This window comes from Phalacrocorax aristotelis, chromosome 1 (genome assembly GCF_949628215.1).
Source record: "Phalacrocorax aristotelis chromosome 1, bGulAri2.1, whole genome shotgun sequence".
Classification (NCBI taxonomy): domain Eukaryota; kingdom Metazoa; phylum Chordata; class Aves; order Suliformes; family Phalacrocoracidae; genus Phalacrocorax; species Phalacrocorax aristotelis.
Genome location: NC_134276.1, coordinates 1,245,803 through 1,382,609, shown reverse-complemented (window position 1 = coordinate 1,382,609; position 136,807 = coordinate 1,245,803). Strand labels below are relative to the sequence as shown.

At 62.7% G+C, this 136,807-nt stretch overlaps 4 protein-coding genes and 1 long non-coding RNA gene across 8 annotated transcripts in view; 3 read left to right on the top strand and 2 right to left on the bottom strand.

Moving 5' to 3' along the window:
- LOC142052013 (disintegrin and metalloproteinase domain-containing protein 9-like) overlaps nucleotides 1–19,461 on the top strand; it is a 31,781-nt gene extending 12,320 nt beyond the window's left edge. Inside the window, exons 8-19 of the mRNA XM_075081867.1 lie at nucleotides 213–288; nucleotides 691–845; nucleotides 3,137–3,305; nucleotides 5,239–5,331; nucleotides 6,032–6,224; nucleotides 8,514–8,619; nucleotides 10,992–11,175; nucleotides 12,387–12,464; nucleotides 14,480–14,588; nucleotides 14,786–14,909; nucleotides 17,199–17,268; nucleotides 19,423–19,461. Of these exons, the coding sequence (XP_074937968.1) occupies nucleotides 213–288; nucleotides 691–845; nucleotides 3,137–3,305; nucleotides 5,239–5,331; nucleotides 6,032–6,224; nucleotides 8,514–8,619; nucleotides 10,992–11,175; nucleotides 12,387–12,464; nucleotides 14,480–14,588; nucleotides 14,786–14,909; nucleotides 17,199–17,268; nucleotides 19,423–19,461 (1,396 nt within the window). The remainder of the gene's footprint in view (nucleotides 1–212; nucleotides 289–690; nucleotides 846–3,136; nucleotides 3,306–5,238; nucleotides 5,332–6,031; nucleotides 6,225–8,513; nucleotides 8,620–10,991; nucleotides 11,176–12,386; nucleotides 12,465–14,479; nucleotides 14,589–14,785; nucleotides 14,910–17,198; nucleotides 17,269–19,422) is intronic.
- Nucleotides 19,462–25,699: 6,238 nt separating this feature from the next.
- On the top strand, nucleotides 25,700–32,755 carry WDR73 (WD repeat domain 73). Of its 2 annotated transcripts, XM_075104838.1 has the most exons (8): nucleotides 25,700–25,833; nucleotides 25,913–25,980; nucleotides 26,494–26,582; nucleotides 27,955–28,043; nucleotides 28,919–28,986; nucleotides 29,743–29,907; nucleotides 31,415–31,789; nucleotides 32,364–32,755. In XM_075104838.1, the coding sequence occupies exons 1-8, from the start codon at nucleotides 25,769–25,771 to the stop codon at nucleotides 32,600–32,602; spliced, it is 1,158 nt and encodes a 385-aa protein (XP_074960939.1). In that variant the 5' UTR covers nucleotides 25,700–25,768; the 3' UTR covers nucleotides 32,603–32,755. The 2 variants fall into 2 exon arrangements, with proteins under 2 accessions (XP_074960939.1, XP_074961032.1); XM_075104931.1 differs by lacking the exon at nucleotides 25,913–25,980 and having other exon boundaries at nucleotides 25,752–25,912.
- Nucleotides 32,756–39,739: 6,984 nt separating this feature from the next.
- On the bottom strand, nucleotides 39,740–61,690 carry ARRB1 (arrestin beta 1). Of its 2 annotated transcripts, none has more exons than XM_075104622.1 (16): nucleotides 61,134–61,690; nucleotides 50,549–50,579; nucleotides 49,776–49,836; nucleotides 49,210–49,411; nucleotides 48,656–48,852; nucleotides 47,866–47,925; nucleotides 47,678–47,745; nucleotides 43,839–43,974; nucleotides 43,665–43,749; nucleotides 43,504–43,576; nucleotides 43,011–43,148; nucleotides 42,572–42,655; nucleotides 42,114–42,137; nucleotides 41,197–41,267; nucleotides 40,850–40,901; nucleotides 39,740–40,016 (listed from the first exon to the last, which is right to left on the bottom strand). In XM_075104622.1, exons 4-16 carry the CDS (start codon nucleotides 49,409–49,411, stop codon nucleotides 39,905–39,907), a joined length of 1,302 nt encoding a protein of 433 aa, XP_074960723.1. In that variant the 5' UTR covers nucleotides 49,776–49,836; nucleotides 50,549–50,579; nucleotides 61,134–61,690; the 3' UTR covers nucleotides 39,740–39,904. The 2 variants fall into 2 exon arrangements, with proteins under 2 accessions (XP_074960723.1, XP_074960807.1); XM_075104706.1 differs by having other exon boundaries at nucleotides 49,210–49,254; nucleotides 61,134–61,606.
- Nucleotides 61,691–64,447: 2,757 nt separating this feature from the next.
- Nucleotides 64,448–128,439, bottom strand: PDE2A (phosphodiesterase 2A). 2 transcript variants are annotated; one of them, XM_075104421.1, is made up of 31 exons: nucleotides 128,239–128,439; nucleotides 96,582–96,642; nucleotides 79,149–79,238; nucleotides 77,768–77,856; nucleotides 77,291–77,400; nucleotides 77,056–77,111; nucleotides 76,894–76,953; nucleotides 75,863–76,022; nucleotides 75,712–75,764; nucleotides 75,304–75,378; nucleotides 75,143–75,184; nucleotides 74,980–75,048; nucleotides 74,718–74,848; nucleotides 74,418–74,529; nucleotides 74,284–74,323; nucleotides 72,187–72,250; nucleotides 71,985–72,063; nucleotides 71,702–71,879; nucleotides 71,079–71,191; nucleotides 70,742–70,819; nucleotides 70,347–70,469; nucleotides 70,071–70,141; nucleotides 69,848–69,970; nucleotides 69,656–69,743; nucleotides 69,497–69,544; nucleotides 69,324–69,398; nucleotides 69,062–69,161; nucleotides 68,781–68,893; nucleotides 68,459–68,497; nucleotides 68,199–68,305; nucleotides 64,448–67,984 (listed from the first exon to the last, which is right to left on the bottom strand). In XM_075104421.1, the coding sequence occupies exons 1-31, from the start codon at nucleotides 128,304–128,306 to the stop codon at nucleotides 67,762–67,764; spliced, it is 2,838 nt and encodes a 945-aa protein (XP_074960522.1). In that variant the 5' UTR covers nucleotides 128,307–128,439; the 3' UTR covers nucleotides 64,448–67,761. The 2 variants fall into 2 exon arrangements, with proteins under 2 accessions (XP_074960522.1, XP_074960586.1); XM_075104485.1 differs by lacking the exons at nucleotides 96,582–96,642; nucleotides 128,239–128,439 and adding an exon at nucleotides 95,747–95,933.
- LOC142052041 (uncharacterized) lies at nucleotides 85,743–87,997 on the top strand. Its single transcript, XR_012658685.1, has 3 exons — nucleotides 85,743–86,206; nucleotides 86,551–86,775; nucleotides 87,240–87,997. It is a non-coding gene; the product is annotated as an uncharacterized LOC142052041 (long non-coding RNA).
- Nucleotides 128,440–136,807: the final 8,368 nt, after the last annotated feature.

The window sequence follows — 136,807 nt, the reverse complement described above, 5'->3', positions numbered from 1 at the left end:
AGGTGGTCGATGCCCCATCCCTGGGCACATCCCAGGTGAGGCTGGACGGGGCTCTGAGCGACCTGATCGAGTTGGGGATGTCCCTGCCCACGGCAGGGGGTTGGGCTGGATGAGCTTTAAGGTCCCTTCCAACCCAGACTATTCCTTGATTCTATGATCATTGAGGCAAAGTTGTTCTGCATTTCTTTAATGTTCAAACTTTCCCGCTGCAGTGGCCAGCACTGCAAGGAACAGGGATTTGCCTGGAAGGGGACAATATGCCAGATGAACTCCGTGGGTGTCGTCTTGGTAAGGGGAGACCTCGCAGGTTTGCACTGTCCGAAAGGAAAAACAAACCTTTCGTGTTCACAGTGAACCTTGGGAGTTAATGCTACGTAACTCCTGGGCTCAGGCTTCTACCAATTAGCAGGTAACACCTAAACTGGGCGTCTGAAGGAGGTGATGCTGGTCTTGGTTTTGCCATTTCTTAAAGGAGATGAGACAGTGAAAGCCAATTCTCCAGCACTTCCCCAGACCAACCCTTTACGGGTCCTTCGGTTTCCCTCATTGGTTGTTTGCCAGGGCAAATCCCCACCTAGCACAATTTTCACAATTTCTGAGCTCGACATTGAAAATCTAGATCTGAAGATCTCCACAACATACACTGACTTGAGAAAAACACGGACCTGTGGTTTTTCTTCCTGCCTGCAGTTCCCCGGCCACGACACCATCAGCGATGTGATGACGCTGGCCCACGAGATAGGCCACAGCTTAGGCTTCAGCCACGACGACGCAAAAAAATTTCAGGACAAATTCTGCAATTGCAACTGCGCCCACAGAGGATGCATCGTGCGAACATCCCCGGGGTAAGCAAAGCTCGGTTCTCCCTACATCACAGCGAGGGTGAGATTTGGGTCATTGCCTTCAGCTCTCCACCTCTGAGCAACCGCTGCGTTTCTGTAGGGGGTTGCGTACGTCCATTCCTCCGCAGCATCTTTTAATCTTCAGCCTCAACTTGGCAGAGGATTGGGAGTCTAAGCAGCCCCTGCTGTGTGCAGGTGGTTGGACCAGGGAATTCCAGAGGTCCCTTCCAGCCTAAATTACTCTACAATGAGTCATCAAGTGAAAATAGTTATTTAGATATTACAAGAGACACCAATTCTCCCAGAAAAGTTGGGTTCTTTGGCTCCACTGCTCACAGTACAACTGATCACTTCTTTTCCTCTGCTTAGTGATAGGATGACAGGAAACGGCCTCAAGCTGCGTCAAGGGAGGTTTAGGTTGGATGTGAGGGAAAATGCCTTCCCTGCCAGAGCGGTCAGGCCCTGGCACAGGCTGCCCAGAGAGGTGGGGGAGTCACCGTCCCTGGGGGGGTTCAACCACCGTGTAGCCGTGGGACTTGGGGCCATGGTTTAGGAGGCCTGGGGGTGTTGGGTTGGGGGTTGGACTTGGTGATCCTGGAGGTCTTTTCCAACCTTCATGATTCTGTGATTCTGTGATTTCTCCAACTAATGGTTGCTTTTGGCTTCTTCATAGCTGTGTTTTGATGCCTCCTGCAGATGTGTGGGTTACGGCATCCCCTCCTCTTGCAGTGGTTCTTTACAATTGCTACCCATGAAAATGCATCTTTCAGAAAAGGTGCGTCGTGTATAAGGAGCTGCTCCTCACACCTGCCCTCTCGATACATGACCAGCATGAAGAAAAATAATTCCACTAATTAATTAATCCCCTGTGAAGAATATTTGCTAGACGTCAGCTTCTGTTGTTTCAGCATCAGAGAAACCACACAATACTGCAGGAACATCCCTGTGGTCAGCTCCAAGTACTGCTGGTAATACAATGTCTTTAAAAATTACTCATTCCCCCTAGCACTAGAGGTCTGCCCAGCACGCAGTGAACTTCAGCAGGCAGCGGAAGTTGCCTCATGGCAGATTTGTTTGCTTCCAAATCCTAAGATACTTTTCTTGGTGTGAGGAAGTCTTCACCTCCATGTCACCCTCAGCAATGCACATACTGAAGCAACGAGGACACATGCAAAGTATTTGACCCTTATCTTCATCAGAGACCAACTAAGCCTCCCCGAAGACGTTAATGATTTGAGAAACTGAAGTCTCCTAGCAGATCTGTCCGAGCTTTCAATAACGTCAGCATTGCAACAGCCTTTCAGGGCGGTCACCCGCAGTCCTGCTTCTCCCCGTGGTGGTCCCTCCCATCCCATCACCTCCTTGGCGACCTCAAGGTGCCGGAGGACCCAGCACACAAGTGAAAACCTCAGCGAGTCACAGCACTGTGTTTCACCGCTCCCTGATCCTGCAGCTTTTGCTGCCATCCATTCAAACAGTAACCCTGTTATCCCAATGTACCCATTAAATTCGTTTCCACACCTCTCACTTTAGGCAAGAGTCCTTCCAGAATTCCTAAACGGCGATTAACCGACGTGTTCAGACAAGTGGCTTCCACCTCGGCTGCAGTGACTTCCATGCCTACCTTTATGCATAACACCAGCAATTCTATTTCTGACTCATCCATCCTCCCACCTGCTTCTCGCCTATCCCCTGATGTCAGTTCTTATTCCCCATCACTCCTGTCCGCCTGTCACCCTGGGGGTATGTCAGCCCTGAGCCCTTTAAGGGATGCCTCCACAGCCTTGTTCCGTATTCGAGTCGCTCTGCTGCGCCATGAGCGCTGCCTGACATCATGCTTACCAAAGCTGAAGGCAAGCTCTCATTTACTTTTGGGCCACGTCTACATTTGCTTTGACATAGAATAATAGAATCTTTAAGGTTGGAAAAGACCTCTAGGATCATCAAGTCCAACCATCAACCAATATCTGCATCATGCTCGCTACATTACCTTCTTACTTCAGCTTCCTTCTTAATTTGTACGCTTACTAACTGCATTCGGTTTCTCTTTTTAAATCCTCTATAAGGGATAACTCAGCTTCACATCTGGAACTTCTCACGCCCGCACTCCGCATGGTTTGTGAGTAGCCGTCATTGATTTGAGAAGCTAGGCATGGATCACAGAGGAGAGAAAATAGGCTTATTCCCCCTAAAACTGCCCATATTCCTCTTTGCTAGTTATTCTATCTGTTCTTTGAGTCCTTCAATTACTTTATGTATATGGTATGGTTATATATAATATTTTTTTCTTACAGATCTTGCTTGGCGTTCAGTAACTGCACTATGGGAGAATATTACGATGAAGTAAGAAGAAAAAATCTACCCTGTCTACTCAACATACCTTCTTTAAAGCCATTTCTTCTCGAACTCTGCGGCAACGGTGTCTTGGAAAAGGAGGAAGAATGCGATTGTGGCAGTGACGAGGTAAGCAATTAAATATTTCACCACGATTTACGGGTTAGAGTAGTGTTAGCAAAACTGTGGTGGTTTTGCAGCCATAAAAGCTCCCTGAGTCATGGGAATAAATCATCTTTGAAGTGTTACATGTTCAAACGGGCACACTGGCTTCCTCTTCTGTGAATTCCCTTGAAGCACGGATTTGACCAAATATGGCTTTATTCGTGGGCAAAATACGCATGGTATGTGTAAACAGATGCAGAGCATTTCTAGAGGTAAATCTGGGGTTTATTCCATGGCTACGGGGGAACCTTTCATGGCAGAGTCTGTGCGGAGCTAACAGTGGACCCCGTCTGCGAGTGCCTGATCAGGAGTCACGCTGCTGGGACACAGATGAGACCTCCCCACAGCCCGCCCACAGGGAAGGGTGTTTTCCCTCTGGCTGTACTCATGGTCGTAAGAATTGGGGGTCTGAAGAAACGAAAAGTGTCCGATCAGTGCTGCAGCCAAAGTGGAAGACTCTGCAGAAGGAACATGCCTTTGCCTCCAAGCCGCTCTACGTACAAGCAAGATATGAGCACTTGCATCTTCTTGTCTGTAAAATGAGAGTTCTTCTATTTCTGTTCTTTCTCATAGTATATTTACCCAGAAGACCATGAAGGAAGTGTTTTTCTGAAGTACTTGCACGCTGGTATCTTCACAGCTCTAATTCCAGGAGCCATACGCTTGTGACACTGCGGAAAATTTTAGTTTTCCAGTGGAAACTCTTGTTTGCGTTTCGTGTGATCGTTATTTGTACGAAGCTCCTGCAGCTTCGTCAAAGCTCAGCCTTTGCGCTGACGTTTCCCACGTAGAGCGATTGGCACGTGTTTGATTTCCAGGCTTGGGCTGAACATCCTGCACCGTGCTGATAAAGAGGATTCACCTGCTTTAAAAAATTACGCTAGAAGAAACCGAACCCTACCACCTACAGCCCCCAGGACCCCGGTCTCTCCAACAGCTCGTCCCAGACCTCTTGTCCTCAGTCAGGCATTGGGCTCAGCCATACAAATGCCGTGAGGAGACGCTCTTTATCAGCCCCTTTTATCCCCTCCCTTTTCCGTTTTCCCACAATTCTCCCTCCCCAATCCACCTTAATGCCCCCCCGGCCTGTGGTCCTTCCCGTAACCACCCCACACAAAGCCGTGCGCATCCCCACGTTTGCCCTAACGCACCCCACAAGGAGTTTCACACAGTCCTACATTCCCTCTCAAATACCGCATTGTAACTTTGGCCTCTTCAGGAGACCCAACAAAATCTTGTTTTCCATCAGCGTCCTGAGGGCTCTCGGCTTTGATAATGTCCCCATTATCTCCTCTTTGTCACCGCTGCGTGATCAGTTCATCGCTGTTCCTGTCCCCTTTCCTTGTTTTTATGACAAAAAACCATTAAGCAGCTCTCCCTACAAAGCCGATGCCCTTACGTCCCAGGTATCCTTAAAATTCGAGCTACTAATTCTGTTTGTGACAAAGTTCAGGGTCCACCAGCTCTAGCACCTTGAATGATTCGGGATTGGGAATTGGAATGCTTAAGGAAATGATGGATCGTTGCTGAGAGAGTTTTAAAATGGAAGTTAGGGAAGTATGAAAGAAGGGAAAAAATATAGAAAAGGAGACTGATCTCTCCCATTGTGCTCAGAGGGGTTCCCAGGTACTCTGGAAACATTAATGAACCTATTCTTAGAGCTCCCCTGTGAAGCAGGTAGGTTGGCTGATTAACAGAGGAGGTGAGATGGAAGCACTAGTGTTGACAGAAGAACCCAAATTGTTTTAAAAGTGTCTACACGCGGCGTATCTCCCCTCGACGCAGGGCTCCAGAGTTCGGAGAGTAGCGGTTTTCCCTTAACCTCCTTTAATTCTGTGTCTCTTAAGCTAGAGAAGGTGATCCAAAGTCATATCAAGGTGGCATTATTTACTTCCAGGCATGCCTCCAAGAAGGATGCTGCTTCTCCTCCAGCTGCCTGCTCGCCCCGGGGGCTTCGTGTTACAGAGGCGAATGCTGTCACAAATGTCAGGTAAGTTCTAAGAGCAACAACCGCTATTGGCTTGGTGATGTAGGGTAAATTAATGATTTTATTGTTTTTCAGAGCTGTTAAGTGCTGTAATGTTTATTTCCTGCCTTTCTCAGTATATCTGGTCAGAAAATACGCATAAACTTGACTGGAAACCGCTCACGCTTAGGCAGAAAACAAATAGTTTAGAAACACTGAAATTACGTCAGACAAAAACCATCAGCAGGAGGAGCAAAGCGAGGGATTTAACGACAGAACCGACTAACCCGACACGGGCACCGGCGCCACGGACCAAACGTCCAACCACCACAGGTCTGGCTGAAAGGAAACAGATTGTAAAACCTCACTTACGTTTCTGCTGGTTTTGAGCTTTTAGGGAAAATCCAGCAACACCGTGTTTGTAGAGACACTTCAGGCTCAACCTGAAATGCACAAACACCACCACGAGTCTCTGTGCCGGAATATCAGCAATCGCCGTGTGCAGTGTCTCAATTTCCATCAAACTGCAAGGACTTTAGACCCTTATGCCCCCCTCCAGTCCTTATTCTCCCTGACTTTTTTGCAAATTCAAGTTGCTGTTCTTTATCTTACACTTTTGGGGCATTCCCTAAGATTTCGCCACGCAGGTTTCAGTGGTTTGGGCCAGCGGCCCCAGAAAAATAGAATTCCATTCAAAACTAATTTTGTGGGTTTTTCTTTACAGTTTCAGCCAGCAGGAAAAATCTGCAGAGAGCATAGGAGCGTGTGTGATCTCCCCGAGTACTGCAACGGCTCTTCAGGGACCTGCCCCGTGGACGTTTTTAAGCAAGACGGGACCCCGTGTAGTGACAACGACCGCTGCTACGATGGGCGCTGCCACAGCCACGAGGCGCAATGCAAAGCTTTATTTGGCAGAGGCAAGACTTCTCGTCCAAGGAACTGCCAGATCATCTCACCCGGCATTAGCCCCCACCTTCAGATAACACTTAACCTCGTGCCTCCTCCCCTTTCCCTGCCCTCCGCTTTAAAAACGTCTGGTTTTTCCACAGTCGTGAAGATTCACTGTTTACTCTTTATCAGGCAGGCAGGCTTAGATAGCCGGGCCGGTTACTTGAGAATATAAGTAGGTGCATAAAATACTGCAGAACACTTCTAAAATGCGCCATGATTTTATAACAATAGCTATATATCCATATATATATATACAAAAACATGTATTTAAAATATAGTATTGGACTCGACGAACTTAAGTGTCTTCTCCAACCTAAATGATTCTAGGATTCTACATATTTACAATCGCTAGGGTAAGAGAAAAGGAGGGTTTCTCGGGCAGTGGTTGTTGTGGTGCTGGTCAGGGACATCCCATGCCCAGTGCGCAACGGGAAGGGCAGCCGTGGCCACCCTCATCCGTTTGCCAGCAGAGGGTCCCAGAAACAACGATGTGCTGGAGACAGCCGCTGAGATCACTGCTATGCCTCTGAAAGCAACCACGCCCTATAATCCGCCCGTCTAGATTTCCCCCAGTTCAGACTTGAAGCTTGATTGTGATTTTTTTTTGAATACCTGCCCACATCCTCTTTCAGATTATTTCAGTTCTGTAGGAAGCAACCAAACTTCCCCAGAGCAGGTGTGCTGCAGCTGCGGCAGAGCGGATCTGTTCTGCGCTCCCTTGTTAGCAATTGCAGTGGTGCCCACCACGATCTGAGCCCCAGGTGTCCTTATAAACCTACGAAAGTCTTCTGGAAGTAAAACCACGGTTCCCCTGTGATCTACCACATTTAGGAGAAGTTTGGAGTCTCTGGGAACCCCTGCACATGAAGACACTAGCGTTTCTCATAAAAGGCATTGCTGGGAAAGGCAAGGATATTGATAAGGCAGAAAATTTTCATGTTTTGTGATCATTTTGACATGGGACACAGAATCCCAGAATGGCAGGGGTTGGAAGGTCCTCTGGAGCCCATCCCATCCCACACCCTGCTGGAGCAGGCACACCCAGAGCAGGGGCACAGGGCCGCGTCCAGGCGGGGGGTGAATGTCTCCAGGGAAGGGACCCCACAGCCTCTCTGGGCAGCCTGTGCCCCTGCTCTGGCACCCGCACAGCAAAGGGGTTTGTCCTCATGTTCAGGTGGAACTTCCCGTGTTCCAGCTTGTGCCCGTGGCCCCTTGGCCTGGCGTTGGGCACCGCTGGAAAGAGCCCGGCCCCATCCTCCTGACACCCACCCTTCAGGTATTGATAAGCACTGATGAGACCCCCCTCAGGCTTCTCTTCTCCAGGCTGAACAAGCCCAGGTCTCTCAGCCTTTCCTCACCAGGGAGATGCTCCAGCCCCTGATCACCTTGGCAGCTCTGCGCTGGCCTTGCTCCAGCAGTTCCCTGCCCTTCTTGACCTGGGGGGCCCAGAACTGCACACAAACCCACACCTCCAAGGGACACCGAAGTAACTGTCACGCCAACATTTACGTGGTGCTAATGTGGCCAGCAGCGATCTCAGCCACCTCTGCAGGACAGCTGGGAAGCCTGGCAGCTGGTTTTGATTTGAGAACATGCTGGATGCTCATAAACTTGTAAAAAAGCCTGACAGGAGCCCTGCTGTGACCACGGGCTCTCCATGTTTTCCCTCAGTGCTCTGTTCCTCTTGTACAAGACTCGATGAATATAAAGATGCTCTGAAAAAACTGGGAGTCCCCTGGGTTAGAAATGGTTCTGCTTTACTGAAATCCAGATCTGTGAGCGGCGTCTGGGATCTAACAGGAATCATCGTTGCAAATACTGAATGTAACGGTGGTGATTCTGGTTTCAGGGTAAATGTAAGATATATCGACCTGTGTCACAGAGCAAGATAGAATTTAAAAAAAAAAAAAAAAAAGAACACGTTTGGGAAAGGTTTTAGGCTTTTAATCCAATTTTAAGCTCTATGTTTTTCTGTATAAATGACCATGGTGTACTCTGGACATTGGTTGATCTCTCAGTGGCATCTCTCATTTAGCCACTTCATTCTCATTCTGGCCCAAAGAAGGACCTGAACTAAAAGAATAGGTGAAAAAAAATGCCCATAAAACACGGCAGGTCAAATGCAAACTGTGGTTGACTAGAACTTCGTTTCAGGAAAAAAAATCACAACAATCATCTTTAGGGATTATGGGGGGGCGCGTTTAGTCCCTGCCCCTCCATGAACATCTGTCTCCCTTTGCTCTCTCGCTCTGCAGCCGCCCACCGTGCCCCGCTGAGCTGCTTCAGGGAAGTGAACGCTCGAGGCGACCGGTGTGGGAACTGTGGCTGGAACGGGACATACTACACTAACTGTCTGGAAGAGTAAGTGCTGGTGACTGGTGGTTACTGGTGTCCCCGTCCTGCCAGTAGCCAGGCAGAATCACAGAATCACAGAAGGGTCTGGGTGGGAAGGGACCTTCCAAGCTCATCCAGTCCAACCCCCTGCCATGGGCAGGGACATCTTCAGCTCCATCAGGTCGCTCAGAGCCCCGTCCAGCCTCACCTGGAATGTGTCCAGGGATGGGGCATCGGCCACCTCTCGGGGCAGCCTGGGCCAGTGTCTCACCACCCTCAGCGTAAAACATTTCTTCCTTAGATCCAGTCTGAATCTCCCCTACTTTAGTTTAAACCCATCCCCCTTGGCCTGTCACAATAGGCCTTGCTAAAGAGGTCGCCCCCACCCTTCCCACAGCCCCCCTTTAAGCCCTGGGGGGCCGCAATAAGGTCTCCCCGCAGCCTTCTCTTCCCCGGGCTGCACAACCCCAGCTCTCCCAGCCCGGCCTCGCAGCAGAGGGGCTCCAGCCCTCGGAGCATTTCTGTGCCCCCTCTGGCCCCGCTCCAACAGCCCCGTGTCTGTCCCGTGCTGAGGAGCCCCGAGATGGAGGCGGCGCTGCAGGGGGGTCTCCCAGAGCGGGGCAGGGGGGCAGCACCCCCTCCCTCGCCCTGCTGCCCGTGCTGCTGGGGATGCAGCCCAGGGCACGGGTGGGGGTCTGGGCTGCGAGCGCACGTTGCCGGCTCGTGTCCAGCTTTTCACCCCCAGCACCCCCAAGCCCTTCTCGGCAGGGCTGCCCTCCATCCCCCATCCCCCAGCCTGTGTGGGTACCGGGGTGGCCCCGGCCCAGGGGCAGGACCTTGATCTTGGCCTTGTTGGGCTTCGTGGGGTTCACATACTCCTCGAGCTCGTCCAGGTCTCTCTGGATGACATCCCGTCCCTCTGGCATCCCAGCTTGGTGTGACACCACTGCGCATTGCTGTACAAGGCATACGAACAGAACACTGTTTCTAGGAGTTTTTCAGGTTTGGGGTTTTTTTTGGTTCAGATTAAACACAGTAAGGGAGGCAAAAGCAAAAATGGTATTGGGAAACAGAGCACAGATTTTTATACAACTTGGAGGCTCTGCTAGGCTTTTCTGGTTGGTTTTCATAGACGAACGAGTGACGTACAAGCGTTGCTGAGAGCCTACTTGTACTAACAGTCAAAGTAGGGGAAAAAAAGCACATGGCAAGAGGAGGAATTTCTTTAGGTTGGGTTCTTCTTGCACTTTATTTTCAACTCAGAAAGCTTAGTGAGGATGGTTTTCTTTTTTACAGGAACTTATGGGTTCTTCTTCTTTTCTTGTCCAGAACAGCCTTAAATCTTATCTCCTGGCATTAAGGGAAGTTCAGTGCATGGTACTTTCCAGCTTTCCTGCAATAAGGGGTCATCCCATCACCAGGCAAGGGCTTTGATAATGGGTTCAGCTTGATAATGGGTTCTCTAACCCTTTTTCTCCCAGAGCATTAATTCTTTTCACGTCGCTGCCATGTGCAGCGGTCAGCACATCTTGAAAAACCTCTCTAGATGGGGCATTGTTGTGGCGTGCAGTCCCTCAACCTTTGAACTCGGCACTCCCCAAGCCTTCCTCTGCGGTCCTGGCCTGAGAGGATGACCCACCTCCGAGTGTAGATGTCAACCATCATTCCAAAGGGAGGAGGTTTTTTACCAGGACCTTGGAGACTTGCCGTCCCTATGCATATTAACATTCACTCAAAAATACGCAGATGCTCGTACCTAACCTTCCTTCATGCTTGCATTTTGGCATTTCACCAAGGTTTTGGCAGTTCACCAAGGTTTTGGCCGTTCACCAAGGAGAGGGACATTGCTGTCGTTAGGGGAGACACCAGGATGCAAATTCAGAATTTGATCTTATTTCCTATTTTCCTACTGAGCACTATGCAGGCAGCACCTGAGCTTCAGTGTTGCCACCTCTGGGCAAAGAGATGAGTTGCTGCATAACTACACCCAATTCTTCCTGGCATAAATGGCAGTATTTCTCATACGGTATATAAAATGGGAAAAACACATGAAAAGTGAGGGTCAAAAAGTCAAACAGGGGTGTCTCTGGGGAGATACGCTGTGTCTATGTGCTCAAGGCACCGCCAACAACTGCCATAAAAGAGTCTCTGTCAATAGTAGCTAGAAGTCTTAACCTCGGAAAAGGGGTGGTTGGATGAAAACTGCCCAAAAGGATTGGTCCCGGGCAGCTGGAACCCCTGACCGTGCCCAGCGTTGTTCCCACCGTGTGAGCTGGAACGAGCCAAATTTGCACCAGGCTGCTCGAATAGCTGATGGCACGGTTGTACACCAGCACCATGGATCACCACGTCTTCAGAGGTCTCTCCAGACCTTGCAGCGGTCTGTTTGTCCTTCCCAGGAACGTCCTGTGTGGAAGAGTGCAGTGCGCTAACATTAAAAGAGTACCAGTCAGGCAGGACGGCCAGACCGTGGTTCAGACAACCGTGAACGATCAGCTCTGCTGGGGTCTCGAGTTTCACCTGGCTTCCGACACTCCTGACGAGGGATCGGTGAAAGACGGCACATCGTGCGGTAGAAACAAGGTACCCTTAGAAAACTAAGAGGATATATGAATAGTACGGGAAGAAGATTAAATGGAAGGATTTTGTTCCTAAAGGAGATGTTCTTGCTCTCTGATATAAACCACATAGTGCCTGCTCTTAAAGCCCCCGTTAGCAGCTGAAAAATAGCAACATCTTGTATTGGTTTTGTGGGTTTTTTCCCTCAGACTGAGTGGCCAACACAGTAGCTGCTACTTTTTTCTACTGGAAGGGAAAAGCAGTAGGTTGTACTCTTCTTCTGAAGCTACTAACAAGAGCCAAAGTTTATTTGTTGTACATACAAAAGAATTTGAAGTGTTCTTCCAAGAATAGGACTCACTCCTTCCCTTTGACCCACGCAGAAGACAAAGTTCCTGTCAAGCTGGTGACGTACTAAAAGATGAGCTTCCTGCTACTACGTGGCAGCAAAAATATTTCTAAGGAAAACAGAGGTGCTGAGTTCCTCAAAGAGGGAAGGAGCTGTTCAGTGTTGGGTTCAGCAGAGTTCTCCTTTCAGGGGACATGGGTTTCACAGCACCAAATTCCAGAAATAACTAATTTGCACAGCAAACAGTTGAAAATGTACCTCCTTCATTTCTCCTTCTGCACAGAGGAGATGTGTTTGAGTCTCCTAGAGCTAGGAAGATGCTCCAAGTTAATCACTGAGCAAACAAAACATCTTCTGTGGTTCTAAGGTCTTGTTCATGTTGTGGACTGGACAGGAGCAGAGTTCCTGAGCCACAAAGTGCCAGGAGGTGAGAGCGTTGCGTGCATGTACAAAGATCAAGCAGGGTCAGTCCAAGAGTCCATCCAGCCCAGAATCCTCCACCAGCCTCGGGCAGGTACCCGGGGAAGGGTCTGAACAGAGCAGGCACATACGGCACTTCCTACTCACACTGGCACTAGCTTCAATTATTTTCAGCTCTTAATTACTCAGCTCCTGAGGTAGAAGTAGGTTCTGTGCATTTTGTAACCCTCAGTGGGTTTGTTCCACCTCTCCTTTGGTTTGTCTCAAACCTGGAACGCAAAAGCTTCATTTTATGCTCCCCTACTGCTTGTTTGGAGAAAGAAGAGTCTTGAATGAAATTAAATGAATGGCTGAAAAGACTCGGCCCGCTGTTTCTCACTACTTTATCCCTATCCACCCGTCAGCGCCCTTTCCTAGTAGCTGTCATTTTATCATTTCACTAATATAAATCTGCCTCGTTCTCCAGATATGTATGAACAGGACATGTGTCAGCGCAGCTTTTCTCAACAGTGATTGTACGGAGAAAAAATGCAACGGCAGAGGGGTAAGTAGACAACACCTAAATATCCTTTCAATAGTAGAGTAAATGAAGCATAAATTTGCCTCTCAAAAAGCAGTATTAGAAGCCCAGAATCATTCCTGGTTCAGCCGCGCAGAGATTATTTTGGTTTTCACCCATGACTGTCCTCCCAGATTCTGCTCCGGCCACCCACAGCTCTTCATAGCTATGTTTGTTGGTTACTTTTACCATTTCTCTTCTTTGTTCCCTCAAAAATTGTGAAAACCAACTTCCACATCATAACGTTTCATCCTTCATTGCGTCTGTCAGGGCTACCGAATGTAAATTAGGTGGAGTTGGAGAGATCTTCTAACAAGTGTGTGCTCAGCTCTATTTCGCTTTCCTTACAAATACCACAGAAATGGCACATTTTGTAACGCATTGGCTGCACTTAGTCTTACGCAAAACCTACATTTCAGACATTAATACTCTCAGAATTATTGCACGTGTGGATTTTTTTTATGACATCACTTCCAAGGTACCTGCTCCTTTCCAAACAGATATTACTGTAGGTGAGCAGAAGACCTGTCTGGGTGTGAGTGTGCTAAGGGAGAATATTGGGAACGTTTGCTAGCATCTGTCCTTTATCTGTAATATTGCCGAGGACCGGTAAAAAAAAGTTACTGGCAGTCTGTCAACCTCTAGTTGGAAGGGTCCGAGGTCTGCTTTTCTTCTGCTCTGTCACCAGCCGTAGGTGGCCGAATCCATCAGAAGTTATATTCTTGGCAAGAGTGTTCTTAAAGTAATTGGAACAACCACGTCTTTTTGCTGTCTCCAGAGAGAAAGGTTATAACCCAAAAAATGCACGCTTTTTGAGGGGGAGGAGCAGTTCTCCAGACTAAACGCACATCCTTGCAAATTAGTAACTATTGCTCGGTATGGTTTGGGCTCCCAGATGCGTGAGGAAAGCCAGCCTCAGCCCTGCCTCCCCAGAAGAGGAGAGAAAAATGTTACTCGAAGCGGAGACGCTGTTTGGGTGGGAGATTGTCACCGCCTACCTGGGCGTGCAAATTGGAGATGGGGGCGAGCAGCGCTACGGGTCCGCACTACCAAATTACACAAACCTGGAGTAATAACATGTAACAGGAAACAGCCAACGAGCGTCTAAAGAGGGTTAGAGAGGCTCCTTTCTGCATCGCCTCAGTGAGGGCAACTGTCGCAGGCCGACCCCGGACCCACACTGCAGCACGGCCCAAAATCAGGGCTGTAGCCCCAGGGGAGCTCTTCCCTCTGCTCCTGGTCCACAGCGAGGCTACTCCAGCTGTTCGGCAGCCCTCGCTGCACCCCGTCGGGCGTTCAGCTGTTACAGACTGTGAATGAGAACCAAGGAATGCCGTCATCCAGCCCGGGCAGGACAAATAAATGAGCAACCAAGGGAGCCACAGCTCTATCTTGTAGGAAAAGCTATAATTTTTGAATCACATGAACATGACAAATTCCTTTTGGACATATTTGTGAAATGTGTTGTCACGACAGAAGTAGTCAAAGCGTTCGCAAGCGCAGGGTGGCTCTGCAATTAATAAAGACTGCAAAAACGCTTTCCAACTTCAAGATTAAAAATGGCTTGAGAAATGCAAAAAGCACTCCTACTAAGTTGGAAAAAGGCAAATATAACCATCTTTCACCTTGAACATGCTGTCACCTCTTCCCTGCTGTGTTTGTAGCACCTCTTCCAACAGGACCGTCACCTCAGCGATGGATCGGGAGCCCCCGCTGCCCTCGCTTCGCCAGCGTAGCAGACGCTTAATGATCGGTACAAGCCACACAGCCCGCGACAGCCTGTGACCAGGGGCTCCAGTCCACCACCTTTGCACAAAACAGGTTGAACAATTCCACGGCGGCAGCTAAAGCAGAGTAACAGATTTATCTTAAGAGATGGATTTCATCCAGCCTGTCTGCTGTGCCTGCCAATAAGCGGTGCTAGAAGCCTATTCCCCGGAGAAATGCAAGGCCACCTCATGATTTATTTTTCACACCGTAAAATATTTGGTTTCTTTTAGGTGTGCAACAATAAGAACAACTGTCACTGCGATTTTGGATGGGCCCCTCCGGACTGCACGCTGCAAGGGTTTGGAGGCAGCGTGGACAGCGGACCACCTCCTTCTAACAGTAAGTGCGGTAGGGCAGGACCGCTCTGCACATCGCCCTGCCTGTCGTAGCTTTATTTTCCCTTCGACAGGCTCAGCAGTTCTCCAGCTCTACTTTCAGACCACTTTAGACTTTGTGCAGGCTTCTTTGTCCCTTGCTATTTAGCCATGTCAGATTATTTTTTTTCTTTTATCCCACCGCCTCCTTTATCATTCCAGCCGCGCTGGCCTTGCCGGACTCTATCCGACTATTCCCAGCGCACCCACGTGAACTGCAGATCGATTCCATTAAGCACAGGGGCCAAGCAGCCAGCACGCAGTTCACTAAGATGGTTTACGAGGGGTGTCGTTCTGAGTTTATCAAAACCCTCTTGGGAGAATCTTCCTCTCCTCTTAACAGAGATCTCCAGCAGAGTTCCAATCCTGAGAGGACACGACATAAATAAATACAGTCCTGGCACGTACCTCTGAGAGGTATAGTTTTGCCTTCCTATACATTAGGTATTCTAACTTGCTGATTAAGAAATACCACACGGTCACTCAGCAGTACTCCACAAACCCATCGGCACCCGGCAGCTCACAGCCTTCGAGCTCGCCCCAGCCCCCTTTGCTCGTTAGTTCTGCCAATGGCGAAGAGCTATTAGATCCTTCTGCTGTTTATTTGACCAGGGAAATGGCAAGTTGCTCAGGCAGCAACGGGCCCGCTGGCACAGCAGAAACAGAACTCTTTTGAGCAGATAACAGTCGATATGTCAAATCAGCTGCTCTTCAGTTATCGAGCCGTTGCAGTACTTCACCTGCCCGCGTGGAGGGGAAGGTACCCAATGGCAAAGTTCTGCTCCTCTCAATTCACGGAGAAAGGCCGACACCAAGTTTTAGGCTTCTGCTAGGGTCTCCTTAGTGGTTGCTTAGGTGTGCTGCGAGGAGTCAACCCTTCCACACTCCCAGTATGAAAAACTTCTCATACTTATTAATCCATACACTAATGACACACTGGAACCTCAGGGATTACCTGAAGTAGATGTTCAGCTCCTGTCACCCTTCAGTGCTATATCTGGATATTTCTTCACCAGGGAACTACATGGGAAGGCTTCCTGCCCACCTGTTATGTCCTCAAACACCTCACCACGCAGTCGCAAAGAAACCCCGCTTCCAGGCCCATACAGCAATATTTTAGCCTCTACACTGTATCCCCCAAGGATTTCATTGTTTCTGGGAAAGGTAAAAACGCTGGTAGGTCCTAAGTAGGGAGTGGTGGGGGTGCCTTGGAGACGCAGCCCGAGAGGGAGCATGCCAGTGAGCATCTGCTCGTTTGGGGCTGAGAGCGTGCGCTCGTGAATATCTGAACGTATACGACAAACCGATGCCTCTGCTAGCGCTTTGCTGTGCCAGAAGCGCCCGACGTGCACAGAGCATGATGTTCTCTCTTTCTCTCTTCCACTCCAAGCATGGAGAGCTGCAAGGAATATGGGGAAAGCAGCCGGAATACTTGTTTTACTCTTCTTGATTTTGGCCTTTTTGCTGTACAAGAGGGTTGCCATTGCTCAGTGGATCCGAAGGTAGGTAAATCTCCGCTAATCTTCACATCACCTGGCAAAACTGAGGGACATGTAACGGTTTCTAACCGAGGTCCTCAGCATCCCTTTCCATGAAGAGCCTTAGTGCGAGTTCACGGCGCGATGCCGGCCACCTCTGTTGCGAATGGGGTTCCTCTTGCTTCAGAGACAACCTGAGGGCTCATGCAACCAAACGCGCTCCGATCTGTGGGCAGAGCCTTGTCACAGTTGCCTCTCAACCAGAAATGGCAGCTAGAGCTTAACAGTTTTAATCCTTTCCGGCACTTTTCAAAAGTTTTCCACAGAAATTTTTGAAACAAAAATTGTTGCCTAGCTTCAGGATAATTTTTCATAAAGTTCGGCTTTTTCTAAGGGGCTCTTCCTTTTTTCTCTTTTGCAATTCCACTTTTTTTTAACCTTTTCCTTCGACTTTCACTTTTTTTATTCACTGAAAAATGCAAACAGAAGTTGAAAAAAGAAAGATTTTAAAATAGCGTGCAGAGGATAAACACTCCCTTATCCTCTTACTGTTTTGCACATTTTTCCCAGGTCAGGCGGGTTTATAAGCTTAACTGAAAGAATATGGGAATGCGCCTGCAGACAGGGGGGAATGTTCAAAATCCCAAACCAGAAAAGGAACAATGACATTCCCCTCGATGATCTCTGCATATCCACATGCTTTAGAGCTGCCGGGCTAATTTATTCTGCCAAGAAATAGGAAAAAACACCCAGAGGTTTGTTCTGCTCTTTGCAGCAAGACTGCCTAGCACCCACCTACCTCAGGAGCCACCAATTTAGGTACCTCTGCCCTGCGTTACAGCCTCCAGAGCTGACAGAGGAACATTCTCCCCTTACCACGGTGATCTGGGGTAGCTCTGGATTTTTAGGAAAGAGACGGGATTTAACTTACTTCATAGTTCTATTTTCCCGTCGTTTGACATATCCATGTCAGAGAACACAATCCCAAAAGAACACCCAGCATTTCTCACAAGGTACTTGTCCATAAACCAGAGCATCTTATTCTGCGTGAAACCGCTGTCCGAAGTTCACGTTCACTTGCGCACTTTATGTTGCAGGTGGCGACTTAGAAGACAGGAAAAAAAACACAATACCACTCCTCCTCCTCCTCCTCCTCCTCCTCAAGAAGTAAGTGTGTTCTCCCACCCCCAATTTAAAAACAACGTTCTCAAAGGGTTCTGGAAAACTGTAACTTCTCAGTGCTTTCCAAACATCTTTTTCTTTTCTCGGTAATTCTCGCTCCCCCAGTTCTTTCAGTGCAAGTCGAAAGCTGCCCGTGAGAACACACCCAAAGAGGGTGTGCAGCGTACCTGCAGAAAATTGTTTTCGTTTATGGCAAAAGACACTTTAGGGTAAAAATACCAAGTTCCTAAAAATAGAAGCGCATTCAGACTGACCACTTCAAGAGCTGGCGTTAGCGTGACAGCACGGCTGAAGAAAGCACAAACAAAATACCAGCCCTCGTCAGAAAACAAGAGTTTTGGCTACATTGGGACAAATACGACATTTCTCCCAAAGTGGGGAAGGTGAGGTGGCAGCCCTCATAGTGTCCAGGCAGGGAGCTGCCGCGCAGGAAGGTCAAGTTCGAGCCTCTGGTGCTGGCCATGGGGGTTTCCTGCGCTGCCTGTCGCTACTCAGCAGGGCTGCTCTATCCTCCGGGAATGTCGTTAATCTAAACTACGCCAAAGCTGGCGTGGTTTTATCAGATCAACTTTTCCAAGGAAAAGCTCCCTGGCAAAAAACCAAATCCTGCCTCTTCTACTTAGAAAGGCAGAATAAAACAGATAAGGAACGAGAAAACAGAAAATACAGTGAGAAAGAAGAGCAGCTAGGGTCTCACCACGCACTGCGTGCACAGGGATCACCCATCCAGGAGGCCCAGAGAAAAGCCCAGGGGCAGAAACTCAGGGTCTTCAGGGAAAAACTGCGAGACGTGGGTTCTGCAATCTGAAGATGTGACTGAGGGGATATTGGATAATAACCCCCCAAATACATTCAAGGCAACCACAGTTCAGACCTTGCTTTTGAGGTTTATTGCGGGCAGAACAAAAAATGATGAGACTGAACTGTAACACAAGCGATTTTGGCTAGGAGAAAGTGAAAAAATTGCTGTGTTTCTTCTTATATGGCACTGAGGAGCTCCACCACGCCTCACAGAACAAGTGAACCTAAAGCGACAGAAGGGGAAAGTTAGTTCTTCCTGTCACTAGTCAGAGTATGGCAGCCATTGTCACAGGACGGTGATGAAATCAAGCCCTGAGCATAACGCAAAAGATTGGTCACACGGAGAGATAACAAGATTCATAAAAATTTTAACAGAGCATTAGCATAACCCACCAAATAAGGAAGAGGAGAACGGAAGAGGTGGTCTAGGAAAGGTACGCTAAGTCTGCCATCTTTGCTGCTAGTACGTCACGTGTGGTCTCTAAGCACCACGGGAGTCTAGAAATGACAGATTTGATTAAATGCGTGTAAATTAATTCCATCCAGGCAATGCAATTTCAGAATTTCACTGCAATTCTGCAAACATTATAAGTGCAAAAAGCCACTGAAGACAGAAAACATACATTAATTAAGAACACCAGGGAAGCGCTGAGACGCCAGGGCAGAGGTTAGAAACTCCAGCCCGGCGAACAGGAGCCAAGAGAGGAGGTGCCTTGGTTACCTTTGCAGGCGATATGCCTAGAAATGTAATATCCTAAAGGAGTTATAAACTAAAGGAGATATAAGGAGAATGTGAACTGGCCCAGATCAAGCCCCGTCCAAAGCAGCATCCCGTCTCCAGCATGCAGCAACAGATGAGGGAAAGCACCACAGCCAGGACACGATGAGCTGATCCTTGTCTCCTCGAGTCCTGCTGAGGGCCACAGCTTGCAGCCAGACCACCAAATTTAAAGGTCCTGTGGGACTCGCCCTCCACAAACGCGTCTAATCCCTCTGAACCTACTTATCCTACTGCCTCCCCGGGATCCTGAGAGTTTCAGCAAAAAAAAAAGAAGTCTTCACCCTCTGGAGGTGCATCCTTCCAAAAACAGTTCCACTGTTCCAGTATAGATTCCTTAAAATGGTGAACACTGGACTCTACCACCAGCACCCTAACAACATAACCTCCATTCAAGTAGAATCCCAGACTCCCAGGCTGGTGGGGGTTGGAAGGGCCCCTCGGGAGCTCATCCCGTCCCACCCCTGCTGGAGCAGGCACACCCAGAGCAGGGGCACAGGGCTGCGTCCACGATATAAGTCCAGAATATGCTGTACTTACCGTAACATTTTATTTTTCAGGAGGACTTAGCAGAGGAAGAGGAAAGTCCTAAGGATTAAGCCCGAGCAGTGCCTCTTTGCAGGACACAAGACCCCAGGGGGCTGAAAACAGCCTCTGCACGGCTCTGAGAGCAGCCTCACGCACCGCTGGCTCTGCGGGAACCACAGGAAGCCATGCTTCCCAAATCTGTCACTTCAGCTTTGGTTTTGTTCAGCTTTAAATAGGAATGTTACCTTCCCTGAAATAAACAGGTTTCCTTCCTATTTCTGTCTACAGCAAATATCTTGTTATCTAGGAGGAAGCTGCACTCCTCACTCCTCCAAGGGTTTCCATTTCTGCTTCCTAGGCATTTTATGTCTGCTGTGGCAGCAGTCCGGGTCATCACCTTTTGGGCCCTCTAAACTCTGTAGGCAAGCACGTGGCAGGCTCTATCTTGACATTTTGAAACTTTTAGGCTGAGTGTTTTGATTCATGAGCCCAGAGGAACTGACTGTGAACACACAAGCCTAAGAACGCGGACCTTGCCTGTGGCCAGGGCAAGCTCAGCACGACGAGCACGTGTGTACCTGAAAGGACGCAAGGATTGTGGTTTGAGTGGTTCAGAGCCCTGAGGACTCCTTAGTCTCCTCTTTTAGACTTGCAGATCTAGTCTAGACTAGCTCTTTTAGACTTAGTCCACCTCCCAGCTCCCTGCTGCCTGCTTGGTAGACAAAAGATCAGCCACGTCATTTCTTTGACTTCTCAACCATAAAAGAAAAAAAAATGCATTTCTGTTTGAAATACTCATCCCTGAACATACTGAGCCATGCACTTGCCTTGTATGGGTCTGGGTTTCAGAGTCACAGCAGAGGATGGGCCTGGGTGGCCTCTGTGGCCCCAGAAATGTCCACAAGGTCTGCTGTGTTCAAAAACTGAACAAGAACAAATATTCTATCATGTTTGCCACAAATGATCCGACGCCAATTCTTGGCAGCCATTCCTGTTCTAACTTCAGCTGATCTTCCCCCAAAGAGCATAAGAGATCCTTGTGGCTCAAAACAGCTAACTCCAAGGCACAGGCTTGAAGAAATGGCCTTCCCACCTCTACCTGAAGATAAGCAGTGACCACAAGGGAAATGCAATAGTCCCAAAATCACATTTTGCTTGCAGGGAGCTCCTGAAAATGCCATCTTCTCCCTGATTTTCATCAGCATGTCACATTGACTGGCACTGTCTTGGCCAGAGTGAAATACTCTCTAACTTGGTCTGAAACATAGGCTTTTCAGGGCAACTGGCCCGCAAGAAAGGCAGGTCTACCAAACTTCTTTTTTTTTTTTTGTGCCAGATTGCACAAAAACAAGGACTTGGCACTTCGGGAGAGGTTCAGGAACAGGCTGCCTCACAGAGCTCATCGGCCAGGTTCACGGTCCCGGCGGTGGAGCTGGCCCACCCTGGCCTTCGAGGTCAGCTGCCATCCTGCACGTCTGTTATCGATTGCCAAACTCCACCTTATTTAACGAGCGTATCAGTTCCCAAAGCGACGATTTCCATTGCTAGCTCCTTCACAGCGCCCTTTCCCAACGCACGGGTCTCCAGGGCTGCCCAGAAACAGATACAGCCCAAAGCCAGCAGGCAGAGAGAAGCAACTAAGGCTGCAGTACTCTGAACCTCCTTCACTTTGCCAGGCTCTCTGCATGCACAGAACCTGCTGAAAAAACAGCAGCGCTTTGTATTTTCTTAAAATATATATGGCAAAGTCACATGCTGAGGCATAATGAAACAGCTTAGCCTGTTCCTATTATTCTCTGTAACAAACATTGCCTTTTTTTTACTCTTTCCTCTTCAAAATTTTGAGATTAAAATGGTTCTTTTCTGGAGAGATTTTGAAAAAGCCTTAAAATGTTTATTTTGTTTCAACTTAAACGGTCATTTCAGTCATTATCTTCATTCAGGCCTTGGTAGTACAAAAACACCCTGCATTATCTGTAGTACTGGAGGGCTTTTTCTCTCTTCCCCCACTTAACCACTTTCCTCCCTTAGTCCACTGGAAAGATAAAGAGGAGATAAAAGGCAAGAACGTGCAGAGAAAACTGTTTTCGGGCTGTCTTCTCTCCCCACGTGGGATCCACAGCACCCAGCCTCTCCCCATGCTGCTCTGCCTCATGCTCCCTCTCCTCAGACAGTGGCCACCAGGAGATCATCCCCAAACAGTTATTACCACCCCCTAAACCGCTCTCTGGAGTTCAGGGGAGACACAACCTCTTCCTTTGGGGATTATAAGTGATGCAGGGCGGTATGAGAGCAAGGTCGCATCACAGCTCCCAGCTGAACGCCTGGCTCCCAGCGCTTCCTTTGGTATTTCTCCTTCTCTCCGTTCTCACGTCTTGCTGGAGGAGCGCCTTGCGCTGACTTGGCCACTTGTCTGCCTCAGGCTAAGCTCATCGCTTAATTAAGCTCACGTCCTGCAATTAATGCAGGCAGGTGAGAAAGGAGTTAACGGGAGACGGTGACAAAAGGCTGACGCAGCGCCGAGCTCACGCAGCGCCACGCCGCTGTATCCTCACGCACAGCTGGCACTGCCACGGCTTCACTTCCTGGCTCGCTCCAACACCCCTCACGGGTTTCTGTCGAAGTTATTGCAACAATTATATTCTTTACATAAAAAATCAGCCGCAGAGCAGTCAGTTCTTTTCAGATTCCTCACAAGATGTTTACTCAACACTTTCTTTTTGAATCGCAGTTTGTAGAAAGAATTGTTAACACAAGGCTTTTAGTGAATTTCAGACCGTTGAGCTATTTTACCAAAATAACATGAATGAAATGCCTCTTCATGACAATTCTTGCCATCCTTTCTCTGAACAGTTCTAACACCAACATATCTTGAAGCAACAAGTAGAGGATGCCAGGAAAGGAACTACCGGGTGAGGAGAAATGCTTCTCACATCGACCAGCTCCAGTTCCTGCTTCCAGAGCAGCGCACAGCCGCTTGGCGGAAGGAAGGCGTCTGGCTTTCCATCCTTCTCTTCACAGCACTTCTGCCTCTGTACCTGCTTTTGGACCACTCAGTTCCCTACTGACAGCCCTGAGTTAGCCCTGAGCACCGAGTTCAGACAGCACAGCCCAAGCCCAAACCCATCACGTCACCCAGAATGTCCTACCACCTCTCCAAGCGCTGCAGGTGCACGGGAACACCCTAAAAAACCACCCAAAGCATCTCCATCCCTCTCTGACAACTTCTGTAGGACTGACGCTAACAGCACACTGAAAAGCAAGGGGGAAATAAACAGCAGACAACACCAGGTAACATAGGAGACACTGTGCAGGCTAAAAGAGTCACATCCAGCTGTATTTCTGTAAAAACAAGTCATTTTTCTAATTACTCCAAAGCCACCTCGGAAGCTGTAGGCTGCCACCTTGCAGTATTACAGAAAACAGACACAGCTTGCCACGCGACACTGTGCGTGCCAGCTAAAACCCAGCCAGAAGACAGAAAAAGCACAATAATCTGTAATAAACTCCCAGTTACCACCACTGAACCTGAAGCGTCACTGTAAACAGGCAGCGAGCCCGCAGCTGGAAGCAAGTTAGCTGCACTGATCCTTCTGCACCGGGTCTGAGCCTAGGCTGGGGAGAAACGGAGAGGAACATGTCACTCAGAGAGCCACCATCTTCTGCAAACGTGGGCTGGTGGCAAGGCCCATCCCTGCAGTCTCCCTCTGAGCAGCATCTTGGCAGAGGGGACCAGAGTCGACGTGATGATAAGCAGTGCTGCTCAGGAAAACGGTACCTAAGAACGACACAGGTTTAATTGTCACAAGCGAGAAAGCAAAGCCTCTGTAAGGGTTAGTTGGGAACCAGCACGTAACCAGAGGTTAGGCTGGCTTTTGCAAAGATTTGGGAGGTTTCTGAATTTATCAGCACACCTGCACACAGGTATTTCTGTATATTTAGGCTGGATATTAGGAAAAAGGTTCTTTAGGTTGGATATTAGGAAAAATGTCTTTACTGAAAGAGTGGTCAGAATCATAGAGTCACAGAATGCCCTGAGCTGGAAGGGACCCACAAGGCTCACCGAGCCCAGCTCCTGTCCCTGCACAGGACACCCCAAATTCACACCGTGTCTCTGAGGGCCTTGGCCAAGTGCTTCTGGAATATCGCCAGGCTGGTGCCGTGATGCCTCCCTGGGGAGCCTGTGCCAGGGCTCCACCACCCTCTGGGGGAAGAGCCTTCTCCTAATGCCCAGCCTAACCCTCCCCTGGCACATCTCCCTGCCGTTCCCTCGGGCCCTGGCGTTGGGCACCAGAGAGCAGAGACCAGCCCTGCCCCTCCTCCTGCCCTCGGGAGGGAGCTGCAGAGCGCCATGGGGCTGCCCTCGGCCTCCTCTGCTCCAGCTGAACAAACCCAGGGACTCCAGCCGCTCCTCGTATGGTTTCCCCTCTAAACCCTTCCCCAGCTCCGTGGCCTCCTCTGGACACTCTCCAGTAGCTTTATACCCTCCATGTCCTGCGGCGCCCAACGCTGCCCACAGCACTCGGGGTGAGGCCGCCCCAGCGCGGGGCAGAGCGGGACAATCCCCCCCCTCGCCCGGCTGCGATGCAGGGCTCGGTGCCCCCCAGGGCACGGCTGGCCCTCTGGGCTGCCAGGGCACGCTGGGGGCTTGTGTTCTACTTGCTGCTGGCCAGAGCCCCCAGGTCGCTCTTGCAGACCTGACCTCCAGCCTCTTGGTCAGGCGTTGAAAGAGGCTGCCCAGAGAGGTGGGGGAGTCACCGTCCCTGGGGGGGTTCAACCACCGTGTAGCCGTGGGACTTGGGGCCATGGTTTAGGAGGCCTGGGGGTGTTGGGTTGGGGGTTGGACTTGATGACCCGAGAGGTCTTTTCCAACCTTCATGATTCTGTGATTCTGTGTGGATGGAGGATGCAAGGGCAGGGAAGAGGATGGGGGATGCACCCTGGGCTCAACATCTTGTAATCACAGAAGGCACCTCGTTTTTCCCCTTTTTAAAGAAAATATTCTCTGGAGTGTCTTGTACCCTAAGCTTCACTAGAACCTTAGGATACTAGAAGCTTAGGAGCCACAGGTGCTTCTGCCCATCCATCCCCAGTGGGGCGTGGGGTGCCGCAGGGTGCCGCGGGGTGCTGTGGGGTGCTGCGGAGTGCCACAGGGTGCTGCAGAGTGCTGTGGGGTGCCACAGGGTGCCCCAGGGTGCCACATGGCGGCGGTGCCAGCATGCCTCCTGTCTCATCACCTGCCTGCGAGGGTGCTGGGTCCCGGTGGGCATTTTGGGCCAGCGGGGCTGCTGCAGCTGCGTGGTACGAGGAGTTACCTGGGGCACCCCGGAGTCTCCCTTGGTGAAGGACCAGGGTGCCTCTGCTGCCTACGGTTTGCACGTTACATTCAAACATCTCAAATCCTTCCATGCAGATAAAAATCCTCCTTACTGCTTTAAATGGTTTTAATTAAATTTAGTGTACAATCGGCATAACAAAGGTCTGCCTCATGGAAACAGAGAGCTGCTCCACCACCTCCTTTATACCTCTCGTTGAAGACAGATGGACTCGCAACGTTGAAACACACCACATTTTTCAAATTTCCACCTGAAATCCTCCTTCTGCGCTGCAACGGTGGGAAACCCTTCATCGCCTCGTGTGATTAATGCCCTTTTTCCCTCAATGCAGCATTTCCTTCAGCCGTTACCGAAGCATCGAGAATCGTCTACTCCGAAGTGACAGTGCCCAGGCGGCTGGAGCCAAAGGACGGGGCCTTCCCTGAGGTCATTTGCTTTTTAGGAAAACGCCTTTTAGACCACGGCTCTAGGCCACGGCCTCTGCAGGGGCCGCGGGGGGTGCCGAAGGGAGAGCGGGGCGAGGGGACGGCTCCCGCTTCCCCGCCAGAATCACCCTGTAAATAGTGTTCCCGGTGTTGGATTAATTGCTGAAACTCATCGGTGTCTCGGCCGTCCCAGGGGGACACGTCCTGTTTAATACCGGCAGAAGGAAACCACTGCGTAAGGTCTTTTCCAACCTTAACGACTTTATTTTCCTGCGAGGACCCGCCGCCAGCCACCCCCGCGGGGATAACGCGGGTTTTCCCCCCTCAAACCCACAACTCGGCCGCTTTTTCCCCTCAGGGCGGCGACCGCGTCCCGCCCTTCCCCTCACAACCGCCGGCGCCGACCGGTTCCAACCGGCCGCGTCCGCTTTTAAACCGCCTCCCGCCTCCCGCCTCCCGCCTCCCGCCTCCCGCCTCCCGCCTCCCGCCTCCCGCCTCCCGCCTCCCGCCTCCCGCCTCCCGCCTCCCGCCTCCCGCCTCCCGCCTCCCGCCGCGTCACTGCTGCGCGCCGCCGCGTGGCGTCACAGGCGCGCCGGGCGGGGGGAGGGGCTGTTGCCATGGAGGCGGTGGGCGCCGGCGAGGAGGAGGATGAGGATGAATGGCTTGTGCAGTCCCTGAGCCTGTGAGGGACCCCCGGCCTCCCCCCGCCGGCCCCGGCCCCCCCGGCCCCGCCAACCTGCCCTCCCGCCCTCTACCCGCAGGTACAAGGACCTCCACACCTTCGAGCTGCAGGCGCCCACCCGCGTCATCGAGTGGGCCCGGGGGAGCCGTGAGTGTGGGGCGGGTGGTGCTGGGGGGAGGAGAGGGGCTGGGGGGGCCCCCCACGGGGCGGGTTGGGGCGGCGGGGCCGAGGCGGGGGGAAAGAAGGGGGCTGAGGGGCGGGGGGGGGGCCGCGGAAAAATGGCGAGGGCCATGGAAAATGGGGGGGGACACGGGAAAATGGGGATGCCGCGGGTAACGGCGGGGGGGCAGGGGAAAATGGCGGGGGAGGGCACAGGGAAATGGCGGGCAGCATGGGGAAATGGGGGGAGCGGCCGTGGGGAAATGGTGAGAGTCATGGAAAATGGGGGGGGCACAGGAAAATGGGGGGGAGAAGGGAGGCCATGGGGTTGTGGCCAGGGCCACAGAGGGGAGGCCAAGGTGCTGGGCCAGGACCCCAGGAGCAGGGCTGAGAGGCTGGGGCTGGGCCAGGGCTCATAATTATGGGTCAGGGAGGGTGGCCTGGCCCAGGCTGGGGGGGAATCCCTCACCGTGTCCCTGGTTCTTCGTGCCCACCACCAAGGTGTCTGTGTAGCCGGGTACGGACAGTCTGGTGGGCAGGAGATCCTGCAGCTGGTCCCACCGCCGACGCTTCAGGCGAAGGAGACCCAGGTGGGTGTCGCAGCCCTGTCGCTCTGTCCTCCTTGTCCCGGTGCCTTCAGAGACCAGACTGCTGTGCTGCGCTTCACAAGCGGGTCTCAGTTGCTCCAACAAGGACTTGGCTGGGTTTTGAGCAGCTTTGGTCAAGTAGCACAGCTGAGAAGGAACTGGGAGTGCTGGAAGGCAGCGAGGTGACCCTGAGCCAGCACCGGGCCCTTGGGGCCAAGGGGGCCAACGGTGCCCTGGTGTGCATGGAAAGGCGTGTGGCCAGCAGGGCGAGGGAGGTTCTCCTCCCCCTCTGCTCTGCCCCAGTGAGGCCGCATCTGGGGTGCTGTGTCCAGTTCTGGGCTCCCCAGTTCAAGAAGGGCAGGGAACTGCTGGAGCAAGGCCAGCACAGAGCTGCCAAGGGGATCAGGGGCTGGAGCATCTCCCTGGTGAGGAAAGGCTGAGAGACCTGGGCTTGTTCAGCCTGGAGAAGAGAAGGCTGAGGGGGGTCTCATCAGTGCTTATCAATACCTGAAGGGTGGGTGTCAGGAGGATGGGGCCGGGCTCTTTTCAGTGGTGCCCAACGCCAGGCCAAGGGGCCACGGGCACAAGCTGGAACACGGGAAGTTCCACCTGAACATGAGGACAAACCCCTTTGCTGTGCGGGTGCCAGAGCAGGGGCACAGGCTGCCCAGAGAGGCTGTGGGGTCCCTTCCCTGGAGACATTCACCCCCCGCCTGGACGCGGCCCTGTGCCCCTGCTCTGGGTGTGCCTGCTCCAGCAGGGGTGGGACGGGATGGGCTCCAGAGGTCCCTTCCAACCCCCACCAGTCTGGGATTCTGTGAAAAAGTAAAGCACTTAATTCACCCAGCTGCTGTCCAGTTGAGGTAGCGCAGGTCTGTTGAGGTAGCAGTCCAGGCATGGAATCCTGCTGCTCTCTGGGCGGCTTGTGCCATGAAAACTTCATCTCCAGATGTGCAAATGAAAGTGTTTTGTGGGGAAATAGGACAGATGAGGACCTCAAGGCAAATGAAGAAGGGACTGGCTGAGATGGCCAAGCCTGGGGCACCATGCTGCATGTCGGCTCTTGGGTGGGTGACTTCTACACTGAAGTAGAGATGGTGTTTGGTCACTGGGTGAGCAGAAGGCTCCTGGGCCTGTGCATGGATGGCAGTGAACCCAGGCAGAGCTCTTGGCAGGAGTGTTCTCTGTATTTTTTTTCCTCTAACTGTTTTGGGATCCTTGAATCCTGTAGCTCCTGTTGAAACAGGCGTTACTGGGCAGGCAAGAGCTTTACCAAGCGAGAGTGTCTCATGCCTCTGTCTCTTTTCCTGGTAACTGAGCGCACCAAGCTCTGCACCGCTAAGTGCCAAGAAATGACTTTGCCTCTGATTTCTAGGGTTTGTGTCCGGAGAGAGATTTCAAGGTGGAATGCGGTGGATTTTCAAACCGCCCGGTGTACAGCCTGAAGCATGTGCCGGACACCAGGTATGGCCACAGAGTCCTTCTGGGCTGTGATGGAGAAGGGGCTTGTCCACTGAGAGAGCTCTTTTTCTTTCCTGCTTCCCAACCCAGCTGGACAATCCTGCCAGCTCCGAGGGCACTGTGAGCCTGGGTGGGGATTTGCTGGCCAGTGACATGTAGTGCTCCTCCCAGAACCCTCTCGTGGTGTTTGGAGAGGAGCCATCTTTCAGGGTGCTTGGCAAAACGGGGTGCACCCCGCCACTGCGGTACTGAAAGCTGTAGTGGTGTGTCATGTGGGGCACCTGGGAGGGGAAGCTGCTGCTGGGTAACTTGAATCCTCAGCTTCTTCCAGAAACGAGCTGCAGGGGCTGCTGGCTCACCAGGGACCCCTCCCTACCCCACTTCTGAGCCCCAGGGGCCTGTATAGCTTCCTTGCCCTGCGTTTTCCATCTCTTCCTCCTGCGTTTGGCGCTGCGTGGAGGTGCTCAGCAGGCAGAGCCCGCTGCCACCGCTCTCTAAGTCCCTGTGTACACAGTCTCAGAAGGTGTTCTTCTTTCTGTGGATTGTAGACCAGGCAAAACACGCTTCCCTCTGGCTGATGCATTTTGCTCCTTCAGCTCTCTCTTCCTACACAAGACCCCGTTGCTGCTTTGGGGCCCTTTGCACTGTTCTTTGTCTAGCGCTTTTGGAAAATGTGCTAATTAAATGCCGCTGCCTGGGACTGTGTCTGCCTGGGCTGTGTAGAGCACCCTGGCTCGAGTTCTGGCCCCTTCTCCGCTCCAAGCAGTGGCCGGAGCTCCTTGGCGCAGGAGAAAAGACCTGTTTGTCCCAGGCTGGGCGGGGGAAAGGCCTTTTTTCTGCTCCTGAAGAGTTTTGTGGGGTTCTTTTTGTTTCCTCAGCTTGCTGGTGACGAGCGGACCACCAGACAGCTCCCTCCAGGTCTGGCAGGTGTCAGCAGAGGACTCTGGTAAGGAAACACATTTCTGAGCTTGAGTAGTTTCTCAACGTAGTCCTCGTGTCGCGCATCTCTAGCTTCCCCTTCTTCGTGGGCATAAAACGAGGAGAGGGGTGCCAGTCCCACTCGGTGAGGCCCTGAGTGACTGCCCTTGTGTGGCAGGGGCTGGAGAAGGGCACGAGACACGTGTCTGCACCGATTCTGGTGGCCTGGAAGGAAATAGACTTGATGGTACAGACCTCGTAAGGGAGTTAGTAGGTTTAGGCCAGTCACGGCGGCTTTCCGCTTATTTATGAGCTCTTAATCATACAAACAAAAACCTTAATGATACGGTTGGCACAACGTTCCCTTAATCACCCCAAGGGCTAGAAATAGAGCTCCATACATCACCTTTCAGGATATACCGTGAACCACCTCAGTCCTCCAAGCCTGCTCTTAGGAGAGGATTGCCGTTGCTTTGCCTACTCTTGTGAAATACTTTGAAACCACCAGAAAGGAAGCGCAAAATGTTACTAGAAGTTTTCTTCTTCGTTGGAAATAAACATCTTGGTTCACAGCTTTCCATGGGTTTTGCTAGATTTTAAATGGCTTCTTGCCAGTCCTTGCTGGATGTGTTGGGAAGGGTGGTTTTGTTCTGGAGAGGGGGTTAGTCGTAACTGGATTTCTTATTGGTTTAGTGGGTCCCTTTTAGCTTTGCGAAACAGCTTAACCTTGTGGGTTACTCCACTCCTGATGTGTCTTACAACTGCTTCCATCTCTTTCAAACAGATGTTATTAAATCTGTAAGTGCCATACCTACAGAGAACGGCACCGGGCAGCCTTGGGCTAAAATTGCAACCATTTCGGCCAGAGCCCCGTGGGTCCTTCACGGCTCAAGGCTCAACAGTGTCCAAATTACAGAGGTTGAATCGAGGAAAAATGTCTACACGGCAGGTACTCAAACCAAGTCTCATGTCTGATTTTTTGGAAAGCTGGAGTTTAGTTAAAGCGAAGGTAACTGCTCAAGTAGCAAACACTTCCCCGGGTGGGTGATTTCAGACATGTGCCAAAAGGTATAAAGATACTTGTGGAAGGTACGTTGGATTGAGGAAATAGGTTACAATGCTCTGGTCCATCTCCAGCTTCCCACTACTCCCGTGACAGTGACTTCTCAGGCTTCTGTGCCTTTTGAGAGCTCCGTGGATGGTTTCAGTGCAAAGAATTGGGTTAGCAGAGGGCTGCTGTATAAGTTGTCCCAAACAAGGGAGTTGCTGGCCCCAGAGTCACATCGCTTGGGGTTGCTGAAATAGGCGTCAACTTCTGAGCCAGCTCTGTGTTACTCGGCACTGGGGAGGCCCCACCTCGAGTGCTGGGCTCAGGTTTGGGCCCCTCGGGACAAGAAGGCCCTGGAGGGGCTGGAGCGTGTCCAGAGAAGGGCAGCGGGGCTGGGGCAGGGTCTGGAGCACAAGTGTGCTGGGAGGGGGCTGGGGGGGTTTAGCCTGGAGAAGGGGGGGCTGAGGGGAGCCCTTCTCGCTCTCTGCAGCTGCCTGAGAGGGGCTGGAGTGAGGGGGGGGCTGGTCTCTGCTCCCAAGTCACCAGTGACAGGGCGAGAGGGAACGGCCTCAAGCTGCGTCAGGGGAGGTTTAGGTTGGATGTGAGGGAAAATGCCTTCCCTGCCAGAGCGGCCAGGCCCTGGCACAGGCTGCCCAGAGAGGTGGGGGAGTCCCCGTCCCTGGGGGGGTTCAACCACCGTGTAGCCGTGGGACTTGGGGCCATGGTTTAGGAGGCCTGGGGGTGTTGGGTTGGGGGTTGGACTTGATGATCCGAGAGGTCTTTTCCAACCTAAATGATTCTATACTCTGTGATTTGTCTGTGCGGATGAGAGGAGGGATCGTGCCAGCCTCACTAAACCAGACCTGTCTCACCTTGAGGTGGTGAATCCAGGTCCGGTTTCTTGGGGGGCCTGGAGACCACCTGCCTTCACCTACACGGCAAGACTCAGCTACAAACTACTCACCCACACCACACGCCTCATCTCCTGGTGAGGAAAATGTGTATGTCCAGCAGCTGTAACGCAGCGTGTTGAGCAGGAGGAGGGAAGGGCACGTCTGCTTGTCCCTGTGCCACAGGGACTCACGTGATCCCCACTGCTGGAGGCATCTGCTGCCAGAGCCCCCACCTGTGTCAGGTGCCCCGTGGGGACCTCGAACAGAGCTGAGGTTAGTCATGGGCCTGCCTCTCGTCTGCCTGGGCATTAACATCAGCTTTTGAGGGGTACTGACTGTGCCCGCTCCACGTGGATCCTGTGCAGAGATAATTCTCGAGCAGCCCCTGCTGCTGGCTCTCGAAAAACTAACTAGCGTTGCTCAAAACCCAAGGACACGGCTAGAAACCTGCTTTCTCAGGGAAGATTGTAGCAAACGCCCCCCGTGGCATCTGAGATGTGCCTCTCTTTTTCCAGCCTCCAGAAACAGCGAGGAGCTCAGCGGCCTGGCCTTCCTGGACTGCAACACGTTGCTCCTCTGCTGTGCCAAGGGGCAGCTGTGCCTGGCTGACGTTCGGCAGCCGCAGAGTCCCTTGGAGGCTGCGTCCCTCCCCTCGGCGCCGTGTGGCGAGCGGTGGTGCATGGGAGTCGGGCGCGGACCTCCAGGCTCTGACTCCAGCTCCCAGCCCGTAGCTTGCCTCTCGAGCGGAGGGCACCTCACCCTAACAGACGTAAGGAAAACCTCAGAGTCCTTGGCCGCAGCAAAGTGCAGAGTTTCCTCTCCCCGCTCAGGCGCGGAGTTCCTCTGCGTCTCCTGGGCTCCTGCTCTGGAGGGCTGCCTCGCCGTTTCAGGTGCGTGCTTTGTGCAGAGATCCCCTTTTCTGGATGCTTTTTTGATCTGTATTTCTCTCGAGGCCCAGTTCACCCCACCTTACTTTAAACACCCCAGGTAGGGGGTGCTTGTTCAGGGCTCCTGGAGCCTCCTGCGAGCTAATCGTCCTCTGCAGCCGCCCCTCCCCAGCAGCTACAGGAGGGGCCTGGATGGGGTCTGGGGGACTCCCGCTTCCCTCCTGGGAGAACAGAGACCCCAAGCTCTTAGCAAACACTGCCCTGACAGTGCCAGCGACAGCCTGGCCGCAGGGATGCCGCGCTGATAAGACCAGCTGGGCAGCAAGGCTGCCTCCTGGCCTGAGCATTGCAAATTCGGGCTAGTGAATTTGCAGGCTTTTTGGATCTGGCCCGCATCCTCCCCAGCAGCTGCTAGCTTGAGGCGAGCTCCTCGGAGGCTCGGATGCTCTGCTGTCACAGGTTTTCACTCTTGTCCTCATTTCTGTCTCAGCAGCCCTGCTAGGAGGTGAGCGCGCACCCAGTGGGACTAAAACAAGCCATTTACTTCTGCGCTCTCTCCGATTCCCTTTTATTCAAGGTTTTGACGGGACCGTGCACGTGTACGACGCGCGGCGCTGGGACGGCTCCGGCAGGGAGGCAGAGCCCCTCTTTGTTCACAAAGGCCACGCGTTCGGCGGACCGGGCGGCAGCGCAGGGCCTCCCCTGGTCACGGTGCACACGTGGCATCCGCAGAAACCCAGAACCTTATTGTCAGCAGCAAGCGACGGTTCCCTGCACGTCTGGGACTGGGTTCAGCCCTGTGGGAAGTGTGGGTAGATGATGCTTTCGGTGAGATGTGTGTTTCCTGTCTATGTTCTAGCCTGCGTAGGCTGCGAGGTATCTGCATGCAGATGCTGGTTGGAGATGGTTGCAGTGAACAGAAGCAACCGTAAAGAGCGCAATTTTAATAAAAACATTGTTTTACTTGTTCTCCCGTGTAGCAGCCTTCAACTGATAGCTGCGGCCGCGTAGTAGCCTGCGCTTCTGGTCGTGTCCCCTAGCAGAGCACATCCTGCCGTGGTTTTATCATCGACCCGTGTCGTGCCGGCGCCGTACTCTTCAGAAGGAAACAGATGAGAAAGCGTGAGTGCGGTTTGAGGGTGTTGGTATCTCATCACGTGTGCCTGTCACGAGTCGTGGCCTCCGCTCGGGAAGTCGCAGCTCGAACGCAGCCTGCAAAAGGAACAGGAACGGCCTTTTCAGCCCCAGCCCGCCGCAGGCTTGGCCCTCCCCCTGTGTAACTGGAGAGCACCCAGCCTAGGGACAGGCCTTGGTATCTTTTGGCTCTTTTCCCACCAACTGAAAGTCTAAATTTGATCGAGCTAATGCGATTTCCTGGGCCTGAGGAAGCTGCGCGATGACTCTTGCGACACCTACGCTGTAACCAAGGTGTTACTTGGGGCGGGGGGGAACTGTCTGCTGCTTGCCCTGAATGTAAAACCCAGCACGTTTCATTGAGGAGGTGGGGAGGGAGGGGAGAGCCGAGGCAGAGCCTGGCAGGGGAGGGGGTGCTCGCCCGCAAAGCGGGGGACCCTGCCTTGCCCCACCTGAGGTGGTTGGACGAGGGGCGTTGCTGCGTTGGGCGAGTTGGGGCGAAGGCTGCGCTTCGGGAGGACGGTTCCTGAAGTGGCTGAGGAAGCCTTGGCGCTGGGAAGGCGCTGTACCGAGCTCCGGGCTTTGATGCTTGGTCACCTCCCAAAGGCATAGGTGTGCGTCACCGGCGCTCGCTGGGCCAGCCAAGAGGAGAAAAAAAATCCGAGGAGGAGCCGCGCGCTCACGCAGGAATGCCTGATCCTCCTTTCCGCCCTGGAGGGTCCCCTGCAAAACCAGTCCAGCTGTGCCAATGTCAAACTGGTGCGAGTGGGTTCCGGCCAGGGAACCGGGAGGATTTCTGTCCCAGTGAGGGGCAGCTTGGAGGGCTCCTGGCTTTCCAGGCTCGACGTCTGCTACTGAGTGTGTTCCTACCCGCCGCGGGCGAGCGCAGCGTGCCCTTGCCCTGCACGGAGACCTCCAGGTTCCTGAGTTTAGGAGACGGCTCTGCTGGCCCAAGACTGGGCGTGGGCGCAGTCCCAGGAGGGGCAGCGTGTCCCTGATGGGTCGGAGGGTTCCCCAGGCGGGACCCTGCTGCTGAAGGCATCAGCTGTGAGCACACCGGGAGTGGGAGATCTGGCAGACAGAGGCACGCAGCTCCGCTGCTGCTGCTCCTCTCGGCCTCTCCACGACACGCAGCCTTCGGACGGGGGCCCCTGCCAGGGTGAGGGTCTGGCCTTGGAGGGGCTCTGAGACCACCGCAGCCTTCCCCGTGACCAGGCCTCGTCTTCCTCGCTGCCTCCTTTACAGGGACATGGCGCAGGGGCCGGCGAGCAGAAGCAGCGGAGCCGAGCCTGACGCTGTCCCGCGTCACGGTGATGCAGGTAGCGCAGAGAGGAGAGGGAAGCGAATTTGCTTGGCTTTCCGGATAAATGGGGCTTAAGCAATAGCACAGTTTGTACTCATCGAAACTTCCCTTTTGTTTTTTGTTTTTTCCCCAAAATAACTTAGGCCGCCTTGTCTGGCTTGAACCAGCTTTGACGGGGGACTGGAGATGTCCAAAATATTAAGTACTTGCAGCTGCGATAGGAATCCCGCACAGGGGAGGGATCTCCCTTTAAAGGTGACGCTGGAGAACTCGCGTGGTAGGGGCGTTTCTGCCAGAGATGCACCACGGGGACCTTCGGCGATGCCGGGATGTTTGATCGGAGTCCGTTTGCGTGACGGTGGGGCCTTGGCTCTGCTGGAGCCAGGCTTGCCCTCAGTGGGGAAGGTCGGGGTGGCTCCTGGCCCTGGCACAAGCGCTGACCCCCCCTGAGATGGACCGGCTTAAGGACGGTCTCTGCCTCCACAGCATCAGTGGGGCACGGGGCAGCTCGCAGCTGCGTTGGACGTGTTTGGGTCCAACCTCTGCTCTCCACGGGACCACGCAAGGGTCCCTCCAGGACCCTTGTCTTTACCGAGGCAAGCTGGCCGCAGAGGTTGCCTCTCTGCTTGAACCCTGGGGCAAGGCATCGCAGCTGGGAGAGCGAGCGGGCTGGACGCGCACGGCTGGAGAGACGCTCCCCAGCAGGGAGCGGATCCCGAACGGCGCTGTGGGCGCTGCCCGGAGCAAGCCGTGCTCTGCGTGTCTCCTCCTGTGCCTGGGCGAGAGCAGGAGCTCGGGCTCCTGCAGCCAGAGATCGTGAGAGCAGAGGGAAACTTAATGCAACTATTTTGTGCCACAGCAGCGGCTGAGAAGAGGCTGATGCTTGCAGCGGGCTGCCCACAGTCCTTTCGGAGGGTGCCTGGAGGGTTTTAAGGACTGGGGACTTCTGCTATGAGGACTTGCGTTGCTTTCTAAAACCACTGGGCCATGTTTGTGGGGAGAATCCCAGGATGCCAGGCTGGAAGGGACCTCGGGGATCATCCAGTCCAACCTTTCTGGGAAGAGCCCAGCCTAGACAAGACGGCCCAGCACCCTGCCCAGACGGCTCTTGAAGGTGTCCAACGTGGCCGAGCCAACCCCTTCCCTGGGGAGATCATTCCAGTGGTGACTGTCCTCACTGTGAAAAATATCCCTCTCGTGTCCAATCGGAATCTCCCCAAGGGCAACTTGTGTCCATCCCCCCTTGCCCTCTCCATGGGACTCCGTGTAAAAAGGGAGTCTCCATCTTCTTTGTAGCTGCCCCTAAGTACTGGTACATGGGGATGAGATCCCCTCTGAGCCTCTTTTTCTCAAGGCTGAACAAACCCAGCTCTCCCAGCCTATCCTCATATGGCAGCTTCCCAGTCCTCTGATCATCCTGGTGGCCCTTCTCTGGGCCCCTTCCAGCCTGGCCACATCCTCTTTGTACAGCGGGGACCAGAACTGCACACAGCGCTCCAGGTGTGGCCTGACTGGCGCTGAGTAGAGCGGGATAATGACTTCTTTATCTCTGCCGGCGATGCACTTTTTGATGCAGCCCAGCACCCTGTTGGCCTTCTTGGCCGCAGCAGCCACTGTTGGCTCATGTTGAGCTTCCCCCCACCAGGACCCCCAGGTCCCTTCCCACAAAAGAAGGTGGGCATGGGCTGGCCTTGGCTGGATTTAACAGGGCCGTGTCCACGTGTGCCTGTTCCCCCGGCAGCTGGAGCATCCTCTGCTCCTCAAGAGGCCAGGACTCCTCCGATTGTACCGAGGGCCATCCAACCCGCCCTGTCCCGCACCGCAATGCCACGGGCCTGGCATCCCGCTCTCGGCATCGTCCCTGGGAGCTGCTCCTCCCTTTCGCTACCCCGGGTATGAACGCGCAGCAGCACAGCACCGAGAGACCTCGGTTTCCGCAGCTGCCTGGAGGAGGTTGGGGTTTATGACGAGCGCTCTGACGGTTAACCTTCCTTCGTGCTTGTGGGAACCAGCTCCTGGGTGTATCCACGCCTTAGGGCACCACTTCTCGAACCATCAGCTGCGAGGAGTTCCTCAGCAGGACGCTCTGCACATGGCTCGTTGAAGAAGTATCATCTCGTTAATGCTCCGTGTTCGCTGGGTAACGCGTGCCCTTGCATTTCGTTTCCGAAATCATACCCAGTCACCACTGTGGGCTACGGAAACCTTCGTCTCCTCCCTGGATCTTTGTTGTGGATGCCGTGAAACACCCGTGTGTCCCTGCACCCAGGGGAAGGCTGTGCTCTCTCTAAACTGGGGAGATACGGATTTGATGGGCAGACTGTTCCGTGGATAAGGAACTGGCTGGATGGTTGCATCCAGAGGGTTAATGTGCCAGAAGGACGAGGTGTCATCCAGAGAGACCTGGACACGCTGGAGAGGGGGCCTGGGAGAGCCCCATGAGGCCCAACAAGGCCAAGTGCAGGGTCCTGCCCCTGGGCCGGGGCCACCCCCGGTACCCACACAGGCTGGGGGATGGGGGGATGGAGGGCAGCCCTGGCGAGAAGGGCTTGGGGGTGCTGGGGGTGAAAAGCTGGACACGAGCCGGCAACGTGCGCTCGCAGCCCAGACCCCCACCCGTGCCCGGGGCTGCATCCCCAGCAGCGCGGGCAGCAGGGCGAGGGAGGGGGTGCTGCCCCTCTGCCCCGCTCTGGGGACACCCCCCTGCAGCGCCGCCTCCAGCTCGGGGCTCCTCAGCACGGGACAGACACGGGGCTGTTGGAGCGGGGCCAGAGGGGGCACAGAAATGCTCCGAGGGCTGGAGCCCCCCTGCTGCAAGGCCGGGCTGGGAGAGCTGGGGTTGTTCAGCCCAGGGAAGAGAAGGCTGTGGGGAGACCTTATTGCGGCCCCCCAGGGCTTAAAGGGGGGCTGTAGGAAGGGTGGGGGCAACCTCTTTAGCAAGGCCTGCTGTGACAGGCCAAGGGGGGATGGTTTGAAACTAAAGGAGGGGAGATTCAGACTGGATCGAAGGGAGAAATGTTTTACATTGAGGGTGGTGAGACCCTGGCCCAGGTTGCCCCGAGAGGTGGTCGATGCCCCATCCCTGGACACATCCCAGGTGAGGCTGGACGGGGCTCTGAGCGACCTGATCGAGTTGGGGATGTCCCTGCTCACGGCAGGGGTTGGACTTGATGAGCTCTAACCCTTCCCACCCAAACCCTTCTGTGATTCTAGGATCGGTGCTGCCCTGAGGGGCGGGAGAGGGACAGGGCGTCAGGGCCGTGAGCAGGGCCGGTGCTGCTGCTCACCCCGGTCTGTGGCAGGAGCGGGATCCCCTGCGGGGGGCCATGTCCATCTGCACCCGTCGTCTAGGAGGGCATCCCAGGGATGGAGAGACGCCAGCGTTTCTGGGGCTGGGTGGCGAGAGCGATGCCTTGCCCTGGGTCTGTCCCTGCTGGCGGGGAGCCTGGGCAGGGCGGGCTGAAGCTGTGTTAATCATTGCTCACCCAAATAACCAAGATTAGCTGAGAGCAACGAGGGTGGTGGGAGCTGTGGCGGGGCAGGCGGCTCTCCTGTGCTCCCCTCCTGTGTGAGAGCCGGCTCGGTGCGAGTCCTGTGGGAATTCAGCATCGATTTGTGTGGTTTCTCCTACAGCCTGAAGCTTGCAGTGTGCGCGCACACACACGGGGACACACGCGGACATTTTGGTGTGAGCCGAGGACAGGAGCCAAGCTGGCATTTACCCGCTGTGTGTGTGTGAGCTCGGAAGCCAGGCCACGCCGGGGAGCGGGGAGAACCGATGGACAAAGTCTCCTACAGCCCGATATGGGGGGGGTTTGGAGGGGCAGCTGAGGCAGGCAGGGGCGTCCCAGCTCCGAGGTACGGGCAGGCAGCGGCCACGGCGGTGCTGGAAACACGGGGGCTGCTGCTGGAGACGTCCCTGCGTGTTAACGCGTGACTAAATCTGCTAGTGAGGAGCCGTGCAGTTTGGGGACAGCAGCAGCGGGACCGCGAGGTGCTGCGACGAGGAAAGCTCTCGTGAGTTTGCGTTGGGAGTTCCTGGGGTGGGACCGAGCAGCAGCGAGGGGGGCGAGGGCACCGCGATGGGGTGCCACGGTGTGGAAGACCCCCCTGTCCCGAGCCCACAGAAGCGTCCAGGCGCTGGGACTCTGTTATTATTTTGTTTTTTTCTGAGTTTAATAAACTAGAATAATTTATTTGACAGATCACAGAAACATCACAGATATGGTGGAGAAACCAAAGAAGCAGGTATCAATGAACAGTACAAAGTAACCACTGTACAAAAAGAAGTACCACGCTGCCCATCAGCTTTACCCAAAAATAACGGCGCGGAGGGGCTCAGCTCCGCGCCCCCCCGGACGGGGGGGACACAGCTATCCCCATGGGTTGCTCTCAGATGACAACGCTGACCGCAACGGCACAATAAATAGTGAGAACAGCCTCTCGGTCGGTGGTGGGAGACCCGAGACCCCCCGACAGATGCCGGTGGGGGTCCGGAGGGGGTGGGCTGGGTCCCCGGGCACCTGGCAAGGGAGCCCCAGGACGGGCACTGCTGAGGCGGGAGGCACAAGCGTCTGGTGAAACACTGTTTAGGTGGTAAATGCTGTGTCCCCCTACCCCCAAATGGGTGCTTGACCCCCATGCAGGCATGGGGAGGGGGGGGAAACATCAACCAGGGGAGCTCTGCAGCGTGCGGCGGGTGGCAAAGCAGCCCTGGGAACACGCCGCAACCCCGCCGAGCTGAGAAGAGGCGTCCGCAGCCTCCCCCGGAGCAGCGTCGTGCGACCGATGGCACGGACCCACGGGGGCCGCGCTTCCCCGCCGCCAGCCCCGTGCGTCCCCACGGGCCGGCTCCGAGTCCGCTGGCCTTACCCGGCGCCGGCAACTCGCGGCTCTGAGCTCGCTTCCTCCAGGGGGGCCGGGCTGCGCTACGAAGCGATGCAGCCGAATAAACCCCCCGGGCTGGCCGCTTTAGGGGGATTTGGGGGGGTAAGAGCAGGGGGAGCGATGCCCGCCCGTCTTGCTGGCTCCGAACCCTGGGGCCGGGCCAAGCCGTTGCCGGGGAGCAGCCGGGCTCAGGCCTCGGGCAGGGTCTAAGGCTCAAAGCCAGGCTTGGCTCGTGCATCCCGGGGAAGGGGACACATGCAGCAGGGTCAGACGGGAGGGGGCAGGCGGTGGGCGAAAGGAGGGGACGTCCGAGGTGCGCGGGTGCCCTTTCCCACGAGCAGGCTGCCTAGAAAAGACCCCCCCCACCCCCGTTCTGCTGCACCCCCCCACTCCCCGTAGCAAACTGGTGTTGAGACTGGACTTATATAAAACACATAAAAGAGGCAGCTCATAGGAAAGGGCTCCGAGCGTTGTGGGGAAGGGGCTGGGGGCTGGATGGGGAGCGGGGGAGGAGCTAAAACGAGGGGTGCTGCGACCCCGCAGCCCACCCCCCACCTCCAGCACCCCTCCGGCCGTGCCCTGCCCGGGAAACAGCAGCTCTGGCAGCTGGATGAAGAGTGACAACGCGGCACAGCTGGAAGGTTATAATTGCTGTCGCCATCGGGCGATCCATAGGCTCCCGGTACAGGTAGAAAACAAAATTAATCGTTATACAAAAGAGAAGAAGCCTAATGCACGGGTGTTACTGGCGCGCGGCGGCCCGGCGAGCTGCGGCGGGGGGTGGGGGGGCTCGCTTATCTGTCGTTGAGCTGCGGGGAGTTTGTCCGCTCCTCCTCATCCTCCTTGTCGTCCTTCATGCCTTTGAGTCGCTGGCGGGCAAAGTCTTCGAACACGATGTCGTCGTCACTAGCGGAGACACGAGGGAGAGGGGTTTTATGGGCCGGGGGGAAGGGGGATGTGCGGCGAGGCCGGGATCTGGGGTGGGGGGGGCACCCACCGCAAGGCTGCTGCTGCTCGCACGGTGAAGGCAGGTGTTGCTCTCACCCGCTCAGCCTGCACCGCGGTATTTCAGCAGCTCAGAGCGCTCTTAAAACCCCATCCTTCAGCAAACAGCCTCGTTTTTTTCAGAGCTTTACCAATGCTCGCCCTCTGCACCCCCAAATAAAAGCCCCCAGATGGGGGGGGGGGGGGACCCGCCTCGGTGCTTGCTCGCTGAGCAGCCCAGGGGCGACGCGCGGCGGGTGCAGCTCCGCGGCATCGCCGGGGCTGTCGGCGCCGTTTGCTCTGCGCCTCGGCGACCGCAGCCCCGCGGAGAGCGGCTGCGTTGGCAAATCGCCACACAAACCTCCCCAAAACCCCTTATTCCAGCACAAACACGCAGTTGGAGATTAATCCGCTCGGTGCCAAGCTCCGGGGCACGCACAGCCCCCACCCCATCCCCGGGGACACCGCGGAGAAGCCCCGGCCCCCGCACACGACCCTGGCGGGCACGTTCTTACTGCGATTTCTCCTGGATTGGTTGGGTTTGGGTTTTTTTTTTTTGGAAAGCCATGCGGGGAGTTGGCAAGGGACGAGAGGAGAGAGAAGGGCACGGCAGGCGTGAGGGGTTACGTGCGCGGGGTTAGTCGTCGCGGGCCGATCCCGCGGCACAGCGTTAGCGGGGTGGGGGGGCTCCATGCAACCTCTGTGAAAGCTTTGCATTCCCACGCGGGCCCCCGCGCGGGGGTTTTGTCTCTTACTTTGTGTCAAGCTCTATCAGATTTGTATCTATGGGAGCTTCGTTCTCTGGAACTGAAGAGAGGGAAGTATGGCATGGGGTTAGTCACTGCAGACACCGGGGTGGTCACCGGGTAGCTGCAACCCCCCGCCCAGGCTGCACCAGGGTGATGGGGGGCACCCCCAAACCCCCAGGACTTGCTGCCCGGCCAACGGGGCGCCACGGGCTCACGGGAGCCGAGATCTCCGTCGGGCACCGCGCAGCCTTGCTGGCACGGACAGGGGAGCGGGCTGACCCCTCGGCCCTCCCCCCCCTCCCCACACAGCACCCCGCGGTGGGGCTGCCCCACACACAGGGCCGGACACTCACCGTCCCGGTGCGCCGGTTCCTCCTTGGGTTTGGGATGCATCAGCGTGAAGGGCAGCTCCACCGCGACGTCGCTGCAAGAGATGCCGGGGTAAAGCACGGGGCTGCCCGCGCTTTGCAGGTGGGGGGGGGGGGGGCGAATTTGGGGTGGGGGCAGAGCAGCATCCCACATTGCAGCTGCCGGGGAGACCAGAAAGCCTCTTCAGAGCTATCACTTCTTGCACAGAGCTATCACGCTTCTTGCTGGAGCCTGATCCTGTGGTTTGGGATCAGCACAAACCCCCTCCGGCCACGAGGGAGGGGATCAGCGCAGCAAAAATCGGCCTTTTAGCAGCTTATCAGCAGCTGGGGATCCAAATCCCCCGCGTTTAGGCTGCGTGCTGGCAGCGCCGTGTCAACGGCGGGAGGGATGGAGGGGGTGAGCCGAGTTTCCCAGTGCTCAGCAGGGCACAGTGATGGCAGGGTGGGACAGCCCGAACACGGCCCCCAGCTCCTCCGGGGACGGGGCAGGACGGAGCTGTGCCTCTTCCACCCGCAAGCGTGTTGCAGCAGGTGGGGAAAAGCGTGTCGTGCGTGTCAGCCGCAGCCCCGGCGTCCCCTGGGAATGGCGAGCGGGCACCGGGATCCACGGTCCCCCGTGGGAGGGCAGCAATGTGAGGGTGGAGACCAGGAAAGCCCCGGAGACCCTCCTCGCCAGGGCCAGAGGCGCTCAGCCCCAAGGAGACCCGCAGCACCCACGGGCCCTTCTCACGCCGCCCTGGCTCGGCACGGGGGGGCGATTCAGGATCCGGCCCCCACCCGAGGACGAGCGCGGGGCCGGGGTGGCAGCGGCGGGGACAGAGGGGACGGGGCGGGGGGGTGCAACAGGGGGGCTGCGGCGGCGATTCGGGGGCGCTCGGCGGGAGCGGCACGGGCGTTACCTGGAGGCGAGGTCTCCCAGCAAGCTGGCGTGGGTCAAAGGAGACAACACGTTAGTCACCGCTCCCCAAAGACACGTGCCCCCCAACCCCCGCCACGCGTGTCCCCCCCACGCTGCAGAGTCCCAGGAGGGGTTTGGGGGGGTGACGGGCCCCATCTGCGGCACGGGAGGGCTGCAAGCGGGGCCCCATCCTGCAAAAGGTGCTGCAGCACAAAGAAGGGGGGGGAGCGGGGCTGTTGTAAGGATTAATGACCCCCCCGAACCCCAGCGATGGCCATGCCGGTGTCCCCACAAAGGGCCCCCCTCGCCCAGAGCCGGGCTCTGCCGCGGCATCGCCATTCCCCGCCCGGGAACCTCGTAGCATCCCTGGGGGGGTCACCCTGAGGCTGGTCCCAAGCCCAGGGGAGAGCAAGGGCAGAGAGGGGGTGCAGCACGGGGCGGGGGGTCCCCAACACTCACCCTCCTCGGGACACCACCAGCTTCACCTTCACCTTGTAGGAGACAATAATGCCCAGGATCTCCTTGTTGGCTCCGTCTCTTAAGCTGGAGGAAGGGGCAGGTGGGGCTCAGCGAGGGGTGCCTGTGGGGACCAGCCCCCCGTTCTCCTGAAGGTCCCCCCACACCGGCTCTCCTCACAGAACCATTAAGGTTGGAAAAGACCTCTCGGATCATCAAGTCCAACCCCCAACCCAACCCCCCCAGGCCTCCTAAACCATGGCCCCAAGTCCCACGGCTACACGGTGTTTGAACCCCCCCAGGGACGGTGACTTCCCCACCCCAAGCATCACCCCTGGAGCAGCGGTTGGGTGCCCACCAGGGCTCAGTCCTCCCCCAAGCCCCCCTCCCCGTGCTGCCAGAGGGAGCAGGAACCCCGGGGCGGTCGGGGCGGGGGTCTCACAGCGTGCTGGAGGCCAGGTTGGTGTCCTCGTGCTTGAGCTTGCCGTCCAGCGCCAGCCCCCGCTTCTCCCGGTTGTTGGCGAGGAAGGGGGTCAGGGTGTAGACTTTGCAGAACGTTGAGCTTGGGGCCACCATGTCGCTGGGGACAACAGCCACCATCAGCCAGAGCCCTGTGGCACCCCTGCAGCTCCCCCCACCCCTCCAGCAATCCCAGGGGCCACCCTGGGCACCTCCATCCCGACTCCAGACCCAACGCAGCGGACGCCTCTGTCCCTGGCCCAGCCTGGAGGTCCCCCCTGGCCGCAGGGACGCAGAGGGTGATGTTCCCCAGGGTGCCATTGAAAGAGAGAGTCTCCGTCTGCCCCCTCCTCCCACCAGGACCTGCTCGCTGAATGCAACATCCCACTGCTTTGAAGGTGCTGCATTGCGGCAGGAGCCCCCCCAAGGCTCCTCCGAGGTCCCCGGGGCCCCTCGTGATGTCCCCGAGCACTCACTCAGCATCCTCCATGGCCACCGGGCACTTGTACTGGGCGGTGTTGAAGAGGCAGATGTCGGCGTACTGGCGCACTGGGGCGAGAGACGGAGAAACTGGGGTCGGGGAGGGCCCCCGCAGGGACAGGGAGGGCAGCCGGGGGGGCGAAGCCGTGCCCCTCACCTGAGATTTTGATCTTCTTCACCGTCTTGTTGGTGTTGTTGGTGACATGGACGTTGACGCTGATGGGCTCTCCATGGTAGTAGATCTGCAGGGAGCAGAGGAGTGGGGGGACGGTGAGGTCCCCGTCCTCACCAGGGTCACCCCACCAGCGTCCCCTCCCCAGTCCTCGCCCACCTCCTTGTCCAGGGAGGCCTCAAGGTGCAGCGGTTTGTCCGACATGAGGAACTGCCGGGTGGTCTCTGCCATGGGCTGGGGGCCGGGTCGCTCCGGCGCGTACTGGACCTTACGGATCACCAAGCGCACCGAGTTCCTGGGGGGAGACGGCGAGAGGAGAACCCAGGCGCCCGGCTGCCGGCAGGCAGCTCTGCCCGCAGGCTGTCCTCGCTCTTGGCCCGTTTCGGGGTCTAATCCCTCTTTTCTTCTGGTCTGCTGGGTCAGGAGAAGGATGTCGTGGGGGGTCCCGGCTGGACGCCCAGCTCGCCTGGGCTGCGAAGGGGCAACCCCACGGCCATGGCAGGCTGCCCATGTGGCCCCACGTCTTGGCAGGGCTGGGCTCCTCGCCTGCAGCGCAGCAGATGTCTCCATCCCAGTCCCCAGATCATCTCTCACCCATCCATGCCCTGGAAAGCATGTCCATCCCACCTCCGACCTGGGGAAAACTGTCCTGGAGGGCATCTCCATCCCAATCCCAGCCTGGAGGGCATCTCCATCCCACTCCCACCCTGGAGGGCATCTCCATCCCAGCCCCAGCCTGGAGGGCATCTCCATCCCAGCCCCAGCCTGGAGGGCATCTCCACCCCAGCCCCAGCCTGGAGGGCATCTCCATCCCACTCCCAGCCTGGAGGGCATCTCCATCCCACTCCCACCCTGGAGGGCATCTCCACCCCAGCCCCAGCCTGGAGGGCATCTCCATCCCAGCCCCAGCCTGGAGGGCATCTCCATCCCACTCCCACCCTGGAGGGCATCTCCATCCCACTCCCAGCCTGGAGGGCATCTCCATCCCAATCCCAGCCTGGAGGGCATCTCCATCCCAATCCCAGCCTGGAGGGCATCTCCATCCCAGCCCCAGCCTGGAGGGCATCTCCATCCCACTCCCACCCTGGAGGGCATCTCCATCCCAGCCCCAGCCTGGAGGGCATCTCCATCCCAGCCCCAGCCTGGAGGGCATCTCCATCCCAGCCCCAGCCTGGAGGGCATCTCCATCCCACTCCCACCCTGGAGGGCATCTCCATCCCAATCCCAGCCTGGAGGGCATCTCCATCCCAGCCCCAGCCTGGAGGGCATCTCCATCCCAATCCCAGCCTGGAGGGCATCTCCATCCCACTCCCAGCCTGGAGAGCATCTCCATCCCACTCCCACCCTGGAGGGCATCTCCATCCCAGCCCCAGCCTGGAGGGCATCTCCATCCCACTCCCACCCTGGACGGCATCTCCATCCCAATCCCAGCCTGGAGGGCATCTCCACCCCAGCCCCAGCCTGGAGGGCATCTCCATCCCACTCCCACCCTGGAGGGCATCTCCATCCCACTCCCAGCCTGGAGGGCATCTCCATCCCAATCCCAGCCTGGAGGGCATCTCCATCCCACTCCCACCCTGGAGGGCATCTCCATCCCACTCCCACCCTGGAGGGCATCTCCATCCCAATCCCAGCCTGGAGGGCATCTCCATCCCACTCCCAGCCTGGAGGGCATCTCCATCCCACTCCCACCCTGGACGGCATCTCCATCCCACTCCCAGCCTGGAGGGCATCTCCATCCCAGCCCCAGCCTGGAGGGCATCTCCATCCCACTCCCACCCTGGAGGGCATCTCCATCCCAATCCCAGCCTGGAGGGTATCTCCATCCCACTCCCAGCCTGGAGGGCATCTCCACCCCAGCCCCAGCCTGGAGGGCATCTCCATCCCAGCCCCAGCCTGGAGGGCATCTCCATCCCACTCCCACCCTGGAGGGCATCTCCATCCCAATCCCAGCCTGGAGGGCATCTCCATCCCAGCCCCAGCCTGGAGGGCATCTCCATCCCAATCCCAGCCTGGAGGGCATCTCCATCCCACTCCCACCCTGGAGGGCATCTCCATCCCAGCCCCAGCCTGGAGCGCATCTCCATCCCACTCCCACCCTGGAGGGCATCTCCATCCCAATCCCAGCCTGGAGGGCATCTCCATCCCACTCCCACCCTGGAGGGCATCTCCATCCCAGCCCCAGCCTGGAGGGCATCTCCATCCCAATCCCAGCCTGGAGGGCATCTCCATCCCACTCCCAGCCTGGAGAGCATCTCCATCCCAGCCCCAGCCTGGAGGGCATCTCCATCCCAGCCCCAGCCTGGAGGGCATCTCCATCCCACTCCCACCCTGGACGGCATCTCCATCCCAATCCCAGCCTGGAGGGCATCTCCATCCCAGCCCCAGCCTGGAGGGCATCTCCATCCCATTCCCAGCCTGGAGGGCATCTCCATCCCACTCCCAGCCTGGAGGGCATCTCCATCCCAGCCCCAGCCTGGAGGGCATCTCCATCCCAGCCCCAGCCTGGAGGGCATCTCCATCCCACTCCCAGCCTGGAGGGCATCTCCATCCCACTCCCAGCCTGGAGGGCATCTCCATCCCAGCCCCAGCCTGGAGGGCATCTCCATCCCACTCCCACCCTGGAGGGCATCTCCATCCCACTCCCACCCTGGAGGGCATCTCCATCCCACTCCCAGCCTGGAGGGCATCTCCATCCCAGCCCCAGCCTGGAGGGCATCTCCACCCCAGCCCCAGCCTGGAGGGCATCTCCATCCCACTCCCAGCCTGGAGGGCATCTCCATCCCAATCCCAGCCTGGAGGGCATCTCCATCCCAATCCCAGCCTGGAGGGCATCTCCACCCCAGCCCCAGCCTGGAGGGCATCTCCATCCCACTCCCACCCTGGAGGGCATCTCCATCCCACTCCCACCCTGGAGGGCATCTCCATCCCACTCCCAGCCTGGAGGGCATCTCCATCCCACTCCCACCCTGGAGGGCATCTCCATCCCACTCCCACCCTGGAGGGCATCTCCATCCCAGCCCCAGCCTGGAGGGCATCTCCATCCCAGCCCCAGCCTGGAGGGCATCTCCATCCCACTCCCACCCTGGAGGGCATCTCCATCCCAATCCCAGCCTGGAGGGCATCTCCATCCCACTCCCACCCTGGAGGGCATCTCCATCCCACTCCCACCCTGGAGGGCATCTCCATCCCAATCCCAGCCTGGAGGGCATCTCCATCCCACTCCCAGCCTGGAGGGCATCTCCATCCCACTCCCACCCTGGACGGCATCTCCATCCCACTCCCAGCCTGGAGGGCATCTCCATCCCAGCCCCAGCCTGGAGGGCATCTCCATCCCACTCCCACCCTGGAGGGCATCTCCATCCCAATCCCAGCCTGGAGGGTATCTCCATCCCACTCCCAGCCTGGAGGGCATCTCCACCCCAGCCCCAGCCTGGAGGGCATCTCCATCCCAGCCCCAGCCTGGAGGGCATCTCCATCCCACTCCCACCCTGGAGGGCATCTCCATCCCAATCCCAGCCTGGAGGGCATCTCCATCCCAGCCCCAGCCTGGAGGGCATCTCCATCCCAATCCCAGCCTGGAGGGCATCTCCATCCCACTCCCACCCTGGAGGGCATCTCCATCCCACTCCCAGCCTGGAGGGCATCTCCATCCCAGCCCCAGCCTGGAGGGCATCTCCATCCCAGCCCCAGCCTGGAGGGCATCTCCATCCCACTCCCAGCCTGGAGGGCATCTCCATCCCAATCCCAGCCTGGAGGGCATCTCCATCCCACTCCCACCCTGGAGGGCATCTCCATCCCAGCCCCAGCCTGGAGGGCATCTCCATCCCAATCCCAGCCTGGAGGGCATCTCCATCCCACTCCCACCCTGGAGGGCATCTCCATCCCAATCCTATCCCACCCACTGCGGATGCAAACCGGGGTGTCCTTTTCCAGCACCCTGCCAGCACCCAGAGGACGCTGCTCCCACCCAGGCTGGATGGATCCTCACCGCTCACCTCTTGTGGATTTTCTCCTCCAGGTTCTCCGCACAGAAAGCTTTGACCTCATAGTCCACGCCGCAGGCCTGGAATCCAGGAGGGGGCAGAGAAGGAGGCAGAGAAACCCCTTTGCACCCCTCCGAGAGGTGACCCCAACCAACGGCCGGTCACCACCGCCCGGCTCCACAAGGACGGCGGGACCTTACCTTCCCCGTGTCCTCCGGGCCCGGCTGCAGCGTGACGGAGCAAGGCAGGTTGGGGGGGATCTGAAGAGGAAAGCAGGGCTCGGATCAGGGCTGGGGGACCCATCCCCGAGCTGGCTTTTTGCCCCGGTGACCCCCGGCATCACCCGCTCGGCTGTGGGGCCGGGCGCTGCACCCCTTCCCGGGACCGGCCAGGAAGGATTTCCTAATTTTCTTAATTGCATTGCCTAATTGCACCGTGCCCTTTTCCTTCCGCCTGTATTTCAACCCACATCCCGCTCTGGATCCGCCCTGGGCAGCGGCTCAGTCTCCTCATACCCAAAACCCGAAGGGCTGCAAAAATTTTGGTGTGGCTTTTTTTGTTGTTGTTAACTTGGGGGATTTGGAGGAATAAAGATTGTTTCGCCGGGGGTCAGGGCCGTTTGCAAGCCCACGGGGCTCAAGCCTGGAAAATGCCACCAGGTCCCCAGCGGCTCCGGGGCGAGGGGGGGGCACCGGCTTCCATTGCCAGAGCTGCGATGGGGAAATTGGGGTGCGGGTGCACAAAATGGGGGAGGTCTAACCCCACCCTGCACCGGCATGTACCCCGTGCCTCACTTTCCCCACTGGCGGTTGCTTTTTGCTGCCAAGTTTTAAGATCCACTAACAAAAACTGCATCTTCATCACGGGTGGCAGCATCTCGCCCCCAACCACGACCCTACAGGGCTGGAGGGGACCCCGATGTCCCCCCGGAGGGGGCCACCTTCCCCTCCGGCAGCAAGGGAAGAGCACCCGGGAGCATCGCCACCCTACCTCGAAGGTGAAGGGGTAGGCGTGCTCGCCCAGCTTCTTGATCAGCCGCTCCTGCAGCCGCGTCAGGGGTTTCTTCTCCTCAGGGACCGGCGGGAAGGCCTGGGCGTTGGCCACGAAGAGGTCCTTGCGGAAGGTCAACCCCAGCACGTCCAGGTCCTCGCGGCCGTAGCGGAAGGCGCAGGTCAACGTCACAAAGACTGGGGAGGGTGGCAAGGGGTTGGTGGCATCACGGTGTGGGGTGGCATCACGGTGTGGGGTGGCATCACGGCTCGTCCCGGTCCCACCAGCGCCGGGGAGCGGTGGTGGCTCCCACGAGGTGCCATGGGGGGGGACACAGGGACGCAGTCCCGGGACCGCTTGGGGTGCCCGCCACAGGTCCCCCATCCTCGGCAGGACAAGGGACCCACCGCAGCGACAGCGGGCTGGAAAATGCCACCCCGAGGGCCCAGAGAGGCCAACGCCGGGGCAGGACTGCGTGGGGACACCGGCCGTCACCGGCGGTGGGGCCACCCCTGTGCCCCCAGGCAATGAGGGACCCCGCAAGGAGCCGTTACCTTTTCTCTCCTTCAGGTACTCGGGATCCACCAGCACCACTCCGTCTGCAAGGGGACACCACGGGGTCAGGGGAGGCGCCGGCCGGGACGGGGGGGACGCGTTGGCGGCGTTGGGGGGATGTGGCAGCAGGGCTGGGGGACCCCGGCAGCCCCGCAGTGCCCAGTTCCTCGTGTGCCACTGAAGATGGATGGAACTCAGCATCTACATAATTTTTTTTTGATTTATATATATTTTTGAGACCTTCTCTCTGCAGGATGAGATATGGGGGGATTTGGGCTCTGCCTCCTGCGGTAATTAATCCACGGAAGCTGCAGACGTCTTAAATGAGTAATAAAACAGGAATATTATTCAAATTGGGCTGTTTTCTGACTCCTCTGGTGCGGGGGCTTCTCCAGCGGCCGTCCCTCAGGGATGCGGCCAGTGCCAGCGGATGGGGACATCCCCGGGGCATCTCTCAGGGGGTCCCCGCTCCCCAAAAACCCTTCCTCCCACCCACACAAGCTCAAGTGAGCCCAGCCCACCCCGGCATGTCCCCCCACCTAAGCTGAGTTCCGGCCCCACGTACCCACAGGATCCACCACGTCGATGTGATCCACAAAATCCCTCTTCCCCAGGTAAACGGTGAGCTGCAGGGAGGGATGGGGGGGGTCAGGGATGCCCAGAGCAGCCCCCCCTACCACCCCACAGCTCCTGTGGCCAGATCCGTGCCAGCAGCGCTCTGGGGGTGTCCTGGGGTCACCTCCCATCTGGTCACACCCCCCCCATGGTCCCCATGTGCCACCCTACCCCTGCAGCACCCAAAAGCCAGCCATGCTGCCCCAGCCCCGGAGCAGGCAAAGCCTGGAACCCCTCCAGGTATCCCCAAGACTTGGTGGCACACGGTGTCAGGGGGATATCTGGGTCAAGGTCAAGCCTCAGGTGACACCCCATGGGCTCATCCCTGGGGGTCTTGCCAGCGAGTGGGGCTGAACCCCACGGCATCATGCTCCCGGCTTTCTCCTGATGGGGAAACTGAGGCACAGGCACATCACCCGAGGGTGGTCCAACCCGGGGAGCGCCGCGGGATGCCGGGCGGGACGGAGACCAGCACCAGCTCCAGACTTTGGGCGAGCCCCACCCCGAACCCGCCGTGCCTCAGTTTCCCCTCCCGCTGGCGCTGCAGGATGCTCAGGCAGCCAGCAGCTCGCAGGGGCGGCTTCGGGCTCTGTGTGCGCGCCCATCCCCCCCTCCTGGCTGTGCTCGGGGGATTTGGTGGGGGGATCACCCCTGGAAGCACCAGCTCGCCCCCACATCCCACCCCCCCCCACCTCCCCGGGGAGCCGCCAGTCTCCCGCTTACCTTCCCGTTGGGACTGGCTTTCTTAAACACCCTGAAAAAGAGCAAAGGGTGGGGGGGAGGAAGGGGTTAGCGGCGGGGGCACGGGGCACCCGTGGGTGCTGCGGCGGGTGTTTGCATCACGCCAGGGAAGCACCAGCCAGGCGATGGTACCAGAGCCTGTATAGCGCTGTGGGGCACAGACCCACCACGCCTGAAACACCATAGGGGGGGACGGGGAGCCTGACCCCCAGCCCCCGTGGCGCTGGGGCGCCCGGCCATCCCACCCGACCCCTTACACCCCGGCAGTGGCCAGCCCCAGCCCCCCGCCTCGGTTTCCCACCCGGGTGACACGGTGGGGCTGGGGGGGCAGAGGCGGGGCCGGAGGAGGCCTTCCCGCAGCACGGTTACACCAAGGGGGGGGGTTGGCCCCTCGCCTGCAGCAGGGAGAGCGGCTGCCCCGTTGGGGGGCTCGTCCTTTGGGGGGGGGGGGCGGGGGGCCCTGCATGGGTCTGCCCTGAGCGGGACAGGACACCCAGGGGCTGCTGGGCGAGGGGCTGGGTGAGGGGCTGCGCAAAGCCCTGCCATGCAAAGCGCAGCACAAGGCGCCCTGCAAAGGCTTTGCCATGCAAGGGGCACTGCAAGGTGCCGTGCAAGGTGCTGCACAAAGCTCCTGCCACGTACAGTGCAGGACAAAGTGCCCTGCAAAGGTCCTGCTGTGCAAGGTGCCGTGCAAAGCCCCTGCCATGCAATGTGCAGCACAAGGTGCCCTGCAAAGACCCTGCTGTGCAAGGGGCAGTGCAAGGTACCATGCAAGGCGACGTGCAAGGTGCTGCACAAAGCTCCTGCTGTGCAAAGTGCAGCGCAAGGTGTCCTGCAAAGGCTTTGCTGTGCAAGGTGCTGTGCAAGGTGCTGTGCGAAGGCCCTGCCGTGCAAGGTGCTGTGCGAAGGCCCTGCCGTGCAAGGTGCTGTGCGAAGGCCCTGCCGTGCAAGGTGCTGTGCGAAGGCCCTGCCGTGCAAGGTACTGTGCGAAGGCCCTGCCGTGCAAGGTGCTGTGCGAAGGCCCTGCCGTGCAAGGTGCTGTGCGAAGGCCCTGCCGTGCAAGGTGCTGTGCAAAGGCCCTGCCGTGCAAGGTGCTGTGCGAAGGCCCTGCCGTGCAAGGTGCTGTGCGAAGGCCCTGCCGTGCAAGGTGCTGCGCCAGGTGCTGCGCAAAGCTCCTGCTGTGCAAAAAGCAGGGCAAGGTGCCCTGTAAAGGCCCCGCTGTGCAAGGTGCTGTGCAAGGTGCCGTACAAAGCCCCTGCCATGCAAGGTGTCATGCCAGGTGCCCTGCAAAGGCCCTGCCATGTAAAGCCAGGCTTTCTGCAAGCCGAGGAACAGCGAGGCAGAGGGGCAGCCCCCAGCCAGCGGTACAGCCCCCCCGGCACGCAGAACTGCTCAGCCCACTGCAGGAGAGGGTCGGCGTTTCTCCAGCCCAGCCCGAGCGGTGCAGGGTGGGGGTGAGAAGCACCCGCTGGATGCCAGGACCCAGCCAACCCTTGGCATCCCGACAAAGGAGCAGCCGCAGCTGCTGCCAGCTCCCTGCTCCGGAGAACAGAGGTGTCGGGAAGCCAGCGCAGCACGTCGCACGGGGAAGGCTCCCAGATACCACCGCGATGGGCAGCCTGCAGGCAGTGGGGCTGCATCCCACCACCCGGCCGCCTTCCAGCACCTTCCTCACAGTTTATGGCTTTAATTTGTTTTTAATTACTTAAAATTAAATTAAAAATAAGGTTTGCACCACACACATGGGTATTAAAAAGGGGGTTGGGGTGAGGCTGCAGCATTGCAGCACAGTGGCTCCCCCAGGGATGGGTGCGAGCCTGGGGAGCCCCCGTGGGACCACGGGGACACGTCACCCAGGACGGGGGCACCCTGAGGGATGGACCCCCACCCCAGCACGTTTGCACCTGCCGCAGCTGTGGGGTGACGGTCACCACCACCACCTCTGCCCCGCGGGCCGTGGAGCGCACAGATGGACCCCAAAACCACCAGAGAGGTGAGAGGGACCGGGGCGCTCCTGTCCCTGGGGCTTTCCATCCATCCTCCATCCCAGGGGATACCCTGCACCACTGGAACAGCCCCCAGGTGCCCCCCTCGCCCCCCCAAAATCCTGCTTCAAGGCCCCACGGAGGACAGACATGGGTCCAACACACCAGCACGGCATTGCAAGTGCTGGGAAAGCCGGAGCATCCCCGATCCGCCCGCTGCAGGCAGGAGAGGGCAGGGGCAGGCAGGGCTCCCTCGGCCAGCACTGCCTGGTTTCGGAGGCTGTTCAGAGCCTGCCCTGGCACGAAGCCACCCGTAATGGGTTCTCCTCGGATAATCCCTCCTCGCCTTTAAATTCCATTAAAGCCATCCGGGAAGATTAGCAACAGCTGTTAGGGCTGGGAAAAACAATTCCCAGGGCAGCCGCTCAGCGCGGCCGGGAGGGACCCTCACCCGCCAAGGGGTGGGCAGGGGAAAGCGGCAGCCGGTGGGTTTTGCTCGGTGCAAAAAAACCAGCGGTGCTGGTTTGGGCCAGGTTAAACAGGGACCGTCACCGCGGCAGCGGGGCGGATGCGCCGGGGGGACGCGTCGGCACACGCCGCCGAGGGTCCTTGCGCGGGCAAGCACCGGCAGCTCGGTGCCTTGAGCCTCGATAGGAGCATCCACAGACCTAGAATCATAGAATCATTAAGGTTGGAGAAGACCTTTAGGATCATTGAGTCCAACCAAGACCTGCTGCACATCCCGGCGGACCCTCGTCCCCAGTTGGCTCGTGCAGGAGGGACAGCAGTGCCGAGAGCACTCCCGAGTGCCACCAAGCCCCAGCACCGGCACAGCCCTGGGCTCCCAGGGACATCCATCCCCCAGCTCCCATCACGCCCGGTGGCACCAGCACGAACAGGCATCACCGCCAGGTCCCCGGGGACCGGAGCACCCGCGGGGCACCGCTCGGCTCCGCGGCACAGGCAGCCGGCCAGGGAGCGGCGCAAAGCGACGTTGCTCCTTCAGTGAGCAAATTTCCACCATCCCTGAAATCCCAGGGACGTTCTGGGAGGCAGCTGAGATCCCCAGGACAGGAGTCGCTCTCCCCAGCCGCGACAGGGAAGGGGCTCAGCGCAGAGATTTCCTCCTTCAGCAACTGCGGAAAGGGAGGAAAAACGGGGATTGCTGAAGTTCAGCATTCCCTCCAAGCGAAAATGCCTGGTTCTGCCGGGAAAAGGCCCTTCTTTCATCTGCTTCCAGCTCCGCCGCCACCTCCTCCGGCAGCAGCTCCCACGCCGGGGAAGCCCAGGCAGGAGGAGGAGGAGGGCAGGGGGCTGGGCAGGGTGCTGAGCCGAGGCTGGAGGAGGGCTGGGTGCTGAGCTGCTCCAGCAAACCCCTGGATCACCCACCCCAGAGGCAGGAGGATGCTCTTACGCCGTGCATCAGACCCGTTGCCTGGCTGTGCCTCAGTTTCCCCACAGCCCCTGCCCTTGGGCGTCTGCAGGAAGAGTGAGGGGTTACACCCTGGAGGGGGTGCAGCCCTTGAGCCGGGGAAAGCGGGGAGCACGAGGATGCCCCGACACGGAAAACCATCAAGAAGACCTGCGCAGGCTGTCACAGGGCCCAGGAGGGGAGGGGCAGCTCAAGGGTCCCTGTGTCCTGACGGCCCTGCGGCCCCATGTCCCACCATCCCCGATCCCTGCATTCCTGTGTCCCAGCATCCCTGATCCCTGCATTCCCTGGTCCCTGCATTCCCCGGTCCCAGCATCCCCGATCTCTGCATTCCCCAGTCCCAGCATCCCCGATCCCTGCATTCCTGTGTCCCAGCATCCCCGATCTCTGCATTCCCTGGTCCCAGCATCCCTGATCCCTGCATTTCCTGGTCCCAGCATCCCTGATCCCTGCATTCCCTGGTCCCAGCATCCCCGATCTCTGCATTCCCTGGTCCCAGCATCCCTGATCCCTGCATTCCCTGGTCCCAGCATCCCCGATCCCTGCATTCTCCGGTCCCAGCATCCCCGATCCCTGCATTCCCCAGTCCCAGCATCCCCGATCCCTGCATTCCTGTGTCCCAGCATCCCCGATCTCTGCATTCCCTGGTCCCAGCATCCCTGATCCCTGCATTTCCTGGTCCCAGCATCCCTGATCCCTGCATTCCCCGGTCCCAGCATCCCCAATCCCTGCATTCCCCGGTCCCAGCATCCCCAATCCCTGCGTTCCCCGGTCCCAGCATCCCCGATCTCTGCATTCCCTGGTCCCAGCATCCCTGATCCCTGCATTCCTCGGTCCCAGCATCCCCGATCCCTGCATTCCCCGGTCCCAGCATCCCCAACCTCTGCATTCCCCGGTCCCAGCATCCCCAACCTCTGCATTCCCTGGTCCCAGCATCCCCGATCCCTGCATTCCCCGGTCCCAGCATCCCCAATCCCTGCATTCCCCGGTCCCAGCATCCCCGATCCCTGCATTCCCCGGTCCCAGCATCCCCGATCTCTGCATTCCCTGGTCCCAGCATCCCCGATCCCTGCATTTCCTGGTCCCAGCATCCCCGATCCCTGCATTCCCTGGTCCCACCATCCCCGATCTCTGCATTCCCCGGTCCCACCATCCCCAATCCCTGCATTCCCTGGTCCCAGCATCCCCGATCTCTGCATTCCCCAGTCCCAGCATCCCCAATCCCTGCATTCCCTGGTCCCAGCATCCCCAATCCCTGCATTCCCCGGTCCCAGCATCCCCGATCTCTGCATTCCCTGGTCCCAGCATCCCTGATCCCTGCATTCCTCGGTCCCAGCATCCCCGATCTCTGCATTCCCCGGTCCCAGCATCCCCAATCCCTGCATTCCCCGGTCCCAGCATCCCCAAGCCCTGCATTCCCTGGTCCCAGCATCCCCGATCCCTGCATTCCCCGGTCCCAGCATCCCCAATCCCTGCATTCCCCGGTCCCAGCATCCCCAATCCCTGCGTTCCCCGGTCCCAGCATCCCCGATCTCTGCATTCCCTGGTCCCAGCATCCCTGATCCCTGCATTCCTCGGTCCCAGCATCCCCGATCCCTGCATTCCCCGGTCCCAGCATCCCCAACCTCTGCATTCCCTGGTCCCAGCATCCCCGATCCCTGCATTCCCCGGTCCCAGCATCCCCAACCTCTGCATTCCCTGGTCCCAGCATCCCCGATCCCTGCATTCCCCGGTCCCAGCATCCCCAATCCCTGCATTCCCCGGTCCCAGCATCCCCGATCCCTGCATTCCCCGGTCCCAGCATCCCCAATCCCTGCATTCCCCGGTCCCAGCATCCCCAACCTCTGCATTCCCTGGTCCCAGCATCCCCGATCCCTGCATTCCCCGGTCCCAGCATCCCCGATCCCAGCATCCCCAGGTCCCCACGTCCCTGTGCCCCTGCATTCCCACATCTCTGCATCCTTATGTCCCTGTGTCCCAGCATCCCTGCACCCCCACATCCTTGTGTCCCTGTGTCCCCATGTCCTCGCATCCCTTGTGCCCCTGCACCCCCATACCTCTGCATCCCCGTACCCCACATCCCTGTGCCACTGGAACCCTGCGCCCCCGTGTCCCCACATCCCACCCCCTCGAGAGCTGTGGGGCCCAGCATGGCCTGGCTGAGCCCTGGCCGGGGAGCACAGCAGGATTGGGCCCGGCCGTCAGGCTGCTGCCGAGGGGTCTGGGGGTGCCGGGGGGGGCTGGACCGCACCACCACACTTATTCCCTTGACCTCAGAAGACAACAGGGGCTGTCGATAAACCGTCTGCCAGGTGCATAAGCACGGAGGGAGACCCGCGGGCCCCGGGAACGCCGGGCACACCCCGCCAGCCCTTCCCGGGTGGCCTCTCCTCGCCGGGACGGTGGCGGGTGGCGTCTTCCCAGTTTCCCCAGCCGAGATGGGAGAGCTTTGCCGCGGGCGGGATGCTCGGCGCGAGGGTTTGCCGGCACCACGGTCCCCGGCGAGGGCCAGATCCGGCATTAGCGGGAACGGTGCTGTAATTAAATAAATAGGGGGTGGTGGGGGAACAAAGGGCCTGGGCTGAGCAGGGAGGGGCGGCAGCGGCGTTACTCAGCGTTTCCTCTTCCCCACAATTAATTAATGCATCATTTTTTAAGGCCAAGGGGTGATCAGGGCACCCAGCCCCGAGAGCCAGGGAGGGAGGGGGTGATGCCACCCTCCTCAGAGCCCGGAGCAATTAACAGCGGGGTTTTTTCCAGGTAATAAATGAGGCATTACATAAAAGCAAGGTGGGGAGCCAGCCTGTCACCCCCCGTCACCCCACACCCCCCTCCCCGGGGAGCAGCACCCAGGGGAGACCCCGGAGCGGGCTCACACCAGGACGTTTCGCCATGCCGGATCCTGACCCTGAGCCATGTCGGGAAGCCCCGGGGAAATGCAGCCGAAGGATGGAGGGTCAGGGGGTCCCACCGCCAGGACGCCCCCCCGGCCCGGGGACGCTGCGGTGGGGGGGGGAGCGGCGGTGCCTCCTGCCCAGCCCTCGTTACACAGACGAAGCCGCTAACGAACCCCAGCGAAGGCAAGATCGATGGCGGGCGCTGCAGAAGTGCAGGAAACAATTACTCACCACTCGTCCCTGGCACCCGCCCACCCTTGGCCCCACACCGAGGGCAGGAGCCCCACAGAGCCCCACGGTATGGGTGCAGGAGTCGTGCACGGGCCCACGCCTTGGGTGCACAAGCCTGGGCTGGCCCCATGCGATGGGTGCAGGAGCCGCACAGATGCCAAGACCCACATGGCCCCACACTGTGGGTGCACGAACTGGGAGTGGCCCCTCATTATGGGTGCAGGAGCCCCACAGAGCCCTATGATACGTGTACAGGAGCCTCACAGAGCCCCACACTATGGGTGCAGGAGCCCCACAGAGGCCAAAACCCACATGGCCCCACGCTACGGGTGCAGGAGTCCCACGCAGCCCCACACTATGGGTACAGGAGCCCTGCACAGCCCCACATTATGGGTGCAGGAGCCCCACAGAGCCCAAAACCCACATGGCCCCATGCTATGGGTGCAGGAGCCCTGCACAGCCCCACATTATGGGTACAGGGGCCCTGCACAGCCCCACATTATGGGTACAGGGGCCCCACAGAGCCCAAGACCCCCCACGGCCCCAGGCCATGGGTGCAGGAGTCGTGCACAGCCTCATGCTATGGGCGCAGGAGCCCCACAGAGCTCCACGCCATGGGTGCAGAAGCCTGGGCTGCCCCCAAGAAAGACCCCCATGGATGGACACCCCGATGGGCCAGCTCCGTCTCGGAAGCACCCACAGGCGCAGGGAAGGGGCACGCGGGGACACGGTCGCCTCTCGCTCCTCGGTGCCGGGGGGACCCTCGCCCGCCACCACCAGATCCGGAGGGAGGGAAGGAGGAAGCGCAGAGCCTTCCCTCCCCTTTCAGCCCTTCCTGGTGTCGAAACGCCGGAGGCACGAGGCAGGCAGGAAGCCGCCGCCGCCGCCGCCGCTGCCCATCGGTGATTTCCAACCCGGGGGCCCCACATCGTGGGCTGGTGCCCGCCAAGCCCCCTGGCACACTGCCCAAGGCCCCATCCTGCTCCCCTGCCCACCTGCCATTGATCCGGCACCTTAATGAGCTCGTTAGGGAAACGTCCCGGGGCTAACGATCGCTTTATTTGGTGGCTGATAATTGAGTGGGGTCCGTTTGATCTCCGTTGGGAAGATTTATGAGGATTTGATTCCCCTGGGCATCGGAGCGGGGTCGGACAGCAACGCCGTCGATTGCCTTTGAACTCAGGGGCGGAAGAGCTGGGGTTTTCACGGGCTCTCACGCTAATGGGGCCGGCGGGCAGATCTAATTAGCCAGCGCCGCGTCAGAAGGGACCTCCGGGGATAACGGAGCCGCCAGCAACCACATCACACGCTCCGGCATAACCCCGCCACCGCGGCGGCCGGTGGCTCCGCGCCAGCCGCGCCGGGACGAGCCTGCAGCACCGCGCCAACCCATCCCAAAGCACGAGCATCCCGCATCCCCGCTGCCTCCCCGCTGCATCCCTTGCCAGGCTCGGCGGCAGCATCCCCCGGCCGTGTCGGAGCTTCGCCGGCTTCCTTGGCAAGGAAACGCCTTGGCTGTGGGATCCGGGATGTGTCTGGATCCTGCTGTTATTACCACAGTTTGTTCTCCAAACAACATTCAGGAAGCAGGAGTCTCCCCTCCTGGGCCACCTTCCAGAGCTCCCTCTCCTCCCTGTCCCACTCCCAGACCCTACAGATGCACGGGATGCCGGGACTGCAAAGCATCCCGGGGCCCAAGCGCGGTTTGGGACTGGGGGGCGCGGGGAAGCGCACGGGAGGGTGCCCCGTGCCGACCGAGGTGGGCTCTGCTGCGCCGGAGCCACTGTGATGCTTCTCCAACTCCAGCTCCGGCCTTTTCTCCGGGAAAATACCCTCTGCCACAACTCAAAGCATGGGCCGAGCATCCCACCAGCCCACCGAGGCCAGCGGGTGCCCGTGGGGCCGCTGCTGCCCTGGCTGGGTGCTGGCTGGGAGGAGCCGGAGCCAGGGGAAAATGCGTGCTTTTGGAGAAGCTGTAAATAATTAGGCGACGCTTTCGGCGGCGGCTGGGGCTGGCCGGGTCCCCGGCGGTGCCAGCAGCCACAAACTCGCCTGTTTGCTCCGCCGAGCCGCTTCCTCCGGCTCTTCCCACCGCAGGGGGCTTGACAGGAGGCTGGGATGACGCACAGAGCCCCCCGGCACCCCACCAAACCCACACCCCATGCTCGCCTGCACCCTGGATGTGCTCCTCACCCCGCATGGAGCACCCAGGGCCGTGCCGGGAGCAGGGGGACCCCAAACCTCATGGCACCAAGGCCCAACACCCACAGATGGGGAGCAGTGACCCCCCCCAAGAAAAGTGGGTGCTACGCTGGCACTGGTGGTATCAGCAGAAATGATGGGTTTTGAGGTGTCTGATGGTAAATCGGCTCCCACAGCCAAACCCCCCAACCTCTCTCCGGCAGCTTTGGGATGAATCCGAGCAGATTTGGGGCCAGAGCATTGAACCGCAGTGGAAAGGGAGACCGGGGGGGAAGATTTGCCAGCCTAATTCCCCCCCCCCAGCTCCCCCCATATGCACTGCATGGGCAGAGGAAGATCAGCTCACACCTCCTATGCCCGCGGCCGCTGCCAGCGTACAGCAATGCTCCTTGTCCGCGCTCCCAGGCACCCAAACACCTCCTGGGACCCAACCGGCTTGCACCCAGGGCCGGGGACCCAGTGGGTGCTCCAGTCCCAGCCCCACTGCTCCGAAAGCAAGGGTCTCCCCCCTGCCAGCCCCCCGACTCTGGGGCTGCAACACACCAGTTCTGATGAATTAGGGATGCTGAGCTGGGGGACGCGGGTGCTGCCGGCCACAGCCAGGGCATGGCACCCGAGCAGCCCGTCCAGCAGCACCAACCCCTCCCTGCAATGGTGGGGGGTCAGCGGGATCTCCCCATATCCCATCCTGCCACCCCGAAATGCTGCAGCATTTCCGGAAGATTCTGCCAAAGCAGGGCCAGACACACCACACACCCCCCCCCCCCAAGGCGTCATTCTCCTGCTGTGGGTCACAGCCGTGGTGTCGGCTGCACCGGAGCCCCCCGGTCCCAACACCCAGGTGCCATGGGGGGCACCAAGGGGAGGGCGATGCCACCCCCTCCCCACCCACTGGTGTCAGGAGCCTCCCCTAATTACCTAGCCCTAAATAATGAATGATCGGGAGGCTCAGGGGACCCGGGTGATGAGCATTAACCCCTTGGCCACCCCACCGTGACAGCCGGGGAGGGGGTGTCAAGGCAGACATGCCCAGACCCTCCCCCAGCGCAGGGGCTGGCAGGGGTCACCGGGCTCTCCCACGGGGTCCCGAAATCCCAAAACTCCCTTCGTGAGGTGGGTGCCTCCGCGGGTGGTGCGCCTGCTGTGCCCTGCACCCCGAGCCCCAGGGGGGCAAAGGGCAGCCGGAGGGACCCCCGGCCCTGTCGCCACAGGGGTCCCCAAAGGATGACAGCCATCGCGGCGGCCCCCCTGGGACCGAGGCGTCGTGCGCCGTCATGGTCCCCGCGCCTCCGGGCCTGGCACGTGCTGCCGGACACCCCCAAAATGCCAGCGGGGGGTCCAGGGTCCGGCTCCGAGGGGTCACCGCAGGCTCCCACCCGAACCACGAGTGGGAAGAGTTGGGGTGCACCCCCTGCCCCCCCCCCCCAAAAAAAAACCCCATCCAGGCTCCAAATGAGCGGGCTGGGGGTGTGGGCAGGGGTGCGGGACCTGCTCCCCAAACTCCCCGCGTCCCCCTGGACCCCACCGGCCCCTCGGGATGCAGCCGCCGGCTCCCGCCTCGCACCCCAGCGCCGAGGGGACCCCGCTGGGGACACCCCCCCCCCCCCCTCCCCGGGGCAGCGGTGGCCAGATGTTGCAGCTGACCCCGGGGGCAGCGGGCAGCCCCGCGGGCTCGGGGCAGGCAGGCGGGGGCAGGCAGCGCTGACACGGGCAGCAGAGGCGTTCCGGGATTCCCCCCCCTCCCTTCCTCCTCCTCCGCCGCCGCCGCCATGCCCGGGGCTCCCACCCCGGGGTGCCCCCCCGCCCCCAGCCCCACTCACCGGGTGCCTTTGTCTCCCATGGCCCCGCCGATCCTCCGGGAAACTCAACCGGGAAGCGCCCGACCGGGCTTGGAAAATTACTGGCTGGCTGGTGGAGGGGAGAGGCGGCGGCAGCGGGGGGGCTCGGCGGGGCTCGGTACGGCCGGTGCGGCCGCGCTCGGCCCGCCTCAGGGCGGCTCGGAAGGGTTCGGCTGAGCTCGGGAAGGTTCGGTTCGGCTCGGAGCGGGTTCGGTTGGGCTCGGAGCGGGTTCGGCTCAGCTCGGAATGGTTCGGCTGGGCTCGGCTCGGGTTCGGCTGGGCTCGGCTCGGGTTCGGTCGGGCTCGGCTCGGGTTCGGCTGGGCTCGGAGCGGGTTCGGCTGGGCTCGGAGCGGGTTCGGCTGGGCTCGGAGCGGTTCGGTTGGGCTCGGAAGGATTCGGCTGGGCTCGGCTCCGGTGCGGACGCCGCCGCCGCCGCCTCCGCCCGCCCCCGAACGGCGCGGTCCCGGGGGGGGGGGGTGGGGGGGGGTGGGGGGGGGAGCGGCACGCGCGGGGCCACACGCGCGGGTGGGAGGGGTGCCGGGGGGGGGGGGGGGGACACGGGGGAACGGGGAGGGGGGAGGGGGCGTGGGTGTGCACCGCCCTGCGCGCGCGCGCGCGGGGCGGGTTTGGAGGGCGAAGTGCGCCTCCCCGTGCTTGCACGCGGACATGCACAGGTGGGTGGGGGCACCCACGGCGGCGCCCACGCACCCACGGACGGGGGGGGGGACGGACTGCACACGTACACGCCTGTGTGCACACACACGTGCACGCACCCGTGGACACCCACAGCAGGGTGTGCACAGGCAGAGGGGTGTGCCTGCACACGCACGCACCAGTGTGCGCAGAGACGGGGGTTGCGTGCACACACGCGCGCACACGCACGGACACGCGCGCACGCACAGCAGTGTGCACACACACAGCGGGGGGTGCACGCACACGCTCACGCGTGCACACACGCGTGCGCACCATTAGCGGGGTGTGCATGCGCAGAGGGAGGTGTCTGCACACACGCGCACCTGTGCACACGCGTGCACCCCCGCACCCACAGAGGGAGGTCCCTGCACACGCACACACCAGTGGGCACACTCGTGGAGGGGGTGCACACGCACGCAGACACGTGTGCGCACCCACAGCAGGATGTCCACCCACAGAGGGAGTCACCTGCACACGCACACACGCACGCACACTCGCGTGCACACCCACACCAGCGTGCCTGCACACACAGTCCCACGTGCAAATGGACACCCACCCTCCCCAAGCCCCTGCGTGCAGGCATCCCCCCACGGGGAAACACCCCCCACGGGGAAACACCTCCCACGGGGAAACACCCCCCACGGGGAAACACCTCCCACGCAACCCCCACCCGCACACCACCTCCAAGCGCACCCTCCTGCGCTCACCGCCCCGCCCCGCGCATACCCACGCCCCCCGTGGGGTCCGTCCCCCGTGGGGTCCCCCCAGGCCCGCCCCCGCCATTTCCCTCCTCCAATGAAGTTCAGCCCTGCCTGCCGGCGACACCTCTCCTCCCCTTCTGATTGGCTGCCTCCTCCCCCCATTGTCCCGCCTCCCGCAACAGAGGGGCCAATCAGAGCCACTGTGGGGATGGGAATCGGTTTATTCCCACGGGCACCCCCAAATCTCCCCCACCGCCCCCGAACCCACCCATGGAGCGGTGGAGGGGCTGTGCTGGGCAGGGCCCCCGGGAGGGCGCGGCACTTCCCGCCTGCGGCTTCGCAACCCCGAGGCCTCCGGGGCGGCAGCGGGTGTGGCCCCGCCCTGCCCGCACCCTGCCCGAACCCTTCCCCCGCACCGCCCCCGCACCGCCCTGCCCGCACCCTGCCCCCGCACCGCCCTGCCCGCACCCTGCCCCTGCCCTGCCCCTGCCCTGCCCGCACCCTCCCCTCACCCTCCGCCCGCCCTGCCCGCACCCTGCCCGAACCCTCCCCCCGCACCGACCCCGCACCGCCCTGCCCGCACCCTGCCCCTGCCCTGCCCCTGCCCTGCCCTCACCCTCCGCCTGCCCTGCCCGCGCCCTGCCCGCACCCTGCCCGCACCCGGGGCGCGGGGGGGCACCAGGGCCGCGGCAGCCCTGCCGTGCGGTGCGGCGCTGCAGGATGGCACCCGCGGGTGCTCAGCACCCCACTGCAAGGCTGCCCTGATGGGTGCAAAGCCAGGGAAGGACAGACAGACAGCGCTGGCTGAGACACGGGGGGGGGGGGACAGCCCCGAGGCCGGGGTGACGGGCAGGATGGGTGTCACGTGCCTGTGGCACCCCACGGGCCCCAGGAAGGCGAAGGGGCATCACCAAGGGCACGGAGCCGTCAGTGTCGGAGGCAGGAGGGGGGGAGCTTGTGGCCGGGGGGTCCCCAAGCCTGCGGGCGTCCCCCCGGCAGCACCGAGCCCTGCTCCGCAACTTGCCCCGCAGTAAAGCCGACGTGCAGGATTTAATCCTGGGCCTTGCTCTCAGCTCTGCTGCCGGGTTTAACCGTGGCCGTGAGCAGGGTTGGGGGACACTTAGCAGGTTTTGCAGTTTTTCACCCCAATTTCGGCCGCTCCCACGGCACCAAAACCTCGGGGACTTTTCCTCCCTCACCTCGGGCCGGGATGAAAGCACTGAGTTGATCCCAGGTAATAAACTCCTGCCCAGCCCAGCTGCTCCAGCCCCCCACTCCCAGCCAGGTGTGTGTGGGGGGTGTCCTATGGTGGGCCAGATCCTGCCCCCCAACTCCCAGCCCAGGCACAGATGGGTCCCAGCGTGGGCCTTACCCTGCATCCCAGCCCGGGGTCCTGCAGCATGCCCAGTTCAGGCCAGATCCTGGCCTGGGCCCAGCCCCAGCTGCTGCCATAGGAATGGGGGGGGTCCCAATGTGGCCCTCAATCTAGCGTGTGGGGGTCCCCACCCATCGGATGGCACTGGGGCTGGGGGGGGAGCCAAGCATCTGGGGGGGCTGGAGTGTTCTAGGGGGTCAGAGTATCCCAAGGGATTGGTGCATCCTGGGCAGCTGGGATCATCTCGGGGGTCTGGAGCGTACTAGGGGGGTCCGGTGCATCCCGGGGGTCCAGAGCATCCCAAATCCCTGCCTGCACCCCCAAACCGTGCCATCCTCGCTCGCAGCCCACACCTTGCACGCTCTGCCCCGCACGCCTCGCCCAGCCCATGCACATCCAGGCTCATCGCCAAACACAAGCGGTCCCTCCCCGGTGCCGCTGCACATCCTTGAGGACACCCCCCCGCCGCCCGGAGCATTGCCTGGGACCCCCGACATGAGGCACCCACCAACCCACCGCGGGGAGATCGACGTATGAAATTTATTTAGGAAAACCAAAACCCACCAAAAAAAAAAAAAAAAAGGAGAAAGAGGAAGGAGAAGGAGGAGAAGGAGCAGGAGAGGAAGGAGAAAAAGAGGAAGGAGGAGAGGAAGGAGAAGGAAAGGCGGGAGAAGAAGAGGAAGAGACGAAGAGGAAGGAGGAGAGGAAGGAGAAGAGCCTCCTCCTCAGGCTCCGTTGGAGCCCAGAACAACGAGCGCCGCGAGAGGGGAGGACAGGAAAGCCAGAGGAGGTTTTGCACGCCCACGCACGCCCGCGCCCACTTGTGGGTGAGCCGGGCCGGGTGCCGGCCGCGCCCCCCCCCAGCATCCACAGGGGTATGTACAGGGGTGGGAGCTGGGAAAGCATCGCCCATCAACACACACCACCAGAGCCGCCTTCCTCCTCTTGCAGTTTGGGGGTTCGCTGCCTTCTGGGACCATCCCTGTGTCCCCCCACTCCGTGTCCTTGCACGGCGGCGTGGGGAGGGGGGGAAAAGGGCTTGAGGGGGGGGTCTCGTAGACGAAGCCATGGGCCAGCAGCCAGCCGCGGTCACCGGGCGGGTCCTACCGGGGTTTGGGCAAAGCATCTCGCTAAAGGCATCTCCGAGTAGGTAAGGCAAAAGGAATTCAGTTCACTTCGTCCCCGGGGGAGCAGCTCGGCTTCGGGGTGTCCCGTGGCTCCCGCAGACGCACGCGCTCCCGGTACCCCAAGAAAACAGGCGAGGCGATGCTTACAGACGAGACGATGAGCGGAACAGCCACCCCGCACCCCAAATCCGGGAGGGCCCCGTCACGCCGGGAGCATCGCCGTGCCCCGGGGACCCGCTGCGGCACCGCCGGGGCTCGGCGCGGGGATGGTACCGAGGGATGCCGCGGCGGAGCGGGGACGGGGCAGCCAACGGCCCCTTGGCTGCACCTGGGCTGCCCTTGACCTTGCTGGGACCAACCCCCGTGGCACCGACCCTGGCGGGACCGATCCCAGCAGCACCAGGATTTCACTGGGCCGGTGAACCCCACCGGCTGCCGTCAGCCGGGTGATGCAGCCAGGGGTGCTCAGTGCACCCCAATCCCTTGGGGCTCAGCATCCACCTGCACCCCCAGCCCCTCCTTCGGCTCAACCCCGGCAAGGTGAGCTGCTCGGGGGGGGCTCACCCTGCCCTGCTTCCCCTGCTCGTGGGTGCTTCGGGTGGCTTTGGTTGGGGTGACACGGGGCTGGGACACACACAGCTGGAGGGACCCTGCAGGGGTGGTGGGGCAGAGCCCCCACGGCTGAGGGGATCCACGCACAGTGGGGTGTGGGGGTGGAGGGACCGCGGGGAGGCCGGCAGTGTCCGTGCACAGTGGTTTGTAGGACCAGAGAGACCATGGGAGGCCATCACCGTCCATGCATGATGAGGCCACCACTGTCCATGCATGGGTTGTCTGTAGGACCAGAGGGACCACAGGAGGATGGCAGGGTCCATGTGCAGTGGTCTGTAGGACCAGAAGGACCACAGGATGCCATCACCATCCATGCATGATCATCTGTAGGACCGGAGGGACCGCGGGAGGATGGCAGGGTCCATGCGAGGCAGTCAGCAGTGTAGGCAGGATGGTGGGAGACCAGCGAGGTCCATGCATGGTGCTAAGTAGGACCAGAGGGACCACAGGAGGCCATCACTGTCCATGCATGGTGGTCTGTAGGACCAGAGGGTCCACGGGAGGATGGTAGGGTCCATGCATGGCAGTTGATCGGATCAGAAGGACTGCAGGAGACCATCGAGGTCCATGCATGGTGGTCTGAAGGACCAGAGGAACCACAGGAGACCATAAGGGTCCTGCATGGTGGGCTCCAGGACTAGAGGGATCATTGGAGGCCAGCAGGCTCCATGCATGGTGATCTGCAAGACCAGAGGGACAGTGGGACACTGGCAGGGCCCATGCATGGTGGTCTGCAGGACCGGAGGAACCACAGGAGACCATTGGGGTCCATGCATGGTGGTCTGCACGACCAGAGGAACCACAGGAGACCATCGGGGTCCATGCATGGTGGTCTGCACGACCAGAGGAACCACAGGAGACCATCGGGGTCCATGCATGGTGGTCTGCATGACCAGAGGAACCACAGGAGACCATCAGAGTCCATGCATGGTGGTCTGCAGGACTGGAGGGGCCGTGAGACACCAGCAGGGTCCATGCATGGTGGTCTGCAGGACTGGAGGGGCCGTGAGACACCAGCAGGGTCCATGCACGGTGGTCTGCATGGCATGACTTGTGAAGCCACTGCAAGCTGGGGATGCTCATGGACATGTTGGTCACCAGGCACAGCTGCTTGCAGAGAGGAGGCTCCTGGGTGGGCACCACGGTGCCAAGCCACAGAAACACCCACGCGCTGGGGACGCGGTCGGCACCAGACCCTCTGTGGTGTCCCCATGGGAGCGCAGCCCCCCCCCCCCCATGCGTGCAAACCAGGAGCCGGAGCCCCGCCAGCCCTGGCACGCGTGTAGCCCTTGCAGAGGACGTGGCTGCGTGGGACCCGGCTGGGCACGGGTTCTTCCACGGGTGAATGGGTCTGGGGTCCTGGGGGGGGAGGGGTTTCTTTTAGCCAACGGATGCTCGGCAGCTGCTGGGAAGAGGCAGGAGCTGGTTCTGGTGCGTGGTGGGGGCCGGTCTGGCAGGGGGTGCAGGCAGAGCATCCCCACGGCCATGGTCATCCCGCTCCAGGCACCTCTTCCCTCCTCCAGCCAGAGCCAGCCCTTCTTCCGTGGGCCTGATCCTGGCTCCTCTGTCCTCAGAGCTCCCAGCCCCCCTCCCACAGGCCCTCTCTGGGGTCCACGGGGACCCCCAACGTGCCCCGCAGCCCACCCCAACAGCACTCCCACTGCCCCTCGCCATCCTGCCCCACGCCAAACCCCTCGGTCCCGGTGACCCCCACAGCCAGCCCCATTTCAGGGGGATGACCCCCCGGGGGGTGCTTCCACCGAGGACATCGTCCCCGTTGCCGCCCCATGGGGACAGGACCTGCAGCCTTAAGGCAATTTAAAGCACATCCATCCCCCAGCCCCACAGTACCCCCCAGCATTCCCGGCCACCGAGGCAGAGTCCCAGCAAAGAGGGGTCCAGGGACCACCGGATGGGGGGGGGGACACCTGAATACCTGCCCCAGAGGGAGGGGACAGTCACCCACCGGTAGGGAAGGACCTCACGGTGGCGGTCCAGAGTCACTGATGACCCCCCAAACCTCCTCCCGGTGGGCTGGGGGATGAGGGTTGGGGATGCTCCTGGCCTGCAGCCCCGGCCCGGCGCCCCCCCATCACCCCCTTCACTCAGCCCCTGCCTCGGGCTGCCCCCCCTCGGGCTCCAGGCAGCCGTTGAGCTGGGGGTCGGGGGCCTGCGGGTCGTATTCCTCATCCAGAAAGTCCAGGGAATTGTTACTGGGCAGCCCCCGGATGGTGAATTTGTGGGAGACCTTCGTCCACTGCTCCCGGTTGCTGGCCACCCTCTCGTAGAGCTCTGCCGCCTTGGGGAAGAGGTCCTGCAGCAACCTGGGGGGGGGGGGAGCACCCCATCAGCACGGGGTTGCACCCCCTTAGATGGGCGCAGCCCCGCTCCCCCCATCCCCGCTGTTTAGAACCGCCCCCCTAACATCTGCAAGACCCCCAGCCCAGCACCCCCTGGCCCACCCTGGCATGGCAAGGGGGGGATGATGGGGGGGGTGATGCCCCCCTCCCCGACGCCGGCGCCAGCCCTGGGGCTCACTTGTAGATGGGCATGGCGATGTGCTCCATGAAGCTGATCTGCAGCTCGGGGATGTAGGCCTTCTCCCGGTCCATCATTTCCAGCGGGCGGTTGCCCATGGCCTTCTCCTGCAGCGGTGGCAAGGGGGAGGTCAACACCGATGGCCCTCCCCTCCCCATTCCGGGGCAAGACCCCACCCCATCCACCCCTCTCACACCTCATCGGAGCCCCCTCGGTGCTTGGCCAAGACCAACCCCGCACCAAGCCCTGGTGCTACCTACCAGGTCACCCTGGGAGAAGAACTCCTTGTAGATCAGCTCCTGCAAGGGAGAAGCTGTCAGCACGGGGGGTGCATGCCCAGGGGACCCCCCCACCCTGCCTGCCCTCCAGACCCCGCTCCACGGCTGCAGGGGAACGGCTCTGCTTGGGCAAGGACACGCTCCCGGAGTTGGGGGGGGGGGCTGCTGCATGGTCCGGGGATCCCTGTATGGAGGACCCCCATCCACGGGGCACGATGCTCCTGGGAGGGGCAGGCTGGGGACATGCGGGTGCCTGGGGTGGGAGGGGGCGGGGGGGTGGCGTTCAGGGGGTCAGGAGACTCACCGCGATCTTCCTGGTGGTCTTCCAGCCCTTGGTCTGGTCGGAGAGGTCGCAGGAGGTCATGAGCAGGCAGAGCAGCAGGCTGCGGTGCTGCTTGTTCTTGGGGTCGTAGCCCACTGCCAGGCATGGAGCGGGGCGAGGGTTGGGGCGGGGGGCTCGGGAAGGAGCCCCACAAACCCCTATCACCCTCCACACGAGGACTTTGGGGGACCCGCCGTGCCACCTCCCAGCCTTGGTGGGATGAGTTCCCACCACAGCCCCAACCCCAAGCACAGGAGCTTCACCTTCTGCCATCTTCTGGAGGTCCTTGAAGATGCGCAGGTGGTGGGCCAGGTCGGTGGCCAAGATGATGTCCCTCATGAGGTCCAGCATGCGCTGGTAGTCCTGCAGGGCCGGGCGAGGCGACTGGTGGGACCAGCTCCATGCCCCTGCCGGCCCCTGCACCCCAAGGGATGAAGGGTGGGGAGCTGGGGGGGGGCAGGTCCAGAGCAGCATGAGGGGGCTCAGCGGGGTGGCACGGGAGAGGGGGCCGGGTTGGGGGTTCACCTTGCGGGAGAAGTGGTCGAAGATGTTGCAGCCCTGGCTGTTGAGGATGGCGATGGCTTGGGCGAAGTGATGCCTCTGCGGGAGAAGCCGGGGCGGTGGGAGCAGGCGGGGGTGCTGCCACACAGCTGGAGCCCCGGAGCCGGGCACGGGGGAGGTTTTGGGGGTGACCTTACCTCCATGACAGAGCCCTCCGAGCTGTACAGCGCGGCCAGGACCGATTTCTGCAGGGGAGAGTGGCCGGAGTCACAGCGCTACGGGGGTGAAGACCACCCCCCCCACCTCCATCCCCATCCCCCCCACCCATGCGCGTCCCAGCGCTGGGCTCGGCTCACCGAGGCCACCTGGAAGGAGTTATTGGTGCCTCTGTGGTCCAGGTCATGGCACATGCAGGAAATGAAGAGGGCAAAGATCTCGATGTCTCTGGTTGGGGGGGAAGGAGGGAAACTGAGGCAGGTGGGAGGGCAGGGGGAGCCCTGGCTGGGCCAGGAGATGGCGACGGGGATGGGGACAACGCCTGGCCTTACTCCAGGTAGTTGACGAGCTCCAGGTTCTTGTAGAGCAGGTAGCAGAAGTGGGAGACGGAGAAGGCGTGCATCCAGTTGTGGTAGGGGGGGTCGCGGTAGCCCTTCTTCACCATCAGGCAGAACCTGGTGGGGACGACACACCAGACCATGAGGAGAGTGGGGGTTCACCCCCCAGGTACCCCCCGCTTTGCCCAGGGGCCCCACAGGTGGGCATGGGACCCACCTGGTGAGCGTCTGGCGGTCCATCTTGTAGTTGTTGATGAAGTTCATGTCCTGCAGCATGCTCAGGATGGCCTGGGAGGGGACATGGGGGGTGGCAAGGGGTCACAACGCCCAGCAGCGTCCCCCCACTGTGCCACCCCCTGCCTGGCAGGCAGGGAGATGCTCGGGGATGCAGCTGCATCCCCCCATCCCAGCCCCCCAGCACACTGGGGTCGGGGTACCTGCCGAGGGCAGGTGGGGGGCAGTGGCACTTGGGGACCGTCCCCGTGGCCCTCACCATGGACGTGTCGTCCTCGGGCAGCGAGCGCGGTGTGTAGGTGAAGCTGGCGAAGTTGGGGTCGATGGTCGACACGGGCTGGATGCCCTCGCTCAGCAGCTTGGTGTACTCATCGTCCGACACCTGCGGGAGCCATTGCCGGTGGCCCGCGCTGGGACCGGGTCCCCAAGGCGTCCCCAAGCTGTCCCCTGGGCCACACCAGCCCCAGCGAGAGCAGAGAGCCCGGGGGTGTCACCGCCGCCCTCCCCATGCCACCACCTCGGGGTGGAGCATGGGGCTGCTGTGCTGGCATGGAGGTGGTACAGGGGGTGCAGGCTCGCGTCCCCACCCCTGTCCCCCATCCCCGTCCCCCATCCCTGTCCCCCGTCCCCGTCCCCATCCCCATGCCACCTCACCTTCATGTGGTACATCATCATCTCGTTGGCCAGGTGGCTGCGGTACTGCGCCTCGTTCACCTTCTTGTACAGCAGCGACTGCGGAGCAGGAGGGGGTTATGGGAGTGCTGGGGGTGGGCAGACCCCCCCCAACCCCTCCCAGCCCACCCTGGCCCCCCAACACATCCATGCTCCCCACCTGTGCCCTCCCCATCCCATCGCTACCACCACTCGTCCCCAAGGAACAGGGACCGCACACGTCCCCCCATCCCGTCCCTCTGTGCTGTGGCAGCTCCGGGGCAGAGCGGAGGGCTCCCCTTGCCCCCTCCCCGGGTTGGGGGCCCCCCATGGCACGTACGTGGGCGATGCTGATGCCGCAGTAGATGGAGAAGGCGGTGGCCAGGTCCTCGTCAAATTTGCTGAACCAGGGGCCGTTGATCTTGTTGACCAGCTCCGCCACCCCGATGACCTCTGGGAGCAGAGGGCGGGGTCAGGGGTCAGGATCGTGCCCATGTGGTGGCAGACAGGATTACGCTCACATGCTGGGGACAGAATTGTGCCCACCCACTGGGGACAGGGTCACAGCCCCGCGCTGGGGACAGGATCGTGCCCACACACCGGGGACAGGGTCACAGCCCCGCGCTGGGGACAGGATCGTGCCCACACACCGGGGACAGGGTCACAGCCCCGCGCTGGGGACAGGATCGTGCCCACACACCGGGGACAGGGTCACAGCCCCACGCTGGGGCCAGGATCGTGCCCACACACCGGGGACAGGGTCACAGCCCCGCGCTGGGGACAGGATCGTGCCCACACACCGGGGACAGGGTCACAGCCCCGCGCTGGGGACAGGATCGTGCCCACACACCGGGGACAGGGTCACAGCCCCGCACTGGGGACAGGATCGTGCCCACACACCGGGGACAGGGTCACAGCCCCCGCAGGGTGCCAGCACCCCGCGCCCCCCGGCCGCCCCCTCACCCTGGCTCTCGTTCTTGATGGGGAAGCAGAGGATGTTCCTGGTGCGGAAGCCGGTGCTGTCGTCCACGCCGCGGTAGAAGAGCGGGTGGGAGTAGGCGTCCTTGATGTTGAGGATCTTCCCGGTGGTGGCCACGTGCCCGGCGATGCCCTGGTCCGCGGGGATGCGGATCTCGTAGCTCTGCAAGCGAGGAGAGGAGGGGGGGGGGGTCACTAGCACGGCGTGGGACCCCACGACCCCCCCCCCCCCCCAAAAAAATATCCATCCTCTCCTCCGCACCCTCACCTCGTCGTCCACCACGCCGCCGTCAAACACCTTGGCCACCAGCTCGTGGCTGAGCCGGTCCAGCAGGAACACGGAGCATCTGCAAGAGATGTCGTGGGCACTCGCACCCACTGGGGGGGGGTCCCGGGCCCCCCCCCCCCAGTGCCCACCCGTGTGTCCCGGACACCCCCCCACCCCCCCCCCCAACGCCAGGGCCACTCACATCTCGGCGTTGCTGAGGTTTCGGGCCTCCGTGATGATCTCCTGGAGCAGAACAGAGACGTCGTCTGCGGGGTGAGGGGGGGGAAAGGGGTCAGGGAGCCCCCGGCCAGGCGGCTGCTGCCCGCCTCCTCTCCCCACTCGTGCAATGAAAGCAGGGGGTCTCAGCTCAGCCTGCACTGAGCGGGCGGTGCTGGCACCCCACCACTGCGGGGGCGCAGCGGGATGGGGTCTGCACGGAGCGTGTGCGTGCGTGTGCGCGCATGTGCGTGCGTGTGTGTGTGTGTGGGCACGCTGAAGGGTGACACAGCCCGTGCAAGCGTGCAATGCCGCAGGGAGCTCGTGTGCAGCGCGAACTGCAGCTGTGCGGGGGGGGGGGGGGCGTGGGTGCGCAGCAACACTGCGTGCATGCAGCGGGGGGCGTGGGTGCATGCGGCAGTGCACGTTCGCCTGCAGCAGCGTGTGTGCAGGCAGCAAGGTGTGTGTGAGCGTGTGTGTGCAGCAGCGTGCATGTGTGCATGCAGCAGTGTGTGTGCATGTAGCAGTAGGCACATGTGCAGCAGTGTGCACGCAGCAGTGCATGTGAGCATGCAGCTCGGGGTGCATGTATGCATGCAGCAGTGCGTGTGTGCATGCAGCAGAGTGTGTGCATGCAGCAGAACATACATGTGCAGCGGTGTGCATGTGTGTAAGCACAGTATGTACATGCGCAGCAGTGTGTGTGTAGCCATGCCTGTGAGTGTGCAGCTCGGGGGGGGGGGGGTGTTTGTGCATGCAGCAGTGCATGTGCAAGCAGCAGCATGTATGCGCATGCAGCAGCACGTACATGTGAAGCAGTGTGTGCCTGCAGTGGTGCATGTGAGCTTGCATCTCTGTGTGTGCATGTGTGCAGCAGCGTGTGTGCAAGCAGCAGTACGTACCTGTGCAGCAGTGTGCGTGTAGCCGTGCATGTGAGTGTGCAGCTCTGTGGGGGATGCGTGTGCATGCAGCTGTGTGCATGTGTGTCTGCAGCAAGCAGTGTGTGTGCATGCAGCAGCGTGTGCGTGCAAGCAGCAGTACATGCGTGTGCAGCAGTGTGTGTGCAGCTGTGCATGTGAGTGTGCGGCTCAGAGGGGTGCATGTGCATGCAGCTCTGTGTGTGTGCCTGCAACATGCAGCAGCATGTGTGTGCATGCAGTGGCATGTGCATGTGCAGCAGCATGTGTGCAGCAGTGCATGTGAGTGTGCAGCTCTGCGGGAGGTGCATGTACATACAGCTGTGTGCATGTGTGCCTGCAGCAGCGCGTGACAGTATGTATGTGTGCAGCAGTTTGCATGTAGCCATGCAGGTGAGTGTGCAGCTCTGGGGGGGGGGAGTGTACGTGCATGCAGCAAAGTGTGTGTGCAGCAGCATGAGTGCATGCAGTGGCATGTACATGTGCAGCAGAGTGCCTGCAGCAGTGCATGTGAGCGTGCAGCTCTGTGTGTGCAGCAGCAAGCATTTGTGCAACCAGCAGCATGTGTGCATGCAGCAGCATGTATGTGTGCAGCAGTAGTGCATAGGAGTGTGCAGATCTGTGGGGGGTGTGTGCATGCAGCTGTGCGCATTTGTGCATGCAGCAGTGTATGTGTGCGTGCAGCAGTGCATCTGTGCATGCAGCAGTACATGCATGTGCAGCGGTGTGCGTGTAGCTGTGCATGTGAGTGTGCAGCTTGGTGGGGGGTGTTTGTGCCTGCAGCAGCGTGTGTGCAAGCAGCAGCATGTGTGTGCATGCAGCAGTGTGTACCTGTGCAGCACTCTGTGCAGCTGTGCATGTGTGCATGCAGCAGCACATACGTGTGCAGCAGTGTGTGTGCAGCAGTGCATGAGAGTATGCAGCTCCGCCTCTGTGCCTGCAGTGGTGCATGCCTCCAGCAGCATGCACGTCCAAGCATGTTTCTAAGTGCATGTAGCGCTCTGTGCTCGTGCAACATGCACGCCTGCAGCCGTGCAGTGTCACGGCACACAAGGCTCTGTGCCATGGATGGGGCTGGGATCCCCAGTGCCACCGTCCCCAGGGGGGCCGTGGGGGGGGGGGGGGGCCTGCCCCCCCCCCCCGGCACGGGCGCTCCCTGCACCTACCCAAGTGCGTGAAGAGGTTCTTCGCCACCTGCAGCAAGGCCTGGCGGGGACAGAGGGGACGCCGTCAGCCACCGGCGCGACATGGGACGTGCACACGCGTGTGCCCGGCGCCACGCGGCCCCACGGGCGCTCACCTGACACTCGCACTTGAGCTTTTGCTCCTTCTGGAAGGCCAAGGTGCTGGTGAGCACCGTGGAGGTGTAGCAGAAGCAGTGCTGGATCTTGTGCTCATCCGCCTCCGTGTAGCTGTGGGGGGGGGACACACAAGACCCCCCCAGGGCCGGGGGGGACACCTCAGTCCCTTGCCCCCACGCCACGCCTGTCCCCCCTTTTCCTGCACAGCGGCGATGCTCCGGCACCCCGAAAGGCAGCCGCAGCTGAGGGCGGAGGGGAAGGGGTGTGGGCCCGATCCTGGACCCCCCTCCAAGGCTCACCTCTCCCCGCTCAGCTTGTTGAAGGCGCAGGCCAGTGCCACCACCTGCGAGGTGGCCCGGCTGATGACGGGGACGCAGAGCATGGAGGTGACCTCGCACCCCAACATACTGCTCAGCTGCTTGTGCTCCTCCTGTGGGGGGGGAGGAGGCGAGATGGGACCCCCAGTCCACCCCACGCACCCACCCTGGGAAGCCCACCCACGTCCCCGGGGTGTGGGGGTGAGGGAACAGCCCCCACCCGAGGAGGAGAGCTGGCACCCACCTCGCTGATGTCCTTCAAGGTGATGGATTTCTTGTCCTCCGCCACCCGCCCCAGGCGCCCGAAGGTGAGCTGCGGGGTGGAGGGGACGGGTGAGCCCACGGGGTGGGACCCGCTGCCACTCCCACCCGCCACGCACCCCTTGCCACCCCCTCACCCCGCTCACCGAAAAGCTGATCTCCTCCTCGAGGACGCGGTCCCCCACCACCTGGCAGAGATGGGGAGCGGCGGGGTGAGCTGCCACGGCACGGTGGCCGAGCCCCACGGAGCTGTGCTCCCGGTGGTGGGTGGGGGTCAGGGTGGGGGGAGCGGCCCGGTGGCACCCACCTGGCAGAAGAGCTGGTGGTTGTCCTCGGAGACGAGCAGGAGGCAGCAGCAGAGCGACTGGGTCTCCTGCTTCAGCTGGGGTGGGGGGCGGAGGGGCGCGGTCAGCACCCCAACCTTCCCCCAGCCCCCGAGGGCATGATCTGGCCCTTCCTCTACCTCCCAGCACCCACATGTGCCACAGCCAGCAGGGTGCCCCCCCGCACCGATCCTCTCCCCTGGGTCTGATCTGATTCACCCTTGAGACTATTGATGGTTATGTTCACTCTGGTCACTACTGACGGCTGCACAGCTCACACTTGAGACGTTTCTTTGCTTTGTGGGATTTTCTTTTTTTGGGGGAGGGGGATAAAATGGGGTGTGCTGTGGGGCTGGGGGCAGGGTGGGGCGCCATCAGGTTGGGCTACTCACATAGTTGATGACCTTGAGCTGGAGCGAGGCGGCATCCAGGTCGTACAGCTCACCTGCACGAGGGGGTGAGAGCGCCGTGAGGGGCTCAGCACCCCGGTTTCATCCTTCCCATGCTCCCCCCGCCCCGCCCCGGTGTCCCCCCCGGCCTCACCGCAGAGCTGCAGGATCTTGCAGTCCAGGGCACTGTAGCTGCTGTCGGGCGCCTTCTCGGGCTTGGCCAGGGAGTTCTGGGAGGAGCTGGTGGAGAGGCTGACCTGGGGCCAGGGCTGCAGCTTCTGCAGGGCTTGCAGGCGCCGGCACGCCACCAGGGTCTGCGAGGTGGGGCGTAAGGGACGGCGAGTCATCAAATCACAGAGCCATTAAGGTTGGAAAAGATCTCTAAGATCATCAAGTCCAACCCCCAACCCAACACCCCCAGGCCTCCTAAACCATGGCCCCAAGTGCCGTGTCTGCACGTCTTTTGAACCCCCCCCAGGGACGGTGACTCCCCCACCTCTCTGGGCAGCCTGTGCCAGGGCCTGACCGCTCTGGCAGGGAAGGCATTTTCCCTCACATCCAACCTAAACCTCCCCTGACGCAGCTTGAGGCCGTTCCCTCTCGCCCTGTCACTGGTGACTTGGGAGCAGAGACCAGCCCCCCCCTCACTCCAGCCCCTCTCAGGCAGCTGCAGAGAGTGAGAAGGGCCCCCCTCAGCCCCCTCTTCTCCAGGCTAAACCCCCCCAGCTCCCCCAGCCGCCCCCCAGCACACTTGTGCTCCAGACCCTGCCCCAGCCCCGCTGCCCTTCTCTGGACACGCTCCAGCCCCTCCAGGGCCTTCTTGTCCCGAGGGGCCCAAACCTGAGCCCAGCATTCGAGGTGGGGCCTCCCCAGGGCCGAGCACAGGGGCCCCATCCCTGCCCGGCCCCTGCTGGCCACACCAGAGCTGACACAAGCCCGGGGGCTGGTGGCCTCCTTGGCCACCTGGGCACTGCTGGCTCATGCCCAGCCGGCTGTCAGCCAGCACCCCCAGGGCCTTCTCCGCCGGGCACTTCCCAGCCCCTCTGCCCCAGGCCTGGGGCCTTGCCTGGGGTTGGTGTGACCCAAGGGCAGGACCCGGCACTTGGCCTTGTTAAACCTCGTACAGCTGGGCTCGGTGCCACCTGCGCACAGGCTGAGGGTGCACCTGATCGCGGCGTCACTCACGTGTTTCTCCAGCGCACGCAGGTTCTGCTCGTCCGAGTCGCTCAGCTGGCCGCAGTGCACCTGGGGGGGTGGGGGTGGTGGGTGGGGGTGTGGCGTGAGGACCCCCGTGTCCCACCCCAGTCCCCGCATCCCCCCGCGTCCTGCCCCAGTCCCCACGCTCACCAGGATGACGCACACCACGGCCCCGCCGTCCTTGTCCGCCAGCGGGATGACGAGCACTGCAAGCCGAGAGAGGGTCTGTCCCGAGCGCCGAGCCCTCGGGGTGCACGGCCCCCTCCCCGTGCCCCCATGCGTCACCCACCCGTTCCCCCACGCACCCACCCAGCCCCATGCCCACCCACACAGCCACACCACCCACATGCCCCACTCGCCCCCCATTCCCCCCCACCCCCCCCACCTTGCGTGCCAGGGTCCAGGGGTGCTGCCAGGGGTCCCAGCTGCTGGCCAGGGAGCTCGGCGGGGGGCAGCCCCCCGCACTCCAGCCGCTTCTGTCTCCGCACCGCATCCCTACGGAGACAGCGACACCCTGAGCCTCCGCCCCCGCGGGGGGACCCCAACGGCCCCCCCCGGGCAGGGCCACCCCGCTGGGGATGGGATGGGGATGGGGAAAGGGAAGGGGATGGAACGGGGACAGGGACCGGGGTGGGGATGGGGATGGGGACAGGAGGGGGACAGGGGTGGCCCACCAGCCCTCCCGCCCCCCTCCCAGCTGCAGGGCAGCACTGCTGCTGCCCGTCCCATCGGGGAGGGGTCTCTGGCCTCCTGGGGGACCCCAGCTTCGCAGCAGGGAGGGGGCGGCTTCTGGAGGGGGCAGCAGCCGTGTCCCCTGGGAAACCTGGCTCCCCCCCAGGGCCGGGGGGGGACTGGGGCTCACCTGAGCTTCCCCTCAGGTGGCAGCTCGTGGGGGGGGTCATCACAGATCAGCCGGGTTTCTCCATCCAGCAGGTAGATGTAGACGTGCTCCTGGGGGGGGAGAGTGGGCAGCACCAGAGGATGGGGACCCCCCCACACCCGGACCCTCACCCCCATCCCACCGCAGGCTCAGCAAGCCCTTGCACCCCTGTCCCACCCTGGGATCCCCCAGCCCGGCTCTGGGGTGCTGCGTGCCTCAGTTTCCCCAGGTGCACAGGGCTCTTCCAAGGCAAGAGCCACGACACCCCACGTGCAAACACGTGTACACCAGCACACGCGTGCACACACACACGTGCGCACTCACACGCTCATGCACCCACACATGAATACACACCTGCGTACGCACAGGTGCACGCTCACCCGCACACACACGCACACCTGCACACACGTGTGTACACACCCGCAGGCTCGCTTGCCCCCCCCCCCCCCCCCGCACACACACACGTGCACGCCACCACCAGGGTCACGACAAGTGCCAGGGCCACCAGCACCCAATGGCCACCACCATCCCAGGGTCACCACCATCCCAGGGTCACCAGCAGCACCAGGGCCACCAGCAGCACCCCAGGGCCACCAGCCCCCATGGCCACCACCATCCCAGGGTCATCACCATCCCAGGGTCACCAGTAGCACCAAGGCCACCAGCACCAGGACCACCACCACCCCAGGGCCACCACCATCCCAGGGCCACCAGCCCCCATGGACACCACCATCCCAGGGCCACCAGCACCCCAGGGCCACCACCAGCACCTCAGGGCCACCAGCCCCCATGGACACCACTATCCCAGGGCCACCAGCATCCCAGGGCCACCACCAGCACCCCAGGGCCACTAGCACCCCAGGGCCACCACCAGTATCCCAGGGCCACCAGCACCAGGGCCACAAGGGCATTGGGGGTCCTGCCACTCCTGGGGGGCTCTGTGCTGCTCCCTGCCCACTACCGGGAGGTGGCTGCTGAGGACCATGGAGTGACACTCAGAAAGGTCAACCCAAGAGTGATTTTACACTTAAGATGGTAACCGGGGGACTGGTGGCATGTGGCCTGTATGGTGGGAGGACACTGAGGTGGGCTGGGGGGGGAGGAGACCCCACCCCAGGCTCAATCTCAGTATCAGCCAGCAGAGAATCCACCACCCACCGGGTTCATCCCACCCAGCCCCGGTGGTGGGGTGTCTCAGAGACCCAACAAATCCCCAGCGGCTTGGGGGGGCTGCCCTGCACCCCCACCCCCCGCCGCCGCAGCTCCCCGAGGCACAGCACGCTCCCACCACCCACCCCCACACCCCCCACAGGAGGAAGGGGGGGGTGTCCCCCGGATCGGGCCCCGCCTCGCGCCCACCTACCACTCTGGGCAGCAGGGCGACGAGGGCATGGCGGAGGGCGTCCCGCAGGCCCGAGGTGTCGATCACGGCCCCCAGGCTCAGCAGGGCATCCTGGGGAGAGAGCGGAGCGGGGGGTTACGGCGCCCCAAAGCCACGGTGAGGGGCACCGGGGTCCCCATCCCCCCGCGTCACGGGCCCTCCCTCCCCCCGGCTGCCCCCCCCGGCCGCCCCCCCCCCCCCCCCCCCCGAGCTCCTTTTTGGGGACAAAATGTTGGGTTTGGTCAATACCCATCACCGGGGGAGGCGGGAGGGTCCCAAAAGGTGGGAGAGGCTTCGGCACTGGGGTGGAGGGGGGCACTGGGCGCAGCCTGCCGGCGTACTGGGAGCACTGGGGAGACCCGGCCCTGCGGGCGTGGCGTGGGGTGGGTGTCCCCAGGCAGCGCAGTTGGTGGGGAGGGGGCCCTGCAGCCACGCAGAACTCTGCGCTAGCCACACCGACACCTGCACTAGCCACAAAAACACCTGCACTAGCCACGCCAACGCCTGCACTAGCCATGCTAATACCTACACTAGCCACGCCAACACCTGCACTAGCCACACCGACACCTGCACTAGCCGTGCTAATACCTGCACTAGCCACGCCAACACCTGCACTAGCCACGCCAACGCCTGCACTAGCCATGCTAATACCTACACTAGCCACGCCAACACCTGCACTAGCCACGCCAACGCCTGCACTAGCCGTGCTAATACCTACACTAGCCACGCCAACACCTGCACTAGCCACGCCAACGCCTGCACTAGCCGTGCTAATACCTGCACTAGCCACGCCAACACCTGCACTAGCCGTGCTAATACCTGCACTAGCCACGCCAACACCTGCACTAGCCGTGCTAATACCTGCACTAGCCACACCGACACCTGCACTAGCCACGCCAACACCTGCACTAGCCGTGCTAATACCTGCACTAGCCGTGCTAATACCTGCACTGGCCACGCCAACGCCTGCACTAGCCATGCTAATACCTACACTAGCCACACCAACACCTGCACTAGCCACGCCAACACCTGCACTGGCCACGCCAACACCTGCACTGGCCACACCAACGCCTTGTCTCCCTCCAGCTGCTTCTTTCCTCATCATAATTTTTCAACCCTCCACCTGCAGCTGAGCTTCTGCCCGCGCTGCCGGCAGGGACAGGCAGGGGCAGGCAGGGACAGGCAGGGGCAGGCAGGGACAGGCAGGGGCAGGCAGGGGCTGGGAGGGGCAGGCAGGGACAGGCAGGGACAGGCAGGGGCTGGCAGGGACAGGCAGGGACAGGCAGGGGCTGGCAGGGGCAGGCAGGGACAGGCAGGGACAGGCAGGGACAGGCAGGGGCAGGCAGGGGCAGGCAGGGACAGGCAGGGGCAGGCAGGGGCTGGGAGGGGCAGGCAGGGACAGGCAGGGACAGGCAGGGGCAGGCAGGGGCAGGCAGGGGCAGGCAGGGGCTGGGAGGGGCAGGCAGGGACAGGCAGGGACAGGCAGGGGCTGGCAGGGGCAGGCAGGGACAGGCAGGGACAGGCAGGGACAGGCAGGGGCTGGCAGGGGCAGGCAAGAGCAGGCAGGGACAGGCAAGAGCAGGCAGGGGACAGGCAGGGGCAGGCAGAGGCAGGCAGGGGCAGGCAGGGGCAGCAGGGGACAGGCAGGGGCAGGCAGGGGCTGGCAGGGGCAGGCAGGGGCAGGCAGGGGCAGGCAGGGGCTGGCAGGGACAGGCAGGGGCTGGCAGGGGCTGGCAGGGGCAGCAGGGGAACAGGCAGGGGCTGGCAGTGGACAGGTAGGGGCAGGCAGGGGCTGGCAGGGGACAGGTAGGGGCAGGCAGGGGCTGGCAGGGACAGGCAGGGACAGGCAGGGGCAGGCAGGGACAGGCAGGGGCAGGCAGGGGACAGGTAGTGGCAGGCAGCTGCAGGCAGGGGACAGGCAGGGACAGGAAGCTGCAGGCAGGGGACAGGCAGGGGGCAGGCAGGGGGCAGGTAGGGGGCAGGCAGGGGGCAGGCAGGAGCAGGCAGGGGGGAGGCAGGGGGCAGGCAGGGGGCAGGCAGGGGCAGGCAGGGGGCAGGCAGGGGGCAGGTAGGGGGCAGGTAGGGGGCAGGCAGGAGCAGGCAGGGGCAGGCAGCTGCAGGCAGGGGACAGGTAGGGGACAGGCAGGGGGCAGCCAGGGGGCAGCCAGGGGGCAGGCAGGAGCAGACAGGGGCAGGAAGCTGCAGGCAGGGGACAGGCAGGGGCAGCAGGGGGCAGGCAGGGGGCAGGCAGGGGGCAGGCAGGAGCAGGCAGGGGCAGGCAGGGAGCAGGCAGGGGCAGGCAGCTGCAGGCAGGGGCAGGCAGGGGACAGGCAGGAGCAGGCAGGGGGCAGGCAGGGGCAGCAGGTTCCAGTTCCTGTTCATCAATAAAGGGGGGCCCAGCCCGGATCCCCCCTCCCCCTCCCACACCCCGGGGCGCCCACAGGGTGCACAGCATGGAGGGTGCACACTCCCCCCTTGCTCCCCCCCACCCCCTTGGCTTTGCTGGAGGGTGGCGGGGCGCGGCTCCTGCCAGGCACCCAGAAGGGACCCCCGCGGGCAGGACAACCCTCGGCCAGCGCCGCCATCGATTGCCGACGGGGAAGACGAGCGGTGGGAGTCGGGGAAAGGTTGCGGGCGCTCAAAGCTCTCCCCACAGAGCACGCCAAAGCTGGGGAGGAGGAGGGGGGGGTCTGCGGCATGACCCCCCGCCCCCGGCTCCATTCCCACCTCCAGCCCTCATCTGGGACACCGGGATATGGATAATGTGGTTACGGGAATTGTTGGAGGCTCCGAGTCGGGCACCGGCTAACGGCGCTGGGCTTTGCTCTTCCTTCGGCCCTGCCTTTGCCGGGTGGCTCCGCGCTCCGTCTCCGGCTGCACCGACCCCCCCGGCCCCGGTGTCACCGGTGGGGTCCCTCCGGGGTCCGTCCCCAATCCCGCACCCCAGGGACCCCGGCCGCGACAGCAGCCCCTTGCCGGGGCCGTGCCACCCGCCTGCCCCCGCAGCATCTTCGGCCTCGGGGCTGGATCCGGGCGGCGGGCGGGAGCTTCCAGCTGAAGACATGGGCGCTGGCTGTTATTCCAACAGGGCTGCATCTCCAGTCGCTTACTCACACTGGAGACACATGCACTGTAGAATACAGCCAGGCCTCGGCCGCGTGTCCGTCCCGCCGTCCCTCTGTCCCTCCGCGACGGCTCAGCATCCCCACCGTGCGCAGGGGGAGACGGGGCAGAGCCCGAGCGGGACACCCGGGGCTGTTGGGAGCATCAAATGCCGGCAGCACGCTCGGCGCGGGGATGGACAGGTGGCAGCTGGAGGCGGGTGATGGCTTTAACAGGGCCAGGAATGCGGGTCCGTCCCCGGAGCGGGTGGGAAAAGCTGCAGGATCTTAAAACACCATCCCCAAGATGAGGGAGCGAGCGGCGGAGGCAGGCAGGAGTGGTTGCCGCACAGGGAGGCAGCAGGGGGAGCGAGCCTGGCCCAGGAAGGGCATCCCGCTCATCCCGCTCATCCCGCTCATCCTGCTCATCCCAGTCGTCCCACAGGATCCCAGACTGGCGGGGGTTGGCAGGGACCTCTGGAGATCATCTCATCCAAACCCCCTGCTTGAGCAGGCACACCCAGAGCAGGGGGCACAGGGTCCCACTCATCCTGCTCACCCCGTCTGTCCCACTTTCACCCCCCTCATCCCCCTCACCCCCACATCTCCCTCACCCCCACATATCCCTCATCCCTCTCGTCCCCCTCATCACCCACATGTCCCTCATCACCCACATGTCGTCTCCTTCATCCCCACACCTCCCTCATCCCCCTCATCACCCATCTGTCCCTCATCCCCCTCATCTCCTTCATCCCCACATCCTCCTTATCCCCCTCATCACCCACATGTCCCTCATCTCCCTCAACCCCCTCATCATGCACATGTCCCTCATCCCCCTCATCTCCCTCAACCCCCTCATCATGCACATGTCCCTCATCTCCTTCATCCCCACATCCCCCTCATCCCCCTCATCTCCCCCATCCCCCTCATCTCCTTCACCCCCACATCTCCCCCATCCCCCTCATCTCCCTCAACCCCCTCATCATGCACATGTCCCTCATCCCCCTCATCTCCCTCAACCCCCTCATCATGCACATGTCCCTCATCTCCTTCATCCCCACATCCCCCTCATCCCCCACATCTCCCCCATCCCCCTCATCTCCCTCAACCCCCTCATCATGCACATGTCCCTCATCTCCTTCATCCCCACATCCCCCTCATCCCCCTCATCTCCCCCATCCCCCCATCTCCTTCACCCCCACATCTCCCCCATCCCCCTCATCTCCTTCACCCCCACATCTCCCTCATCCCCATCATCTCCTTCACCCCCACATCTCCCCCATCTCCCCCATCCCCCTCACCCCCTCACCCCCCTCGCCCCCCATGCCCCCCGCCCCCAGCCCGCTCCCAGCCCGGCTCCCCCCGCCCGCAGCGGCGCGGGCAGCTCTCCCCACGCCCTCGCCGCGTTGCTCAGCCCCGGGGATGCCGCCGAGCCGCAGGCGGGCCCCTGCACCCTTTCGGTGCCGGGATGCCGCCCCGCTCGGCGCCGGGCAGGGAGCCAGCACCCGGCCGGGGCCGCCACCCCGGCCACATCACATTTATTGCCATAAATAGTATTCCCTGGTGGCCTCGGGCCGGGCCGATCGCGCCGCCGGCTCAGCCCGGCTGGGGCCCGCTGTCAGCTCTGTTTATCGCTTTTATTTAATGACCCCACGCGGGAGCAGAAGCGGCGAGTCCCTGTGGGCGCCCGAGGCGCTGGGAGAGCTCGGAGCCACGCACGGCACGGGGTGGGGGGCACAGCTTCCGCCCCCCCCCCCCCCCCCCAATTCCTCCTCCTGATGGGGAAGGGGATGCGGGATGCGGTGATGTGCCGGGTCCGCCGTTGCCGGCGCGTCCTGGGGCTGTCGTGCAAACCGGGGAGGAGGGGACGGATGGGATGGGGGCGTCCGTCCCCCCCCCCCACCAGCGTTTCGGGGTGCCGGTGCCCCAGCACCGGGGAGGGGGTTATCCCCGCTCTGGGTCCCCACCGCAGGCGACGCGCAGGCAGCGCGCTGCGCCCTTCCCCGGCGGCTGTGGGAGACGGTGGGGGGTCGGATCCATCCCCCCACACCCCCAGACCGGGCAGGGAGCCCCCCACCCGCCGAGTGCCAGCGGGCACCGGCGCGCTCTCGGCAGCCTGGGATCCAGGCTGTACCTCCGCCAGGGAGCCGATTACGGGGATAACTGGCTTCCCAACGCCGGGCAGCTGCACGGCGAGCGCAGCCCGCTGCGCCACCCCCTGGCACGCTGCGGTGGGCAGCGAGGGGGCGGCGTCCCCCACGTCTCCCCCCGGCGCTCGGCCCCACGGGCCCCATCCGGGCACCGCGTTTGGGGGCTGCGTGTGGGAGCTGTGGGGCAGGGCGGGGGGAGCGGGTGCTCCGGGCCCGTCCCCGGCTCCCGCGGACGCTTGGCTGGGCTGGGCTGGCGGGACGAAACCCGCGGCCACCCCATCCCTGTCTCTGGGGACGGCACCGGGACCCACCGAGCTGGGCTCACCGCAGCCCCGGACCCGCACCCACCGGGGCAGGGGGCCAAAACCCTTCCCGGGAGAGGCTCCGGTGCCGGTGCCTGCTCTGCCTCCCAGCTTCCCTAGAGGGCAGAGCGATAATAACGCTTCCCAGGGGGGCACGGGGGGGGTCAGTTAACTTCAACAGAGTGGGGGGGAAGCGTGGAGCGATTACATTTCCCAGCTGTCAGAGCAGAGGCAAACACCCTCACCCCGAGGCCTTCGTGCCCCGTAGGAAGACACGGCACGGAAATGGGGTGCCTGGAGAGGGGCGCCGGGGGGGATTCGGGGCCAGACCCAGAGAACGTGGGGCACGGCGTGGCGCTGGGCATCGCCGACAGCCCCAGGAGCTGAGGATGCTGCTCCTGCAGAGCAGGCAGGAGGGGGAGAGCTGCGCCCCGTCCCCGTGGCACGGCCAGCAGCCGTGGCCCGTGGGACCATCAACCCAACACTGGCGTCACCTTTGCCCTGGCCTGGAAGGTCAGGGACGCCGGCCTTGCTCTGCCAGACACCCAAACCGACAAACCGATGGGCTGCCACGGCCCATCGCCGACCACCCCATTCCCCACGGGACCGCGGGGGTTGCTCCCGCTCCGGCTGGGCTGGCGCACACCAGCATCCCCTGGCACAGCGCAACGCCGGAGCCGTATCTGCCTCAGTATTTCCCGACGGAGCCACCAGGTGATTAACGAAGCCGTTCATCTCATTAGAGTAAGCAATTCGTCTTTGCTCCAAAACCCCACGGCTTCGGCAAAGCCAGACTCCACCGCGGCCCAGCCGGCCGGATCACAGGCTGCCCTCCTCCCCGTGGAAAATGGCACCCTGTTTTCCCCGTTATTTCCCCCCTCCCTTCTTCCATTGGGAGAGCAGCGGCAGCACCCCGCACCCAGCCACACAAGGGTGTGGCCCCCCAGCGCGGCCCCCCCGACTCATCCCAGCCGCCCCCCAGGCTCCGATGGACCCCGCCAGGACGGAAGAGCATCTTTTCCAGCGAAGGGAATTCACGGGCAGCAAAACCGTGGCTTTTTCCGGGGAGGGATGGCCAGGCGCTGGGTGGGGATTTCGGGGACGGATCCATCCCCCTGCTCAGACCCACCGGCCGCAGCAGCTGGGTTCAGCCCCCCCCGGCCCCCCCCCAGGGCCTCTCTGGATGTTTATGGAAGAGAGAAATCCCATCCTGGCCGGCTTCCTCTCCGGAAAGGCTCCTCTCACGCCTGCCACGGGGAAGGACGGAGACCGGGGGGGTCCCGCATCTCCCCCCCAGCACCAGCGCTGGCTGGCTCTCACACCTCGGGGCTTGCGCCCATCCCCCTGCCCTCACTCCCGGGCGATGGACGGAGGCGGTATTTCCCCCATGGGGGAGCCCAGGTTGATGCTCCCCTGCCCAGAGCGCCCCCAGGGTGAGGAGGAGCCCCCTCCCCGGAGCAAGCAGAGGTGGGATCCAGGGCAGCGAGGTACCCTCTGGGATGCTCAGCACCCTTTTGGGGAGGGGGAAACTGAGGCACGGAAAGCGAGGCGGCGATACCGGCACCTGGGAGCATCCTGCTCCCGGAAGGACGCGGAGCCGGGCTGCAGGGCCCTGCCTTGCAAGGGTGGGATGGGGCTGGGGGGCCTACTGGACACAGGGGTCCTGGGCTGCGGGGAGGGGGGTGCAGATCCACAGCCCGGATGGATCCTGCCATCGCTGCGGGAGCACCCATGGGTGCTGGCTCCTAGGGAGGGACGCTGGCATCAGCCCAGGCTCCAGCAGCAGACTCTTGCAGCGTCCTTCCCCATGCCGTCCCCACGGGGTCAGCAGCCCCCGCTCGCTGCAGGGCCGAGGAACCTCAAGGAAATGAATCATCCCCCAGCCGAGCTTCCAGCCCAGCTTCGCCGTAAAAACCGCAAGTAAATTATTTGATCGACGCGACCCTTTGAGCTCGGAGGCGTCCATCTCCCCACCAGCCCTCGGAGTCGGGCTCCCACCCCTCCCGCAGGACTTTATCCACCTGGGAACGCGAGGGAAATGATCCCAATTAATTCTGTAAGTGGATTAGTGCATTATCCCCAGCGTGAGCGATCGCCTTCGCGATGAGGCCAGACATCGTTCCGTCTGGACGGCTTCACTCCCCGAGCTGGGGCACCCAAATCAAATTAGAGCATCCGAGATGCTGAATCCGCAGATCTCCGTGCCCATCGCCATCATGTGTGTCCCCGCCCCGGTACCCAAGTCCCGTGGGTACCATCCCCACCCAAGGGCAGGCAGACACTGCCCAATGTATTTGCAAAGGGATGGGGATGCTTGAGAGCATGGTGTGCAGGGAGGGGGGGGTCTGCGGCAGGGGAAAGCCCCCCACACCCCCACACCCCATTTATTGCCTTGCCCTAAGCCCTCTCCAGCAGATGGGGCGAGCGATGGCAGCCCTGCAGCCGGCAGAGCCCCGCTGCAGCCAGGACCCCGCTGCCAGCCCCCAGCCCCTCTCACACCAGCCCAGTTGCCTCTTGCAGGGCGTTCACAGGCGTCAAGGGCCGAGGAGCATCTCCCAGACCCTGCTGCTGGTCGGGGCATCCCTTGCAGAGCAGAGCCCTCAGCGAGGGAGACGACCACATCTGGACCATCCCGACCAGGATCCCGGTCCTGCTGAGCCAGGGCTGGGGGCTCGGCTCCCTCCCGCCTTGGGTTCATCCCATCGGATGCGTTTGTAGCCCGACAGCAGCTGCCAGCCTCTGGATCTCGTTAAAGCTCTCCCGTCTTGACAAGCAAAAAGCAAATCGCGTTTGTATTCCTGCCGCCGCTTGCTGCCATGTGGGGAGGCAGCCTGTCTCCACCAGCGCGGCCCTTCGCCCGTCCCCACGGCCCCAGCCTCGGGACACCCGCCTGCTTGGGTCACCCCCCCTTGCCAGGCCAGCCCCAGGGGCTCCCCGCCTGTCCCCCTCCCCAAAGCAGGGACACCCCGATCCTCCCATGCCACAGCTCTGGCTTTCCCCACCGCTTTCCCCTCTCCAGGGCACTTTCTCCCCTCCCGCCTCCTCTTTGCAGAGGAAGATGCTGGTCCAGGACCCCCTTCTGCCCCCACCGATTGCACCCAGGGTTGGCTCCCAGAGCACAGGGACCCACGTCCCTGCCTTGGCCACCTCTCCAATGCATGGCAGCAGGGTGACAACACCACCCTCGCACCCCGGGATCCCAAGGGAGCAGCCAAGCCCCCCCTGTAGCCCCCCCCCGGACCCCCGAGCTGAGCCTCAGCAGCCGGCAGCTGCAAGCAAACACCCAGCCCCAGCGCCCGCACCGCCCTGCCCAAGCATTTGCCGAGCAATCTGGCGATGTTAAAAATATCCCCGAGCCGTGATTCATCCTCCTGTCCCTCCTCCCCCTCTCCTCCGGCAATGCCGAGTCCCCCCGCCCCGCTCCCCATTCTGGGGGGCTGCTCCCCGCCGCTCCCCGCCCTCCCCCCCCAGCTGCACGGCCCTCCGGTTAAATATAGCCAAGCTCTGGCTGTGTGTTAGCAACGCGGAGCTGACAACAAGCAGGCAGGGCCAGGCAGGAGAGCCTCATGCGGGCAGAGAGCATCGCCGGGCCGAACCGCTGCGGTGCGAGTGGGGAAACTGAGGCACGGAGCAGGGGAGCGACTCCTGAAGGCAGCGGGTCCCACCGCGGGGGGAGCTTTGCCGTCGCCAGCTCTGCCGTGGGCTGAGCGACACTGCTGGCACGGCTGTCACCCCTGTCCCCGCACCGCTCCGGGATCCTTCCCCCAGCCCCACAGGCACAGCTCCCCTGGGAATCCTCTCCATCGGGGCGGGGATATGGCAGCAGCACCCCTGGGGCGAGCACGGGGCGAGGGCCAGAGGATGGAGCGATGGACGGACAGAGAGATGGAGAAAGCCGGCAGCTCTGCCCGACCCTGGCCGGGAAGACATCCATCCCTCCCGAGCCAGCCCATCCCGGATTAGAGCACTGCTTTCGGTCCCAAATTACATTGCTTTAATCTAATCAGGCAACAACAACCTGTAACCCGAGGTAGCTCCTTAATTACCTCATCTTTTATAGGGGGATAATGAGCGTAAATGGGAAGGAAACACTTCTGGGATATCTCTTGCCTCCCCACGGTCATTTGCCCGGGGTCCTGGTGCGGCAGATGGATGAGGAGCTGGGCCCCGCGGGCAGGGGCTGGAGCGACGCAGCCCCGGCACCCAGCGAGGCTGGGCTGAGCCTTCCCAGGGCCGGAGGGTGCAAACCTGGGGCATCAGGCACCCAAAACCACCACGCTAGGAGCCCTGCACGCCCACGCCTGCCTCGGTTCCCCCGGCTGCGCAGGGCTGCAGCCGCGCAGGACCAGCTCGGCGCGGCGCTGGGCTCGGCTCCGGACGGGAAGGGCTGTGCTGAGCCCAGCATCGACCCCGGAGCTGAGCACAGCGCTCCACCCCGGCCTCCTCGCCCATGCACCGGCCCGCAGCCTCGACCGGCGCGGAGAGCTGCCTCCGCACCAGCGTGCACGGCTTGCTTCTCCTCAACCAGCGCTTTAAACGCCATTTCAGGTGCTCTCGGTCTATTAGCGAGTCCCAGCTGATGAGGCTGCAATATAATCGCTATGATCACGGTTAAGCCCGGCAGAGAGCGGTGGCATCGCCCTGCCGGGCACACGGCGGGCAGGCGGGCTCGCAAGCCGCAGCGGGGAGTGCGGGGTGGGCTGCACAGGGCAGTGCTCACGGAGCTTTTGCACAGGGTGGTCTTCATGGGGCAATGTGCACAAGGCCGTTTGCACGAGGCGGTTTGCACGGGGCAGTTTGCACAGGGAGATCTGCACGGGGCCATTTGCACGGGGCAGTTTGCACACGGCAGCTTGCACGGGGCAATGCAAACTGTTTGCACAGGCCATTTGCACAGGCCATTTGCACAGGGCAGTTCATACGGGCAGTGCAAACCATTTGCACAGGGCAGTTGCACAGGCCATTTGCACAGGGCAGTTCATACGGGCAGTGCAAACCATTTGCACAGGGCAGTTGCACAGGCCATTTGCACAGGGCAGTTCATACGGGCAGTGCAAACCATTTGCACAGGGCAGCTGCACAGGCCATTTGCACAGGGCAGTTCATACGGGCAGTGCAAACCATTTGCACAGGGCAGTTGCACAGGCCATTTGCACAGGGCAGTTCATACGGGCAGTGCAAACCATTTGCACAGGGCAGCTGCACAGGCCATTTGCACAGGGCAGTTCATACGGGCAGTGCAAACCATTTGCACAGGGCAGCTGCACAGGCCATTTGCACAGGGCAGTTCATACGGGCAGTGCAAACCGTTTGCACAGGGCATTTGCACAGCCTGGGACCACGTGAACTGACGCTCCCTGGGGACGCCACAACCTCTGAGCAGGGTTTTGGGGTTTTTTTGGGTTTTTTTTTTAATTTTACAATTTTCCAGCCTCCGCCATCCCCCGAGACCTTCGGGGGTGCTCCCCAGATCATCCCCCCGCATCCCGGCCTCGCCCCCCAGGGTTGACAGAACGGGGCCGGAGTCAAGGTCGCTTCCTGTTGATGTCCCTTTGTCGGGCAGGACAAACAGCTGGACCGCGGCCGTCCTCCTCAAGGATTTCCCGTCCCCAAGAACATCGCGGCCTTCTTGGCACAGCAGTCCCCGGCCGGGCTGGCCAAACGATTTGCCTCTAATTAGTTGCTGATAAAGAGCCGAGCTGGAAAGGGCCGAGGGTCTCTCCCGCAGGGAAGGGAAGGAAGTTGTTATTTCGGTGGGAAACCAATTGCGAGGAGCAGATAAAATGGCTGGTCAGCCAGGCCTGCCCGCCCGCGGGGACCACTGCACCCCAGGGACCCCCAGCTTCCTTCCCCGTGGCCCCCTGGGGACCCCCGCTGCACCCTACAGGCAGGGCAGGGTGGGTGCTGCCTGCACTGCTGCCTGCACCCTGCCCAGCCCACCTCCTGCCCCTAACCCATGGCAGGAGGGGGACACGGACCCCACTTAGCCCCATGTCACTTGTCCCTGACCCATGTCCTGGTGTGGGGAGTGGGATACGGAGCCCTGTCAGCCCACCGCCTCCTGCCCCAGCCCGTTTTGGGGGTGCAGCGGTGCTGCAGTGGCACCCCGGCGTCCTCGGGAAGGGACTTGACCCCGCTGCCCTTCTGTTCCTGGCACGGAGCTGCCGGCCCTGCAAGGCTGCAGTGCCAATAAATCACACGCCAGAGGATGGGGACAGGCGGGGACGGGGTGGGAACAGGCCTGGCTGTGGGGTACACAGGGGTGCCCGGACCCGGGGAAGGGGGATGATCCCATGGATGGGCTGGGGGGTTCCATCCTGCAAACCCAGAGCTCAGAAAATGGTCCTGAACGAGCTCAGAGCGCCAGCCGCATCCCGGCAGACGACGCCAGCCCCGTACCGGGGCTCGGCAGCCATCGGGCAGGGCGAGGGCAAAGCCATGCCGCTCCCTAAAACCCTCCCCTCATCCCACAGGCACCGCAGCTGCAGCCCCGGAGCCCTCTCCATCCTCCCGAGGCAGCCGCGAGGAAACCGCTCCATCCTTAGGAGCATCCCTGGTACCTGACCGCCTTCATCCCGAGGGTTCGCGGAGGTTTGCAGCGGCCACCGCGCCCGCCCTGGCACCCAGCTGCGGAGGGTGGCTGGTTGCACTCACGGGCACATCAACGCGGGGGCTCTGCGCCCGCCCAGCCTCCCAAAAATCCAAACGTTCCCTCCCTCTCTGCCTCTCAATTTCGCCACAGGCGGCCTCCAAAATTCGCTGCTGCCCGGCAGCAGAGCTGGGCGTGGGGCTGAGCATCGCTGCCGCAGGACCGCTGGCAGTGCCAGAGGGGGGCTAGCACCACGCACCCCCCCGGGACATGGCACCCCTGGAAGGCTTTCCCTAGCATGCTGTCCCTTTCCTGTCCCCACCAAGCACCTCCCGGCTGGGTTTTAAGGATTTTCTTATATGTTTTCTGGCGGATTGGCTGTGCTGAGGCTCCCCTGGCCTGGCTCTGCTCCGGAGCATCGTGGCAAAACCTCCTCCCCAAAGGATTTGGGGCTTGGGGGGGACGGGGACAGAGGGGTCCCATGGTGGGAGGACTTTGAGCAGTGGGGTGGGAAGGGGAGATGTGACGTTCCCGCATCCCCTCCCAGCGCTAATGGGATCTGCGCGGTGATTAGGGAGCTCATTTATCAGCCTCTGATGGGATCTGGGAAAATTAAATTCCCGGCCATCTGCAAATGAGGAGGAATTCAATCTGGGGCAGCGTGGCAGCCAGGGGCTGGCACAGCTGCCTCCCTCGGGGAGTTTGCTCTGCATGCGTGGGGACCTCTCTTATTTTCCATATATCAAGGGGTTTGGTTACGGGATCCTGCTCTGAGCCTCTGGGGAGGGGCCTGGGAATCACAGGGGTCTCACTACTCACATGGGGAAACTGAGGCACAGCCAAGGGAAGCCCGAAGCCACCCATTAAATGGATCAGCACCCAGCTGGAGGGCCAGTCTCCAACCCCTTCATGTATGGGCCCGTCCCAAAGCCATGCCCAGGGCACCCAAAGGTGCCAGGCACCATGCACCCGCCAGAGCCGCGGGCACCAGCCTGCCCAGCACACGGGTGGCAGAGGGATGCGCCTGCCCGAGCCAAAAAGCAGAGAGAAAATCCCCGCTCTGTCTGACACACAGCTGCCGGGGAGGATTTGCTCCTGGGTTTGGCAGCATCCCGACGGAGCCGGGCTGGGAGCAGCGATACCCTCTCCTGCGCCAAGAACAGGGAGTCTCCGGAACCAGGCCTGCTCCCCATCTGCTCCCCTCTGCATCCCCCCAGCATCCCCCTCCCCGCGCGGCCTCCTCAGGGCAGGTCCCCAGCATCCTTTCCTCCATGCCCACGGGGCTCCAGATCCCAGCCCTGTCCCCAGGTCCACGGACCCACCTCTGAGAGGTTCGGCCCAGAGCTGGTTTGGCTCCTCGACCCCGGAGCCCATTTTAGGGATGCGGATGCTCAGGGAGGCTCAGGTGAGACGCAGCCTGCCCAGTAACACCCTCCCCAGTAACACCCCAACCACCACATCAGTATGGGATGGACGAGAAGACCCCGCTGAGTTCACCCCTCTCTCCTCCCTGGGCTGCCAGGGATGCCATTGTCCCTGCAGCGAGCCCCCCGGGTGCCTGAGGCACCCCCGAACTGGCCTGGCAGGCAGCCAGCTCAGCTGCCCGGCCGCAGGCAGGGGATCTCTGCCGTCACCTCCCCGCAAAATGTCTCAGCTCGGCGCCAAACAGCCGAGCTGGGTCGCGGTGCCCATCGTGGCTGGGAGGACGATGCCACGCTGCCGGCCCCAGCGTGAGAAATTCCTCCCCTCCAGCAAACGCCAAAGGTCAAATCCTGCCCAGCACCAGCTGCCACCGCCCCACCTCCCCATCTCCCGGTGCCCGGGGTGCAGCAGGAGCACCCTCTGCTCAGCTCCTCCATCCCCAGGGTGCACCAGGAGCACCCACAGCCCAGCTTCTCTATCCACGGGTGCACCAGGAGCACCCCCAGCCCAGCTCCTCCATCCATGGGGTGCAGCAGCAACACCCCCACCCCAGCTGGGCTCTGACCATGCCCTGCAGCCCCCCAACCGCTGCAGGGCTGTGGCACCATGGCTGGGCCGTTTCTGCCCCCCCGCCTGTTCTCCCCGTGCCACAAGCCTGCTGTGACACCGTAGGGCGTGAGAAGGCCGGGACCCACGGCCCGAACCCCGCAGCCCCCCCAAAAAAAAGCGTCACCGGGGGCACATGCAACCCAGCGTGGGCTGATCCTGCACCCGCCAGCAGTCGATCCTTGGAGCAGCCGTGCAGAAAGAGCTTATTCCGGTGGGGACCCCCAAGCTGGGGACCAGCAGGGTGCCCCCACCCACCCCAGTGTGGGGGTCCCGCTGTGCCCCCCAGCCCTGCGGCTCGGCGGGGTGGGGGAGGAAGCCGGCCCTGCCTTGCGTCATGGAAAGAAGCGCCCGTGCCGTATTGTGCACCGCGGCCCTTTCCTCCCCTTTATTGCCCTGCTGATGTGTTTGTGTCCGCCAGAGGAAACGCCGGCAGCACCGGGACAAACGCCCGCACACGCATGTCCCCACGCCGCCCTCGACGGGTGTGTGTCCCCCCCCCGCGAGCCCGCCGGCCCCACGCGTGGGGAAACTGAGGCAGGAGCAGCCCCGCGTCGCCGGCATCGGTACCCCGAGCCCTGGTATCCCCCGGGGTAGGATGGGGAGCTGGGGGGGTGGGTGGGGATGGGGGAGGCAGCGCCCAAGCGTGGCCGCCCCCCCAGCCCCTGGGCACAGCGTGGGCCCCCCCCAGCTCCTTCCTGCTTAGCCAGGCTGCGAACGCGTATCAATTAGGGTTTGATTCATGGGCCAGTCAGCGGGTAATTGCATTGTGGCCGGCGGCTGGGAGGGAGAAGAGGCACAGACATCTTCAGCCTCACCCCACAGCGGGGTGGTTGGGGGGGCTGGCGGGGAGGGCAAGAAGCCCCAAGCCCTATAGGCACCCCTAAAGACCCCACCTAGGCTCGGGGAGGGGCGTCCCAAGCGCAGCCAGCACCCAGGGCACTGCCAAGGACTGGGGTCCTGGAGCATTTGGCGGGGGGGGGATGAGCCGTTCCTTGCCCCCCGCCCCGGGCTGGCGTGTGCTGGAGTGGGGCAGCCCGACAGCATTGGGCCCCCACCACCGAGCCCTTGTATGTCCCTGGTCATGTCCCTTTGCCCCGTGCTGCTGCAGCCTCATACGCCGGGGGGCAGCTCTGCCCCATCGCGCATCCCCCCTTCTTCCTCCTCCTCCTCAGTGCCGCCCCAGCAGCCCCCAGCCCAGGCTGGTGGTCCAGGTTAAAACCAGCCCCCCGCCCCGCATTTGGGTGGCGTTTGCTCCCCCGGGACCAGGGGTTGTGGCTCCCCTCCAGGTCCCCCCGACCTCTCTGGGTCCCCTTTTGTGGGGGGCGGGGAGCTTCAGCCAGGTCTCGGTGCCCACCCACCTGTAAGCCCCCTCCTAGGTCAGAGCTAGTTGGGTGCTGGGGGGGTCTGGAACCAAGAGGGGTCACAGGGACCCCAACACCGCAGAGAGGGGCTGCTCGCCCCGGCCAGTCACACGTCCCGTGCTGGGTGACAGCTCCAATGTCCCCAAGCTTCATCCTGCCCCTCCTGGGGGGCTCGGCGAGCACCGGCCGCCCTCGGGCGCGGGCCAGCTCCTTTCCCACCGTCAGCAGCTTTCGGCTGTTTCCCGGAGAGCGTTTCCTTCCCTTTATTTCCCAGCGCAAAGCCCTGGGTCGCTGCCTCGCTCCAGCCTTGAACCCGGAGCCCCCCGGAGCCCTGCCCGGCCCGAGCCCACCGCAGCTCCGGGCCGGCCCCGGGCCCGCGAAGGGGGGGACCGCAGCTCTCACACCCCAAACCATCAGCGCTGCCCGGCACTTGGGTCAGGGATGCGGCCCGGTGGACAGACAGACAGCGAGGCGGGGTGGGAGCCCTCCGGCCTGGGCTGAATCCCTCCGAGCCGCCCCTTCCCCAAATTCGGACACGTTTGAAGGCGCAGGAGCACAAAGGACCAAATGTTTTTCCATCCACGGATTGGGGTGCAGCGTGTCCCCCCCCCACCCGAAATATGCAAGGAGGGAGGGGAGGACTCAGGATGGGGTGCTGCTGGGGGGTGCGAGGGGGGTCCCCCCTTCACAGCACCACCCCCCCACCTCGAGGACTGGGTCCCCGTGGATGGTGGGACATGCGCCCTGCCTGCGGCCGAGCTCTCGGGGCTCCCACAGCGAGCGGAGCCGGGCAGAAGGACACGGAGGAGCGGGGGACCCCGACTCCAGCACCCCGATACCCCCCGACACACATGGGACCCGCATTCCCGGGCGCTCCCAAACGCATCGCACCCCCAAACCCTCAGCGCACAAGGGACTCTGGCATGCGTGGGACCCCCGGCCCCCTCCACCCCCGGCCCCGAGACCACCGACACCCCGGGGTCCCCACTTTCCCGGGGCCGGGTGGAGCCCCCCCCCCCCCCGCCCCCCAAAACGGGGTCGCTTACAGTGTCCTGGGGGGTGCCCATGGCGCGGCTGCGGGTGGGCGCTGCGGGACCCGCACCGGGACCGCCCGGTCCAGCCCATTTCCTCCGGCCCGGCGGGATCCGCACCCCCCTCCCGCCCCCCACCCACCGCCTCCTTCCTGCGTGGCTGCGGGGGGGGACGGGACACGACGACACGGAGCCCAGCGTGTCCCCAAGCCCCGGGGAGGGACACACAGACACAGCTGCCCCCTCCCCGCCCCCCGCAAGGCGCTCCACACCCCGGTGGGACCCGCCCCCCCCCGCCTCCAGACCCCCCACTCTTGGATCCACCGAGCCCACGGGGGTCTCACCCTGCAGCCGGGACACACACCCCCCCGACCCCGCCCGGGCCGCTCCCACAGCTCCGTGCCTCAGTTTCCCCACCGGGAAGCTCCCGGGGGGTCTCGCAGCCCTCCGCTGAGGTTTGGGGGGGGGTGTGAGCGGGCTCGGGAAAGCGCCGGCGTGGGGTGGGGGGGTCCCGCCCCGCCCCCCCCATCCCACCGCACCCCCACTCCGTGCAGCGCCGAGCACGGCTGACCCGGAGCCCCCCACCCGCCAAAAAAATAAACCCGTGGACCCCCGGCAGCGGGTGGGGAGTGGGCTCAGCAAGGCTGCCATGGTCGCCGCTTCCCCGGCTCTCGGGTGGGAGGTGAGGTGAGTAGGGGGTCTCGGGTGGGAGGGGACGCGGTTGGGACGGGGGTCCCGGGTGGGTTGGGGGTCTCGGGTGGGAGGGGAGGCGGTCGGGGGGGTGTCCCCGGTGGGTGGGGAGTGTGGGGGGACCCGAAGGGACACCCCGTGGGGGTCCCACCGTCCCTACCTGTAGCGCCTCGGAGCCGGGCACGGCGTCCTCCACCTTCAAGAAAACCTGCTGGCCCCGTCTGAAAAAGTGAAGGAGGGCGGTGAGGAGGTGCTGCAGCCCCGGCACCATCCCGCCTTGCCTCGGCTCGGCTCGGCCCGGCCGCGCTCCCCGCCCCCGGGCTGGGGCCGCCGCTCCGCTCCGCTCCCCGCCCCGCTCCGCCCCGCACCTGCTGCGCGCCGGCTCCGCGGGGCCCTGGGGGCGGAGGGCCCGGGGGGGGGTCCCGAGGGGCCGGGGGGAACCCCGCCGTGGGGGTCCTCGGGGTGGGGAGGGGGTCCTAAGGGGCCGGGGTGGGGGTCTCCGGGGTGGGGAGGGGACCAGGGTGGGGGTCCCCGGTGTGTGACAGGGCCGGGCTGGGGGTCTTGGTTTGGGGAGGGGGCTGGGGAGTAGCTCCCCGGTGTGGGGTGGGGGCCGGTGTGGGTGTCCCAGTACGGGGAGGGGGCTGGAGAATCAGTCCCCAGTGTGGGGTGGGGGCCGGGGTGGGCGTCCTGGTGTGGGGTGGGGGCTGGGATGTCGCTCCCCTGTTTGGGGAGGGGATCAAGGTGGAGGTCCTCGGTGTGGGGTGGGAGTCGGAGGGTCGCTCCTGGTGGGGGGGTCCTGGTGTGGGGTGGGGGTCGGGGCATCACTCTCTGGTGTGGGGTGGGGGTCCCGGTATAGGGTGGGGGTTGGAGCTTCGTTCCCCGTTGTGGGGCAGGAATCCTACCACTCTGTTGGGTTTGGGGCAGAGGGTTCAGGTTGGGAGGTGCCTCCCCCCTTCCTGAGCAGGGGTCGCCCCCCAATTCCTCCCCCACCCCCTGCAGCCCCCAGCTAAAGCGACACTCCCCTTAAAAGCTGTGCCCCAGGCTTGGGGTGGGGGTTCCCCCTCCATCCCCCCATCGGGTGCTGAAAGTCTCACCCCGTTTTTGGGCAGGGATGCCAGGGACTGGCTCTGGGGGTTGGGGGATGACTGCTGGAGGGCCTGGTACTGAGACCCCCCCTCCCCCATTCCTGGGGGATATCAGGGGTGTTCCCCCCACCCCGACACTGGAAGAGCACCCCCATCTTACACACTGGAGAAGACCCCACTTGGGGACCCCCATAGGGATGCAGGGGCTTTACCCCCAGCCTCCTGGACACCCTCCCATCACCTTGGGTGGGAAGTAACACCCCTCCCCCCCGAGTCTCCCACCCTCTCCAGGGACAAGCACCCGGATTTTGGGGGTGCCCAGCCTGAGCTGTACGGGGACCCCGGGGGCCACCTTGCTGCAGCACCTACAGAGGAGAGGGGTGCTTTGCCACCCGCCATCCTCATCCTCACCCTCCCTGCAGGCTCAGCTCGGGGACCCTACCCCAAAGAAGAGGGGGGGTGCTTTGGCAATGACGGAGCAAGACTAGAAGGGCTTCGCCCAGCACGGCGAGGGGTCCCTGTGGAGGGGTGCAGCCCCCCGCCATGCTGCGAGAGGGGTGTGGGCAGTGCCACCGAGTGAAAACACAAAGAAACGGGCCGTAAAAGGGGCAGGAGAGAAACCTGCAAGCCAAGAAAACATTAGGCCAGTGACCACAAAGGCAGGGCCCGCCAGGGCTGGCATCCCGCCGCCATCTCCTCCGGGCAAAGGAGGAAGGTTTGGGCTGGGGGAGGAAGGCCTCCTTGCTCTTCCTCCATACCCAGATCGGCTAAATTGGAGCTAAACCGGCCTAAGCCACCAGGAACAGTTGCTTAAGTGCTGCTCATGCTCTTATCCTCTCCCAGGGGCTGCTTGGCTCTCGCCAGCCTTATCTTAAGCCAATTCTTCAGCCAGGCTTAGCAGAGGGGCTGCACGGTGGCGGGGGGAAGCCGGCAGGTGCAGGGCCCTTCGCAGGGTGCCTGGCCCCGCACCCCAGGACTGCAGCTGCCTGCGCCCGGCGCTGCCCTCGGCCTGACAGGTTTTGGCAGTGCATCCTGGCTCGCAGGGCCCCAACACTCAGCCCCGCCACAGGGGGGTGTCTCCAGGACCTCTGCGCCGCAGGCACTGCAAAACACCCCAGAGACCCTCCTATGTGCTAATGCCACATGCACAGCCACGCTATCAGACATCAGAGAATACACACATGCAGCCCCTGGTGGCTGCAGGTGTTGCCCCGCGCACAGGGGGAGCTTTGACCGGAGGAAAAGCGCAGGTCCCTGGTTTTGCCTCCCGTCAGCAGGGAGGGACGCCCTCCCCAGGCCAGGGTGCTCTGGGGATGCGCTAGTGGCTCGTAGGGTCTCAACCCCTCTCACATTGTCTCACAACCCTCAGGGGAACACCGAACCCACAAAAGCCCGGCTGCTGGGGGGGGCAGAAACGTCACTGAAGGGTGGAGAGTACCTGCAGCCTGCTCCGTGCACCCCACACCGGCACCCTGCTCCCTGCATGTGCCAACCTGCATCCAACCTGCACCCCACGCCCTGCGTGATGCAACCTGCACCTTGCGCGCTGCGCCCCACATCCTGCACCCCGCACCCCACATCCTGCACCCTGCACCCCACAGCTCCCTGCGTACTGAGCCATGCACCTCATATGCTGCACCCCATGCTCTGCATGCTGCACTCTCCCACCTGCACCCCGCACCTCGCATGCTGCACCCCACCATCCTGCACCCCACACTCTGCAGCCTGTACCCTGCACCCTGCACCCCACATCCCTCTCCCTGCACCGCACTCCGTGCACCCTGCTCCTTGCATGCTGCACCCCACCATCCTGCACCCCACACCCTAAACCCACACCCCTTCCCTGCACCCCACACTCGCTCCCTGCAGCCCACACCCACTCCCTGCACCCCACACCCCACTCCCTGCACCCCACACCTTGCTTCCTGCACCCTGCTCCTTCCATGCTACACCCCACTCCCTGCACCCCACACCCTAAACCCACACGCGTTCCCTGCACCCCACACCCCACTCCCTGCACCCCGCAGCCCGCGGGCGGTGCCGGGGCCAGCGCGGAGGGGGGGGGGTGGGGGGGGGTGGGTGTCACGGTGGCCAGCGGAGCCGCAGGGCCATCTAGTGGCCAAGGGCCACCCCGGGGGGGGGATCACCCGGGGCAGCCCCACCCGTGCGGAGGGGTCCCGCCCCGGGGGGTCCCCAGCCCTCAGCTGCCCCCGGGCTTTGGGGTGCCGGTGGGGAGCACCCCTGCGCCGCGTGGGGAGGGACCCCGCCACCCCCACCCCGTCCCCAAGCGGCTCCTAGAGCTCGAGTCCCCCCGGGGGGATCGGGGTGGGCGAGGGGCAGGGATGGGGCGCCCGTGGGTGGTGGTGTCACCCTGATGAGTCACCCTCCAGCTGGGCTCTAATTAGAGATGGCAGCGGGGGGGGGCGGGGAGCTTCGTCAGCCGCAGCCCTTGGCGAGGCAGCAGCAGCAGCAGCAGCAGGGCACCCCGGAGCCGCCGGGCCACGGCTCGGCACCCCACGGCAGGGTGGGGCCACGGCTCGGCACCCCACAGCGGGGGGGGGGGGGAAGGGTGGCGGGGGGCGAGGGCAGAGCCAGCCAGCACCCACCTTCAAACCCCAGGGCTGGGTGCTCAAGCCTTGCACCCCACATCAGCTCCCATGGGACAGGGTCTCACCGTGGGGAGTGGAGCGGGCCACCGCGGGTCCCCAAAATCAAGCGCTGGGGTCCCCAGCTCTGGGGACACCCCGCTGCAGGGACCCGAGCATCATCATCATCACCCTGCTGGCTCTGCCCAGCCTGTCCGAGGGCTCGCCCACGGGAGCCCGGGGACACGGGGGTGCGGTGGCACGGGGGTGCGGGGACGCGGGGACACGGGTGCAATGACACAGGGTGCGGGGACACGGGGGTACGGGGACACGGGGGTGCAGTGACACGGGGGTGCAGTGGCACGGGGGTGCGGTGGCACGGGGGTGCGGTGGCACGGGGGTGCAGTGACATGGGGGTGCGGGGACACGGGGGTGCAGTGACACGGGGGTGCGGGGACGCAGGGGTGCAGTGACACGGGGGTGCGGGGACACGGGGGTGCGGGGACACGGGGGGGCCGCGCTGCCGTTGCATGCAGGCGCTTGCTCCTCAGCCAGCACGCAACAGAGCTCGGTTCCCCGGCCGGTTTGTTAACGACCCGCTGTAATCCCTAATCCCGCCTGCTCCGGCTCCGCGGCTCACGCAGCCCCCCGGGGAGCGTCGCAGTCGGGCGGGTGGGGGACAGGCAGCACCGGGCCCCCCCCCCCGACCCCTGCACGGGGCCGGGAGCTGCTGGGGAGAGGCCAAGGAGCGCGTTTCCCAGCTGTGCTTCCTCCGTTTCCACGCCGGGGTGGATGGACGGGCGGTGCCCATCGTGCCTCTCCCCGGGGACTCGGGGCGGCAGCCTGCCAGGCCCCCCAGCCCCGCTTCAGCTGGAGGGAGTTTAATGGCAGGAGGGAGCAAGGTTCATGCAGCCTAGGAAATATTAACCCTTATTTCACACAAGAAACGCCGGGAGAAACCCCCTTCGGTGTTTTTAAGACCCACAACTCGGCTTTTCCCTCGGGGAGCAGGAGGTGCTGGCAGCAAACGGCAGCAAAGCACCAAAGCCGGGGGATTTGGGGGGGGGGGTGGGTTTCAAGAAGCAGGGCTGAGCCTTCAAAGCCCACGTAGCCCCAAAAAGACCAGCGGCAGGTTTTTCCCTACAGCCAGACCCCTTTGCAGGTTGTATGTAGGAGGGGAAGCGGCCGAAACGTGTTCCCAGAGTGGCATCTTTGGGTATACTGGGAGCACTGGGATGCTGGGGGCCGCCGCGGTGCCATGGGGGATACTGGGAGCACTGGGATGCCGGGGGCCGCCGCGGTGCCATGGGGGATACTGGGAGCACTGGGATGCCGGGGGCCGCCGCGGTGCCATGGGGGATACTGGGAGCACTGGGATGCTGGGTGCCGCCGCGGTGCCATGGGGGATACTGGGAGCACTGGGATGCTGGGTGCCGCCGCGGTGCCATGGGGGATACTGGGAGCACTTGGATGCTGGGGGCCGCCGCGGTGCCTTCGGGGATACTGGGAGCACTGGGATGCTGGGTGCCGCCGCGGTGCCATGGGTATACTGGGAGCACTGGGATGCTGGGTGCCGCCGCGGTGCCATGGGGGATACTGGGAGCACTTGGATGCTGGGGGCCGCCGCGGTGCCTTCGGGGATACTGGGAGCACTGGGATGCTGGGTGCCGCCGCGGTGCCATGGGGGATACTGGGAGCACTGGGATGCTGGGTGCCGCCGCGGTGCCATGGGTATACTGGGAGCACTGGGATGCCGGGGGCCACCGCGGTGCCATGGGGGATACTGGGAGCACTGGGATGCTGGGTGCCGCCGCGGTGCCATGGGGGATACTAGGAGCACTGGGATGCTGGGTGCCGCCGCGGTGCCATGGGGGATACTGGGAGCACTGGGATGCTGGGGGCCGCCGCGGTGCCTTCGGGGATACTGGGAGCACTGGGATGCCGGGGGCCGCCTTGCACGGGGAGCCGGGGCAGGTGGGGAGCACGGCCCGGCGGTTACCAGCTGTGCCACCGATGTGGTAAATCATGTCGCATCAGTGAAGCTTCATTAAGCCACGAGGGTGGGATGGGTTGCAGGGCCCGATCCTGGCTTGGGGAAGCACGGCCGGGGCGAGGACTCCCCCCCCGCCCCCCCGGCAGCCCTGCAGCGCCCCTGACCCGCAGGAGGGAGGGGACGCGCGGCCTGGCCGGCCTTGGGGACACCGTGGCTGTGGGATGCCGGGTGGCTGCAGCGAAACTGCACTGAAAATGCCTCGCTGCACCCCACGTCCCGTGTCGGGGGGGTGCCCGGCAGGGGACCGGCGAGTGGGGAAACTGAGGCTGCCGGGACCCCGCCGCAGAGGCGCCCTGGGCTCAGCGGGCTCCAGCAGAGCTCTGGGGACGCGGCCCTCAATCGAGCTGCTGTATCCGCAGAGAAACTGAGGTGTTATTTCTCCGGAGCTGCGGATCTGGGGGACTCTGCCAGCTCTAAAATCAGGTGGAAATAAATCCATCTGCTCTCCCTCTCGGCAGCTAACCCCCCCCCGCCCCCGCCGCTCGCTCGGCGGGGATGCAACCCGGCGCTGGGCGCGGCTGCAGATCGATATCTCATTTGCTGCTCACAGAGGAAGGCGGCGATGGTTTCGCCACCGATAAATCCTACCCAACCCCACGGCCCTGGCCGGACGAAGCCAAAACGCGGCCGCGCCGGCGGGGGGTTGCGTTGCCCGGCCGGAGCGGGGCGGGGGGTGCTGCAGCATCCCTCCCCGCGGGGCGATGCTCGGAGCGCCGCCGGGCTCCGTGGGCTCAGCCGGTCGATAGCGGCGGCTGCCGCAGCCAGAGCGCTTCGGAGCAGCGGGGAGAAGCCGCCGGCTCCTTCCTCTCCCGTTAAAGACCCCCCTGCTGCTGGGCGGGAGCGGGGACCCCCTGCCCGCGGGGAGAGCTGTGCGTGCGCAGGGGGACCCAGACCTGCGGCGGGGCATCGCTGCTGGGGGGTGGGGGGGTCTGGGGGGGTCTGGGGGCGCTGGGGCTGGCAGGGCAGGGGCTGCTCCTGCGCCTGCTGGGGCGCCCCCTCGGAACCCTGCGTGCGTGTGAACGGGCGTGCGTGTTCCCTGTGTGCACGCGTGCACGTGTGCAAGGGGGGGTGTGAATGCATGGGGGGGGTGTGCATGCATGCAAGGGGGTGTGTGCGCATGGGGGTGCGGCATGCAAGGGGGTGTGTGCGCATGGGGTGCATGCATGCAAGGGAGGTGGGTGCATGCATGGGGTGGGTGCATGCATGGGGTGGGTGCATGCAAGGGGGTGTGTATGCATGGGAGGTGCATGCACGGGGATTCATGCACATGGGATGCATGAGGGTACACTGCAAGGATGGGGGTGCATGCAGGCAGAGCGCACATGCATGAGAGACATGCACGTGTGGGTGTGTTTGTGCAAGCGTGGGGTGCGTATATGCACGGGGGGGAGTGTTTGCCTGTGTGCATTTGGGGGGCATGTGTATGCTGATGGGTGGGGGGTGCATGCATGGGGTTGCACATGTGTTGGGGCTTGTATTTGCGTACATCGGCTGTATGTGCATGTGTGCGGGTGTGAGGGCACGCATGCTCCCCGCCTTCCCCGCTGCCCTCCCATCGCCAAGGCCAACCCCACAGCCAGTGCAGGCACGCCAAACACGCCACGGGCAGCGGGAGCACCACAGCCCCTGCCCCACAGCCCCCCCCCCCCCCCCCCCACATCAGCCGGCCACTTCCCAGGGGGCTGCTGTGGTTCCCCGAGACGGCGAGGGAGGAGCAGCAGCTCTGGGGGCAACAGCCCAGTATTTGCCCCCTTGCACCCCCATATTTGCTCCCCCGCTTGACATTTTTACCCTGTCAAGCCCAGTGGTTGTACCTCATGAAGCCCCACGCTTGCAGCCCCACATTTGCACCCTCTGCACCCCACGAAGCCCTGCATTTGCACCCTGTGCAGCCCCACTCTTGTACCCTCTGCACCCCAGTGTTTGCACCCCATGCAGCCCCACTCTTGCACCCACTGCACCCCAGTGTTTCCAGCCCATGCAGCCCCACAGCTGCACCCCAGTGTTTGCACCCCATGCAGCTCGGTGCTTGCACCCTGTGCAGCCCCGTGGCAGCCCAACCCCACCCTGAGCCCCCCTATCTGCCTGCACCGGGGCACGGGCTCTGCGCTGGCCGGGGTCACCCCTTCCCTTTCCAGCAGGACCGGGGGCAGCCGGTTTACCCTGCGCCACGTGCTGGGATGACGGAGCCCCCCATCCCCATCCCAGCCATCCCTGGGGCCGCTCCTGCCATCGCTGCCACCCCAGGAGCTGACGGCACCCATCACCCCCGGGCACGCTTGCGAGCCCCACGGGCACCCCACACCCAGGCCAGGGGGTGCGACCACAGGAGCCCAGGCAGGGCACAAACCCGGGGCCGAGCGGGGACATAGGTGTCCTGGCACCCGTCCCCTTGGCAGGGACAGTCCCTGGGAGATGCCAGCTGCCGGGACCCGGTGGCAGCACGTCCCGGGCGCAGGCGGGGAAGGTTTTGCTGCTGCTGTTGCTGCTGTCATTGCTATCGCCGGGTTTTGAGCTGGATAACGAAGGAGCCCGGCTGAGCGAGCGATGCCGGTGACAAATAAGTGATGGAGCCCTTGGAGGGTCTCTATGGAGACAGCTCAGAGCGCGGTGGGGGGCTGCTGGCAGCCCCCGCATCCCAGAGCCGCGGCCGGGGAGCCAGGGCTAATTAGGATGAGCGTGATGGCAGAGCCCTCTCTGCTCCCCGGCAGCTGATTTCCCTTCCCAAGAAGGCGGCTGGGCCCCCGCAGGGCCGGCTGGTCAGGGTTTAAATGGCTGTTTGCTCCGTTGCCGTCCCTCTCCGGCCGACAGCAGCTTCATTCTGCTCCTCACCTGCTTCCCCCGCATGGAGCCAGCTCAGCCAGTCCCTGGGCATGAGCAAGCCCCGGCTGTGGTGGCCACAGGCATCGCCAGCTCAGCTTGGAAGGGGATTTTGCACCCTGGGTGGCTCAGCCCTGCTGTCACACACACAGAGCCTGTCTCCTGGGAGCGTCCTGCACGCGTGGGGTCAGAGCATGCACCTGCTGCATGCTCGGAGGGACAGGTGACATCCACGGGGACAGTGTGGATCCAGGGGGTCAGCGAGCATCCGGGGGTCAGCGAGCATCCAGGGGGTCAGTGTGCATCCAGGGGGTCAGCGAGCATCCAGGGGACAGCGAGCATCCAGGGGGTCAGCGAGCATCCAGGGGGTCAGCGTGCATCCAGGGGGTCAGTGTGCATCCAGGGGGTCAGCGTGCATCCAGGGGGTCAGTGTGCATCCAGGGGACAGCGAGCATCCAGGGGACAGCGAGCATCCAGGGTGTCAGCGTGCATCCAGAGGGTCAGTGTGCATCCAGGGGACAGCGAGCATCCAGGGGTCAGCGTGCATCCAGGGGACAGCGAGCATCCAGGGGACAGCGAGCATCCAGGGGTCAGCGTGCATCCAGGGGACAGCGAGCATCCAGGGGACAGCGAGCATCCAGGGGTCAGCGTGCATCCAGGGGACAGCGAGCATCCAGGGGACAGCGAGCATCCAGGGGTCAGCGTGCATCCAGGGGACAGCGAGCATCCAGGGTGTCAGCGTGCATCCAGGGGGTCAGCGTGCATCCAGGGGGTCAGTGTGCATCCAGGGGGTCAGCGTGCATCCAGGGTGTCAGTGTGCATCCAGGGGTCAGTGTGCATCCAGGGGACAGCGAGCATCCAGGGGGTCAGCGAGCATCCAGGGGGTCAGTGTGCATCCAGGGGGTCAGTGTGCATCCAGGGGACAGCGAGCATCCAGGGGACAGCGAGCATCCAGGGGGTCAGTGTGCATCCAGGGGGTCAGTGTGCATCCAGGGGACAGCGAGCATCCAGGGGGTCAGTGTGCATCCAGGGGGTCAGCGTGCATCCAGGGGGTCAGTGTGCATCCAGGGGACAGCGAGCATCCAGGGTGTCAGCGTGCATCCAGGGGGTCAGTGTGCATCCAGGGGACAGCGTGCATCCAGGGGACAGCGAGCATCCGGGGGGTCAGCGTGCATCCAGGGGGTCAGTGTGCATCCAGGGGACAGCGTGCATCCAGGGGACAGCGAGCATCCGGGGGACAGCGAGCATCCAGGGGGTCAGCGAGCATCCAGGGGGTCAGCGTGCATCCAGGGGGTCAGTGTGCATCCAGGGGGTCAGCGTGCATCCAGGGGACAGCGAGCATCCGGGGGACAGCGAGCATCCAGGGGGTCAGCGAGCATCCAGGGGGTCAGCGTGCATCCAGGGGGTCAGTGTGCATCCAGGGGGTCAGCGTGCATCCAGGGGACAGCGAGCATCCAGGGTGTCAGCGTGCATCCAGGGGGTCAGCGAGCATCCAGGGGACAGCGAGCATCCAGGGGTCAGCGAGCATCCAGGGGGTCAGTGTGCATCCAGGGGGTCAGCGAGCATCCAGGGGGTCAGTGTGCATCCAGGGGACAGCGAGCATCCAGGGGACAGCGAGCATCCAGGGGGTCAGTGTGCATCCAGGGGGTCAGCGAGCATCCAGGGGGTCAGTGTGCATCCAGGGGACAGCGAGCATCCAGGGGGTCAGTGTGCATCCAGGGGACAGCGAGCATCCAGGGGACAGCGAGCATCCAGGGGGTCAGTGTGCATCCAGGGGGTCAGCGAGCATCCAGGGGGTCAGTGTGCATCCAGGGGACAGCGAGCATCCAGGGGGTCAGTGTGCATCCAGGGGACAGCGTGCATCCAGGGGACAGCGAGCATCCAGGGGTCAGCGAGCATCCAGGGGGTCAGTGTGCATCCAGGGGGTCAGTGAGCATCCAGGGGGTCAGTGTGCATCCAGGGGACAGCGAGCATCCAGGGGGTCAGTGTGCATCCAGGGGACAGCGTGCATCCAGGGGACAGCGAGCATCCAGGGGGTCAGTGTGCATCCAGGGGACAGCGTGCATCCAGGGGGTCAGCGAGCATCCAGGGGGTCAGTGTGCATCCAGGGGACAGCGAGCATCCAGGGGGTCAGTGTGCATCCAGGGGACAGCGTGCATCCAGGGGACAGCGAGCATCCAGGGGACAGCGAGCATCCAGGGGGTCAGCGAGCATCCAGGGTGTCAGCGTGCATCCAGGGGACAGCGAGCATCCAGGGTGTCAGCGTGCATCCAGGGGGTCAGTGTGCATCCAGGGGACAGCGTGCATCCAGGGGACAGCGAGCATCCAGGGTGTCAGTGTGCATCCAGGGGACAGCGAGCATCCAGGGGGTCAGCGAGCATCCAGGGGGTCAGCGTGCATCCGGGGGACAGCGAGCATCCAGGGGGTCAGTGTGCATCCAGGGGGTCAGCGTGCATCCAGGGGACAGCGAGCATCCAGGGTGCCAGTGTGCATCCAGGGGGTCAGTGTGCATCCAGGGTGCCAGTGTGCATCCAGGGGGTCAGTGTGCATCCAGGGTGCCAGCGTGCATCCAGGGGGTCAGTGTGCATCCAGGGTGCCAGTGTGCATCCAGGGTGCCAGTGTGCATCCAGGGGGTCAGTGTGCATCCAGGGGGTCAGTGTGCATCCAGGGTGCCAGTGTGCATCCAGGGGGTCAGTGTGCATCCAGGGTGCCAGTGTGCATCCAGGGTGCCAGTGTGCATCCAGGGGGTCAGTGTGCATCCAGGGTGCCAGCGTGCATCCAGAGGGTCAGTGTGCATCCAGGGGACAGCGAGCATCCAGGGGGTCAGTGTGCATCCAGGGGGTCAGCGTGCATCCAGGGGACAGCGAGCATCCAGGGTGCCAGTGTGCATCCAGGGTGCCAGTGTGCATCCAGGGGGTCAGTGTGCATCCAGGGTGCCAGTGTGCATCCAGAGGGTCAGTGTGCATCCAGGGGACAGCGAGCATCCAGGGGACAGCGAGCATCTGGAGGTACTTTTGTCTGGGGACAACATGTATCTGGAAGGACAGACACCACACACCTGGGGGACAGTGTGTGTCTTAAGGGACAGCATGTGTTCTTGAGGGACAGTAGGTGTCTGAAAGGACAGCATGTGTCTGGAGGAACAGCACGTGCCCGGAGAGGTGGCATGCGTCTCAAGGGACAGCACGTGTCTGGAGGGACAGGAGTTGCCTGAAGGCACTGCACGTGTCTGGAGGGACAGCATGCATTTTGGGGACAGCACGTGCCTGGAGAGAGAGCGTGCATCCGGAGGGCCAGGGTGCACTGCATGCACCAGCAGGGTCTGCATGCATCGAGGCAACTGCATGCCCTCGGGGGACAGCAAGCGCCCAGGGCCCTATCACACCCCAACGCACAGCCCCCCAGCACTGTGTGCAGCAGGGTGCAGGGTGACCCCCGGCCCCATGAGCCCCTGCTGCGAGTTATTCAATGCCAGACAACAGGCTGGGACGCTGCAGAGCGAAGCTTAGAGCCTGGCCTGCCTCCAGCACCCCCTGTGCCTCAGTTTCCCCCAGGGAAGACAGCCCTAAGCCCCTGGGGCCACCCCAGGCAGCGAGCATGGCACTGGGGTGCAGATCAACCCATCTCAGCATGTTGGGAGCCTCATTTAGCAGCTACATTTAGTTTTGCCTTGTCTTTTTTCCCCACCTTTTATTGCTGTAAATTTCTCTTCTGATAAATTCTACGCGAAAAATAAATGAAGCATCCGAGCCAGGCGGGCAATGTTCTTCCAGAAGTACTTACGCAAATCGTTAGCGCGTTAATGATTGTGCCACGCCGGCTATTCCAGGTGGCCAAGCAGCAATAAGGAAGACCCCAGACGGGTCCAGGCATACGGACGACGTGAATTTATTGCCAGATTAAATAAAAGAATAACGGGCGATGCCCATTAACCATGGGCTGTGCCGCTGCCTGCTGGCCCCGCTCCAGCTGCAGGGCACGGGCGCTTCTGCCACCCGCTCCTGGCTGTGCCTCCGCTCCCCTCGGCCCCTCGGGGAGGGGGGTTGCTCCCAAGTGACAACAGATTGAGGTGCCACCGCCAGCACCTGGGCTCTGCTCGGGGACGGAGAAGCGGGGCTAGTTTCCATCAGCTTTTGAGACTCCTGAGAGATTTGGCGCGCAGGGAACAGGGTACCCGTCCCCGCACTCGAGCTGATGGAGGGTGCGGGATGCAGGGATGCTCCTGGGCACGGCCCAGATGCTGCTCCGTGCTTGCAGCAACGTGCTAATGCAAATCCCAGGGGAGAAGGTTCAAACTGGGAAGGAGCATGGCTCAGCACACGTTGCAAATGGCCCAGCAGCAAGCCCTGGCACCAGGGAGAAGGGCAGGGCTGGGGAGTTCTTCTGGAGAGCAGAGGGGCAGGGGTGCCTGGTGCAGGGAGCAGGAACAAGGCCTCACACATGAACATCCTAATCCATGGGCTTCCCAAAAGCAGACCTGAACAATAACATCACTGGCACCAGGGATGCTCCGAGCCCTGACCCCAGGGACGCTCCGAGCCCTGACCCCAGGGATGCTCCGAGCCCTGACCCCGGGATGCTCCGAGCCCTGACCCCAGGGACGCTCCGAGCCCTGACCCCGGGGATGCTCCGAGCCCTGACCCCGGGATGCTCCGAGCCCTGACCCCGGGGATGCTCCGAGCCCTCACCCCAGGGACGCTCCGAGCCCTGACCCCGGGGATGCTCCGAGCCCTGACCCCGGGGATGCTCCGAGCCCTGACCCCGGGGATGCTCCGAGCCCTCACCCCGGGGATGCTCCGAGCCCTGACCCCGGGGATGCTCCGAGCCCTGACCCCGGGGATGCTCCGAGCCCTGACCCCAGGGACGCTCCGAGCCCTGACCCCGGGGATGCTCCGAGCCCTCACCCCAGGGATGCTCCGAGCCCTGACCCCAGGGATGCTCCGAGCCCTGACCCCAGGGACGCTCCGAGCCCTGACCCCGGGGATGCTCCGAGCCCTCACCCCAGGGACGCTCCGAGCCCTCACCCCAGGGATGCTCCGAGCCCTGACCCCAGGGACGCTCCGAGCCCTGACCCCGGGGATGCTCCGAGCCCTGACCCCGGGGATGCTCCGAGCCCTCACCCCGGGGACGCTCCGAGCCCTGACCCCGGGGATGCTCCGAGCCCTGACCCCGGGGATGCTCCGAGCCCTGACCCCAGGGACGCTCCGAGCCCTGACCCCGGGGATGCTCCGAGCCCTGACCCCAGGGATGCTCCGAGCCCTCACCCCGGGGATGCTCCGAGCCCTGACCCCGGGGATGCTCCGAGCCCTGACCCCGGGGATGCTCCGAGCCCTGACCCCAGGGACGCTCCGAGCCCTGACCCCGGGGATGCTCCGAGCCCTCACCCCAGGGATGCTCCGAGCCCTGACCCCAGGGACGCTCCGAGCCCTGACCCCGGGGATGCTCCGAGCCCTCACCCCAGGGACGCTCCGAGCCCTCACCCCAGGGATGCTCCGAGCCCTGACCCCAGGGACGCTCCGAGCCCTGACCCCGGGGATGCTCCGAGCCCTGACCCCGGGGATGCTCCGAGCCCTCACCCCGGGGATGCTCCGAGCCCTGACCCCGGGGATGCTCCGAGCCCTGACCCCAGGGACGCTCCGAGCCCTGACCCCGGGGATGCTCCGAGCCCTCACCCCAGGGATGCTCCGAGCCCTGACCCCAGGGACGCTCCGAGCCCTGACCCCGGGGATGCTCCGAGCCCTCACCCCAGGGACGCTCCGAGCCCTCACCCCAGGGATGCTCCGAGCCCTGACCCCAGGGACGCTCCGAGCCCTGACCCCGGGGATGCTCCGAGCCCTGACCCCGGGGATGCTCCGAGCCCTCACCCCGGGGATGCTCCGAGCCCTGACCCCGGGGATGCTCCGAGCCCTGACCCCGGGGATGCTCCGAGCCCTGACCCCAGGGACGCTCCGAGCCCTGACCCCGGGGATGCTCCGAGCCCTGACCCCAGGGATGCTCCGAGCCCTGACCCCAGGGATGCTCCGAGCCCTGACCCCAGGGACGCTCCGAGCCCTGACCCCGGGGATGCTCCGAGCCCTCACCCCAGGGATGCTCCGAGCCCTGACCCCGGGGACGCTCCGAGCCCTGACCCCAGGGATGCTCCGAGCCCTGACCCCAGGGATGCTCCGAGCCCTGACCCCGGGATGCTCCGAGCCCTGACCCCGGGGACGCTCCGAGCCCTCACCCCGGGGACGCTCCGAGCCCTGACCCCAGGGATGCTCCGAGCCCTGACCCCGGGGACGCTCCGAGCCCTGACCCCGGGGATGCTCCGAGCCCTGACCCCGGGGACGCTCCGAGCCCTGACCCCAGGGATGCTCCGAGCCCTGACCCCAGGGATGCTCCGAGCCCTGACCCCGGGATGCTCCGAGCCCTGACCCCGGGGATGCTCCGAGCCCTGACCCCGGGGATGCTCCAAGCCCTGACCCCGGGGACGCTCCGAGCCCTGACCCCGGGGATGCTCTGAGCCCTGACCCCGGGATGCTCTGAGCCCTGACCCCGGGGACGCTCCGAGCCCTCACCCCAGGGATGCTCCGAGCCCTGACCCCGGGGACGCTCCGAGCCCTGACCCCGGGGATGCTCCGAGCCCTGACCCCGGGGATGCTCCGAGCCCTGACCCCGGGGATGCTCTGAGCCCTGACCCCGGGATGCTCCAAGCCCTGACCCCGGGGATGCTCCGAGCCCTGACCCCAGGGATGCTCCGAGCCCTGACCTGGGGCCGCTGAGCACCCCATCGAAGCCATCCCAGCCTGGGTGTGCGTGGCCAGCACAGGCCCCTGCGCCCACGCCCCCACCCCAAACCCGCTCACCCCCTCCCGCACCAACAGGAGGGCAGGTTCGGTTGATTTACAGACGCCTTCCTCAGAAGGGCACCCACTCAGCACCCGCTTCAGGGTTCTCACTCCAGCGGCATGAGCACACACGTCTCAGCCTGTTTCCCCCGCCCAGGGGGACAAAAGGGGACCCCCAGTCCTTCCCAAGCACGTTCAGGCACTTACCACCCCATGGAAATCTCCCGGGAGGCAAATCAGGCCACGAGGACGCTCTGCTCTGGCAAAGGGACGAGCTGGGACGTGGGCGGCGCCAGGGACCCTGGTGTGGGGGTGACACCCGGCTCTCGCTCCCCTCCCTCTTGCAGGTTCCCACTGGCTTTTCCCCCTCTCAGGACAGCTCTCCGTGGGCATCCCTTGGCATCCCACGGCCCAGCCTCTCGCCTGGCACCTGCCTGCTCCAACTCCCCCTCCTTATCTCCCTTTTGTTAACAATGCGGTCGCTCACCAATTTAACCTGGATTAAAACCCGCTCGCTCGTTCGCCTCCAATTAATTTGTTCGTCGCTTCTGTTTCCAAATTAACTCATCGGGCCCTTTGGCAGGGAGAAAGCGGCGCCCGGGGTCTGCGCTGCTCGCAAAGGGAGCGGGGTTAATTATCCCGGTGGGAATAACGGGGAGGAGAAGCGGAGCAGGGGCTCATCCCAGGGTCGGGGCGAGCAGCATCCCCAGGCCCACCCGTGAGCACCCCACCGATGGGGAGGGGGGCAATGGGGGGACCCAGGGCTCAGCCGCACCAGCCCCGTCACCACCACGCTCCCTCGGGAATATGTCACGGGGATAAAATCCTTAACGGAACAAAAGGTGGCACCTCCAGGGGGGGTGGGGGTCGCCCGAGCCCGTGTTGCGGGTGATGGGGTTGGGGGGGCCAGGCTGCACCCTGCAAGGGTTAACGCCACGTACAGCACGGGGCGTTCGAGCTAAAAATACGCGGTGACTTTTTCTTATTTGCTCTAATGAGTCATTCTCTTTAAGTAATTTATTGCTCGTTACATAATCACTTTCATTTTCAGCTCGAGAAAAATGGATTTTTCTTTTTTTCCTTCTTTTTTCCGTTTAGTTTTTTTTTTTTTTTAATGAAAAGGACATCCAGCAAACCCCGTCAGCGCACCAGCATCGGCCATCTTCCCAACTCCCCCTGCATTTTCCCGGCGAAGGGCCGCGACACTGTCGCCGGCGGCTCCTCGCCCCCTTTCGCATCCTCCAGCAAAAGCCTTTCGTGAGCCCGGCGGATGCCGGGGCGATGCTGAAGGGGGTCTAGGGGGGGTCAGAGGGGTCCGGCAGGGGGGCAGACTGCCCCAGGGCCGGCTCCGTGGGGGTGCTGGCACCCACGAGGCTCGGTTGGGTCCGTGGTGACCAGCCCGGGCACATCCTGCCAGGCTGGGAAATCGCAGGCCTGCCCGGCGCTGCCTCCCCGCTAACCCGGCCCTGCCTCCCCGCTAACCCAGTCCTGCCTCCCCGCTAACCCGGCGCTGCCTCCCCGCTAACCCGGCCCTGCCTCCCCGCTAACCCGGCCCTGCCTCCCCGCTAACCTGGCCCTGCCTCCCCGCTAACCCGGCGCTGCCTCCCCGCTAACCCGGCCCTGCCTCCCCGCTAACCCGGCCCTGCCTCCCCGCTAACCCGGCCCTGCCTCCCCGCTAACCCGGCGCTGCCTCCCCGCTAACCCGGCCCTGCCTCCCCGCTAACCCAGTCCTGCCTCCCCGCTAACCCGGCGCTGCCTCCCCGCTAACCCGGCCCTGCCTCCCCGCTAACCCAGTCCTGCCTCCCCGCTAACCCGGCGCTGCCTCCCCGCTAACCCAGTCCTGCCTCCCCGCTAACCCGGCCCTGCCTCCCCGCTAACCCGGCCCTGCCTCCCCGCTAACCCAGTCCTGCCTCCCCGCTAACCCGGCGCTGCCTCCCCGCTAACCCGGCCCTGCCTCCCCGCTAACCCAGTCCTGCCTCCCCGCTAACCCGGCGCTGCCTCCCCGCTAACCCAGTCCTGCCTCCCCGCTAACCCGGCGCTGCCTCCCCGCTAACCCGGTGCTGCCTCCCCGCTAACCCGGCCCTGCCTCCCCGCTAACCCGGCCCTGCATCCCCGCTAACCCGGCCCTGCCTCCCCGCTAACCCGGCCCTGCATCCCCGCTAACCCGGCCCTGCATCCCCGCTAACCCGGCGCTGCCTCCCCGCTAACCTGGCCCTGCCTCCCCGCTAACCCGGCGCTGCCTCCCCGCTAACCCGGCCCTGCCTCCCCGCTAACCCGGCGCTGCCTCCCCGCTAACCCGGCGCTGCCTCCCCGCTAACCCGGCCCTGCCTCCCCGCTAACCCAGTCCTGCCTCCCCGCTAACCCGGCCCTGCCTCCCCGCTAACCCAGTCCTGCCTCCCCGCTAACCCGGCCCTGCCTCCCCGCTAACCCAGTCCTGCCTCCCCGCTAACCCGGCCCTGCCTCCCCGCTAACCCAGTCCTGCCTCCCCGCTAACCCAGCGCTGCCTCCCCGCTAACCCGGCCCTGCCTCCCCGCTAACCTGGCCCTGCCTCCCCGCTAACCCGGCGCTGCCTCCCCGCTAACCCGGCCCTGCCTCCCCGCTAACCCAGTCCTGCCTCCCCGCTAACCCGGCGCTGCCTCCCCGCTAACCCAGTCCTGCCTCCCCGCTAACCCGGCGCTGCCTCCCCGCTAACCCGGTGCTGCCTCCCCGCTAACCCAGTCCTGCCTCCCCGCTAACCCAGCGCTGCCTCCCCGCTAACCCGGCCCTGCCTCCCCGCTAACCCGGCGCTGCCTCCCCGCTAACCTGGCCCTGCCTCCCCGCTAACCCGGCGCTGCCTCCCCGCTAACCCGGCCCTGCCTCCCCGCTAACCCGGCGCTGCCTCCCCGCTAACCCGGCGCTGCCTCCCCGCTAACCCGGCCCTGCCTCCCCGCTAACCCAGTCCTGCCTCCCCGCTAACCCGGCCCTGCCTCCCCGCTAACCCGGCCCTGCCTCCCCGCTAACCCGGCCCTGCCTCCCCGCTAACCCAGTCCTGCCTCCCCGCTAACCCGGCCCTGCCTCCCCGCTAACCCAGTCCTGCCTCCCCGCTAACCCAGCGCTGCCTCCCCGCTAACCCGGCCCTGCCTCCCCGCTAACCCGGCGCTGCCTCCCCGCTAACCCGGCCCTGCCTCCCCGCTAACCCAGTCCTGCCTCCCCGCTAACCCAGTCCTGCCTCCCCGCTAACCCGGCGCTGCCTCCCCGCTAACCCGGCCCTGCCTCCCCGCTAACCCAGTCCTGCCTCCCCGCTAACCCAGCGCTGCCTCCCCGCTAACCCGGCCCTGCCTCCCCGCTAACCCAGTCCTGCCTCCCCGCTAACCCGGCCCTGCCTCCCCGCTAACCCGGCCCTGCCTCCCCGCTAACCCAGTCCTGCCTCCCCGCTAACCCGGCCCTGCCTCCCCGCTAACCCGGCCCTGCCTCCCCGCTAACCCGGCCCTGCCTCCCCGCTAACCCAGTCCTGCCTCCCCGCTAACCCGGCCCTGCCTCCCCGCTAACCCAGTCCTGCCTCCCCGCTAACCCAGCGCTGCCTCCCCGCTAACCCGGCCCTGCCTCCCCGCTAACCCGGCCCTGCCTCCCCGCTAACCCGGCGCTGCCTCCCCGCTAACCCGGCCCTGCCTCCCCGCTAACCCGGCCCTGCCTCCCCGCTAACCTGGCCCTGCCTCCCCGCTAACCCGGCGCTGCCTCCCCGCTAACCCAGCGCTGCCTCCCCGCTAACCCAGTCCTGCCTCCCCGCTAACCCGGCGCTGCCTCCCCGCTAACCCGGCGCTGCCTCCCCGCTAACCCGGCCCTGCCTCCCCGCTAACCCAGTCCTGCCTCCCCGCTAACCCGGCCCTGCCTCCCCGCTAACCCGGCCCTGCCTCCCCGCTAACCCAGTCCTGCCTCCCCGCTAACCCGGCCCTGCCTCCCCGCTAACCCGGCCCTGCCTCCCCGCTAACCCGGCACTGCCTCCCCGCTAACCCGGCCCTGCCTCCCCGCTAACCCAGTCCTGCCTCCCCGCTAACCCGGCCCTGCCTCCCCGCTAACCCGGCGCTGCCTCCCCGCTAACCCGGCCCTGCCTCCCCGCTAACCCGGCCCTGCCTCCCCGCTAACCCGGCCCTGCCTCCCCGCTAACCCGGCGCTGCCTCCCCGCTAACCCGGCCCTGCCTCCCCGCTAACCCGGCCCTGCCTCCCAGTAAGCCCCGTGCTGAATCCAGGCTAACCCAGTGCCATGTCCTAACAGGCCTAGTGTCATATGCTAGTAATCCCAGCACTACATCCCAGCAAGCCCAGTATGGTGTCCCAGAGATCCCAGTGCCATGTCCCAGCAAGCCCGATACCGATCCCTGGCAAGCCCAGTGCCATATCCCAGCAATCCCAGTGCTGCATCCCAGCAAGCCCAGTGCCATGTCCCAGCAACCCCCGTGCTGCATCCCAGCCAGCCCAGCACCGATCCCCAGCAAGCCCAGTGCCGTGTCCCAGCAAGTCAAAGGGAAGCCACAGGGAAGGGGACTCCAGCCACCCTCACCACTGGGGGGTGAGTGGGGGGCTCCGGCTCAGGCCCCCGAGGGACTGGGGGGGACCCACCGGCTGGGGGGATGGGAAGCCCCCTCCCCTGCCCCTGCCAGCCCTCGCTGCGGGCAGCTGCCTGCTCCCTGCCTCCGAGGCGGGGGGGAAAAGCCTCAGCTTCGGCTCTGCAGGCTGGGAATTAACTACGCCAAATGTTTTATTTGTGTAGAAACGCAATTATGCTAATTAAAGCATATCTGTAATTACAGCACTTAGTGGCCCGTAAGTGCACGAGTGACTCCGGTGACTTCGGAGGAGCTGGAAACCCGGAGGGTGGCTCGGCCCTGGAGCCAGGAGGTGCTCGGCAGGGCGAGAGCCGGTGTCCCCGCGGGAGGTGCCGGCGGTGACCGGGGTGCCGGCAGAGCCGGGCTGTGCCGGGAGGAGCGGGCAGGGCGCAGGAGCGAGCGGGGCCTCGCTGCGGAGGAGGAAAAGTGGGTCCCTGGGTACGTGGGGCAGCGTGGGCATCACCCCAGCTGCGAGGGGGAGCATGGCCTGGGGTGGGCACCAGCGCCGGGGAGAGGGGAGCGCGCTCGGAGCCCCGGCTCCGCACGTGGCTGAGGCTCGAGAGCGTATCTGGAAGGGAGAGAGAAATGGGAAGCAGAGGAACACGCCAGCTGGATCACGGGCCAGAGGGACCTGCGGGCTGGCCGCGATCAGATAACCCGCTCACCGGGAAAGCCAAGGGGGGAGATGGCATCTGCCCCCGCCGCAATACAGCCCTCAGCGTGGGCAGCGTGTGGTGGGGGGACTGGGGATGGGGGGACAGGATGGGGGGGACAAGGACCTGGGTGGGGGGACAGGATGGGGCAGCGGGGAGATACTAAGGGAGCACGGGACTGCCCGGGGCAGGGGGGAGCAGCGAATTCAGGGTGTTTCAGGCCAGCGGAGCAGCAGGCATCGATGGGGAGCTCCGGGGTCCCCGGAGAGACCTCTCCCCCATCCTTCAGCAGTGAAGAGCACCCGGAGGCAGCCAACCTCCCACGCTGGCACCTGCCGACTTGCATTTCATCTTCCCCAGCCTCAAACAGCGACAGAAAATTGCCTGTTTGCTGCAATCGCCGGGCCTGAAGCCGAAGGATGTCGCTGCGCGCATCCGAGGGACGGAGCACGGCGCGGGCACGGGGGTGCCCCTCGGTTAAGCGTCGCCGCGGCATCCGCAGGCAGGACAGGCAGGGATGGTTGCTGAGCTCCCGTGCTTAATTTGAAGCCACCATCAGCTCTGGGTAATTACAGGCCTGCATATTAATAGGCAGGTGCTGCAGGATGCCGAGCGGTGACATGCCAGCTGGCAGGAGCACGGGGGGGAAGGGGGAACGGTGTCACCAAAGCTTTGCCAGGCGCGATTTATTTGCTTAACAAACGCATCGAGCCCTAAGTGCCTTCGATAAGTCTGCAGAAGGGCTGAGCTGTGTTTGCACAGCAAACGCGCTTTCCTGGGTGCTGCCCGGCCCTTAAGCGGCAGGTCCCGTGCAGGCAGCTGCCTCCGCTGCCAGGCTGGAAGAGCCGCTCCTCGGGGCTTCGAGGAGCCACAGGAATGCAGCCCAGCCCGGTCTGATGGGGCTGGAAAGCCCAGCCCTGCAAGCCTGCAAATCCCCATTGTTGCACGGCAGCCCTGCAAGCCTGCAAACCCCCACCCCTGTTGCACGGCAGCCCTGCAAGCCTGCAAACCCCCACCCCTGTTGCATGGCAGCCCTGCAAGCCTGCAAACCCCCACCCCTGTTGCATGGCAGCCCTGCAAGCCTGCAAACCCCCACCCCTGTTGCATGGCAGCCCTGCAAGCCTGCAAACCCCCACCCCTGTTGCATGGCAGCCCTGCAAGCCTGCAAACCCCCATCCCTGTTGCATGGCAGCCCTGCAAGCCTGCAAACCCCCACCCCTGTTGCATGGCAGCCCTGCAAGCCTGCAAACCCCCACCCCTGTTGCATGGCAGCCCTGCAAGCCTGCAAACCCCCATCCCTGTTGCATGGCATGCCTGTAACTCCCCATACCCGTTGCACTGCACCCCACGACATCAGGACCCAGCTCGCTGGAAGCGGGAGGGTAGCCCTGAGCCCCCCAGCGAGCTCTGTATGGTGGCACCGGAGCAGGAGGAGAGGGAGGCAGGGAGCCACCACCCCGGGGACCACCAAGCGAGGCCACCGGCACCCCGGGAGAGCCGTGCCCGCGCCACAGCCCCGGCACCCAACCAGGCAGGAGCCGCGGCGGGTGCGGCGAGGCGGGGGGAAGGAAACACACGGTTACCCTGAATCTCCGGAGAATTGTCCTTGGATAAATGCAGCGTTACAGACTCTGCCAACTCATCTTTCAATTAGTACATTTAGTTGATAACCGGGGGGGGAAAAAAAGGAGCCGGAGGTGGTGTTTTAGCGTGTGTTCATTATCTTCCCAGCGGTTTGCTGTTTTTTCCCTTTCCTGGCTTTTTTTTTTCCCCTTTACCAAACGCCCTCCCCATCCTACCCATCCCGGCTCCCAGCCAGCCCCGCTGCCCATCCCTGCCCAGCACCGAATCGGGCTCAACCCCACATTCGGGCTCCGGGACCCCTCCACCTGCTGCCATCAGCGAAATCCCATGGGAACAGAGCAGGACCCCAGCATCCCGCCCCTGGGATCGCACCTCCCTGGGAACCACAGCCCCCCCACCCCCGGAGCAGGGATCCTCCCCCGCGCTGCAACGCCCTGGATTTCTCACGGAAGCCTCCATGTCTGAGCACGGCGCAAGCGGCAGCCGCTCACCGGGTCGGCCTCCCCTCCGAAACGAGCCGCACCCCAAGGCCGAGGAAATCAACGCGGCGCTTTCCCCTCGCAGGCACCGTGCAAACACAAAATACTAATATTAGCAAGAGCAAGCCCCGGGATCTGGACCATCAGGGGAGGGGAGAGACAGGGCTACAAGATGCTCATGCCTTTGGGGCTGGGGTACAGCAGTGGGGACGTGGGCACCAGGGCTGGCACCGGCCTCGGCGGAGGGCCAGGGCTGGCAGGGCGATGCAGGGGCACGTTAGCCCCCCGGGACGGGGGCTGCGCCACCGGCCGCTGCGATGCCCCGGGGGACGGCAGCACATCTTGTTCCTTCATCAAGTGATGGAGCTGGTTTTACGTCTGCCCGAGCCTCCTACGCAAGGAGCAGACGCTTCCCCCCCATCTCTCTTGGGGGGTGATGCGGGCAGCAGGTGGAGGGAGAGACCCCCTTCTCCAGTGGGACACTGGCAGCTGTCCCCAGCCCCGCAGCTGTCCCGTGCAGCGGGGACACGGGTCCTGATGCCGATGGGGAGGCCGGGAAGGTGGGCGGCTCAGCCCTGGGGTGGGCACGGAGGTGCCGCATCCTTCGGCCGTGGCCCCTGGTGCTGTCCAAAGCCCCCTCGGCACCAGCTCTCCAGCAATGACCTTCAATCCGCTCGGCAGGGTGGCCGGGTGCTGCTGTCGGTGCCACCAGCGCTGGAGCGGGTCAGGCTATTAATGCTGGATTGCACTTTCTATGAATTAATGGCTTTTCAGCTCTCTCTGCCATGCCGTGCCCGGCCGGGGCGCTTGCAGGAGGGCTGCCAGCTGGGTGCTCGCCCTCCCCGGCAAGTGTCCCCAGCCCTGTCCCCTCCCCTTCGGTGGGGTCCCCATCGCAGGGTCTGCTTTGCTGCGGTGCAGGAGCGGCGGTGCCAGGATCCGACTGAGGATGGAGCGGGGAGGGATGAAACGGGGTCCCCGGGGTAGCATGTTGGTCCCACGGCCCTCTCGGTAGCACCGCACCTCTGCTCTGCCTGCAGATTTGGGGGCTGCAGGGGAGCGGGGGGCACGGCTGGGGGCCAGCACAGGCTCTCCGCACGCTCGCCTCGAACGCGGGGTTTGCTCCCCAGCGCGCTCCCGACTCCCGCGCACGAGCGGTGCACGAGCGCGCCTGACTTCGCACTCCTCGCCGAGCTGCGGGCTCGCCAGCCCACGGACCTGCTGTCCCATCTCCCTGCCAGCGCAGCGGGGAGGGGGGGTCCCCAGCAGCGCCGCGGGCCCCTGCCAAGCCCCCGCCTCCGCAGAGCCTCTCCGTCCTCACCAAAACAGCCGTGGCCACAGCCCACCCACGCTCCCCACGAACCGGCTCCCACACTACCCCCAGGAGGGAAGAGACCCCCTTCCCACCCCCGCATTCCCATGGGAGCGATGCAGCGGGACAGCCTGCTCCGGCCGCCTGAAGAGGGGGTGACGGTCACGGCTGAACCTGGGGGAGCCCAAGGACGTGCCCCCGGCGTTGCCCTGACGCAGCTCCCAGGGTGTGGGAGGGCACGCGCGGAGCCGCTGGCACCGGTGCCCCCTCCGCCCACCCCACGGCGCGGCGCGGCACGCATCCTACCCCCGCTCTCCCTGGGGGGCCGCAGGCAGCTGGGCAGCCCCACGGGTATCCCGTCCATCTGCCACGAGCAGGATGGGAGCCGGGTGCCTGGCGAGGAGCCGCAGCCGTTCCCGGGAGTGCCATTCGCCTGGGAACAGCCAGCCCCACCAGCAGCCCCCCTCGGCCTCTCTCTGAAACCCCACCCCCCAAGGCGCAGCGATCCCAGCTCACCCCTGGCTCCCACCACCGGCACCCCCTTTTTCCCCGCAGCATCTTCCCAAGCGGGTGCTTGCTCAGATCTGCCATCGCCTCCGCTCCATACCCCATGTTTAGCCAAGGGAAACCAGCACCCAAAGGGCACCTTAGGGTGCTCATGCTTATCTTGGGGGCTGCTCAACCCTCGGCAGCTGGGCTGGCATTTCCTTTGGGGCAGGAGCCTTGCTTGACCCCAAGCATCCCCCTTGTGAATTCCCCCGCTAGTATCTCGAGGCTTCCTTGGGATGGGCGATGGTGTCCATCTGCACAACGGCCGGCCGGAGCCCAGACCCGCCGTCCCGGGGGTACGGCCGGGCGGCAGCGCCCACGGTGCGGGCGGGCTCGGAAGAAACCCCTTAATTAACACACTGCATCATGCCGCTGGAGGAGCCCAAGCCTCTGATGGCGCAGAGCACTGGAGGGGACCAGGGGAAATAAAAAGAGCACGAATTTAATTAACAAAGGTCACGACGCTCCTGGCTCACACTGCTGAGCTGCGGCGGTGGCCGAGCCTGCCGTGACCCCCTCCCTCCCGAGGGACCCCCGGGATGCTCTGCAGCCGACGGCAGCCGCGGGGGGCGATGGGGAGAGGAGCCGGTGCACGCTCGCAGCTCTGCTGGCAGCTGCAGGCGTGGGCTGGAGCAACCGAAAGCCTCTGCGAGTAAACGCGGTACGCCCAGCCGCCCATCACCCTGGCGTCTGACACCGAGATGGTCCCGCGGCCGACCCGTGTGACTTCTCACGCCTTGAGTCCGCTTTATCTGCGGGCTGTTGCAAGCGTCCCCAGTCCGGCGCTGTCATTCCTGGCTCGGGCTTTAACAAAACTCTCAAGTTTTGGGGGTCCCCTATCCTGGGAGCCCCAACCTTAACCCTAGTCCTAGCTCTAACCCTAAACTTAGCCCTAAAGCCCCACAGCAGCCGGAGGGAGGCCAAGCCCATCTCCCGTGCACCAGAACCGCAGCCCCGAGCTTCCCCGCACCCCAATTCCCCACCTAACCAGAACCCCAAGGTGCTGCAGAAGGACTGAGGGGGTCCCCGTGTCCCGCGGGTCCCCCGGGCGATCCCGCTCGGGACCAAAGAGCCTCCCGGCCCCCGCTGAGCTGCAGGTCCCATTGCCGGCACCCCACAGCCGCAGCCCGTTGGGCAGCAGGAGCTCCCAGCTCGCTGGCGGGGACAGGGCAGGGATTTCTTGCCTCGAGTAGCTGATAATAAAATCGTTCGGGGATGTATCATCACCCTGCTTGAGCCGGGAGATTAACGACCTCGCTGGTACCGACACCTCTCCCCAGCGCCGGAGCTGCCTTGCTCTGGCACTGGTTTCTTATTTAAAGGCGGCACGGCTTCCACCTGCTCTTTCCACATGGAAGGATGCTGCCGTCAGCCTGGCTGCGTTATCGTTGGTGAAAAACAAATACGGGAAAAGGCCCCGTTTTATTGGAGAGCAGGGAAAAGCAGGGCAGCACCCGTGGCTTCTGTCCTTCCAGCCGGGCTCCAGCTCAGTATCAGCTCAAGGATGGATCTGTGGGCCCAGGGACACGGCGTTATCCCCTCACGGAGAATAAACCCCAGCCTGCAAACTCCTGCGAAGCCGTAGGGATGTCCCAGCTCCGCTCGGGGGGGGAGCGGAGGCTGCGGCTCGGGCCGGTGCATCGCCTCTCAGCGCCGAGCAGCCGCTGGCCTCGTCCCCAAACACACCCGGGCTCCATCAGCGCGACATCCCCAGCGAGCTGATCGAACCCACCGCTTGGCAGGGCTTCGCGCCCGCGGAGCCAGCCTGGGTGCCGTCCAGGCCAGCGAGGGCTCGCGTCCCAGCCTACGGCTCCCTGGGATCCCCGGAGGAGCGGGTTTGGGCAGACCTGCCTGTACCTTTTCCCCGCAGGCAGGAGCGTTAGGGCCACGGGTGAGGTTCGGGGGTGCCCGTCAGCGAGGAGGGGTTTGCACGGAGGCTTTGCATGCCAGGCAGAGGGGAGCATCAGCATCTTCACCCCGGAGCAACCAGACCCTGAACCTCAGGGGACGGGGACGGGTCCCCTTCCAGACCCGCCTGCCCCAGGGCCGCTCCTGCCCGCGGCCACGGCGAACGCAGCCACATTTGGCTGGCGACAGCTCAGGGAAAGAGGTAGTGGGGAAAAAAAGCCCTCCACCGGTCTTAACCTTTCAAAGGCTCATTATAAATAGCTCCTTGGTGTCTTCTGAGTCACCCAGCTGAAACATGCAAGCTAATAAGGAACTGGGAAGGGGCTGGGAAGCGATTACGAGCCAGGGGAGGCTTTCTGGCTAAGTCATCACTTCTGTGACAAGGCTGCACCGGCAGCTGCTGTTTGCTTTTACCCTCCTCGAGTGCAACGGTCCTCCACCACATCTGGCGAGCGGAGGGCTCTGGGGGGGCCGGAACACGCTGCGAGGCCGTCCTCGCCGGCAGCAACACCCAGGCCAAGCCCTGAACCCCGCCTAGCCCCAGGCAAAAAACATCAGGTTTTAATATCTCCTGTGGGAAATGCACCCACGCGAAACCACCTCCCTTTTCTATTTGATGTATTATAGAAAACATAAACTGACAAAGACCCAGAAGGCTTGAACCCACCCAAAACGCTCCCTGGAAGATCTCAAGTCATCCTTTCCCCTCTGCCTCCCCGTGCTGGCGCTGCAGGCCGGGCTCTGCCAGGCTGTGCCAGGGCAGGGCGCAGGATTTGGGGACGGGGGCAGGACCAAGAGCCGCTCCTGGCAAATAACCAGCTGCTGTGGCATTTCTGAGCCGATGCTCAGCGAGCCCCGCAGGCCGGTCCATCCCGCGAGGTGGGGTGACAAGGGGGGGTGACAAGTTTTGGGGACCCCTTCCTGCTGCCTGGGGATGTCACAATATGGTGGACCACCATCGGCCGGGAACGGCTGCCCAAGGACCAGCCGGAGGCCCCTCACCCCAGCTCCAACCCACCCAAGCAGCAAATCTTGGGATCATCACCCATTGCAAGGCAGGCAAGACCCTCACCCACCCTCAACACCTCGGCAGGGGGGGTCTGAGCGGCCAGGCTGCCTGTTGCCTGCGCTTTGCCAGCCCTCCATCGCCTAACCCCCTCCCCGATGCCGTACGGATGGAGCCACAGCAGCAGACAAAGCATCTCCCAGCGCTCTGCATCCCCCTCACTCCCCCCCTCCAGACAGACCCATCCATTAACGAGGACAGCTCAGCCCTTTGTAGGAGAAAGCTGGAGAGGCAGAAAGTCCCAGGCAGCTCCGGCCCTGCCTGCGTTCCTGGCTGCAGCCCAGCACGGCTCTCGGCGAGCCACGTGGGAGCCGGGAAAGAGACAAAAGCGAAAGCGGGGAGCAGGGCTGGGGGAAAGCGGGAGGCAGGAGGGATTCCCAGAAAGAGCCGCTGCATCCATCGCTGCCCCGGGGAATCCCGCGTCCCCCACGGAGGAGCTGCCGGAGAGCTGGCTGCGCGCCCCGGATGGATGCTTGTCCTGCTGGAGACGGTGCAGAGGCGCAGCTGGTGGGGGGATGCACGGGGGGCTCGGCTCGGGGTGATGGCCGGGATGCGCTCGGTGCAGCCCCTCGCCGCCAGAGCCGCCGGTGCCGCCGCCCTGGGCCGCGGCCAGCCCCACGGCGTGCCAGCCTGCGCGGCGGAGCGGAGGCCGGCCTGATTGCCTGCACCTGCGCGAGCATCTGGCCAGCAGCCGGCAAGCACCGCAGGTTAATTCCTCGACACTTTAAAACCACTCGCTGCTCTCAAGCTGAGGATGCTCAGGGCGATGCCCCAGGGCGATGGAGGGGAAGCTGCCGGCCGGGTTCCCCCCATCCAGGGGACCTCCCTGGGCATGGGGATGCGCAGGGTGCCGGGAAGCTCACAGCCAGGATCCTCCCCTCCATCCTCTCCACAAGACACCTCCGACCTCCAGGGCTAGGTGCCTACGCAGGCGGGCGACGCTGAAGTGCCCCAGACACCCCCCAGCCAACATGCCGGCACCAGGCAGAGGCACGAAAAGCCCGAGGCTTTGCAAAAGCCTGGAGAACATCACACGCAGCCGCTCGCAGACCCCGAGGAGGCCAGCAATGGGGGACCAGGCTGCCCTGGCACCGGACAGGGCGAAGGAGTCCGTATTGTCCATGGCTCTTTAAACATGCAACCCGGGGACTGGCAATAACCACGAGGCAGAGGTTCAGGGCAGGCTCCAGTGGCTTCGCAGATGCTCGGAGACCTCCAAAAGGCAGCCGAACTGCTTTGCCAGGCAGCTCGTGCCCTCCACGCCCCAGCCAGCACTGCTCCCTGGGTACCTGCAGAGTTAATGCCACCCAAGGAAGCCACAGAATCACAGAACCTTAGAATGGGGGGGGTTTGGAAGGGACCTTTAAAGGCCACCTAGCCCAACCCCCATGGATGCCACATCTCTGCTGCCAGCACGTGCCATCAGCCCCTCCAGCTGCCCCCCTGGGTACCCCCCGGGGCCGGGACCCCGCAGGAAGCAGCTCCCAGGTGGGTGCATTGGGGAGGTAAAATGGGGACGGTGCGTTGCACGTCGCCCGTGCACGAGCCTTGGCAGGGACACGCCATCCAGATCCTGGCCTCGACCTGGAATAACCGGCACAGAGACTAACGGGCTCCTGCAAAGATGCGTAAGAACCATCTTTGTGCCCTTGCAGGACATCAGGCCCTCCCCTGTCCCCCGCTTGGGCGGCCGTGCCCCGGGCAGGATGGAGCCCCTCGTCCCAGCTGTGGCCACAGCCACGGTCCCTCCTCCGTCACACGCCTGGCACCGACGCCGTCGCTGGCCTGGCGCTGAGCACGGTGACGCTTGCCCAGTTCACACATCCCGCAGGCAGCTGCCAGAAGCCAAGCAGGCAGCGGGGAGAGCAGGACGAGGAGCAGGCAGCCCTGCCCGCTCCCCAGAGGAGGCCCTGACCTCTCCCCAGGCTCCGCTGAGCCTGGCCCTTCCCTGCAGGGATGCTCAGAGTGACATCTCCTCCTCCGTGTTTTCAATCCATGGAGCTCAGCTGCTTCTCCTCCAGCCCCAGATGCTGCGAGAGCAGCAGCTCCGGGCACCCTGGCATCCCACCCACCGCTAACCAGGTCAGGAGCCGCCCGCCCGGGAACACGCTTCCCACCGGGGGAAAAAAAAGGAGGAAATGGGTTAAAACGTGACCTGGATAATGCAAAATGGCACTTGACTGGCTGCCACCCGACGCTCCCCTGAGATAAATCAGAGCCTATCGACCCCTCACGTGGGATACCTGGCCCACCGACGGATCCCGGCCGCCCGCAGCACCCGCAGCCGGGCAGCGGCGCGCTGCGAGGGCGGGCGTCAGCGTCGCTAGGATCTGCCGGCAGCGCACGAGCCAAGGCGGCGCTAAACAACGCGGGGCTCGAGCGGAGGCAGGGAGCAGGCGGCATCACCCCACGGCACCGGCCTCGCCGGGGGCGCCCGCTCCAGCCGAGCGCCCGGGGGGCTGCACGGGCATCGCCTGAAAGCACTTGGGAAGCTTTTCCGCCTCTATAAATCCCCCAGGGTGTGCGGGAACAGCAACAAACACCTCCTAGGAAGGACATTAGGTTGTACCCTGGGTAAAAGGGGGAAGCATCTCGGCATTCCTGCCTCTCCTGCCCTGGTCGGCTTGAGGGGCGCAGCCGGCCCAGCTACGCTAAGTTTCTATAGCGTCCACCTTTCTTAAAAGCCATTAAAGAGCATCTGCGAGGCAGCAGAGGCATTCCAGCTGGAGGAAACACGGGGACAGCGTGGCATTTCAAGACCTTTGTGTGTTTTGCTTAAAGAAAAGGACATGGGCACACGTTCTGGTGGCAGCATGGAAGGTTCCCTGCGGGGAACAAAGCGCACGGAGGGTGAGCCAGGAGAGCTGGGGGGGGAAGGATGCTGCCCGCAGAGATCAGGCCCGGCACCCACAGCAGCGTAGGGGGATCCGCAGCTCTTGGTGCTTCCAGAAGGTGGGTCTAAGCCCCACACCACATGTAGGCAGGAGGGATGCTGGAGGCTATTTTCTAGAGAGAAAGGCAAACTTCCTATCTGAAGGTCACCTCGCGAAGGTGCGAAAACCTGGTGGTGCCGGAGGGAAACACGTGGGGCTTGGGGCCGGAGCAGGCGGCCGCTTCCCTCACACCCCGATGGTCCTGTCATCACCCAAAGCACCCGCTTCAGGAGGCGGGAGGCCGTTCCTGGGCCGATGCCCGCGCGGCGAGGTGGCCCCTGGGTGCGGTGGTCCCGGCGCAGGCTGCTGAGCAGAGCGGTTCGGCCGGTGCCCGAGCATGTGGAGCTGGCACCGCCAGACAAAGGAATCCGAGCACCGAGCTGCCTTCCTCCTCGTCCCCCTGCACCCACATCCCTTCCCCGCTGGATCAGCTCACCCCTCTGGCAATGTGGGGTCTGATCCCAGCAACCGCCAGGGCGGGGCAGGGGGGCAAGGGATTGGGAGCACCCAGCATCTCCCAGCACCCGGGAGGCAGAGCACCCACGTACTGCAAACCGCCTGCACGCAGCCTGCTACCCAGCAGCTGCGGAGCCTCGTGAGCGCTACACGCGCGCGCGCAGAGCCGGGGGGTCTCCACCATCCTCAGCCGAGGCCGCGGGCGATGGGAATTCAGGCACCGCATGCTTCCCGTTAGCCAGCTCAGCCCCTCTTCCCACGTGGGCTCTCTGGAGCATCACCCCTCCCGGCTTCCAGGGAGCACTGTCATCCCTTAGCAAGGTCACCCCACACTCAAGCGCAAAGCCCCTCGTGCCAGCGCTGCGGAACAAGATCCCCGTGACCCCCAGGGTCCCCTCCCCACCTCACTGCGTGCAAACGGGTGCAGCAACACCGGGACCCCCAGACCTGTTGCGTGGGTGGGGGTGTGTGGGGTGGCTTTTCTTGTCTTGCGTGGAGCCACCGAAACCACGATTCAGAGGCCTGACCTGCATTTCACAAAGTCACCCGGACCCCCCCCACCCATCGCAGCCCACTGCCGGGCCAGGAGCCTTCTGCCCCTGCAGGAAACCACCACGGGGTGAGGGGAAACGGGGAGATGCTCTTCGCACCAGCCCTCCGGCACAGAGCCCTTCAACCAGCTGCCAGCGATGACCTGCCCTGGACTAACACAGTTGGCTACTGGGGAAATGGGGGGGGGGGGGGATGGTAGCCGCTTGCCAGTCCCCAACCACCCCATCCCCACCAAGCTGTCAGGCAGGAGGAACTTTTTCCTGCCTCCCTTCTCCCCAGCGTCTCCCTGACTCCTTCACCCAGCATCACCCCCGGAGCATCCCTCCCTCTCGGCGCGGTTCCCCCCAGCCCCGGTGCCGGCGGGAAGGGACTCACAGGTCAGACGCGGCCGCCTGGTACGGCTGGCTCCGGCAGAGGATGGAGTGTCCGCAGCCCTGGCCCATGGCTCTGCATGCTTCGGCAGCCCTGCCAGGCGGGCGGCTCGGTGAGGGCTGCCGGCGGGCTGCGGGCAGCGAGGAGCCGCCGCTGCACCCGGTCCTCGCTGCTGGCTGGGAACGAAGCCTCCCGCCGCGCTCGGCGAGGGTGTCTCCAGCTCGCTGCTGTCACCCAGCCCGATGCAGCGCGCCGAGGCGTGCGGGAGGGGAGGGAGGAAGGGGGGGGGGGGGGCGCCGCTGATTGACAGCGCCGCTGCGGCTCCGCGGGGCTGGGCGGGGGCCGCGCCGCTCCCGCGGAGGGGCCGAAGGGGTCCGCACCTGCCGCCCGCCGCCGCCCGCCCCGCGCCGCGCCCGGCCTCGCCCGCCGCGCCGCGCCGCTCCGCGGGGCCGCCGCCTTTGTCTGGCGAGGCTCAGCCGGGCCCTGCCCGCCCCGCGCTGGTGGTCGCCCCGCCGGCGCCCCCCGCCCGCTGGGACTGCAAGCCCGTTCTGCACGGCTCCTGCCCCGGCGGCGTCGGGCAGCACAGGGCCATACTGGACACTGCAGGAGCAGTGGCAGCACCGGTCCCACAGCCAAGTCCCTGCTCCAGGGGTACTGGGCGGCACCAGACCCACAAGCCTTTTACAGGGACACCGGGCAGCATCGAGCACTACAGAGCAGCACTGGACCACAGGCAGGTCCCTGCCACAAGATACGGGGCAGCACTGGTCCCACAGGTCTCTGCCCCAGGTGTACCGGGCAGCACCCGACCCACAGGCAGGTTCCTTTCCCAAGGGTGCTGGGTGGCACCGAGCAGTATTGGAGAGCGCTGGCCCACACGCATGTCCCTGCCAGGGCGGTATCATCCTGCAAACAGATCCCAGCCCAGGTGATACAGGGCTGTCTGCGCCCCCACAACAGCTCCCTGCCCGGGCTGTCCAGGAGGTGTGGAGCTACTGCCTGCGGGATGCTGCCCGCTGCATTGCTAAGTGGGGCCAAGAGCACAGAGGGGACGCTGAGCCCTTGGCCACCCCACACGGGTGAGCCCCCAGCTTGAACCTTCCCCAGACCCCAGCCCACTCACAGGCAGGGCTGCAGTGGAGGAGCAGGAGCCCCCCAGGTGCCTGCAGCACCACTCCGTGCCTGTGCCTGTGCTGGCACCTCCCGAGGTAGAACAGCTTCCTTCTGGGAGTCTTGCCGAGCGCACAGCCCTTTGCAGGCGTGCAGCACCGAGCACCGCCGCAGCTTGGCTTGGCTGTGCTGGAGGAGCCGCTGCACTGCCCGTCCGGTCCTGCAGGACGTCGGGTGGGTTTGGGCCCCAGAGCCACGCCGGGATCTCCCTCTCTGGGCCGCCCTGGGCCGGGGGCTGTCAGGGTGAGCTGTCCCCAGGGTGGGACGGTCAGAGGGTCAGAGAAGGCTTTGCCTGCTACGAAACCCCACATCTCCTGGCGCGAGGGGAGGGAATGAAGAAGGAGCAAGAGCAGCCTGGACTTTTAAAGATATTTAAGCATTTCAGCTCCTTCCAATGCAAGCGCTAGAGACAGCAGGCGAAGCTAACAGGAACCTCACCAAAGCAGGGGAGGAGGTCATCCCACGGAAGGTGAGGAGCAGAACTTCTTGCCTCAGGATCTTGCAGATGCTAAAAGCTCCCATGGCTTAAGGGCAGAGTTTTCACACACACAATGATACAGCAACCGCCAGTAGCTCGGGACATCCCCGAGCACCACCTGGTCAGAGGCCAGGAGAGACCTCGGGCAAGTTTTGCATGTACTTGCCCTGCTCTTACACTCGCCCTTGGCATCTCTCGGCCGCTGGCAAGGCGGAGCGACCGACCTTTGGCTTGAGCCAGTACAACCACCCTGACGTCAGTCCCCAGGAGCATCCGGGGGCTGCAGGCTTTGCAGCATCCCACCCAACTGGGAGCTAGGCTTCACGGATTTTGCACCGAAAGGAGCCATTTTGGTTGCTTTTCACTAGCCTTGTGGGTCTCCATCCCTCCAGGGTCACGTTTTCTCCCAGGAGAGGGGATGAACGTGCTTTAAAATCAACGTGGATATGTTGCTACTCCCCTGCTCCATCGTGAACCCACCAGCTGGGGCTTTAGAGCAGCGATAGATCCTAAGAGATTACTATAGATACTAAGAGATTAGCGCTCAAATCACAGCGGTTCCTGACAAATTCACAAGGATTAATATCCCCACGGTCCACATAAATCAGCGGTTTATAGCGTGAATTACACGAGATCCTCTGCCAGCTTTTTCCGGAGGGAGAAACCGAGGCCCAGACCTGTGATGGCTTGCCCAAATTTTATCCCAAGGACTGATAGTAGAGCCAGGCCTAATCTGAGATTATTTGAAGGACCATCACTTTAATCTAATCCCTAATTCCATCCTGAATTTCAGGGTTAATGATGTTTTCATCCTCTGGCTGAGCTCACCTGGGTTTCTGCAGCACATCCTGCCCTCCTTTGTGGCGGGGGGAGCAGCTGTGGGACACCGTGGGATGCCCTGGGGACTGGGAGCCATCCCAGTGCTCACCCATCCTCTCCCACCTACGTGGCCGGTGCCAGCCCGAGCGTGGCTAAAGCCCCAGAAAGCTCAAACATTCAACTCAGTGATTTTATTTATCGCTCTCGCTCTTTTTTTTTTGTTTGTTTTTGTTTTTTCCCATGCTGTTATTATTTGATTTCCTCCGGCAGCCGGCATCCTGGGGGAAAACAGCTGCGCGAGCGTTCTCGTTCCGGCCCGGGCAGGTTGAGCAGGCTGTCGCCGCACGGTTGCACTTAGCGTTGGTTTTAATGCACCCAGACTGCAGCGACTTTCCATCTTTCTCAGTTTCTGGGCTCCGGTGGAGGCGCGGACTGGGCGGGAGGGCTGGCACTGCCTTGCTTTCTGCTATTGCTTCTCGCAGGCTTTCTAGAACCCAAAACCTCAGGCTGACCTCGAGTCTGCGATGCAGGGGATGTGACCGGAGAGCCACGCGGATGCCGCGGGGCTGACCCGCTCCCTTCGCCCCGCAGCGGCGCGGGGTGCAAGGTGGGTGCCGCCTACGAGCCGTGCGACGCCCGCCGAGCCTGCTAACCGCCCTGCGCCGGAGCCGCCCTTCCGCATCGTCTTGGCACAAAAACACGTACGGGGAGTCCCCTCCTTCCCAGAAAAGCTGGTTCCCGTGGTTGTTTATCCCAGGCTCTCTTATTCCCAAGAGGCACTTTTATCTGGCAACAGTCCACAGCCAGGAGCAGCTGAGCGGATCAGGGCAGAGCCGGGCGCAGGGCCCACCAGCAGGATCCATCCCTCCCCAGATGCGAGGCAGGGACCGCCGCATCTGCCTATCCCCAGCATCCCACCTCCTCCCAACCTCCCCCCCGTGGATCCCTCCCGTGCAGCTGGCACGATGCCTGGCTCTCTCCCCTATCCGAATATTATTCCCGGTATTTAGAAGACGTGGTTTTCTCGGCTCCACGTCACTCTGTACTATTTTCTCCTCAAGAGAAAACTCAGCCCCGTATCCAGGCAGCTTCTGAGAGCCCTTCTGCAAATGGCAGGGCGGGCGCTCGGGCTCGCTCCCTGGGAGACACGCTTCCTCCTTTCAGCGTGTGCAGCCCCGGGAATTGCACAAATGCTGAGAAATTCAAATAGCCTGACGGAACGCTTCTACCGCTTTGAAAATATTTTGATGCATTTCATTAAAAACGCTCGGTTTTGGGGTTGTTTCTTTTCTTTTTTTTTCAGATAAATCCCTGCTCGTTCTTGCTTGGGAGCACCCGGGGGGGGGCGGACTGGCACCTTGAGGAGCCGGGGGAATTCTGGCTTGGTTTCATAAGCAACCGAGGACTACAGGCTCCCACCCGGGCGAGGGATGTCGCAGGCATCAGCAGGGGGTGACCTTCTGGTGGACGCTGTGAAAAGGGGCAGCTGATTCGGAGATGCCGGAGGCAGAGGAACCTGAAGCGCCCAAGCTTTGGCTTTCGTGCCACGTCTTGAGGAGGTTTCTCGGCCCCTGCCTGTGCTTCAGCTCCTCATCATCGTGATGGAGACACCCAGCCGGCTCCATCACCACCCCTGCACCCACCAAAGGTTCTCCTCCGCCGGGTGCTGCGCTCTGTGGGCAGATAAAGCCACCGGTCCCTACCTGCTCCCTTCAGATCCGGCACCTCCCAGCCTGCGCCTCCCCAAGAAGCTGCTCTTCGGTGTTTGCAAGCGTCCCCGGCTTTCTGACCTCCCACAGAAACCCTGAAGCACCACGGGCATAAGGCCGCTGGTGGGCACGGCTGGGTCTAGCAGGGTGGCTGCAGGGCAGGGGCTTGCTGCCCAGAGAGGTGGGGGAGTCCCCGTCCCTGGGGGGGTTCAACCACCGTGTAGCCGTGGGACTTGGGGCCATGGTTTAGGAGGCCTGGGGGTGTTGGGTTGGGGGTTGGCCTTGATGACCCGAGAGGTCTTTTCCAACCTTAGTGATTCTGTGATTCGATGATTCCATGCGATGGCCAGCAAGATCCACCGAGAAACCTCCTCCAGGCGCATCCCACGGGAGCACCTCACCCCGAGGAGGGAGAGGGGTCCCGGGAGGGTCCAACACGGCGCTCCCTACAAACCCCTCGTGTTTCCCCGCGCGATTCTGTGCTAGACGCAGCAAACGCCCTCTGAACGGAGCTCAGGGCAGTCCCCGCTCCCGGCGCTGGCGCGGGCTGTACATCTTTATTTATTGTCAGGAAGACGAAGCGCTGCCGGTGTTTCAAAGGCATCGTTACGGTTGCGTGCCCTCGCACCAGTACTGGCGGCGTGAATATGAAACAAGCCCTGCTTTTGACTTCTGCGGAGCCTCCTCAGCTACGGGATTGAATTTTTTGAGCTCCGAATAAGCGTGCATTGCCCTCGAATGCTCATTGTGCGGGATACCAATTCCACCACTAATGGAGACGTATTCGCTGATACGAAGCAATTTGTGCTGCTGATACTTCCCCTACAAGAGGGCTCGGCGCCGCTGCCGCCCTGCCCTCAGAGCTGCGGCCTTCCAGAGAGCGATTTGCTCCCTTGCCGCGCTGGAGCGCTGCTTCCTCCGGAGATACCCCAGCAGCTCAGCCCAGCGTCCCGGGATGATCCCGGGGCAGAGCCACACTCTGCTTTCCTACTTCCAGGGTTTCCTACGGCCGGCTCTCAAGCATCCCCCCCGCGTGCATCCACCGCCCCGTGCACCCTGAATAAATGCTGCGGGGGGAGGAGGCAGGGGCTGAATGCTGGGTGCTGCCGCGGCACCAGGGCAGCTGGTGCTGGGGGTGCTGGGGGTGCTGGGGGTGCTGGGGGCCCAGGACAGTCCCCACAGGCAGGAGAGCAGAGCATCAGGCTCGGGAGCTCCATGCAGGTCACTTTGCAGCCCTGGCTGTTGCTCCTGCACCGAAATGCATCCTCCCTGCAAGCCTCCAGCGCGCTCAGGCGAGCTCGGGGAGAAAGCGAGGGCTGGCAGTGCCTCCCCCACCGCCCCCCCCCCCGCAGATCCTCGTGCCCCAACATGTGCTTTGTCAAGGCCTGAGCCCCCAGCCGGGGGCAAGAGGGAGGAATTTGGGGAAGCGCCAGTGCTTTTTGCATGGTGTTGGACGTGTTTGGTTTGCAGGTGAGCCCCACCCGGCCCAGCCGCCCGCCCGGGATGGATGCGGCCCTACGGGTCGTGGCCAAAATTGTCCCTATTCCCACTGAAGGAAGGGCTGCTCCTGTCGTGCCTCTAGAAATACTGGCGAGAAAGTTCGATTTCAGCAAGTTGAGTTGTTTCTTTTTTCCCCTCTCTGATTTTTCCACCGTTTTCCCCAGCACGCCCGAAAACCCGAGGAGCCTTTCAGGGAGGGAAGAAAATGGCGAAACGGAGAAAAGCTTTTCCATTTTCACTGACATTTATCCTGGGAACAGAAAAAGAACAGAAAAAAACACCCAGAGGAACCCAGAGCCTTGTTTTTATCGCAAGGTCGGTACAAGCTGTTCTCAAAAAAAAAAACAAAAAAAGAAAGAAACCCTCAATGGTCGGGAAAATGATTTCCTGCATCTGCAGGTGCAACAGCCCTGCTGTGGGGTTTGAAGAACCCCCCCGCCATGTATTTTAGGGCAGGGTTGGGGGTCCCGAGGAGCTGTTTGGGGTTGTTTGGGGGTGCAGCATCCTGCTGCATCGCCGTCCCCACGCCGGGGGAGATGCTGCAGGGAGAGGTGGGATGCGGCGCCGGCTCTCGCTGGTGCCCACCCACCCCATCCTGCGCCGAAGCTGGTTGTTGCCTTCCCCGAAAGCAACCCAGGACAAAGGGGTGGGGGGGGGAGGCTTGGCGGGGGGGGTCTTGGCATCCCCTGCCCCATCGTCACGGGGGGCAATCGGAGCAGCGTGGTGGCCGGCAGCTGAGGAAGCTGCTGATGAAAAGATTCTCTGACCAGATTAGGGAAGGGAAATGAAACCCAGCGTCGCAGGGAGAGGCGACCTGCTCGCCGGCTCGCGTCGAATAAGGACAAGGTGTTGGCGGGAGCATCCTTGGGGAGAGGGGGGCTCCAATCGGCACCCTGATCATGGCCAGCAGCCCCGTTCCCCCCCAGCACCCCCCAGTAAATACCCCACCTTTATTTTATTTTTTTTCCCTATTTTTTGCTGTCATTCTGTTCCCCAGGAGCAGAAACGAGAGCAGAGGGCGGCGCTCCCTTGGCCATCCGAATTGCCGGTGCATTTCCCACCCCCTGGACCGTCTGGCCCCGGTTCGGTGCCGCTTGCCAGGACGGTGCCGGGGCTCTGTGGGCACCGTAGCGGCCCTGGGACAGCCCACGGCTGCGGTGCCGGGATCCGGCCGGCTCGGCTGGCGATGGAGCATCCCAAAAGCCCCAGGAAGGGGCTCCAGGTAGCCCGGAGTGGGCAAGGGTGAGAGTGGTTTGGAGCGGGAAGGGGAGGGGGAAGGGGAGGAAGAAGAAGAGGGCCTGAGTCAGCCGCCTTCGCCAGGCTGGTTTCGCCCCAGGCTGGTCCCAGCAGCCCCCCCGCAGCTCCCCTTGCGTGACAGGGGCAGCAGGAGGGCAGCTGGTCCCAGGGCCCCGGGGCCGCATCCAGCACTTGTCACCGAACGTGCCCTCCAGCCCCTCCCGGTGCCCCCTGCCTGGTCGCATCTGTCAGCCGGGCTGCGGGGAGGGGACAGCGACCCGCCGGCTTCATCGCGCCGAGGACTTCACGTGGGTGCCCTTGCCCGGCGCTGAGCTGGGGAGACGAGGCGCTCATGGCCGGCGAGGGGCTGGGGGCACCCTCTGCCCCCCACTTTCCAACCTCTGTTTTCATCCCCCATCAAACGCTTCCCGCCTGCTGTGGTGCGATGTGTCCCCGAGGTCGAAGGCTGGTGCAAACCCCCCGCGGTGCCATCTGTCCCCAGGCTGTGCCGGCGCGGTGACCCCCATCACACGGGCGGTGGGAAGCAGGAGTTTAAGCAGGGCTGCAGGATCAGACCTGGGGAGACCCGGCCTGGCTGTGGGAATCATTGGGAATCATCGGGTTGCTCACAGGGTGCTCCCAGCCTCCTCCCGGGGCTCTGCCGGGTACCCCGCTCCCGACACCATCCCCTGGACCCTCCACCATCCTGTGGACCCCAGCTCTGTCCCCCTCCACCAGCTCCCCATCCTGAAGCTGTCTGAGGTTTTGGAGCTCCTCGCTGCCACCCCTGAGCCCTCCCCAGCTCTCGCATCGCTGCCCGTGGCGGGGGGCACAGGGGGCACCCGCTCCTCCGTGGCGCTGGGGTGCGGGCTGAGCCCAGGCGTCCCAAATCCCCGCTGCCCCCTTGCGCATCACCCAGAGGCAGGGGCCCCTCACCTGGTTTGGGGGTGATGGGGGGCTTTTCCTCTCCACCCAGCATGCCCCCATCCCCAGGGTGGGTGGCGGATGAGGCTGGGAAAGGCTGGGGACAGGGGGTGGGGCAGGGATGGCGCGGCCCCCGGGACATGGGAGGAGGAGGACGGGGCTCTGTGCCTGTGGGAAGGGGTGTCCTGGCACCGTGCACCCCGACAGTGCTGGGGTGCAGAGAGGAGGTGCCCCTGCACCCTCACTGTCCCTGTGGCACGTCCCCAGGTGCACCCAGGGTGCAGAACGGGACCGTGAGCTCCTCCGTCCCCACGGCCCCATCAGTGCACCGGGAAAAAACAAGGGCTAAAAAGCGCGATGGGCGGCTGCTGGGGAAAAATCAGGAAGGAGGTAAAAAAAACCCAAAAATCAAATTAAATACCTGCCCTTGCTCAGCCAGACGCGAGGCCGTGGAAATTAGCGGCGTCGCTGCCCGCCTCCTTCACGCGCGGGTTGGCTCCCACAAAAGGGAGCAGAGCGGGATTAAGCGTGCAGAAGGCAGTAATGGATTGCACAAAACCCGTGCCAGGTGGCGGCGGGGGCTTTTGTTGGGCGGTGATCAAGCACCGAGCTACATGGAGCCCTGCAAATCATCATCTTGTCGTTGAACAAGCCCCGGGGGAGCGCGGGGTCGGTGGCGCCCGTGCGCTTGGGTTTGTCCCCTGCCCCAGCCAGCGCCAGGGACACCCTGTCCCGG

Excerpts from the sequence above, each read along its gene's own strand:
- WDR73 (XM_075104838.1), top strand. The coding sequence starts at position 25,769 with ATGGAGGCGGTGGGCGCCGGCGAGGAGGAGGATGAGGATGAATGGCTT. Across the intron at positions 25,834-25,912 it reads CTTGTGCAGTCCCTGAGCCT|GTACAAGGACCTCCACACCT; the intron begins GTGAGGGACCCC and ends CTCTACCCGCAG. Across the intron at positions 28,044-28,918 it reads AAGCATGTGCCGGACACCAG|CTTGCTGGTGACGAGCGGAC; the intron begins GTATGGCCACAG and ends TTGTTTCCTCAG.
- ARRB1 (XM_075104622.1), bottom strand. The coding sequence starts at position 49,411 with ATGCTGAGTTCCATCCATCTTCAGTGGCACACGAGGAACTGGGCACTG. Across the intron at positions 42,138-42,571 it reads CTGGTGGTGTCCCGAGGAGG|CTTGCTGGGAGACCTCGCCT; the intron begins GTGAGTGTTGGG and ends GACCCACGCCAG. Across the intron at positions 41,268-42,113 it reads CTGGGAGACCTCGCCTCCAG|CGACGTCGCGGTGGAGCTGC; the intron begins GTAACGCCCGTG and ends CATCTCTTGCAG.
- PDE2A (XM_075104421.1), bottom strand. The coding sequence starts at position 128,306 with ATGGGCCAGGGCTGCGGACACTCCATCCTCTGCCGGAGCCAGCCGTAC. Across the intron at positions 77,401-77,767 it reads CCACCTGAGGGGAAGCTCAG|GGATGCGGTGCGGAGACAGA; the intron begins GTGAGCCCCAGT and ends CTGTCTCCGTAG. Across the intron at positions 74,849-74,979 it reads CCTTGAAGGACATCAGCGAG|GAGGAGCACAAGCAGCTGAG; the intron begins GTGGGTGCCAGC and ends CCCCCCCCACAG.